The sequence below is a fragment of the Phasianus colchicus genome, chromosome 13 (genome assembly GCF_987193195.1).
Source record: "Phasianus colchicus chromosome 13, bPhaCol1.hap1.1, whole genome shotgun sequence".
Lineage (NCBI taxonomy): Eukaryota > Metazoa > Chordata > Aves > Galliformes > Phasianidae > Phasianus > Phasianus colchicus.
In genome coordinates this window covers 13,617,605-13,761,783 of record NC_143448.1, presented here as the reverse complement: position 1 = coordinate 13,761,783, position 144,179 = coordinate 13,617,605, and the positions used below count along the sequence as shown (strand labels likewise).

The window sequence follows — 144,179 nt, the reverse complement described above, 5'->3', positions numbered from 1 at the left end:
ATATTATTCCTTTACTCAGTCAAGCGGAGTTTCTCCTCCACTGGCTAATGCCTGCCCAATCTTGGATCCAGCAGCAGTGAAACATTCAGATCCTGCTTTCCAGATACTTCCCCGGTGAAGAAATTGGCAGAGAATGGGCATAGAATTGGCTCCACACCACTGCTTGCTAATGATCAGAATAGCTGGCCAGGCATGAAGAGGAATGTCAGCTGCAATAATTTATTTCCTTCCCTGGAGCAGGAGAGGAGCAGTGCAGGCCTACAAGGACGAGGCTCGGAGACACAAGCTCTCCCCAGGCTTCCTGCAGAGCAGGACAGCTCTCTGAGCACCCCTTGCTCGCGGCGGTGCCTACAGGCACAGTCTAGCACTGTCTGAATCACAGACACTTTGAGTTGCTACTTTATATGCAGCATTGCCATTCCTTTCATTGCACATATAGTGCTCATCAGGCATTTGAATCTGGATAATGAGAAGAGTGCATAATCCAATTGCAGCTCTTCATTTTAAACTTTAATTTCCTCTCATGATTGACACATGGCTCCAGATATTCTCAAAGACTATCTGCTTAGCACTGTTGCTCGTTGTTTCAGGGGATGAACTTAGCAGGAATGGGCAGTTGCAAGAAAGCAATTTTTTTTTTTTTTTTTTTTTTTAACTTGCCTCTAATAGAAATAAATAGTTGTCATTTCAGAATGGGAAGAAGCTAGGTCTGTCACTAAACCTGATTAAAGGTTTCATTTTAAACTAAAATGATAACAAAATTAAAAATAAATAAATTAAAATGAGGGGGGGTATAGCACTAGCTAATCTAGTTGATTAATGTACTAGATTGATTAATATACTAGAAACTTATCTTGACACCAGCATCTTGTTTGTTTGTGCTGATGAGGACATGAATATGGTAGCTTATGTATGTACTCTGTTTTCTTTAACAGACCTAGTTTAGATTTATCATGTGTGTTCAGTGGTCTTGTTGATCTCTATGTCATTTTTGTCGTATGTTGCCTCAGCAAACCCTTATCCACAGTGAACTCCTGGGCACTGAATGAAGTCTCTAATCTTTCAGCTTCTGGGAAAAGAGAGAGATCTTTAAACTTGTCAACAAACACAGAAAGAAAGATAGAGAGGAAAGGAGTTTATTGGTATCTGAAATTTAAGAACATTAAGAAACAGCAGTCCACTGATGTATCACCTGAAGGTGGTGAAGCACTTCAAAATGAAGTAGGAAGCCCTGAATGGAGGAGTGAAAAGACTTTGAACCATCTTGTTCCTTCAGTAGTTCTCTAATATTCCTATGAAGACTTCACTGTCCAGCATAGATTTTGAAAAATGTTGTTAGCTCCCAGAATACAGGAAAAGCTGCCTAATTTATCACAGTAAGACAGTTAATCACCTTTGACAATATATGTTTATAGCTGAAATGAACCATTCACTGCTTAGAAGTGTTTGACACTTCTGTATTACACCACTATTAATGCTGTTACTTGAATCCATGCATAGACAGGGAGACATTTCTTAAAGAATCAAAAATTCAGCAGAAACTTCAAACCCACTTAAAATGCAGTGAGTTAAGGATGTTTTTGACAGAACCAAATGGAATCTTTATAAGCCATGAATTAAAAATCCTGTGCAAGATGAATGAGCTCATGTAGCAAGGAATTCAGCCCTTAAGACCAAGTAGAGTGCATTGATATTGTTTTCCAAAGCTTAATAAGTCAGTATGAAGTTAGAACGAATCAATCAGCTTTGCCTGTTTCTTCTTTTTTTTTTGTGGATTTTACTGCAATTAGGTCTGAAATCTGGAACTTGTGTGAGATCTTTGTTCAGTACAAGAATCAAGTAACTACTAAGATGGATTACAGCTACTCCAGTTCTCTTCACTTGCTGAGATGAGTTCTAGCCTTAGCTAGGAACTTAATGGAAATTTCTGCATTTCTATAGAAATACCCTAAAAGCTAGGATACGTAGTCAAATATTTCTCTTCTGTATGGTTAAGCTGCTGAATTTTGAATTATTTGTGTGCACAGTTTTGATGGGATCCTGCTGCCACAAACAACCTGAGTTGGTAGCTAGGAGCCTCTAGAACAAGAGCTGTGAACAACCTGTCTCAATTAAGCCATGTTTATGATAGCGCTTTTGCAATTAAGCAAAAGTATGTAAAGGCCACACTTGTTCTCAGTTCATTGGAGAAGGAATAAAGGGAATTGAAGGAAAGATACAGGTACCTCTATTTAGCAGCAATTTCTGGCCGATTTCGGTTTGTTCTGGCTGTCATAGTTAGTATCCTGTTTCCTGTCACCCTGTATCTGTGAGCTGAAAAGTTTTATTCTCTGCTCCATTCCAGGGACTATGTTCTGGATACTGCAAGGTCTGACTTGAAGGGCCTTCAGTCTTCTGTCTGATCTTGTGATATGTGGGTAGTGAGTCAAGAGACATGATGCTACAAAATCAACCAGTGGTTTCCAGCGCGGTATTTTTCAATGCACTATACTTTTTTTAAGCATAGTCCTTAAAAATTACGAAGAATGGCTGGAGGGGGGAATTGTGAGGATGACTGCTGAGCTCCAAAGGTAGCTCTTCCTAAGACAAAGCCTCCTCCAGTGTCTTTAATTATCAGATGTTTAAAATAGATATTAAAAAAAATATGAGTGGAATAGAGTATTAACCAAAACTCTCACACAGCGTAACTTTTGTTTTTTATCCCAGCTGTGTAAGACAAATGAGATAGAAATAGTTCTACAAAGGCATAAAAGTATTGGTATTTTTAAAATCTCCTAAAAATGTTTATTAATGTACTGTGGAAATCTAACATTGCTGATTTGATTTCTGCTGTAATATAAGACTATTAGTATGTCTGTCTGCCTTAAAGAGACTAATGCTAGACTTAGGATTAAGTAATACATCAGGCATGATTTATCACAAATGTGAAGGGAAAACTGAGAACCACTAAATTTATTTTTATTAGATAAAATGTGAAGACAGGAATGAAAAGTAAAGGTAGAAATCTAAGAACATCAATCTTGAGAGAGTCAGACCCTACCATATATGAGTCTAGTCAAAGTGGGATGAAATAGTACTAGCAGCTAACTCAAAAGGAAATGAAAGGTGCTTAGGGTGAAATATCCCAAGCAGACAGGCCAAGACTGGGGCTGATCCAGCACTGCATGTTTGGGGAAACGTAGGTGATAAACAGAACCTACTTTCCCTTGAGTCCATCTTTGAGACAAACACATTATTTCTCTTCATAAGCATCCAAAGTCTGTGATGCTTATTGACCCCAATTAAACCTTTCTCTGTTCAGCAACAACTAGATAGTGGAATTTACATTCCCTTGTCAAAACACCAAGATATTGGCAAAATACAGCAGCAGAACTTTTGCTGAGCAGCTTCGGGGAAGGAATGGAAAGTGAGTGACACAGATGATTAATGAGCCTATTAAAGCTGAAAGTCTGACACTGTAAAGATAAGCTGGCAGTGAAAATGACTCCTACCATATATACATCAAGGGCATCAGAAAGAATACCCTCTGTATAATAGTAACCCACTGTCATTAGCGGCAGGACATACATATCTAGCATGTGTTGCTTCATTACTATTTAGTCTACTTGAGTATTTTGAGGTGGAGGCCTGGAGCAATAGTGTGAAGTCTCAGACAAAAGGAGGAGGCTTTGTTGAGGTCTGATTTAAAATGACACCCACACATCATTCATGAGGACCGGATCAAACAAAAATGGCAGGTAGCAAAGAAAAAAACAAACTAATATGAATTTCAAGTAAATGGCAGAGGAGCAGAAGGCTCTGTGAGGAAAAGGTCTTCTATAGGGGAGAAACAGTTTGCAGCCATGCTGACCTGAGGACTCATGTTAGAAATAATATGCTTGTGTAGTGACAGTGGTGGACTAAGACTTGGATTTCAATTCTCTGTCTCTAAAAGCCATTACCTCACTGAAATATTCAAAGCATTTTTCTTTGAGGATTTTCATAACAGAATTATACCCTTGTGATATACACATGTATGCATTCTGAGTCCAATGTTCCTGGAAAGAGTCAGCTGTACTACTGCTGTACTGCACAGAAGGCCTGTGCATGCGCACTTTGTTTGATGAATTCTGAATCCATCAGAGTTAGTGGAAACATGCGGCCATCTGTGCAGCACGTATACAAAAATATGATGCTTTCTGAAGATTCAGTCTTGCTATGTAAGTGGTGTAAAGCTGTGCTATACAGAGTCGGTGGAAACATGTCTGGTATTTCTGGAGCTCTGTCAGGTGCTCTGAAATTTTAGGAAACTGTCCACAGTCTTCAAACTTCACCCAAACAAAATTTCTGGATGCAAAAAATAAACCTTGATGAAATATATATTTTAGCTACCATCTGTAGCAGTTATCTTGTGCCAGCTTTCTTTAAAATGTTGGTTTCGTTTATCCAACTCTAAAATACACATATTACTGTCATGCCTTCTCCTATCTCTGCTATGCCTATTTAAACAGTCAATTACTTTGAGAAGTGGATCTGGAAATTTCATACTGGAGATGTGTAGAAGCAATTCAAGGCAAGCAATAAATATTACTTTTCCATCACATACAAGTAAGTGAAAGAACTCTTAGCCTGCAAATTTGGTACTGGGTGTTGTCATATGACACCATGCTCATCTGCAGTATTGTTGGAATGTGAATTTGCTAGTTAGTGCTCAAATACTTGATTTGTTCCTGCTATAATGTTAACTTCTATTGTCACAGTTTACAAATATATCCATCCCCTTCCAGCCTGTCACTGTTGTTATTTTCTTTAACCCTGGGAAGAGAAAGGCACAAAATTGTTTGTGTAGATTCCCATGGTAATCTTCAGTTGGCAGTGCTGTTGCATACTTTTGCTCCTGAGGACTAAAACACATAAAAAACAGTGTCCTCAATAATTATTTGATAAGTCTGGTAAATGTATCCCAAATGTAGAGTAATTATTTTATCATAAAAAGGTCCATTAGACTTATCCTAACTAGAATTTGGCTTCTTTTCTGCAGTAATGTAACAGCACTGTCAAGCTGGTCTTGTATTTAAATTGGATTAGATTAGGTATGAATTTTGTCAACAAGCAATGCATACTCAACACGTTCTTTTAAAGACCTTCATTAGTAAACTCACACAGCATGTTAAAAATCTTTTTTCTCCTTCTGTGTAAGTTGGAATTTTAATAAGATATGTAGCTGCTTTTACACTTACGAGATTGCTCTCAGCTTCCAGGACAGAGCAAAATTGATCTGATGGTGTGAAACTGGAAGCCTGCAAAGGATAAACTGACAACATAGAAAGAAGTACTTCTATTAGATGATATAATAAAATTCCTATCACTTTATGGAGATTTTTTGTTGTTTTGTAGTCCCTTGTTAAGGTTAAAGAGGCATCTATGTGAGGACTTCGGAAGAAGTGCTCCTTATCTATATTTTGCTTATATTCTACCACATTGTATACTTTATAGACATCAGTGTGTCTTCACCATGTCCTATTTCTGACTTTTCCCCAAGGATTGATTCTTGCTTGGTGCTATTCAGCAATACCAAAAGCACAATGCCAATAAACTAGACTTTTTTGCTTAGCAAGAATAAGATTAATAGGAACATTATTGCAGATTTTTTTTTTTTCATAACTTCAAATCAGGACATTGAAAATCTATGTTGCTGTGGTAATAGTTTTCTGAAGGCAATTTAAAAAAAAAGTATTTTAATTGTTTTAATTTAATATGTGAGTACAAAATGTTCAACCTCTTACTGCCTCCATAAAAAGACACTGAATTTATATTAATTGGATCTAATCTCAAGATTATTGACTATATAAGGACATATAAAGCAAGTCATCCAATATACAAATGTTCTAAAACACACGATTAATAAAAATATTTTGACTTTTATGCTCCCTTGATTTCTGTGCAAATGCAAGCATTTCTTTTATGTATATGTATATAATAGAAATCTTGTTATAGAAAGTGGTAGCTATTTCACAGCAGTACTACAGTATAACAATTCAGACTTAATGAAACATTTATAATATGCTATTACTGATATTGTTCATTTAAATATGCTATTACTGGTATTGTTTCATTATACACTTCCTTGTACACTGTTTTCATGCTTAAGTGACCTCTAAATTGGACTATTGCAAATCACTACTAATGGGTTTGCAAAGAAATACTTGATATGAGTTTCTATTGGGACAAAATATGGCTAGGAACATATTTCTGTCACTATTACACTTTTTAAAATGCTTTGTATATGCAAATATTGTAGTTCTTAAAAGTTGAGTGGTGATCACAGTATGCATTAGTAGCAGGCTATAGCAGTGAATGTATCCTATTGTTTGCTATAAACATCATATTGTAATACTGGGGAGAAAATTCTGTTGTTTTCCACAAAGAGAAATATCACTTAAAATATCACTTGCTGCAATTTAAACATTCAGTCACTGACAACTTAGAGATACAATATAATGTTTTATTATAATTTATTAACCTCCTATTGAAACTGTAGCAAAACTCTGACTCAAATGTGCTCTGGCAAAGCACAGAAATATCTTGGCATGAGCTCTGCGTTTCTGATAAATAGCATTAAACAAGTAGTATATACAGCCATTAAAACTGTACAGCATGATATCTCTTCAACTTTTCACTCCCAAAGAACAATTGGCCTCTTGGAGTTTTCACAAAGAAAAAGAGGCCTTTGGAGGAAGTTCACGTTGCTTCCATGCAGCTCCCTTGCCATTGAGCTGGAAGGTTAAAGCTAGCCTTGCTTTTCTAAACTTCTGACCAAAACAGTTTTTCAAGTACAATGGAAGAAAGAAAAGGCATATTTAACAATCATGCAGAGGCAATAGCTGCTTCCCGTTCCTCTCGTCTGCCTCCCCCCACCACCACAATCAAAGCAGCAGCAAAACCAGCATACTCTGCATCAGCTGGATCAATGCGATTGACAGGCATATTTAGGTCAGCAGGAACTTTGCTGCAGTAATGCAAGGAACAGTGACTCCACTTTTGATGATCACAATAGCAAATTTTAATTATCAGGATAGTGTAGTGCCCTGGTAAGCCTGAATTCACCAGCCCACAGGGGTGTGTGCTGCCCAGAATAACTAAGAAGTAATTCCTTGATCTGAGTGGAAATATACCGTGAATTATTTTTGCTGTCACTGTAAGTTTATAAAGCATTTTACAAAGACATATTCCCTTACTCAAAGATTTTATAATCTGATACGAGATAAAAACATGACAAGACAAGAAGCAACAGTTCAGGAGAGATCACTGATTATAAATAAAAGGTAGAAATAATTGTCTGAAGAAATGTTTCAGTAAGAAATTCAAAGGCAGAGAGAGGGTGCCTGCATACAAGATCAGAGGAAGAGTTCCAGGCACGCACGGCTGAAAATCAAGAGAATGCGATTATAGGATTGGAAAGAGCAGAGGGACAAGAGGCAGGAGGGAACATGATACTGCAGAGCTACTAGAGGCAAAATTACATTGAGCCCTACAATCACTGCTAATGTAGCTCTATTGGATGCTAGCAAAACATCTACAACAGCAATTCCTAAGAGCAGGAATGAGGAGTTTAATTAGAAGAGCTTCCGTGACAAAGTCAAGGATGATTCACATATAGAGAAGAAGGCATAAGATGACTGTTTTTCAATATTGCATGGAAATAGATGTGATTCCATGCATAGCTCTGGTCAGCCCACTCATGCAATCTATTTAGATGTAAAAAATCTGATGTAAACACTTTGATGGTTCCACTTGCTGACCTGGAAAAAATTCTACTCTAGTAAGTAAAATACCTTTGTATATTCTGTATTTATCAGAACAAATATGGAAAAACTCCTGTAATCAGAACTGCTAACAGTAATTATAACGGTGTGAGGGACCTCTTGTTTTCTCCCCTAAAGGGAGGTGAATAAACTAAACAGAAGCCAGTGTCTGCTGGTGTCAGACTAACTACAGAAGTGTGACTGAATAATTAACTGGTCTCTTACCACATAAACTACGTAGGTTAATATACAGTTAGTATGTGACTGAAGGTTTCTTATCAATGGAGCTGTCATTCACCTTGATAGACTGATACATAAAGAAAATCAGAATGTCTTCTCATTTGCCCAGAATGTCACAGGATTTTTGTTGTTGTTGTTTTAATGCAGACCTTTTCTATCAGATATTTCTGATGGTTTTGTGAGAATTTTTAAAAACAGATTTGTATCAGTGGTGTTGCATATGAATGTAACCTTGTGAGTATAGAGTAGCATTTGTGGTAGGGTTGTATAGATGCACACAGAAGATCTTATTAGAAAGTTATATGTTAGCAGAGGCGGTTATGGAATTTATCTTTGCCTTCTGTAACACAGAAAAGCTTCAGACTACAGTGGAGACAGACTTTCTGCTCTTTTTTGAAATGGCTGAAGAGAAATCCTTTTTTCTGCTGGCTTGCAGTCATTCTTCAGTGATTATTTCAATCTACCTCACTCCTCTACAAAAACTAAAAGGTAAACATGAACCCTGCCTGTGACTAGTAAATTTATTCTGTCAAGAGCTACTATTTACCTGAGGCAAGAATCACTTTCTTCACATTAAGTGTAAACATTAAATATTATTCTTACATACTGTCTGTCCATACATAATTTACTGCATTGGAGATCCTGTTCTCCACCTGAAGGAGAATGCAGAGTCCCCTTTCTCTGTGGATGTTCCACGTTGTTGAAGATTTGCATTCTTTAGTGTACTTACTGATTTGTTGCAGGGAGATTAACCATTTCTGAATTCTCATCAGTGCAGAAAACAAAGTTTATATCAAAATGTCAAAATATCACGTTCCTTTATTTTTGATAAAGAAATCTTTCCCTTACTTTTGATCATTGCAAATACCGAACATGGGAGTCATACAAGGAATTCTGGGAACCATTAACAGCTAAGCTTTTCTGGATTAACAGCTTTCAAAAAGTACCTCCATATCTTTTGATCAGAAATGAAGAGTTGTTGAAAGATAACAACTGTTACACTCTCTCTTATTTGGCAAAGGAGCTGTCTTGTTTTGTGGCAAATCAGCATGTTATAAAACAACCAGTCAAAACTGTTACATTGATTCAGGAACTGACAGCATTTCTGTTCATTTCTCATCGATGACCTTGTCTGAAGGAAAAACATGGTATATTTCTGATAATGTTTGCCTGAGAGGTAAGAAACATTTGCAGCAGTTGAATGTAAATTGTATGAAACCTCAGCCTACACAAGTATTAAATTCCAGACTCTGACATTAACAAAAAGCTGATCCTGAAAGGAGCGCATCTTTATTAGTGCCTACAATGTATGGAGACTAATTCTGATAATTTGTTACTGCATTGACTTTATGACTGTACAGATCTGAAATGAGAGTGGGTGTGTATGTGTATGAATGAGAAGTTTGGCACAGGAAGGCTCTTACTGAAAGCACAGTTGGCACACAGGGTTTGCAAAGGCAGCTGGAAATCATCAGCTAAAAATTACTCCTGTGAGTCACAGGGGAGTAAGAACAGGCTGACAAACCTGCTGTTGTGGCACAGGAGCCCTGAGGTGACTTCCAGTTACATGGAAAGTTTTAGCTAGGCCAAAATTAACACTCAGCTCTCAAGTTTCAAACTGATTCTTTAATTGCTAGGACATTCTTTCTCTCTTCCCAGTTGCCTTCATGAGAAAACAAATAAGATCTACATTAAGTGTGAAAAATCAAGCTTGTGCAGACAGAACAATCAGATCTGTATGCAGAAATACCCAACTTGGCCTTTATAACAATTAAATGTAAGTTCATGCTTTGATAGGACTCTTGGGAAACTGAAAAACCAAATATGCAATAGAAAACCCAGGTACAGAGGAAGGCATTCACTTGCTGAGTCTACTGCTCTCTCACTCATGTCTAGATTGAAATGGTTATTATTAACTCTCAGAAATTAAGGAAAAGTGATATAGACTGCTGAGACAAAGGAATGGAAACATTTTTCCTTTAAGGCAACTTCGAATAAATAACCCAGTTTTTATCCTGATTCCTCAGAGTGCAGAGAACACAGATAGTGTTAGATATAAAGAGGATTCAAAGATGTGTAGCTCTGTCACGCTTCACTGTCAAAATTGCCCAAACTAATTATTAGCTGGTACTTAGCTAGGCTCTCATACCAAAACTCAAAACCACATGGAATTTTTCTCCTTTTGTAATTTTATTGCAAACAGACAATTCAGTGACAGGCTGGTTAAGGGGGTGTGAGCTGCTCAGATGTGCTCTACGTGACAGAGCTTGGTTTGTGTTCTGAGCAAGGCATGGCTGTGGCCCAGGGTGAATTTCTTGTTGGAGCTACAAAGGGCGCTTCCAGCTGAGTTGTCTCCTAAGCTTTTTGTGTCTGTTCACACTTGGAACTCAGACTGATAGTCAGAGAAGTACATATCCTTTGCAGTTATAGTAACAGTCTCTCTAAAAGAAGATATTTACAAATTTCTGGTAAGAAATAAACAGAAATTTTGTTCCTGTCAGAGCTTCTCTGAAATACCAAATATTATTTTATAAAGTCAGGCAAGTAGCTCTTCATACTCATAAAATGCTGATGCTGACAAAAACAAATAAATAAAATCACTACATCAGTTTCTTACACCATGGGTTTGTAATTTCCTACTTTTCAGAAAAAATATAACAACTTTTCAAGGTATATCCACAGGTAGGAAACATGGACAATGGAGGACAGTGTATTAGGTAGTGTAATTCTGATTTACCAAGTGCTGTAAAATCTTATATCTCTATATGAGAGCAGATAAGTTTAAAACTTTAAAACTTCTTTTTTTAGGTTTAAAACTTTAACCTTCTCCAAATGTTTTCTAACTCTCTATTCATTTATTCGCTTTACTTATTTCCTGATCAAGGTATTCAATGAAACACTGTTGAAATATTTTGATATTACTTACCTGTTCTGAAAACTACTGTAGCCTGTCTTTCTATAGACTGGTTATACAGCCTCATTTCAGTGTTCCTGATCAAAGAATTAATCCTTACAATCTCCCATTATTTTGAAGAGTAGAATAGTTTAAAACTGCTAGGCAAATTTTCCAAAGTCATAAATGTCAGACTTACATTGCCTAGGCTGGAATTGTTACTAGAATCAATCACAGCAGTTTTAAGCAGGTATTGAAGAAACTTTCTTTCTGCCAGATATCATCTAGAATTACTGTTATATTTTGTATTTATTCTTTTGCAATAACAGTAGAAGTAAATCAAAATACATGTTTCCCGAAATATTGTATCTGCTTTATGATTTCTGGCTGATCAGAAATCACTCCTTTGCATTTTCACTTATACCTTCCCAGGCAGAGATAGAAAAGCATGGAAAAGAGACAAGTGGTGATTGAAGTAGACACTATGTTGAAAGGGCACTATAGACTTTCCAACTTAGTTATCTGCATCTCAATAATAACACTCCAGTTGATTTTTCCTAAGGAGGTAGAGATCATTGCCTGGAGGTTTATTGCCACTTGTAATTTTTACTAATTACATTCTTAACTGAACATTAATTTTAGAAGTACTGTGGTGCCTCTGATCTAGCCATCTCTTCCATGTTGCTAGTCTGAGTATAAAATTAGTGGCTTCTGATTGACTTTGTCTCCATGAAACATAGTATACAAGTTTTGCTACTTTCTTTCGATTCAATGGGACAAACAAAGCCTAAGAATACCTTGATGAATATAGATTGCCTTCTATAATACTTTTTTTTTTTCTTCCCAAAGAGATTTTTTCAGTTTACTGTCATTGTTGTTCCCCCTCTCCCACCCCTTTCCCTTAGATTATCTATATTTATTTTGCATGGATTGTTTCCCGTGAAATTTTTTGTCATTTCTTCCACATAAAGTGAACAGAAAGGTCTTCTGATGAAAACTCAAAATCTCAGTCAAAATGTTCCTGTACAATACATTCATAATAAATAAGCATCGATATTGTAAGCTTAAGAGAGAATTCATTAAGAATCAAATAATGAAAGAGCAACTCAGAAAATAAAATATGAAAAATTAATGGATTTATTGTACAGGAAAAGAGAGCAAAGAGAATAAAACAAGAGAGCTTACTGGAGGCAAGTATGTTTAATGTTTATTTAAGTAAAAACAAAATGTAAAGAAAGTTAGATTACTGAATAGATGAAAAAGATATCCAGTGAAGATAAGAAATAGAAAAATAATAATGCCTATTGAATTTTCACAGAATTTCAGATTTGTCTCAATTTCCTTTGTCATTTGTTTTCTAGTTTAGAAAAAAAAATAGTATTAGCAATGATCAGAGGATCCATCTTACAGGCCCCATAAGAAAAGAAGAAAATAGTTCGACTTTAATGGATTCAAATATCTCTTACATGAAAAATTAAATGACTCTGTAGGAGTAAAGATCAGAAAAAGTAATATTCTTTCAGTTACTATTTTCAGGATTTTCACAAAGTCGCAGATATGTTTTTTACTGCCAAAATATACTGTTTGCATAGCTTTACATCAAGATATTTCAGATCTTCTAAATAACTACCCCTTGAATCTCTACCTATTCATCTTTTTGGGCACAAAAATAAACACTGTTGCTTCATGTTGATGTGTGCAAATGTATAAATCAAAGCAGTGCTGTTTTCCTGGAAGTTTTCCTGGGCCAGAGGAGACAGTGCATTTGAAAATGGGCTCCTAACTTTCACAGCTATGTATGTCATTAAACAATCTGGATACTACAAGGTTAGTAGCAAATGTCATTGATTAAGAATGACATGAATACTGCACTAATGGCTTTTTGGCTTTTTCCAGCCTGAGTTTCTGTATCTGCTTGAAGAAAATTACCTGCAGATAATTTATTTGCACAATTAACTTATCTGTGCATTCAATCACACTAAATAAAGCTAATAAAGGGTGGAGTTAGATATACCTGCCTGTCTTCCAAACTATATTCTAATGGTGGAAGTACAGGATTTGTTCAGTTGAGGAAAGTTTACCCTTTTCAGGCTGTGAAGTGCTTTTCAATCCTAGCAGTACTTTTAGTTTTATTCTTAGGACACATAGGAGAAAGGTGAACTTCAAGCTGTAAAAGCGCTGAAGGCAAGGCTCACAAATTGCACAGGCATTTCTCAGATACTTAGGAGTAAAAAGAGAATCTGCAAATGATATGCCTAAGCCTCTGGCATTACAGCAGTTTTCACTAACAAAAGTGCTACCCCTTACAAGGGGACCTGGTAGAGGTCCCCTTTTGTTGATGTAAGTGGGGAGGAAACAGATCTTCAAAGAGAATCTGATCTCAGTTCTCTGATAAGGTTACATTTCACGTGCTTGGACTGTCTGTGATTCTGTGATCTCCATCAGCCATTCAGCTGGGATGACTCAACCAAACCTTTAGGTAACACATCTACATGTATATAAGAAAAAAAGTTAAGAATGTCAAACAAACATTTAAAATGCTGATTTTGGAAACGATTGCAATTGATACTGGTAAGTTTGGATTGCTAGACTTTGAGGACGATGCTAATTGTTCCTGTGAAAAGAGATAAAAGCAAAGAAAATATCAGCATTTCTGTTGCATCCAGGTTCTTTAAGAAATCCACCTCAGCTAGAGAAACAGTCAGATATTGTATCATCTAATAGCATAGACACCTAATTTCAGTATAAATCAAATAACATTTCTAAACACAACCAAACTGTTAGCATATATTTGATAAGGAAGGCTTAAGAAAAGATTCGATTTTTTTTGTAACACTGTTTTTAATCTCCTGGATAAGGATATTTATTTATTTTCATTTGTTTATAAACTAAATTGTTCGTGTTGCTGTAAATAACTTCTGAAATGTTGTTCTCTCAACTGTGCTAAGCTTCAATATAGCATAGTAATGAGTGGGATGTGCAAATTCTGCTTATCTGCTCTATTTTGGACAATGCCAGTGGCTCATGTTTATTAAGAAAGCTGGCAGTGAAACTGAATCTCTGCTTTCCCCCTGGTAGATAAACTGTGTCTGAGCTAACATTCATGAGGATCTTGGAAGACTCATTTAAATACAGTGCCTAAGGCTACACATTTTTTTTCCTGGATTCCAGAACAGCACACAAAGCTTTTACTTTTCTGATGTTCTTTTGGAATTGATGCTTATATATAATGAAGTCTGACCAGGATTTTGTAGAGAGTACCGAGAGTCTGTATCTGAACTGAGTGCTCAGGTATTTTTGCACGTTGTTATCGCCACTGCAAGGAAGACACAATTTTTTTGATGACTTAAAACAAAAGATTAGTACCATCTTGCTAGTGGTATAAGGTTCTAGGGAAATGAAGCAACTACTTACCTTCTTTTTCTGGCACCACAGATCTCACACGTACACAAGTAGCATGTGTCTTTTTCATGCTATACCACCTATGAAGTTTCTTTTCCTAACACAAACATTTAAATGTCAATTCTGCATTGTTGTCCAAATGAGGTCTTTTTCAGTTTCACAGCATAATCTGAACCTTTCCTGCAGGTAAAAGAAGTATTACATTTGTCAGCTCTTCAGAAAATAGCCTTTACTTTGTATTATCTCTATGCTCTTTTTCTGATTTGCTGAGAACATCTGCATTTATTTGGATACCTTTTGAATAGAAAAATGTTGAAAAACAAATGAATAAGCAAGGTATTTGCCTATGTATGGCATCAGTCATACATTACTGCAATAGTTAGTACTGCATATGTTGCTATGCCTCTATCTCATCTAAGCATCCCATAAATCAAAACAAAGCAGCCCATGGGAAATTAACATTTTTCATTGTCATAGAAAACTTTGAGAGGGTCAAAGGTTTCTGGAATATTCATGAGATGGAGGTTTGCTTATCAGTAAACAAACTGCAGGGTCTGGGGGCTTGTTGCCACAGAGGCTGTCTTTCAGGTTCCTGGCCTGAATCTTATTTTACGTCACATATTAATTTACTCTGTGTCTTAGTCCTCTCTGACAACTACAGATCTTTAGCAAGCACCCCTTGCTGGAAGCAGGGGTCTAGTCCTCTTGAGTAGAATTTATATTTTTTCTTCTACAGCATAGCTTAAGAAGGAGATACTGAGTTCCTTTACTGTACAACAGCCAAGTGGTATGAATGCTTGTCCTATAAAAGGCAAGCGCAGATTCAATTCCCTCTGGTCCAACTTCAAATCTAACCTTTCATCTTCCAGATGAGTGCTCAAAACACAAGGCTTGCAAGAAACAAGGCTACACAGGAGGTGGGAATGCTGTTGTTCTTTTAGAGCAGTACCTTTGTTGTCACGGAATTAACTGGATCAGTTTATGCCCGTGACAGGGGGCAGTAGGCCCCTGCCCTCCCCACCCCCCACCTGGGCCCACAAAATGGGAAGGAAGGGGGAAAAGGAAAGAAACAGCGGCAACAATCTATGGAGGTAAACTTATTTTACTAACTATGATATCGGAATACAAAATAATACAATATAATACAATCTAATTGAAATTGAGACTAATGAATGAAATAAGATATGAGAGAGAGTTCCCGAGACCGAGTCAAACCTGAAAAAAAGCTTGGAACGGCTAGGAAAGCACCCTCCAGCACCCACTGCCAGGCAGTAAGAGACCGCCCCCCCCCCCAGAAGGGTCAGATCCCGTGACTTCCGCAATGTATAGGGATAGGTACGTAGAGTTAGAATATTAACACTTCCAGTACACGATGTTTTGATGTTGAATACTGAAAGTCAAATAAGCAAAAACCAAAACCATGACATTCCACCCCTTATTCTACATCACTACATCACGCTTAATATATATATATATATATACACACATATGCAAACAAACAAAATGATTACAAATGCATCACACGCACACGTCTATATACATGGAATTACTGTCTGCACTCCCCCAGCATCAAATTTCCTTGTGGTACACATTGAACATCCCCATTTTCCTGCATTACCCACCAAGTGGATCCAGGTCCCTGGGCAAAAACAGTACCGCGGAGAGGTTTGCCCTTTCCAGAAGCTGGAAGAACCCAAACCGCTTTTCCCAACATGCTCTTTACATGTACAACAGGGACCTTATCTCCCTCTACGGTATGTAGAGAGCTGGATTGGATAGGACCATCACGATTGATAGATCCTCTGGTATTGACTAACCAGGTGGCTTCTGCCAAATGCTTCTCCCAGTGCTTAAATGTTCCGCCACCCATTGCTTTCAGCATTGTTTTTAACAACCCATTGTATCGTTCGATTTTACCAGAAGCTGGTGCATGATAGGGAATATGGTAAATCCACTCAATGCCATGATCTTTGGCCCAAGTATTTACAAGAGAATTTTTGAAATGAGTCCCATTATCTGACTCAATTCTTTCTGGGGTGCCATGTCGCCAAAGGACTTGTTTCTCAAGACCTAATATGGTGTTTCGGGCGGTAGCATGGGGTACTGCATATGTTTCAAGCCACCCAGTGGTCGCCTCTACCATGGTAAGCACATAACACTTACCACTGCGGGATCGTGGCAAGGTGATATAATCAACCTGCCATGCCTCCCCATATTTATACTTTTGCCATCGCCCTTCCTCCCAGAGTGGTTTCATCTTCTTGGCTTGTTTGATTATAGCACATGTTTCACAGTCATGAATAACCTGTGCAATAGCATCCACAGTTAAGTCCACCCCTCGGTCTCTAGCCCACTTATATGTTGCATCTCTCCCTTGATGGCCCGAGGTCTCATGAGCCCACCGAGCTAGAAATAATTCACCCTTGTTCTGCCAGTCCAGGTCTATCTGAGCCACCTCAATTTTGGCAGCTCGGTCCACCTGGTGGTTATTTTGCTGTTCTTCAGTAGCCCGTCTTTTGGGCACATGAGCATCTACATGGCGCACCTTCACGACCATATTCTTTGTTCGGGCAGCAATATCTTTCCACAGTTCAGCAGCCCAAATAGGTTTACCCCTTCTTTGCCAGTTATTTTGCTCCCACTGCTGTAACCACCCCCACAAAGCATTTGCCACCATCCACGAGTCAGTGTAAAGATAAAGCATTGGCCACCTCTCCCGTTCAGCCACATCCAAGGCCAGTTGGACAGCCTTTACCTCTGCAAATTGGCTTGATTCTCCTTTCCCTTCAGTGGCCTCTGCAACTTGTCGTGTGGGGCTCCACACAGCAGATTTCCATCTGCGATGCTTTCCCACAATACGACACGATCCATCAGTGAACAGGGCATACTTTCTTTCATTTTCTGGTAATTCGTTGTATGGTGGGGCCTCTTTAGCTCGTGATACTTCTTCTGCTGGTGTTCCAAACTTTTTACCTTCAGGCCAGTCCATGATGACCTCTAGGATTCCTGGACGACTGAGGTTCCCCATCCGCGCTCTTTGCGTAATCAACGCAATCCACTTACTCCAAGTGGCATCAGTTGCGTGATGGGTAGGGGGAACCTTTCCTTTAAACATCCAGTTCAACACTGGTAGTCGAGGTGCTAGAAGGAGCTGTGTTTCAGTACCGACCACTTCAGAAGCAGCCCGAACCCCCTCATACGCAGCTAAGATCTCCTTCTCAGTTGGAGTGTAGCCCTCTTCCGACCCCTTGTAGGCCCGACTCCAGAATCCCAGGGGTCGGCCTCGGGTCTCTCCTGAGGCTCTCTGCCACAAACTCCAAGTGGGACCTTTCTCTCCAGCAGCAGTGTAGAGGATGTTCTTTATATCCTGCCCTGTCCGTACTGGCCCTAAGGCCACGGCACGGGCTATCTCCTGTTTAATCTGTTCAAAAGCCTGCTGCTGCTCAGGGCCCCATGTAAACTCATTCTTCATTCGCGTCACATGATAAAGGGGGCTTACAATGAAGCTATAGTTTGGAACATGCATTCTCCAAAAGCCCACTACACCCAAAAAAGATTGTGTCTCTTTCTTACTAGTGGGTGGAGACATAGCGGTGATTTTGTTGATCACATCTGTTGGGATGTGACGACGTCCATCTTGCCACTTTATACCTAGGAACTGAATCTCCTGAGCAGGTCCTTTCACTTTGCTCCGCTTAACAGCAAAACCAGCACGCAGAAGAATCTGGATTATTCGCTCTCCTTTTGTGAAGACTTCTTCTGCTGTATCGCCCCACACAACGATATCATCAATGTACTGCAAGTGCTCAGGGGCACTGCCCTGTTCTAATGCAGTTTGGATCAACCCGTGGCAAATGGTTGGGCTGTGTTTCCACCCCTGGGGCAAACGGTTCCAAGTATACTGAACACCCCTCCAGGTGAAAGCGAACTGTGGCCTACATTCTTTGGCCAAAGGAATGGAGAAAAAGGCATTAGCAATGTCAATGGTGGCATACCATTTGGCTGCTTTTGATTCCAGTTCATACTGGAGTTCTAACATGTCCGGCACAGCAGCACTCAGTGGGGGTGTGACCTCATTCAGGCCACGATAGTCCACCGTCAGCCTCCATTCTCCGCTGGCTTTACGCACTGGCCATATGGGGCTGTTAAAAGGCGAGTGAGTTTTGCTGATCACTCCCTGACTCTCTAGTTGACGAATCAACTTATGAATGGGGAGCAAGGAATCCCTGTTGGTGCGGTACTGCCGTCTGTGCACCGTTTTTGTAGCAATTGGTACCTGTTGCTCTTTTACTTGTAGCAACCCCACAACAGACGGATCTTCTGACAGGCCAGGCAAAACAGACAGCTGCTTAATGTTGTTTGTGTCTACAGCAGCTATTCCAAAGGCCCATCGATACCCCTTAGGATCCTTGAAATGCCCCCTTCTGAGGTAATCAATACCAAGTATACATGGAGCCCCTGGACCAGTCACAATAGGGTGCTTTTGCCAGTTCCTACCAGTGAGGCTTATCTCGGCCTCCAACACAGTCAATTCTTGAGAGCCCCCAGTCACTCCAGAAATATGGATTGATTCTGTCCCTTCATAAGTAGAGGGCATCAGAGTGCACTGTGCACCGGTATCCACCAATGCCTTATATTTCAGTGGTTCTGATGTGCCAGGCCATCGGATCCACACAGTCCAATAAACTCTATTATCCCTTTCCCCCCCCTGACTGAGGGCAGGGCCCCTCTATTCATTACCTGTGGTAACCGGAGCAACTGCACTGGCAGTTGATCTGCTTTGTAATTCTCTCACCCGTGCTCGTAGTACATGAGTAGCTTGGTCGTGCCACTTCCTCATGTCTTCTCCATGGTCACGTAAGTAACGCCACAAGGCAAGTCGCGATGTAGGATTCCTTCCTGGAGCTGGAGAGCGTTTGCCTCTAACAGCTGAGATTTTTGATTTTGCACCTGAGAAGGAGGGTTCATCATCTTTAGTTAGTTGGATCCACATTTGTTCTACCATCTCCTTCACCTCCTTCATTAGACTCTTTTGACTATTCTGATCTTCATCAAGCGTTTCTGATACTTCTACAGGTTTGTCACGATTCATCAGTGAAGACACTTGCTCTCGCATTTCATTCAGTTGCTCCGTCATTTGTGAGATGGCGGCGATGGCGGCGCGAGTTGGGGGTAGCTGTTGTTCATAGCTTTGGAGCATAAGAATCAATTCATAAACTAAGGGGCTTCTCTGTTGGTCCTGGTATCTGTCCGATGCTGCCAATAGTGCAGAGGCGTATCTGGCTGGTGCTGTTGATGTGAGTTGCTGCCACATTTCACGCGTTGTTCTCACTCTCTCAGGGTCATGGCCTTGTGGGTCGTTAAAAACACAGTTAGGATCATACAACATTTCCACCACGGCTATTTCCCTCAAATACTGGATACCCTGTTCAACTGTATCCCATCTTTTCGTCACAGGCTTCAAGCCACTTTTGAAGGGGTACCTTTCCTTCACGGCTGTTAATACTCGTTCCCAGAGGGAGGCAGCCCCATCCAGACATCGACTAATTCCTCTGTCAATAGCTGGATCTCTGGCAATGGCTCCTAATTGGCGAGCTTCGTTACCATCTAGAGACAAGCTACTGGCCCCATCGTCCCAACAGCGAACTAACCAGGAAACGATAGCTTCATTTGGGCGCCGTATAAATTCCTTTCTTGAGCCTTGGATTTCAGTCATCTTCAGAGGCCGACGAGTAGTAATAGAAACTTCCTCTTCATCACTCTCTTCTGCATGTCTCTTAGTTTTTCCTTTTGCCTTTCTTGATGTTGGTGGTTTCGAGGAGGGCCCCTCACCTGGATCTTCCTCCACCTCCTCCTCCTCCTCTTCTTCTTTTTTCCGTTCTAGACGCGAGGACACTCGTTTCCATTTCTTGCCCTCCACAGGGGCAACTGATATTGTTACTGGTGTCTCCTGTAATTGATCAGATTTGACTTTCCCTTTGGCTTGAACCTCAGCTCGGAAACTCTCTCTCTCCAAAACAGTATTATATATGGCACGGTAAGCACAAGCCAAACCCCAAATAAGTTGTACCTCCTTAGATTTACCTGAGCCGCACTGCCCCTGTTCCAAATACTGGCTAAGTTTCTGGGGATCCCACAAGTGCTCAAGAGTGAAATCCCATGACATTGCGGGTCCCCATGCTTCTAAGATTTTTCCTAAACCTCTCCATATTCCCTGCCAGTCAGCATTCTCTGGTTCTGGAGGAGACTCCTTCTGCTTACTATTCCTGTATTGGAATACATTCAGGGAGAGTAATATTACGACCACAAGCATGAGAGTTAACTCAGCATTGGAAAAGCGTCTGATAAACCAAAAGGAAAACCTGGAAACTGGTTTGAACATCGTGTGGTTTGTAAAATTAGCTATTCCATCTGGGATGTAGTTGCTTGTGAAATTAGCCATTCCATCCGGGATGCAAGTGTCAAAATTCGTATTAAACATTGCATATAGGTACCAAGATAGGTACCATACAGGCGTCTCCGTCAGTGCCCATATGTAGTTATATATGTACACAAGTCCACAACAAGTAATGATGACATTGATGATTCGCCAGTAGGTCGCGAGAAACACCATAGCTTTTAATCCCCTACTCAGCGCTCCCACGAAAAAGAGTGGGTTCATCGCTGGTTTCTGCTCAAAAAGGGTTAATGAATTGAAACTAACAAGAGGGGGGGGGAAAGGAAAAAAAGGCACTACTCAGACTAAGCAGTGCTCAAAGTTTACAAATATCCCAGAATACTGGCAGTACGCCTGGTCTTTCAAGGTCAAGTTTCCCAGCACAAAACCTGAACTACTGATAATGCTCCCTAACGAAGCTCTCTAAGAGCAGAGAGCGAGATTCGTTCTAAGAGCCAAAAAGCAAAAACCAAAAACAAAAGGCAGCTATGCCCGCATTCTCCACCAAAATCTGTCACGGAATTAACTGGATCAGTTTATGCCCGTGACAGGGGGCAGTAGGCCCCTGCCCTCCCCACCCCCCACCTGGGCCCACAAAATGGGAAGGAAGGGGGAAAAGGAAAGAAACAGCGGCAACAATCTATGGAGGTAAACTTATTTTACTAACTATGATATCGGAATACAAAATAATACAATATAATACAATCTAATTGAAATTGAGACTAATGAATGAAATAAGATATGAGAGAGAGTTCCCGAGACCGAGTCAAACCTGAAAAAAAGCTTGGAACGGCTAGGAAAGCACCCTCCAGCACCCACTGCCAGGCAGTAAGAGACCGCCCCCCCCCCCAGAAGGGTCAGATCCCGTGACTTCCGCAATGTATAGGGATAGGTACGTAGAGTTAGAATATTAACACTTCCAGTACACGATGTTTTGATGTTGAATACTGAAAGTCAAATAAGCAAAAACCAAAACCATGACATTTGTGTAGAAAAAAAGCTGAAAATTTACTAGGTCAGAAAGAATAGATAACTCAGCAGTTCAGTGGTTAAGGCACTCACTGTATTTGGTCCCAGCTCCAAGGTCTGTTTCTCCTTTCTGTTTTTTTAATCCAGTTTCTGTAGAACCTAAAATTCAGTTATACTTTCTGCAGAGGAGGATGGTAAGTACAGCCCTATCTCCAGATGAAGACTTTAGCTCATAGGTGACAGAACTCTTCAGCCGTCCACCCAGAGCTCACACTTATCCAACCAGGGTAATAATTAAAATAATGTATGAAAAAAAGCTACTGGCTGAAATGACAGCACCTAGTTTTTGAAGGAGAGAGGAGATAGCTGTAGTTTAAAACAGTTTCATATTTTGAAGTGGTAGGCCAGTTTAAAAAAAAAAAAAACAATCTTATCTGGAGGCAGGAAGATAGAAGGAGTAGCATCTAGATTCTGGATCTCAGCTGAACTGAGCTACTGGCTTTGTCAAGAATGATATAATTTGAGGGCTCATTCAGAGGTGGCTGTAAAGCTTCAAGGTGAAGCAGTAAGATCTGTCTGAAGTTGAGCTGTCTGTAAAGTGACAGCCCAGTAGAGATTTCGGGGCAGCAATTTTAGACCCAACTACTGTTTTGTATCTTACACTTAATGCTCTTCCTAGAAAGATCACAGCTGATATACAGGCTTCTTAACCATAAGCCTGGTGAAATCCCTGCATTTGAGCTCTAGATATTTTAGGGAAATCTGAACTGAATTTCTAGTACTGCTGTTATATTGAGCTGGACTAAATATTAGTGCTGGCAGTAGAACTTTTTTTGCTGTTTTATGAAAAACTATGAAAAATCTTATGGACAGTTGATGACCAATTGCCTGGTGGGTTTAGGTGCTGAAATCTCTTCTGAACTCTGTGGAATTATGCCAGCTTTTATCCACATCCAGTGTCACTCAGAATTCAATTGTATCTCTTTTTTAAGTGCAAAATGTCATTAGTTGTACCAGAAGCTGACATGGAGTAGCATTTCCACCTAATTGTCCTATCCCTTTACTGACAGTTTGCATTTGCCCTTCCAAAATCTTGTCAGTTGGAATTTTACTGAAAAAGTGCATTTGATACCATTTTAAACCAACATTTTCCTTGAAAAGTATTGTTTGAAGAGTGAAGAAGAAAGGAGCAGTAGGCCAGCTTCGTCTGCTACCAATAATGAGAGTGAAAACCTTTGCCATAATACCATCTCCATCCATTGCACTTTTCTTCCAAAAAAATCCCTGAAATTTTGAGTGTGGCAATCTCTCATGGTGCTCATTCTGCTGCTATCAATTGCTCTCACATGGAAAGCTGGCAGCATAGAATATTTCACTCAATTTTTGTTATTGGAAATGTTATTTAATTAATCTTTACTCACAAACACTGACAAGTGTATTACTGTTAGTTTATCCAGTATTGTGTTACTAGAGTCACTATTAAAAAAAAAATCAAGAAATACTTCCAGATAAATTCAAGTAATTAGAAAAATAAACTTCTGCTGGCCAAGATCATAGTCATGCTACCAATATTTGGTCTCCAAAAAACTGACAGAGGCTATAGAATCACTTCATAATCTTAAGTAGATATCATTTGATGATGCTTTAGCAGCCTGGAAAAAAATGAAGATCAGAAATTAAAGCCCATAAAATTATCCCATATGAGTAATGAAGAATGTGGTTTTCACAACATTGGATATTGATTTTTCTTTAAGACTTACTAAAATCCTACCCACTCAAAGTCTTGTGTCCACGAGGACTAGGCTGTTATAGCAGGTCATTTCTGCAAATATCAATTTCACGTTTAAGTAAAAATGTGAAGTATTTTTCTGATCTGAAGTGCTGTGCTATATGGCTACTATAATATAGGTGCCTTTCCCATTCTAATTTCTGCCTTACAATGTCAGGGCTTTTCATATGAGCAGTCTGAGGAATTAATTTCTTGGATCAGGTAGTCAAATGCTTCAAATTTGCTGCTCACCTGGGCCCTACATCTGACTGAAGAGTGTTCTTTCTCTTTAAATTCTTTTCCAACCTTCTGAATTGCATGAAAAGAAGGCATAAACCAACGTAGAGAAAAGGCAAGACTTTTCTCATGTGCTCCAGTTTCCAAGACACTTCTCAGCTATGCCTTCCGTGCTTCCCATTCAAACTGGAGTTGTGCCATTGGCATTGCTGACTTCCAGCAAATGTTTAGGAAGACATCAGATAGGACGCTTATCCTAAGGTAAGAACTTTCATATTATAAACATGAGGAATCCAGCTTATGAAAGAGATATTGCTTTAGTGTTCAACATAAAGTAGCCACAACTGGTCTTAAAAACATTTTCTTTAAGAAGGGATGGCTAACTCTATACGGAGATACAGCAGTGCTATGCAAAAATACCACACCTAACATTTGCAGGAGACTAACTCTGTAAGTAAATAATTGCTATATTTCAAACCAACAGAACTTTCAATGGTTCCAAAAAGTAGAGCATCTTGAATGGTGGTTTTACATGTGCTCAAATCCAGACTCATTAGAAATAGAAGAAAATATGACAGGTTTGCACAGTAAAGGCTAATGGGTATAGTCTGAACTTCTGAGAAGCAAATATTGAGTACAAAGAAGTGAGATTGTAACAGCCCATGAAGGAAATGCTAACCATTAACTGCACATATTGCAGGTTGAGTACACGTATTGCAGGTGGTATAGGGTCACCACTTGAAAAAAAAATAAAATAAAATTGAAGAATTCTTTCTCAAAGTTCTGAAAAAGGGGGAAAAAAGACAAACCAGGTAGAAATATAAAAACTCAAAAGACAGCCAAGGAAAATTAAAAGGTAATTATCACTGTGTTGGAAAAGGAACAAACTAATTAGAGCATCAATAACTAGGACATGTGATGAACCAACACAGAATGTAAAAGTGATAGATAAAGAAAGCTGAAGGACATTTTAATAGATTGGGAGCATTTGTTATGGAGTAGGATACTGATAAAAGCTAGCTGACTCAGAAGAGATGCTGAAAATGCTAAAAGTATTAGAAAAAATTAGAAAGAAACAATTGTGGAAATGTTATTACTTAATGTAAAGCAGCATGTATCTGTACCTCAAATTTTAGGAGAGAGAAGAAGGTTAAAAGATTTGATAGGAAGAGGAACTCCTAGACTTTGTCCCAAGCACACAGAGACCTGCATATGACACAGAAAACAAAGGCTCAATCATTACAGATTCTGAAAGGTTGCAAAGCAGCACTGAGACTTTACTGCATTGCAGTATGGGATGCGCACTTCTGAAAAGTCAGGGATAGCTGGAGAAAAGTGATTTGATTCAGTGTCACAACTCTTAAGAGAACATGAATTCAAACTGTAAAAAGGTTGTACCCTAAAGGAATTAACGAAGAATCCTTTAAAAGAAAGAGGGAGCGAGGAAAAAGAAGGTAGCACCCTTCAATAAAAAAAACAGTATTATCTAATTTATACTGGCCTCCCATCTTGATGTCCCTTGTCCTTATGACTGATGCAAAAGCACACTTTCAGATGAATGTATTATTCACATATAACTGCCTTTACAATTTTCACAGTAGAGTTTTTCACCTACTAATGTGCTTTACCTTGTAACTTATTAACAGTACATCAGACTGCTGAAAGAGAGGATGTCTATGTTTATTTTCATACTCAGCCTTGCAAATACTTCTTTCCTCAGCCTTTGAATTTGAGAATTTGCAAACATGGGTATCTAAAATTCAGCGTGAATTTTAATGCAGTCTTTTCCTAGATGGGTGTTAACTGGAGACAGAGAGAGACAGCAAAGGTGAAACACTTAGAGCATTGGGATTCTACACTTGTATGGAAAATGGGAGTTGTGGTATCATACCATTATTATCGCGGATTTTTTTCTTATTAGAATATCATCCAGCTAATTTTAAAGCTGTGAAGAGTTTTCATCAGTACTTTTTCCCTGCATATCTTTTTTCTTAATTATATTTATGGTTTTAAAGCCTTGATGGCTTTATAATTAAGCATATTCTCTTCTGTCAGATGAAGGCTGAATTTCAGCTCCTGTAGGAATCCTTTGTTATTGTTTTTTTATAGCCTTGCTCCAGTTAGAAGAATGATTTAATATTAAACATTAAAGTATTCCCTTTTTGTCTCTCAGAAATAGGCATTTTAATTCTCTGTAAGAGGCATCATATGTCTGCATAGTGTCTTAATCTTGCATTAGCAGATGAAGTGAAGGCAAGTTAGAGTTCAAGACCAAGGGTGACACTCAGAGATGTACATATAGAAAATACTGTTTTTTTACCACGGCATTCTCTTGCAACAGAGCGCAAATCCTACAGACAATAAAGAAATAAAGAAAACATGCAGAATAAGCACAAATAGTATAAATCTGAACTATGTTTTCTAAAAGCCTGAAATAAGAGGGCGTAGTTTGAGGCAGCTCACCCTAACCATCAGTTCATAGGCAACATACCACCGCCTAGCTCCTTGATAATTCTTTTTGATACAGGAAATTGTGAAGTTACACCAAACAACAGTCGCAGTGATAGCAAAGGATGATAATGTCCATAAAGTGCTGCTTCCTCATATTGTCACACAATGAATAGGAAAGCTTGAAAACAGTTGGGTCTGAGACATAATTCACCACCCAGTGGATGATGCGTCTCAAGGGAATTGGACTGCGTGCTTCTTACAAGATGGTGTCTATACAGGGAAGAATAAGAATGGATTTCTGAAGGTGTCCTGATGCTTAAGATTCCTAACTCTGGCTAACTCCTCTTGAATGTCTGAAGGCACAGTGTGTCAGGGAACAGTTTCTCGCATCATAATACATAAATATATACATACCTTCCTGCCAAAAAATCCCAAGGCATGTAAGAGAAAAGTAAGAGTTTTGTTGACAGTTCAATTTTAGGAAGTGTCCTTCTGAATTCTGAATTCTCTAGTAAGCGTTGTCACATCTGAAAACAGTTGGATTCTACAAAAAAAAAAAAAAAAAAAAAAAAAGAAGCATTTGGCCTGACTGTGGCCTAATTTATGCAGGCTGGGCACTCACTCAGGCTATCTAGTGAATGACTTTCTGGTTATTTGATATTTACATCGAAGAAGTACTTACATGAAATCAGATACTAAAAATCTTATTAAATCATTCAGTCCATATCTTCCCCACGGGTAAATGTCTACATAATATAACTATATGACTTGTTTACAGTTCTTGTACTTCTATTATCATTTTAAGCAAGAAAGATTCTTCTGTAGCATGTGTATTTATACGGTTAAGTGATTCATTTTTATGCCTTTACGATTTGGTTGTATATTCTACCAGAATTGTCCTAAAGAGCCAGGCTTAACAGTGATTCAAACTTTTGTAGAAGTCACCTTTAAGATAAGCCATAAATATTTATTTATTTAAGCCTTTTCCCATTGATCAGCCTTTCCAAGGCCTCAGCCCTAAATGCCCTTTCAGTCTGTCAGTATGTTTTTTTTTTTTTAAACTGAGATTCTGTAATAGGTCTTTTCAAACACTGAATAATTCCAGTGATTCTGAAAAAGAAGTGTTACCTTCATGCTCTGCATTCATATAGTAAGATACTACAGCCAAAAGAAGCAAAAATAAATCTTTAGAAAAATGTGTAAGATACTGCATCTGAATATTTACTGTAGTTTTAATTTAATTTGTATGTTTCCTGGATCTTATTTATTATATCTAACTACAATGTTAGTATCTTCCTAATCACTTTAATCTTAATATCTTCCAAATATCTGAAGTACTAAAAATAAAATCTGAGCATAACAATTATTTTTATTTATGAATAGAGTTGTGTAGAAGAATGGCAGTAATTTTTCCCTCTTTCTCCAAACAATATCCATTCTTTTGTTGGCACAGTGTGTGCTTTCCTCTCTCTCTCTCTCTGCTTTAATTCTGATTTCATCAAAAATCAGAGTCCTGTGACTGATGTTCAAAATAAGCTGAGGTGATATTGAGGTTTTGAACTTTATCTGAGCATGTCACTCACTTGAAGGCATTCCAGACCTCAAGTGGCTCAGTGCCATTCTTCAGAAATGAGACAGGAACAAGTATTGATTTTTTTTTTTTTTTCCTTTTAAGCAGAGCACCTAATGAGCAAATGAAGATATGGTTGGTCCTGGATTTATTAGATGTTCTGAAGGAGGCTTCTCAGAGTTCAAATGTATGGAGAATAGTTTATTGCAATCCTACTTCGTGTGTTGTTCTTTCTGAGGGAGATTGTTTTTATAATACTACTGATTTTGAGTGTAGCTTAGATCAATCATACCACATTGCATTTCCATAGCAGACTGAAAGCTCCTGCTTGGTATAAATGTATTATTTGGACCTGACAAGAGAATGTTACAGTACTACAGAATAGTCTTCTTGGTACTTGACAAAGTAAACACAATTAAAAGCCACTGGGAAAACAGAATACATTGCTCCCTGAAGATACAAGTGTTTCTTCAATCCTAAAATTACAGATTTGTAAGAAAAGCCAAGTACTTTCTCAAAAAAAGAGTGAAGTGTCTCAAATCTGCTGAAGTTAGGTGAGATTAATGTAATGAACAGGTGAACCCAGAGGGCAGGTATGAGGTAGATGTGCCCTGTCTTAACAAAGCATATATGTGAGTGGAAAAATTCTCTGATCAGCTGGATTTGGGAATCATTTAAAAATTTCAATACTTGAATAAAATGAGAAATCCTGCATCAATATGCATATGGTTATGTAGGTGTAAAAAGTGCAAAATGTTCATAATGCTGCCACAGCCAAAGGCATGGGGCCTGGCCAAATCTGGATGCAACCTGCCATGTGAAGGAGGAGAGCTTGGAGGAATCATGTAAAGGACAGAGAAGGAAAAGGATAATTTATATTACTGATTCACCGCATTAATTCTGACCATTCTTTAAAAGAAAGATGCTTAACATACAGTGTTTTAATGTATTATTGCTGGAATGAGGGCACTATAGCTCTTGCTTTGAGAGAGAGGTGGAGAAGTCATTTTCATCTCCACAGCTTCCCTTCACTAGTGCTTCTCTCAGCTCCTGTGTTCCTCCTCAGACTTTACTTCATTGTAGTACAGCAGAAGCTCACCTCTCTTAGTAGGTGAAATTTACTCTGTAATTAAGAACTGCTGTAAGAATCACAGAACTATTGTCCTGGTTTCAGATGGAACAGAGTTGATTTTCTTCACGATGTCTGGACTGATGCTGTGTTTTGCCTTTAGGACAAAACCAGTGTTGACAATGTACTGGTGTTTCAGTTGTTGCTGAGCAGTGCTTATACAGAGCCAAGAACACTTCAGTTTCTCAGCTTCTTGGACTGTTATGCCAGCAGGGGGCACAAGGATCTGGAAGGGGAAAGAACCAGGTCTGCTGACCTAAACTGACCAAAGGTCTATTCCATAACATGTGGCATCATGCCAACCATAGCGCTGGGGGGAGCAGCTGCTGCTTGGGGAGTGTCTGGATACTGGTCAATAGGTGATGAGCAATTGCTTTGTGCATCACTTGTTTTGTATATGTACATATATATGCAATATTAAGATTACTTCTATTTCTCTCTTCCTTTTCCGGACTTAGTAAATAATTTTTATCTGAACCTATGAGTTTTACCTTTTCTTCTGATTCTCTTCCCCATCTCACTGGAAAAGGCAGAGTGAGCAAAAGGATGTCTGAAGTTATCTGCTTGCCAGGTTAAAGCACAATAACTATGTAAATGAGCAGGGCTTGAGGTTAAGCTTTTATTAAAAAGAAAATCCACAACTCTTGTATACATCACTGGAAGGTTTCCCTATGAGATGTACAAGGACTTAGTTAATGCAGTACAGCACTGAGGGAAGAGGTCTGGATATGTGTTTACTGACTGTTGCCAGTGGTTGTTACTAGTTAATATGGGAGTAGAATCTTCTTGTCTGCCATTCCTATACTCCTGGTTTCTCCAGACACTCTCCTTATTAAGCCAAACTAGTCTTGCATGTGGTGTGCATGAATGCAGCTAAACTAGGTTAGGAAACTGTATGGAAAACCAAAATAGTTTTACTATTAAAATGTATGTACTCTGAGAGCTTACAATTCACCATAGCATTGGTCATGTAAAGATATAAAACAAAAAGGAAAAAGCAAGCTATGCATGTGATTTTTTAATTTATTTCTTTATTGTAATTTCAGAGAAGGTCTTTTTAATACTTAGAATTTTGAAAGTAAAGGAGATGCTTGTGGCATCCAGGTTATTCATCCCAATTGAAGGAGCCAAAGAATCATTTCCATTCATCTTCAGAATGCAAAGTTATGTCAGGTTCTGACTCTGTGATGTAAAAAATGATATATAGTACTGCAGCAGCATGGAAAGAAAATACCTTATTTGTATAGCATACACTGTACCAGCACTGATAGATCCAGCTTTAAGAAAAACAAAATGGATATTAGCATGAATAATCCACAATCATATTGCAGTTTCAAGGCTCTGTTTATGTCTGCCTCCCTGCAGCATTAATGATTAAATGTAGTAAATCAATGTATAACAATTAGCTTGGGATTACAGAATCCATTTGAATGCCAAGCAATAAGTCTTTATGTCAAGACAGAAATTCAGCTGTGATCCATTTATTATAAAAGTCTCTCTGAGAATTTGATCTAACGTAATTTGTTGTCCAGTGTATGTATAATAATCTAAATAGTGTTGCTAAAATTAGATATGGTAGTGTTGATAAGTTAAGTGCATTTCCAGCAACATTTTTTTATGAAGCTTGTTATCATTAACATTGGCTTAGTTTCAGCTCCAAGTACTTGATAAAAATTCTTGGCATAAAAAAAAAAAAAAAAAGTGTAATCACTCATTCATCAGTAATTCTTTATTATCTCATTTTCTTTGGGAAAAAAAAAATGTTGTTATGCATCAATCAGTTAATCAAATAATAATGCGAAAATCTTAATCATGGTAAATGCATTCTGAGAATATCAGGTTAGGACAAGATCTATAAAGTTTTAGTGATGTGAGCTGGCTGTTTAAAGTCAATATTTACGTAAGTGAAGACTGTCACTCTCAGCAAGAGCTTTGATGGCCTGATCCTTCAAATGAGAATAGGCTAATTTTTTATTGCACCTGTCTAGTTATTCTAATCTTTTAAAACTAGGGATAATTAAAGTCAAATCACGATGGAAATTTGGCTTTTGTAATGGATTTCTGTTGGTATATTGTTTTCAGTTTTCTCATTGTACTTTCCAGCAGTATTAACCTGACATCTTGTCTGGTTCTGAATACAGCAATATCCGCTGTGCAAGTGAAAAAGAAAATATAAGCAAATTCAGTTGAAGCAGGGAAACACAGATCAGCAGAACATTAACAAATTGCCTGCCTACTAAGCCCCAGTTTCATACAGTGGATCCCCCATGGTCTGTCAGATCATGGCTTAGCAAAACAATGCTGATTTAATGCTCTTGTAAACCACATGCATCTCTAGCAGGATCTTTTCCTCACTGGGCTGACTGAAGGGATAGTGGCAATACCACTAAGTGGTAGAGAATGTTTGCCACAAAGCCCCTGCAAGGCCATTTTGAAAGGCAGACAATGCATATAGGCTCAGACACAGCAGGGTGTGACTGGATCCTTTTCAAACCATGAGCTACAGATATGCAGAGCTTTTCCAATCTCTATAGCTTTTATCTTTCTAGAGGGAGCATTATACTTGTGAAATCTTTGCAGTATTTTTAGGCCCTTCTTTCCCAGTAAAGTTCCCACAGTAGGATAGAAAAAGGCTATCAGTGCTCCAAATGTGTGTTTCTGGGCACACATTTCTCCTGGATCAACTGTGCCTTCTGAATCCTGCATGGATAATCCAAATGAAAAAATACACAGATATTGGCAGCCAATAGGGGGCTTTTCATCTCATGCAAGAAAACAGAAGTAATTCTGATAGCTTTTCCAAGAGAAGCCTGGTGGGGCTTATTTGCCAAAGTTTGAATCTGTAATAAACAACCTACTGCTGTTTCTATTTTGAAGTCTTCATATTTAACATTCCTTGATGGACTGCCACGTACAGAATGTGTATAAACAAAGTGATGAGAAGAGGCTTACACATGAATGCCAGACTGTTTGTAAGTAGTCTTCTTGCTTAGGAATCTTCCTTTAGTTCTCTGATTTATGAAATAACTTGGCCAATTAAATGCAGTTTATCATTGGCTGCTGTATGTGGACAAAACAGCAGTAGGGAAGAGGAAAACTGTCAAAAAAAAAAAAAAAAAAACCCAACAAAAAACACTTGCTTTGTAGAAAGCGATAGATATTACAGAGAATCCCAGTGTTTTCAGTGAAATTCAAGGCAGAATCTTCCATTCTAATTTTCCTCTATTGGAGAGAAGTTGCCATTGCTGAAATGCACTGTTCATTGCCCCACTGTGCTCACACTCACTCTTTGGTCTCCATGAATGTTCAGCAAGTGTCAGTGAATGTCAGTGGGTGCATTTTTTTCTGCATAGAGGAATCTGATTACACATCTCTGCTTCTTATGCCATGCCGTGTCAGACACCACTGTGTCAGACTGCCCCTCTGCTGCCATCTGTAGCACAGCAATAAAATGTAGCAGAATATTGGTGAGAAGGTTCAACCTCTACTGTCATGCTACCAACATTTGCCTCTCATGTCATGGGCTGACATAGAAAAGGAGGAGGCATCAGAGCATCTTTCAGATTAGAAGTTTGTTTTCAAAACAGACCTGTCCTGGAAATATTGTAGAGCAGCCATTCTTATGGAAAACACTTACTAAGGAAAAATGATACCTGCAACTTTCTCTTAATTTTTACTACACTTGCTAAATTATAATAGAAGTTAAAATATGTTAAATATCTTTTTAATATTTTTCTTCTTACATGAGCAGAATGCAGAACAGAGGATGACAGTTTGAATACTTGCCAGTATAACATATGGGGTGTTAGTGTTTGCAACTTAAAATGCTCTAGGCAGCTTCATTTCTCTAAGAATGATGCACAGAAAATCAGTTTTCTCCTTGAGGTTGAACTTTGAAAGTAATAGATAGACATTTTCCAACACAATACTTCTCTAACACCATAGCTCCCGAAATTAATATTTGAGTCAGAATAATGGAACTCAATAAAGTTAGTTCATACAGCTCATGCTTTCTTACCTCTGGGTGAAAATGATTGTTTCTCATTTGTGTCTTCTTTCTAGACCCTAATGCTAAAACACGAAGTTTTCTACTGCAAGTCTGTAACATACCAAATACACTCTTCTAGTAACTTGTTTAACAGCATAGGATCTCTTAGCTCCCTCAGCTTCCTAATGATTTTACTTTTTGTTAACTCCTATAGTCCCTAAATCTCTTTCTTTGGCCTCTTAGTCATATAAGCTTTAAGGAAAGCTTGCTTCTTAAGATCAGTATGTGCCCATGTTCTAATACAGATCCATATGACATAACCTGTTGTGTTTGTGAGGAGATACGTATTGATTCCCAAAGAGCTGTGTCACATTTCAAACAAAGCAGTTCAAGAGAAGATGCTCATCTCTTCTGCCAATTCATGGCTGATGATCTCCATGCCTCTTCTTCCACGGCAGTTAAATAACAAAATTGTCACTGTCTTCAAATACTGCAAAGATAGCATACTCCTTGAAATCAATTATAATCCTTCAAGAAATGTCCATGTTGCTGTTCATTTTCCTGTTGTGCATAAGAATTAATAAGCTCTGGCCTACCTGAAGTCACTGGCAAAATTCATTGGTATTTGTTGGTCTAGAACTTTTTTTCAGCTCTCCCTAGTATATAAAGCTTATTACCTTAACAACTACAGGAAATTGCCATATTAGTTACAGAATGCAGTAAAAATGATTTAATTGTATGCTTTCTGTAAATAGTTTTTTCTAGTTGCTTTCAAGCAGTATATATAACATATGTATATTGGCAGTCTGTATTCTGGTCTTTGTGTTTCATTGTGTAAGTTTTGACATGGTCTTGATCTTTAAAATGTAAGCTGCAATTGGTATCAGCCAGTTTTTGGAAGGAAATCAGCCATAATTAATCAGTCATAATTTACCTTTACTAATCATTTTACATACTTTTTCAACTACATCAGGTTAATGTGGTGAATGTACATGTTATTAATTATAAAACTGGAGAACATTCTTTAGCTGAAATTATTTAATTATGTTCTTTTGGGTGGGAGAAGTCTAGTGTGGCAGCTGAGATGCAGGGTCATGATTCCCTGCATCAGTTTTATAGCTGATTGTATTAGATCTGACAAGCTTTGCACTGATGCTAGAGTTCTGTTCATATAATAATGATGCTGCTCTCCTTCTATTTTTGGTGAAATGTATCAAAAATTAGAGTATTTTCAACAATTTTTCTCATTATTTGTTGTATGTCTGGACTTTCCTTTTGTATTGATAGTATTATTTCACAGTTCTTTTCACACCAATTCTGCAAGAGAATTCCCAAATGGTTTCTACTCTACTAAGAAGTATGAACAATTTGAACATTAAGTCAAGTGTGTGCTCCCAGACCAATTACTGTTTGCTTTTCATAGTGCTCAATGCATGCTGAATCTCTTTGCCAAATAGTTGTATGTATGTTGAGTTCTGACATATATTGTAAACAGTGGTTTACTTATGTGACTGTAAATAGCCAACAATATAATGTGTTACTGAAATTGATGAAGCCCTATAATTAATGCTCAGCAGAATGCTCAGTCCAAAGCTTTAGGACTGCAGGGATGCAAATGGAAAATGAACAAATGAATTAAAAAGAACAAGGGTAGGAAAAGCTGCTTTTCTCAATTATCCCTCTAAAATAAACTGATCAAAACATGAAAATATAAATGCATGGATATTTTTTGTGAAGAAATAAATTGAAGAAAATTATCAGTTTGCTCACTTTGCTTTTAACAATTAAATGCAGCATCTCAGGACTTTTCTCCATAGGTTTTGCTTCTCCCTAATCCTGCCGATTTAGAAGCCAACATAGCTAAAGGACAGTATGAAAAGACCTATAATTAGGATTTAAACATAAGAATGTAATGGTACAAAACCAAAAATAGTGCTTTTTCTAAATTTAAAGGAATGAGCTATACTTGTATAACACCTTTACACTGCAGCTATATGAGAGGTTGTTCCAGTGTAATTATCCTAACAGAAAATTGCACTCTAATCAAAAAGTTAGGGCAAAAAGCAGTGCACAGACAAGACTGGTGTTTCAATGAGTTGGTCTATTTTTCTGTCAGCCAGTATACCCAAACATCAAACAAAACCCAAGCAATTATATATACTAATCCTTCCCAATGTGAAGTTGCAGCCCAATGTGAATTTAAAAGCACCAAGTTGCAAATCCTTCAAAAAGAGCATTTATAACTTATAATGGAAACTCCAACAGAGCTCTAACTGTAATAATGTGACTACTGCAGCGATTATTCTTTATTGCCATGGCATTTACTGCTGAAATAGTGGTGGGCAGATCCTAACATTCTCAAAATTAATGTGCAGTAACATCCTCATGTGAGGCATTGCCCAAGGTATGGTGTTTTGAAATGTAATATATCAAAACGATGATACTTCTCCATTTAAGTTGTTCTGGTCACTCACTTCATACAATTGCTACTTCAAAGGGTTTTTTTTTTTATAATTTCAGAATAAATATATATGCAGTAGGAGAGTCTGAAAAGCGTTTGGATTCTGACTAGTATTAATGAGGACTTGGAAAATGCCAACCTATCTCCAGTAGAGCAGCTTTATAGCTGAGAGAACATTATGGTAGAGTGTTCTCTTGTAATGATTAATTTCCCCTTGTGAGCTATACACTTACGTCCCAAATCAGCAACTACTTCATGCGTAGAACTTCTATTATTTTCAGTCAAAATTCTGCCTGAAAAACAAAAATGTCAAGTCTGACAGCAACGATGTGATGGAAAATAAACACTGGAGTATGAAAAGGGAGTATTGTATTTAAGAGAGATCTTAAACTGCATCCTGCTAGACTGGCACCTTTTTAATATATGGCAGCTGTTAGTTTAGTCTCTTTTACATGTTTATGCATAGATGGCCAGCAGTGATCCATAGCCTGCAATTAAAATGGTTTGTTTCCATTTCAAAGTTCATTCAGATCATGATACTCAACATGCTGTAAAAATGCAGTGTTACTGAAGGGAGCACAGAAACACCACATAACTTAATTTTAATGCTAGAATAATTACATATCTAACCTATGTGTTTGTGATGTAATATTTACTGGGACATCGCTGTCAGTAATCTAATTATTTTTGTCTTTAATTTGTGAAAGTTACCCCGATACCAGCATAAAACATCAGTCAAAATGAAAAGAAATCATAAACTCTAGGATATGATAGGGGCTGTTGAAAAAGGGTTGTTAATCTGCCTTCAGACTGGTAGTCAGAAAGGAGGGACAAAGAGCAAACAAACAAGTGGTCACAGCAGAAGGAAGTTCTCTGGTAGAGAAATTAGAAAGGGAAACAGACTTCCCTGATACAGGCAGAAGCAGTGCTGTCACTATTTCACAGTAAAATTACCAAGAAAATAATGATTTAAAAGAAATTATGAAGTAAGCTTTTATGCTTACTTCGTTGCAGTGAGAACACTTTTGGTGTTGCTATTTAGATGATATTTATGTTGCAACCTTGTTCTAACAGGAATTGTACTTCCTTTATCAAAAAGGTAGCGTATAAAAGAAAATGTATGTATATAATATAAAGATTAAGGCAGGCTTTAACAGTAGGTTTTCTGGTTAGAACCCAATACTTGATGTTTGCTTACAATTGCAAAAAAAATCAGGAGTCCACATTTTTTGAAGTTAGCTGTAGGTGGGGCTGATAATTCTGACCTGATATTTTTTGTTTTAGTCTGTTAACATCCTTTACTTGCTTTCAGCCACATAGCTGGGGCTCACACCATCCTTTCTGTTGCTAATAGTCCTTGTAAGAGCTGACTGTTAGGTGATTTGGGGCACCCTTCAGAAGAACCCTTCTCCCTTCAGTGACTCTACAGAGCCCAGCCCAACCTACATGCTTAGTTTATCTGGGTTTTTGCCTTTTTATTTTCTTCAGAGGTGATTTTTAGTCTAAAGTCTAAAATAAACAAACAAGTATATTACTACCATCACTTTCAGTACTTTCAATGACCCTTCCAGAACGCATTATTAATACTCTCATACACTATAGGAATCACTAAACCGGGATCTCATCTAAATTAAATTCTAATGGCTTTATTGAGAAAAGACTTTTGCCCTGTGGGTCTCCTATATATATGTTCTATTTTGAAAATTTCCTTTCTCAACCAGATGGTTTATTTTAATTAATTCTTACCAGAGAGACATTTTTGTTATAAAGTACTTCTAGAGCAGATGAGCACAATTATATAAGTGTTTTTGTTTACATGATTACTGAGAGAATTACTATTTCACAGGGGAAGTGCTGTTGTAATTTTATCTTTAATTTCTCCAACATCCTTGACATTTAAAGACACTTTTAATATTATTATTATTGAACTGCAAAACAGAAGGGTGTTGAATTTGTATTGATTTTCCAAGTGCGCTTACACTCAGAAAGATGGCATTTCAAACTTGTTTAAATATACATTTTGTCTATTATGGTAAACAATACAAGGATACATTCTATCGATGCTGGTGTTTGACAATAGCAGGAGAAATGTTACCTTGCATCACAAAGTACTAGAGAATTTAAGAATGTGTTTTCCACCCATTTGTCTATACACACTGTAAACTGTGATGCCATGTACTGAGTTCAGAGAATTAGACTATACAAGTACCGAGTCTGTAACGAGAACAATCTCCTCCCTGAAGGTTGTTTCCTTTTGCAGTGTAAAGCATAAAAACACCTCCTTTTAAAGGTAACTCGAATTGGTGTTTGTCACACAAGGTCAGAATCATGCCAGCTTTTTATAGGCTTTGTAATCTTGAAGTTCCTTACTAAACAGGAACAATAATTCAAGGTGATCAATGAAAGAAAACCAAAACAACTTAGAATGATTATGTGCAAGAGACATCCATTTTGCAGGTCTTATTATAAAACAGTTAGTAGTACTTCAGATACAGTCCTGCCCTGACATGCAGGTAGTTGAGACTTTCTTGATTTAAAGATAAAAATTGAGATCTAAAATTTTTTAGAGTTCTTTTTAAATAAACAAATTATTCATTAGAACTAGGCTAAAGCCACCAAATGAACATCTTTATCACTGTAATCTATAATGTCATAAATTGCAATTCAGTGTTTTTTTTTTTTTAACAACTTAATGGCTTCAAGATATATTATGGGTGCATAATTTTGCAAGTAAAATAACCAAATATCTTTCAGATGGAAAACTTACAATGTGCATTACTCTATGGCATCTGTAAGCCAGCATGGATCAACTTTACAAGAACATTTCCTGGAGCATTCAAATCGACTCACTTCACCCAGGATAATTCCACAGCAGTACCGCTCACTTCCTCACTAAATGACCAGAAGGCACTCATTTTTTTCCTGCCATATCAAATGTAAAATCAGGTATACCTGACGCTACCTCACTTGGGATACAGCCGTTATTGCAAATTGCTGCTAGACTTAATTGGTTACAAAAGCACTAAGAACAGCAAAACATGCTTTGTTACACAGTGTGATTTTTCAAACAGAACATAGTTGTAAAAAATAAAAAAATACAGTGCAACTCTACTGCCCCTCACCTTGCTGCCTGAGCACACCCCAAAGTTTTTCAGATGGAGATTAGTGACAGATGGTGTCCCTCAAGGGTCAGTACTGGGACCAGGGCTCTTTAATATCTTCACTGATGACACCAACAGTGAGATTGAGTGCATCCTCAACAAGTTTTTGGATGACACCAAGCTTTGTGCTGTGCTTGACATGCTTGAGGGACAAGGTGCCATTCACAGACCTAGACAGGCTCCAGCAGTGGGCCCAGGTGAATCTCATGAGGTTCAACAAATGGAAGTGCAAGGTCTTGCACCTGGGTTGGCAAGCCATGCTATCAGTACAAGCTGGGGGACGAAGGGGTTGAGCACAGCACACCCGGCTGCTGCTGGGTGGCAAACTAGAGCCAGCAGTGTGTCCTGAAAGTCCCAAAAACCAACCATATCCTGGGCTGTATCAAAAGAAGCGTGGTCAGAAGGGTGAGGGAGGTGATCCTGCCTCTTTATGCTGTGCCGGTGCAATCTCAGCTGGAGTGCTGCGTCCAGATACGGAGTCCTCAGTACAGGAGAGATTTTGGACCTGTTGGAATGCATCCAGAGAATGGCCACAGAAATGATCCATGGAATGGAACCCCGCCCCTTTGAGGACAGAATGTGAGAGCTGGGGCTGTTCGGCGTGGAGAAAGTCTGCACAGAGAGCTGAGAGCAGCTGGGCGGGCTCTGAGCACCTGATGGCTGTCCCTGTTAATTGCACGGAGGTCTCGAGGGCAGCGGGCCGTTACCCGTAGGGCAGCGTCCGCGTGCATCCCGTGGGCGGGAGCGTCTCGAGAGATGGAGGCTCGTGCAGCTCGCGCCGGGACAGACGGCGACGGACCGGCAGCCTCAGGTAAGGAGCAGCGGGGGCTGCCGAACGTTCGGTGGAACGCACCTCTCCGCCGGGCCGGGGCCTGGAGGCACCGCTGGGCGGTACCGGGGCCGCGTGGTCTGCGCGAGCGGGGCGGTGCACGTGCAACGAAGTGCTGTGGTACCGGGCTGCTCCTGCGGCGCTCCGCTGTGATGTTCTTCAGCTGAAAGAGGTGGGGTATTTTGTTTGTTTGTTTGTTTTTGAAGGGTAAACAGTTTTGCAAGTTTAGTTCAGCAATAATTTCATCTTTGGAGAGAAACAGTGCTATTAATGACAAGTAGTCCTGTTACTAGGAGGATATATCTCATCGTTTGTCCGAACTCTTGTCCCTTTTGGTGCGATGCGTTACTGACACGGTGGTGCCCAGTGGCGGTTGTGCCCGGGCGTGGCCGCCTCCTCTGCCTGAATGCGGTCTTCTCTCATGCTTCTGTGACTGTAAGGCTCTGGAAAGCCTTGTGGAAGGAGGGAACTACGGGCACGTGTTAGGCAGAAGGGTATTCAGGGTCAGGTGTGCTTGTTTTTGAAAGAGACTTGATATTCAAAGTCAGGTGTGCCTGTTTTTAAAGGAGATTTAACGAAGTTTTCTAAGTCTGGAATCAACACCAGCTGCTGAAGGGGCTGCTGTGCTTCGTGTGTGCTGCTGTAATCAGTGGGACTGCAAGTGGGGGCTGTAAAGCTTAGTGCTCCTGAGAGCTGCTGGGTACAGTTGCATAACGTGGCAGACATTACTTGTTAAAACTTCCATCAGATACAGTCAAGAGCCGATCCATTCTCATTTCCAAAGCCCTAATGAGCAATTGTAACTGTTATACTACATAAAATATTAGTCCCTTTCAGTGAAGCTAATGTCAAAACTGAATATTTAATAATGCATTTGCTTTTTTGCATAACTTAAAGATATTGCTGAATATAAATACACAGAGATAAAAGTGCCAATAGTTAGTGTTTTTCTGACAATAAAAGCTGTGTGTTATAGACCTGTCCTATTTTCTGTTCTTACAAATTCAGCTGGCATAGCTTGCACAAAATGGAGATCAAAAGGAATTGGATCAGGCTGTGGATACTTGAAGCTTTTTGCTTGCTCTCTGAGTTTAAGTGGCAATAGGACTAAAAAAAAAATCACTTTACTACCTAGTTAAGGCCTCTTTGGAAAATTGATTACCTGAGATAAATTGTTGTTATTGTTGTTTTGATTGTTTGTTTTGTTTTCGTTTAATACCAGAGGGCTCTTAGGTTTTTTTTTTTTTTTTTTTTTTTTTTTCTGTCACCAAAGTGGGTAGGTAATGAAAGTGAAACTGGGATGAGGAATCAGGCTTTAAAAGAAAACAATTAGAAATGGTTTGTATGAAATACAGAAGGGTTTTCAAAGTGTAATAAGTATTTTGGAAGAATAAGCAACATAATTCTCAAGTGTGGCTGCGCTGCAAAAAAGCTAAAAGATTAGTTAATCTTTAATCATTCCCATGTCAATTTAGTATTGCTCACTCTACACTGAGGAGACTTCTAAATTAGGACGTCAGCCACAAACTCTCCTTGGAGAACTAGTTCATGCACTAATCAATTTCTTCCTTCAGCGCACATGTCCCTCTGAAAAACTTAGCCACAATACCAGTCAGATTCAGATAGTCGAAGTAACAGCAGTTTCTTCTGTGATTAATATTCAATGGATTATCATCTATAATAAATTGAAGAGTCCTGGAAATCAACATAAATGAATAAGTCCTATTGTTCTATCAAATAAAGCGAGAGAAATTAGAGTCAAAAGAAGCTGGCACTTCACTAATGGAAAAAAAATGTAAAAAGAAATATACAGCTTGACAGTCTCCTGTAAGGTGTGTTTTTAATTCCTTTCTTGTTCCTTGGACAAGGTGATAACAGTGTTCCAGTTTAATCCAATAACATATCTCCAAAATGATCAGTGTTCTTATTTCAAGCCTTGGTTCCTTTCTGCTTTGATTCAGCTCATATGGTTCCTACCCTTTGATTCTGTGCTCACCTCTTCTCCATGCAACTTGACCTTTTGCAGCTTTTCTCCCCCTTCCCATTTGCCACACTCCCTTTCTCCTCTCTCTTTCATCTTTCCATACATATTAACTCAGCAGGATTTTGCTCTAACCTTAATTTTCCTGCATCCCAAAGCTTCACAGCTAAAAGGTTGCTACTAATCCTCTTTCTATTTCTCTTTCTTTATAGTGTATTTTATTCATCCACTTTCATATCCAGAAATACTTTGTATACACAGACATTTACTCAGACTTGTGTGTTCTCCAGAAGAAACCATTTTTCTAAGCCATTTTTAATGCATTTTGTGGATCACTTGAGATCACAAATGTAGAACCATATCTATAGGACACAAAAATTACGTATTTTTAGTACATCATTAAAACTGTACAGTACTGAGAAAAAAGGTGCATCTTTGCAATCAGGCAGAGAAAATTACTTTTACTGCATTTACTGTAGATGAGGAAGGAGAATTCTCCTCTACCTCCAAATCTGTTGCACATTTAAGTGGACAGCATATAGATGAAAGTATCAGCTTTTCAGTATGCTGAACTACATTAGGCTAATTCTGCAGATCAGCTGCATGCATTTGGAGGTTGGTCAGAGGTCAGAGGCCCTTAAAACTATTCTAATGTGGCACAGTTCTAGGGCCAAGAAAAAACTACCCCTTCATGACAACTTTAAGGTAAAAGGCTTGCAGAAGTCTCCTTTGAACCCGCAGGCACTGTAGTTTCATTCTCTGTTACAGATGGGCTAGGCAGAATAGTCCTTGAGGAAGATCTCTAGGAAAAAGTAAAGCTGGAGCAGAAGTTAGAGCTTTTTGCACAGATGGCCACCTCCATAGTAAAGAGAACAATCCATAGGAGAGGATTAACTCTGACCTTTTTCAGCGTGAAGAGTAACACTTGGAGAAGGGTAGGATAGATGTGTCTATGTTACCAAATGGTCTGAGTGCTTGCATTTTTTTTTTTTTTCTGCTAATGGAGATAATGTTGCAGAAATGTTTTCTCTTAGATGGCTACTCGCTCTTAGGGAATTCAAGGAATACTTACAGGTACTAACACTTCTTTTTGTGTGTGTGTGTATATACTGTGGCTGAGTTTGTTAGCCATTTTGAAAATGTCAGAACTTTAAAATCTGAAAAAAATTAACCCACTTACTGCCGTTAAAAGAAACATGTACACATGCACATGTGTAAATTCTGAGATTATAAAACTCAATACAATAAAACAAATGCAGGATTGTTATTTTTTTCAGAAACGTTCGAACATGTTCATAGAGAAATGAGTTGTATGGAATCCTCTATCTAGAAGTGAAAAAGCAAAATTCTTGTGCAAAGATTTCATCCCATTCAGGGATTCGTTATCCTCTTCAAATGGGCTTTCTCATTAAATAACCTGACAGTATGGAATAAAAAAGCATGCTGTCTCTTCCTTTACTAAGAACAGCTCACTAGCTGGTGACTGATTTGGTCCTTAGCTAATTCACTCCCTGGGACACCTGGATAGGCCACGAAGATGGTCAGTGTGCACGTGGTGCACTTTGTTGGGCAGAGAGAGGGAAAGGTACCTTGAGAAGGGCATTCACCATTCCTATGGGACTCATTTGATTGTAAGTGGAGCAGACAGGGCATTGCTCTGTGAAGTCCAATGCAAAACACCTGCAGAGTACTTTTTGTCACAGAAGTCAATTTACTTGCCAGTTTTCAAAGAAAAACAAATCGAGTTAAAGCTATCGGGTTTTGTATCTCTTCTGATCTTCTCACTTCTGCATTTAAACATGTGCATGTAAAACATCAAGGTGTCACAAGATGAATTTGACTGTTATCTTAGGAAACAGTTCCCCTTCACATTATTGTCTATTCTTTTAGCAGAAACTACTATCAAATACCTTTTTGAAAGATTTTACTTCACAGGAAATTTTAAATGTCTGATCCCCCGTGTCCCCCAAAAGTAGCTGTACTAATGATAAGGAAAAATAATCATCCTAATAAGCTCCCATATGGAAAGTATTTTTTTTTTTTCTTTTTTTTTTGTCTGCCTTTTGAAAGAGAGCAAATGCAGGCAGAAATGGTTAAGATTGCCCCAAATGTCAGGTGTCCCTGCACAGGAGTCCAGGGCAATAATCATAAGGAAAAGCACCTGTTTTTAACTTTGTTTATTGTTATTATTACCCGCTTTAGGTGGGGTAAATGAAATGACTTTTGGAATGGAATCATAGAACATGTTCAGGCTCTTTCTCAACTTTTTTTTTCTAACATCTGGGGTAGGTGGTTTGCAATGGGAAATACATCATGAGCATGTGGCATCTGATTTGAGGGTGTATAGTTAACAAATGTACAGTTAGAAGAGTGGCATGGTTAGGATGGTATTTTACAGGTTTATAATTAGAAAGATTATCGTGGTGGAAAGAGACAATCAAAACTGAAATGCTCCACTGTGTCCTATGCTCACAGTAGAAAACTCCAAAAGGGGGTATCTCAGGAAGAGATCCTTCCCCTGTGGCAGTCAGCCCTTAAATGGGGTCTAGGAGAGGTGCAGCCAGGCTGCAGACCTTCTGGTCACACAGCTGAATTGACTTCACCTGAGCTCCGAGGGCTGACTCAGCCCTTGCCTCAGGTGATCAATCAGTGCTTCAGGCTGAGTGACTCAACAGTTCCCATACAGAAGGGAGATGAAGTCTTTTGCAGTTCTCCTGCATCTATTTTTTTTTTTTTTTGTAAGAAAGGAGAGAAAATTCCATACCTAAAATTTCAGTTATTTTATTGGAATTTTTTTCAACAAATGCTCTTCTAAATTATCTCTGTGGACTTTCGCATACTGAGAAACACTTAGGTAACCAAATATAAGTCAAATATTAGCTACACTTTTCCTATAGACTTCATCCAGGGTTTTAAACAGTGGGGCACTAAAAGACCGTGTCTGATTTTTTGCATGAAAATGGGTTTATAAAACCAAGCAGCAAATCTGTATGAGCTAGATGGGGAAGAATCATGGATCTGTTCTCTCTTCTGTATGCTGGCTATGAAAAGTCCTTTGTTGATATACTTAATATTAGTGTAGCAATTAGTAAAAGGTAATGTCTAGAGATATTCCAATATAAATAGAAGTGGATTTAAACTGAAATCTGTGACTAGAAAAATTCTGAGATGCAGAAGTCTAGAATTTGGACTGGTGCAATGATGCCTGGGTTTATATCTAGAAATGTGAGCCAGGGTAAAAGATTAAACAGAAGTGTTAGAGGGCTAGGAGCTTGATGACCGGGTCTGTTCCTACTTTCAGGTTATCTCTTTCTTCCCTTCAGGATATCTTGACCTGCCTAAATATAGTAACAACTTCAGTATAACAGATAGAAATAACAGCATTGTAGGTATTCCTTCTCAGTGAGTTGTTTTTTTTTTTTTTTCTTTCCTCATTTTTTCTGAGGCTCTGGAAAGCAACTGAATTTCTTTTTTTTGATACTGTTGTCATTAATTTTTAGTTTAACTTTTGGTGAAAAGCTAGTATAAACTAAGTTATCAGGGTGTGAAATGTTAGTCTCTGCTGGGTTGGTGGTCATTACATACTCTGCTATACAGCAAAACATGTTAGGTAGAAAAATGCCCATGTTATCCTGATGATGCCTTTTGAATCTGATGAAACAACAAATCAAGGATCGCACTGATCGTCTGTGGTGGTGTTGAAAACCTATGGAAATGATTTTCTTATTTGTCCAGATGTCTTATGTATATTCACATAAAATAGACTGCAAAGACTTCTCAAAGTCTGCACAAAACTACATGTTAATGTGAGTATGGATAGTTATCAATCTAACAGTGCTTTTGGAGGGCGTTTTTGTTCTTTTTGCTTTGGTATTTGAAAAGCTGATCCATTACACAGTGGGCCAGAACCTGATTGTGCAAACGGTCTGTGTTCCTCCTCATACAGATATGCTGTTGTGGGCTATTGGTGTAAGAAGATAAAAGCAGTCTAAACAGTGAGGCTGAAAAAACAGCATAAGATCATGGTGTTCAGTGGCCTAAAAATTGCTGCTTATTAGAACTCTCACGGCATCTAAGAGTGGTGAGCATCTGTGAGACTACTGAAATTGGAGCTGTCCCATATGGCTGATAGCAGCAGTGGGTGAATGAGGTATATATCAATGCCACCTCAAACACATTAATCCAATTAAACGGAAGCAAGTGAAGTTCAGACAACAGAGTAGGTTGTGTGTCTGTTGTCACTTAACATTTGAAGGGTCATTTTTACCCTCCTCCTTTTTGAGTCTATATTTTGGGGGTGAAAAATCTAAACATACATGTTAGATAACCTGGAAGACCAGTGGGAGAAATGCTCCGTATTTGAGTATTGTAGCATGGGCTCACTGCCTTTCGAGAGATTTGTTTGAGTTTCTGTACATCTGCCTGGAATAAAAAGGATTATGCTATTATATCAACACTACTGAATGCACTGTAACTCCTGAGGACATTTCTATTGGGTTGGACAGAGATAATGTAAGTGCCTGGATCTATTGGGCAGTCTTGCTATGCCACCCAAGCCTCCAGGGCATTTCACAGCAGTTTTACAAAAAGAGTATTTCCATACCTAGCATACTGACAATTATTTTAATTTGTTTAAATTGGCATAGCCCTGTGGACAGCTTATTTAAAAGCTACACACACTATTATGTGTTCGTTCCCTAAAGGTATTTTTACTGCAGGCACATTTGGTATTGAATTAATTGTCATTCTAAAATGTACTTTTGGAGTCAGCCTTGTTTAGCTGGATGAAAAAGCTCTATGTGGAAGAAATGGTGATTATGATTTGGGGTCCATAATGGTTTACAAATGTCAGCTCAATTAGTCACTTATGGAAAAGCAGGACCATTCTCCTGAAATCAACTAAATGGAATCTTTAAGCGTTATTAATTGAAACTGCTTAGAGTTGTCCCTAGCATTAGTGGAAGCCCATGAGCTTCTGAAATGCACTTAGATATTTTTATCCAATACTGGGGATTTCGGAAGGCTTTTTTTTTCTCTCTTAAATAATTTAAATTAATTATTCTTTTTAAAAATTGATCTAAATATTAACAACTTTTTTTCCTATCGAAAAGTTTCCTAAGCTCCTCTTACAATACTGGGTGTCTCATAATCTTAAACAAGGGCAATAATATCAAAAAACATCTCATCTGAGAGAGGATTTGGTGTAAGTAGTGTGCTTCACAGAGATACTTCCTAATGTTATGGTCAAGTAGAGCCACAGCACTGTTGTAGTTGACCTCAGCTCATAAGGAGACGCAGTGTGGGCTCTGTACCTCCAGGAAGTGCTGTGCATACTTTGTTTAGGATGCGCTGCTACTGAGCACTGTATGCATTCCTTTCCTACCCAGAAAACATCAGCTGTTTCTTCTGTTTTGGTTTACTGACCTGAAACAGTTGGACACGATTAGTGAAGGTGACAACAAAGCATATAGTTATGTTGGCTTTAACTGCCAAGAAATTGCGCGTTCATAGGAAATCCATACTAAATAGTTCTGTCCTACTAGACTTTTCCTGGTTTATAATTCTTTTGTAATCTGAGTAGTACTGTTAAATATTTCTTTCGTAGAAAGCTTTTAAATGTAGTGCTGTATTGGTTGAGTTCTCTACAATGTGATTTTTATGGATGATATTTGGCCTTCTGTTCTCCGGATCAGCTTCAGAATTAGTACAAGCAAAACAAGTTTAAGATTAAAACTGAATATAAATCTGCAAAAAAGCACCTGAAGGAAGCCTTCTCATTGGAAAATCCTGAATTCCCATTGTGCTGTAGTCACCTCTGTCTTTTCTCCATTGTAGGAATAGTAGAGTTGCTGAACTCACTGAGTGCCACTGTGTACCTCTTTGGAGATGTTTTGCACGGGTTTTTCTGTAATTGTGATAGTTTGAAAAAATGTTTAATGGTCCTCAGACTTGTGTTACTTGACAATGGTACCACTATCAGAGTGATGAGCTATGATGATATGCCTTTAGAAATGTGGAGTACCGAACATAAGCCTAGAATTTCTTGCTTTCATTTATGTTCCTACTGTCTTTATTTGAAAGACTAAATGCAATTGCTTTTAATTTCAAGGACAAGATGAATCGGTGGAACCTGTGAAAGGAAAGCTAAAGGGAACAAAAGGATGAAAAATACGCAAGTTTTATATGTGACAAGTTCCTAAGAAATTGACTATTTAAAAAAAAAGTAAAGTTCTCACTCCAAATTGAGGTGATGTAAAATAGTACAAAGAAAAGATCAGCTTAATGCTTGACAGCAAAGTAATGAAACCGTTAGAACAATCTCTACGTAGTCCCTAAGAACAAAGCAGAACATGTGATTGAGTAAATGCATGGGCCAGCTACATTCTGGTGAAGTGTGCAGCTATGGTTCCATCAGTGAAAGTTAACATAAGCTTGATTCAGATAAAATGAAGTAAAGTAGTTCTTCACACCACAGCTAATAAATGTAAGGAAATACTGAACACATGTTGTTGTTGATGCAAAAATTTCACACAGGCTTATGATATTAGGCAGAAATTGGAAGAGATCTGTTGTGGGTTACTGAATGGGCAAACCACAACAGGCCCAGAAGAATTCCTGAGTCAGAGAAGGGTAAAGGCTGGGAGGAAGAAGGATATTGAGGAGCATGTGATATGATTGTTCTTTCATTTTCCTAGATATCCGTTTGTGGTCTGTGTTGGAGAATGAATACTGAGCCAGGTGAATGCTTGCCCTGAATCAATACAGTCATTTTTATTTTTGCAAACTATTTATTGTTTGAGGTTGTTGAGGGAGACTAATAGTGAAGAAGATCCATAGCAGTGGCCAAGTATTTTCAGTCATGCTTGGAATACTTCAACACAACATTTATAGTTCTGGTGGTCTAAGTGGAAGAAAATAAATAAAAAGGTTTGAGCAAATAAATGAGGAATAGATTTTCTAGTTAGAATAATGGGGTGTTAGAATAATGGGGTGTTAGAATAATGGGGTGTTAGAATAATGGGGTGTTAGAATAATGGGGTGTTAGAATAATGGAAATACTTTTTTTTTCTCTTTGACACTGCATTTCAAATGGTTTTGAGCATGTTGGTATGTCTGAATTAGTAGTGATCAAATAACTGATCTGTATTAGTTATCAAATTAAATATTGTGTTATGAAGAATGATTTAATTGTATACACAGTTTGAAAACATGCATTAAGGTATAGATGAATTTCAACCCCAAAGGACATCTGAAATACAAACTTCAATGTAATGTTAAAAATTGCAAGTAAAGAGGACTTGTAGTGTTTAAAAAAAAAACAAAAAAAAAACCCTGAAAAACAAAACCCTTGCTAATTCATTTAAATTCTTTATAATTGACTCTGCTTTATTGTCTTCTGAAGCTTAAAATAAAAGAGAAAAGCAACAGAAGCCAAAACCATAAAATCACATGGAAAACATCTCATTTCTCATTTAGCCTGAGATTTTATGTTTATCATTTAAAAAAAAAAAAAAAAAGGAAAATTCTTAGCAAGCAATTGATTACATAGTACGCAACAATGAACATGGCTCCAGAATTGTTTTCTGCCTCAAAAATGTCATTACAGGCAAGGTACTGGAGACAAAGAGTGACAAAGAGGCTTTAGTAACTAAACTGGGGAAAAGATGCATTCTAGATAAAGTTATCAAAACCACTATTTCTTAAAAAAAATAAAAAATAAATGAAATCTGACTTTTTGCAGATAATATTCATTACAAATAGAGAGTATTCAGTGGTTTTTATAACAGATTGTCTTCGAACACAAAAGATGCATGCTGCCATGCAGCACCACTCTGGTTCTGTGAGTGGGATGGTTGAGAACGTTACTAACCTTGAAACACCAAACACATAAGTGCTTGGGGAATTTTCAAATGGCCTGTATTTCCATTGCAGAATACCATGCTGTCGGTCTTTATTAAATATATATACATGTGTACATTTTTTTTTTAGATGTGTCTTCATCTGTCAGTTCTATACAGTTTATATGTTCAGTGGAAATCAGCAGAACTTTAGTACACAGAAAGTAGCCTGAATGTTGGTTCAAGCAGACTGGGTTTTATATGTTCTAAGGTACGATGTTTAGGCTGCTGTGTATCACTCACTTAAGTGAGAGTAGGGACAGTCAAGGCAGATTAGTATTTATTTAATGCTTTCCTCTCCTCCCTAGTTGGAAATTCTAACCTGCAGACTGTCTTCCTGTAAAAACAAAGAAATGATCCATGCTACTGTGTTGTGCATGAATCTGTACAATGTGCAGCACACCCACCTGTGGCTGGGACGTGACCAGAATTTGCTGTAATAGTTCTGTCCCTGAGTTTGGGACAGTGTATTGTGTACTTCAATCATAAATTCTTAAGCAGATATTCTCCTCATCATTTCTTGTTCCCAGTAGTTGTCAGCTGTGCATGTAAAGATTCAATTTATTAACTTTGTGCTTCATATCTCCAGAGATGTGTACTTAATTCTCTGAGAGGTTGGGAGTTAAAATACAGAGTTGTAACTTGCTGAGGCTGTGAGTGAGGTAGGATGGGACTAAATGTAATAACCCAGAAAAGTTTCTTCTGATGCTGGTTAAGGATAGATGCAATCTTACTACTGTCAAAACTGAAAATTAGGGTTTTATGAATGTACCTGTACATAGTGCAAGGTGACTGCCAAGTTAACTGTATTTTCACAAACCTCCTTTCTATTTGCTACTGTAGTGTTTGCTTTTGCACGTGCGCCTGACACTGTCTGCAGACTATGTTACTAAGCATTTGCTTTCTTGTGTTAGCAGAAGTTGTTAATGGGGAACAGTGAGCCTGCACAGACAGAACTGTTAATCACCTCTCTCTTCTCTGTGTCTGGAGTCTTACATTCCTGTAGTGGCTACTAGGAGGGCTCTTCAAGTCTCTTGAAATCACAATGCTTTTGTGATCAAAAATTACCTTTCTTCTGTGTTAGAGACTGTATGCATCAACTCTAAGATCTGTTTTTATTAAAGGACTTGAACACCTAAATATTAACTCTTACATACCTGGTTTTAAAATCGGAAGTGTCTCTTTGCTCTACATTTCTTTTGTGTAATTTGAAAGGATTTAAGTATGTGAGCAATAAGTACCATGAACTTCAGTGTATGTGGTAGTTGGCCTATTTCTAAAATTTGCATGCCATGATCAGGACTGGAGCTCATATTACAGAATTACAGCCAGAAATGCACTTGTGAAGTCTTGGTAACTTGAATAAAGGTGTTTGCCCCAGAGAATGCATCCTCATCTGATAGGACAGGATGGAATGTCCTCAAGTTTTACCAAGGTGGTTCAGAGTGGATATTAGAATTTCTTCTCAGAATGAGTGATTAGGCATTAAAACAAGTCCCCTAGAGAAGTGGTGAATTCACTGCCTTTGGAGGTGTTTGAGGAAAGGCTAGATGTAGTACTTAAGGATATGATTCAATGGGCACTATTGGTGATAGGTGGATGGTTTGACTGGGTGATCTCGGAGTCTTTTCCAACCTTGGTGATTCTATGATTCCATTCCATGCGTTCAGGCAGTGGATCCTGAGCTTGGTGCTTTCCACTGAAGAAGAATCAAGTCTGTGGCCATCAAGACAGTGGCAGTTGTTATGCTGCTAGGCAGTCTGAGCTACAATGTTCAATACATCTGTGAAGCTGCATGAATGTGAAGGAAAATTGCAAACCAAAATTGAAATAGAAAAAGTCAGAATTGTCTTGTACCACAGAGGATGCAGACCTTGTTTCTAGTGTCTCTTCCTCTATCATGTAGTAGCAAGGGATTTAATGGGTTAAATGCAAACAGCATAAAGAACATGAACTTGAACCCCTGGTCATTTTTAAGAAACTTCAAGATCTGTTATTAACTGGTTCTGTAGCCCCTGGAGCTCTGTGTTTTCTTTAGAAATCAGCCTCTCTGTTAATGCACTAATAGTATCAAGGTTCATAAGATTAACAAGCAGAAAGGCAGATTTACACAGCAGGAGGAGGAGGACTCAGTTTTGATAATATAACCAAATATTTCAAAGCTTGAGTATTAGTTTCAGACTTGTGAGTAATTCCATCCATTTTCTTTCTGCGTCAAAACACTCAGATAATTTTCTGTGTTGTTGCAGGTCATTAGTTTTGCAGGGAGTGCTCTGTACTTCTCAATTGCCTATATCATTATTTGTAAACTTCCCTCTTTACAGCTGGATTTCCATTTTTACCTACCATTGGATGCAGGGTTTGCAGATTTTTTTTCTTCTTCTCCTTTACAGTTTTGCTTTGGTTGTATATATATTGTTGCTGAACTGCCACATTACATTCTATTTCTCTTCCTGCATCAGCCTAGGAAGAGATTGAGATGTTCCCAAGTGAAATCTGGAATAAAATGAAAGTATTTTTGGCAAAATTTCAAATATCTGTCTCACAATTGCATTACATTCATACAGAGAAGGTGTAATAATGTATGTCCAGGAAAAATGTAAAAAAATAAAAAAATCAGAACAGCAGGCTCCAGAAACCTTCTCAACTGCTGTTCTGAAGCTGAATATACTGATACTTTAGCCCAGACACTACTGCAGATCGCTTGGGTCTTTGTAGCTGGTTGGGACTTTAAAATCAGCTGAGTTTGTTTGCAAATATACAATATGTATGCAAATGCTACAGTCAGATGGCTTTGCTTATGTTTGAATAATTTCTTTAGCCATTTGGCAACTTTTTGGTATTAGAAGCAGACTGAAAATAGAACTTCTTGTATCAGACCCTTGGCACAGGGGAGAGACCCATTCGTTATGGCACAAACCCTTCATTGTATCTTAATTTGTTTCTTCAGTTAAAGTTTCAAACACAGCAAGCAAGTTCAATTTAGCCATGAGCTGAGCCACCAACATTTTTTTTTTCCTTTTGAAATAACTGCTATCAATTCTATCTGAAATGCCATTGTTTGTATCATTATGTTGAGACTTGGCTTCCGCTTTAATTTGCTCTTGTAAATTGTCTTTCAAATGAGGCTTGCGACCTATGCCTGTCACTGCCCTCCTAAAAAGGTCATCTTTGGTTCTCTAGAAGTTGGTGCTTTATTACAATAATTCAGTCATTTTCATATCAGGTTAGAAAAAAGATACAACAAAGAAATTTCTCTCTAATTTTCTCATTAGAATAACAGATAATTACAGATGCTCTGGGTGATGTTAATGTAGACAGCTACTTAGCTTTATTTTCTTCTTTTATCAAAAATTTTATGATTATTAAGTGAGGGGAAAAAAAAAACACTGAGGTAAAAGAACAAAAACAATGTAAATGAAATAATCGTTTTGAAAGTTTGGAGTTGTAATGAGCAGCTTTCTCTGGGCTGTAACTAGCCAAATTCAGCTCAACATCAAAACTTTAATGTAGCATACAGCCTTACTGTAACAGCCCTTTCAGAACACACTTCTGAAAGTCAAGAATGAAGATGAAGTCTCTTGTAAATCTCTTCCTTCTCTGTCTCCACAGCCAAATCAGCAGAGGACAGCAGGAATACATCTGAAGTTGACAGCTGTACTTGCAGCTTAAAGTATAGCAACGTTTAGCTGAAAAGAACTTAGTCATCATGGAGCTGGCAGTTCAGCACAGTAAGTAGGCTTTACAAGGAACACTTCTACCTAGATAGCATTATGGGCCAGGGTCATGCTGTCCTGGACTGATGTTCTTGCAGCATCCACACAGTTTGGAAAATCAGGCTGAGGTGAGACAAGGTTGTAGAGTACACTCTCAGCAAGCCGATTCCTGTATACCATGAGAGGTTTTGAATTTGTCCCTGTGCTACATTGTGTAGTTTCTGTTCCATGGGAGCTGAATAAGTACTTAGACCGAAACATGTGAAGAAAGGTTAGGCTCTCATAACTCACTTAAGGAAAAGACTAAAATTCCTTTAGGTAAGAGGATGTGAATACTCATGACATGACATGATCTTTGAGAAGAGTATTTCAACCACCAGAGCCAAAGGTATTAGAACTAAAGGTCTTCATAGTCCATCTTTTGGAGAAGTTCCATTGTGAGTATTTTTATTTGTATTAACACTACAGATTTCTGGTCTGTTTAACATACTTGCCTGAGTTCTTGTACCAGTGAACATGTGAGGTTAAAGTTGAACTGTATAAGGAAGAGTTGTAAAGCTCTTCCTATGCCCTGCTTCAGAGCACCATGAACTGCACAAGGCTGCTTGTCCTCTTGGTTGTCATTGACACAAGAGACAGAACTATAATGTACCTTCATGTATTTAATTTTTCTCAAAGCTGTGTCTAAGTAGACACTGAGGAAGGAACAGCTCTTCCAGATGCTGTCACAAGCTCAATTTTTAAAAGCTTTAACAGAGTAGGGGAGATTTGCAGTGAGCACTAATTGTGCTAAATAGAGTTTCTCAAAACAGGCCTCTGGGAGTTCTGCACAAGTATCTTGATGAAGAATATCCCTTGGAACAGGAAGGAAATTAATCTAGGGCTCCAGTTTTCATTCTCGAGTGCTATTTCCAGCCAGCAAAAAGATGTAGCGAAATCAAAATCCCATTAAGAGTAGAGATGACTAAAGACACATTTTGGTGTATTTATTAAATTAAAAACAACAACAAACAACTTTATAAGTAGACAGACATTGTTGTCTTTTAATCCTTGATGATTCTTGACTTACTGGCTGGAAGCTGAATTACTAAATGAAGAGTCTTGTATATCTTTATGGCAGTTGTCTTCAGTTTTCTTTGGATATCTAAATGATTACAGGACCCAAGCAATAGTGACAAATTTGTTGATATATGTAAGCAGAGGGCATGCAGAATCCTTCTCAGTTTCCCTTGTACTCTGCTCAGTGCCATCCCTGAATGCTGAAAGTCTCCCTCTTAATATAGTACTTCTGAATTTGCCGAAGGTGGACGATGGTGCCTGTCATTTTTCTAGATAAGCAAAGTGATGGAAATGTAGTGTTTGGACTGGGGATAGAAAAACAATAGTTCTGAGGCATCTTGGCAGAAGAAGATAACAAACCACTTTGCATATTTGCCAGCTGAGAATTGTAGGCTTGGCCGGGGGTAATATAATTATCAACTTCTTAATTTGCTGTGTTTTCAGCTTTTCCTTCCTTCCCCCCCTGCCTCCCCGCCAAAGAAAGAGACTTCTAGGCAAACTCTCGAGGACATGTGAGAGAATTACACTTTTAATATTATAGTGCTCATTATTTTAATTAATGGCTGCAAGAAGTTGCCGTGAGACAATTTTTTAAACTTCCTGAAATTATCGTTAATATTTGATGAGAGGAAGAACGCTATCTCCTCAAGTAATGAATTGGTGTGTTATGAAACCATGTATCCGGCATGCTTCTTGGGCAAAATATGTTAATTTCTTTTGACTCGCACCGTTTCCAATGACTAGAACCTCCATTCATGGCTGTTTCCTACCCACACTGTACATAGCTGTTGCCTGCTGGCTGGTTTTCACCTCTGCCACAGGTTTGTGAAGTTGGCTGGCTCCTCTAATGTTAAGAGGTGAATGTTGTTAGGCACAGGAAGGAGATGTGCTGAGGGATTTGTGCATTATAGAATAATTTAGGGAATAAGCCTGGGAGATTTGACCAGATGTCAAAGGCGTCAGAGAACTTTAACAGGGAGTTGCCTTTGGTTTGGGTAACTAAGTGCAGCCGACTCCGAAAGCAGTAGTTGCGTAGCTGCATATGTGTACATCTTGTGATACGTGATAATTATCGCATTCATAGGCAAGAAAGTCTAAATAGAATTATCAAAATATATCAGCTAATTAAGAAGCTCAACTGCAAGTCATAGGGGTTTGTTTGGCTTTTAGTTTTCATTTATTTATTTGTTTTACTTTTCATGTTGCTCAGGTGGTACTGTAGGGAGATGCTTTCTTTCAGTTTTCCAGTATCTGCTTCAGTGTTTCACCTTTGTCAGGTATTCCATTGTCTGCTTTATTGTCTATTCCCTTCTCTGAATTCTCTGTTACCTGGTGAACCAGCTTTCGTAGCACTCTCTCTGGTTTTCTTCTCTTTTCTGTAGTAAATAATTCATTTTCTCTTTAAAAATGAGACGAAAGAAATCCACGAAATAAGCAAGCATTTTGTTGGTGGATTAGACTGTCTTGTACAAAACCTATAAAGAGACTAGTTGATTTCAGTGATCATATACGATGTGGAAGAAATGCAGGCATAGATCCAAGTTGTATAGTCCTCCTCCTATATTGGCAGCTGAATTTTGCCTTTAAGGAATGATGAATAAAAAGCATAAAGTATGCATACTCAAAATGTTATTAATTGGCCATGAGAAATATCTTTACCCCAAATTATCTGTTGAGAGAAGCAGTCAGATCCTTTTGTGACACAGGGTGGTATCTCTGTGTACCCACCATAGAGAATCTTAGGTGCTCAGTTCAGTAGATGCATTGGTCTGGTTGTTTTAATTTGAACGTCCAAACAAACAGAACCTGTAACTGTTTATGCAAGAAATCTATGCACACTTATCTCCAGTATCCCCTGTTCATTCATCGAAATACACCTTTTTCAATTAATTTCATTAAAGTTTCACAAGGCAAAAAGAAGGTCAGTTTTAATAACAAGACATGTTTATAAAATACATGAATTTTACAATATCTGAAAATTATTGTATGAATGATCTTCTACAAGTTATTTTGAACTCGTATGTTACAGATGCTTTTTTTAATGTTAATATGTAAGTCTCAGTGGACATAATTAATGGTGAAGTTGTTCCTTTTATTTAACAAGATGATATTCCAGTGCCCCTGAAAGCAAGGGCATTTTTTCTAATTAATATCTCTCCCTGTTATTTTTTTTTTTAAAAAAAAAAAATGAATAAAATACAACTAATCTGAAGCTTTTTGGATATGATAGTGGCCACATTCTTTGCATGACTGGAAGGCAGCTGCTAAGCATACTGTGAGTTAGTACCTCAAAAACACAATCTGACTGAAATTCTAAGTGGCTGTAAACAGGCATAACTCCATTAAGTTCAGAGGAATTTTGTTTGCCTGCTGTACTCTTGAAATGGCCTTTATTATCATGCTAGATGTTGAGCATAGCAGTAAGTCACTGACTTTCTTGTTTTCAAAAAGCTTTTACAGCTTTTGAGTGTACTGTAAACAAGAGTGGGGTAGATTGTCAATTTACAGTGATCTAATGGCACCATTGCAGCAGAGGTGTGTTATTAAGCAACACAAAGAATCTTTGAGTCTACACAGCAAACTCTGGAGTCATCTATGTCTTTTGTTCTGTGACATGCTGCCACTAATATAGAGATTCATTTTGCTAATTATGTGAATAAAAGAAGTGTGGTGAGGGAGACAAAAGAATATTTCTCTTTCATTTAAGTCTATCACTAACAAACATTCCTTTAAGACTGCAATTCTCTCAGCTCATTAGAAATAACTGTTCTTATCGGTGATTTGAAAAGTAAGGTAAGAAAAATCCAATTCATTAAGGAAGAGATCTCCCTCCTGCCCATCCACCCCAATTTTTTAGGGAGCTGTGTGTTAAAAGAATAAGAATGTAGAATTATGCTGTCTGTAAGGCAGTAACTGGTGTTTACCAAGTTATTCCTTCTTGATGTAGCTTTCTTTGCTTTCTTCCTAAATGGTTGTTGGTTTTGTTTTGTTTTGGTTTTTTTTTTGTGCAGAATTGCTGTTCTGGAAAGCTCTCTGTGATTGTGTCAGCTGAGTCTAGAAATGGTGGCTTCACTAGGCCCAGAAGAGGCTGCAATTGAGAGGTTTCTAGTCTAATGTGACAGACTTAAGAGTTATGAAAAGCCTGATACATTCTGAGCAAATCTTCCCAAGAACTATCAGACTGAGTGGTTACCTGAAGCTAACTGTATTCAACCCCCTGACAGTTTTCCCAGCACTTGATATTCAAGTTTTTATAATAGTCATTCTTTCTGCTCTTCTCTTTGTACCACTGCAGTATAGCATGGTAAAGTCTGCGTAGCTGTCATTGTAAATAGATGTGGATTTTCTATAATTGTGCATATTGCTAGTTTATAATAGCCTTGTACACAACTCATTGATATGACTCTCTCCATTGACTGCAACAGGTTTTTTTATCAGACCCAATAAAATGAAGACACAGAGATGAGAGAAAATAGCAAAATCTGAAAAGTAAGCGAGTCTAAAGGCAACAGAAGGGTCTTTGCTCAGCTCTGAGCACTAAACTATAGAAAACCCTTACAGAGTATCCTGCATGGATTCACAACCGAAAAATATTTACTGAGTACATTTAACCAAATGGATGTAAGTACACATAATCCATTTACAAAACATTTATAACTATTGGGTAAATTGAGCTCATTGTTTGTATGGTTGTCTCTGCAATCAAACTGTAATCGTGTAAACTGTGAGCAACCATGTGCAGTTCATATGCAATTATTTACAAACTGGTTTTGTGAAATCCAATTGTATTACCAGTGATAATGAACTTCAGCATGTAATAGTTTGCACATCTTTCAAATGCTTCAGTGCATTCCCTCTATTTTATAGCTTTCTAAATTTAAAAATATATTGCCATTTAATATACCTTTCTGGATTACCTTTCATCTAGTGACAAACCCCATGCCAGAAAATCTGCTGCCTTGTCATAACCTCCATTTTCCGTGCATACTTTATCACTTCAACTCCAGTTCAAATGTGGATTTTGCATTGTCATACTGAGTTGCAACCCTGTGGTTTGACAATACAGCAAGAGATGCTTTAAGCTATTTTACTTTCTTTTCAAGGCCACTAAGAAGTGTTTATTGTTTGCCTTCTTACCAATCCGTAAGCTTTTGAACCTTGAGCAGTCAGTCAGCACAGCTTTATAGATGGGGAGAAATGAAAAGTAGTATTAATACCAGTTCTTTTCAAATTCCTCTTTCTAGTTTCTCTGGGAAGCAAGTCACAGAAAGACTTCATGAAGCAGTGAAGCTGTACAAAAGTTTCATTAATGTACTTTGAGAGAACCTCGTTATTCTCCATTTTACTGCTTGAACAAAACTACTTAAAACTAATGTGTCAGATCCCTGCAGTAATCTATCTCCAACCCATAAGCATACCAAATCCTATCACAGTGACCAGCGATAGGACTTATTTACCTTATTTTTTTTATGCCTCATAAAAAAGAAAACAGCAAAATTTCCAGCCTTAGCCTTATGTCAAAATATTATAGTTTTTGCTGACGTTTTGTGTACTGTAGATCAAAATCTAGTAGGCACTATTTGAAGGCATAATTTTAGGAGGGATGGTTCTGTGGGTATGAATGCTGAGATTTCCAGAGACTCTCTCCTCCCACTGAAGACGAGGCTAAATGGCTTGGCTTTTTCCTTCCCTCGTAAGCAGATTGCTGTAACAAGCAGACTAAAGAAGATGGAAGAGAATAAGCAGCTTTTTTTTTTTCACCCAAGAATCAGTCAAACAGCTACAGAGTTCTACAAGGTATGGAAAAAAAAAATAATAATAATAATCCCTTGCTTATAAACAATTATCTCTGCTAAGACAAAACTAGTCAAAGAAATCTTGGAGACCAGGAAAGGAAGAAGAAAAGAAAACGAGATCAAGCATGGTCTGAGAAAGTAGTAGAGAGGAAAACTAGTAGCTAGTAACTAGAAACTACTAAAGAGGGACCCAAACCCATCCTTATATCAAAATATGTAGAAATTAAAGCTATTTCTAGTCTAAATGTCCTAATTTGAATAGCAGTTGTTTTTTTTTTTTCCTTTTATGGATGTATAAGTTCATTCAGATTCTTTCTGAAAAACTTATGTATGATGCATCTTGAAAGAAAAATGTCGTAGAACACCAGCCTGCTGCTTAGGGAAAAATGTCAAGGTGAAGTCTGACCATATATCATCTCTAAATGCTGAGGCACAAGGATTTTAAGGGGGAAGGTATTTATCATGTGATATTGTTCTATTACAATGACTCTATATTTCTGTTCTGCCAAGTGATTGATGCATGCTGTGTGTAATCATTCTTTTAGTGCACTAGTATGTCAATTGTTCACTGTAGCATTGTTAAACAGCTGCATTCAGATTGACTGCTACAAAAGGCTTGTGTTGGCTTCAGCCAGTTTGACAACAGTATATCATGAAAATGCCAGAATATAGGTTCAGTATTTACTCATTAACAGGCAGTACTAAAATGCTAGGTTATCTGTCACACTTCTGAGCAACTTTCTTAAAAACTTGTTAATAGAGATCATTGACAACGTGGGTGGGCATCTTGGGTGAAACACAGAAAACAGAGTGCATGAAGTAAATGCAGTGCACGTATAGCTCAAGCTATGGTTGGAGATGGGTGAGCTGTTCGGTATGTTATCTGCTGAAGCCACTGCAAATAGGTATGCACAGCCCTACCTCTGGCCAGAGCATGGGACACTTTTGTTCCCAAAATCAGATTAGCAGGGCAGTATGACACACAAAGCAGTGTTTACTGATGTTTCAATCCTGTGGTTTGTCATTTCATTTGTTAGTGAGTGGAACAGGCATGCATCCTTTTGATTAGAAGTAAAGATGGAGCTCCCACTCACCAGATGTACCTCACAATTAAGGGTTTTAGGGTGAACTCAGTCAGTTAAAGTTCTCAGGGATGTTGGTAGTGAAAATCATCAAAGTAACCTAGTAAGAATACACTTTTCTTCGCTATGAAGTAGAACAATTAATAAACAGAAGAACACGAATAAAACTTGGTTTTCAATAGACTTTTTTTCAGGAGCAAACATGATGGAAGTGATCTTGATTTGTGTAAGAGAATGTTTATTCATGTCTTTGAGTATTTGTGGGAATAGATTTGTTTGCAGGCTAGAGTTTGCTTGGAACATTTGTAGTGTTTTCACTAGTACTCATACCTTTGAAAACTGGGTTTTACTTCATGTATTTGTTGTCATTCATTTAAGATTACTGATAATAATGCTAAAATTTCATACTACACAAATGCTTTCATGAGTATATCATATGCCATATAAATATGATTAAGATCCTTTCCTGTTTAGATTGGAATCATCTACTCATAGTTGTCAAAAACACTTGCACTTTTTATTCACCGAGATCTAGTTGTACCCAATACCATGGAACAGCTTTTTAACAGCTTTGGCTACATTGCTGTGGAAAAATCTTGAATTGCGTTTTTAGCTTTCCCAAGATATGAAACTTGGGATTTTAGATAAAAATGCTGTCAGCACACTACTGGAGGGTGGTGGATGAATCACTGAATACAATTTGTATATATAATGGAGGCTACAGCTGAAAATGAATCTGAAGGAAAATGAAGCAATTTTATTCCCTCTTCTGTGCATCAGCTTCACTGAGTTTTTACTCTGAGCTGTACTGTAATTGTTACACCATAGCACAGACTTCACTGCTCTGCTGAGCACATGAGACATTGCTCTGAAGGCATTGCCTGGATGAACAATCTGCCAAGCAGTGGGAGTACATCCACTGAGTCCTTCTTTAAGAAAGGAAGAATGCCATCCCCTTTGTAAATTAATGATTTTTTTTTTTTTTTGGCTGATTCTACACATTGGTAAAATAGATTAGGTACCACAAACTTTTCATTTAGCAGGGAATCATGAAAGAAGAGGATGTAGTGAGAGGTTTTACAGGCAGCTATACTCTGCTTCTGAGAACCCATTTAGTACGAAGTAAAAGGTAGAGTGAAATTTGCTTCCAGTACTGTTCAAGTAAGGAGCAGCTACATTTCTGCCTTGTTTAAAGATTGTGCACAGCCTACTAGAAAACTGTAATGGTTGTTTTTCATTCTATTTGGAAATGAAATTGTTAGAGAGGGCTTGAAACATATCAAAATATGCATTTCCATCTTCCTTAAGATATACTGAAATAATTTGATTGTAATGGAGATAATAGGAAAATGACTTGAATCTTTGCTTTCTCAGAGGTATTCTTGACTATTATTCTGCCTTTCTACATCAAGAACTCATTCAAAAGTAGTATATTGAATGGATTGTTCAAGAAAGAAGATCACTTTGTTGTATTTTAACAACATTCAAACAGCTAAACTGATATTACTTCTGCCCCATTACAAGGAAGGCAATAGTGAGTTTAGAATATTTTTTCCTATGGTTTATTTTCTGATGTGCCATGAACTTTATAGTGTTTGTAGAACTTCTGAAAACATTTAATCCACCTTCTAATCAAATACAGCATTTCAGTACTGTTAGTAAGATTGGGACTTTCAGGCTTGATTTAAATAAATAAATAAATAAATAAATAAATGCTGTGACTGAAACCCAGAATAAAAATCCTGTATAAACTCAGTTGGACTCCAGACTCCAGCAAGTACAGTGTGTTCTGTTTAACTGAGTAACCTTCTCTCCAGAGAAGAATCATGTTTGTGAGATGGTTGCGTTATGGGGGTTCGAGTGGCTTCTCTCACATTGTCCCTGTAAATCATAACCTCTCAATTGCATATAACTTTGCATTGCTTGCCTGGCTGCAGGGTATCAGCAAGAGGGTGGTTGCCTTTTCACCAGCTTCTCTTTGGACTACATTTTGGTATTCAAATCACTTCTAGTCTGTAGTATAAGGTAAAAATGCATGCAACCAATAAACTTTAGTTTTAGAACTAGTTATCAGTTGTGTAAATCATAGACCTGGAAACTAGGGACAGTCCTTTGGACAGGAGGCCACTTTTTTAGAAGATTAAGAAATAATGAAATATGCCAACTTTATTCTGATAGAATGCTTCAAAACAGTTTTGGGTGTATGTTCACATCTTTGTTTTTTAGTGTTAGTGGATGGTTTAAAGTACTAAATAAATGAGGCTCTTGTCTTTAGGTCAAGCTGAATATTTTTATCTCATTACAAAGCTTCATGTTTTCCACCTCACTTCTTCATTGTTTCACACAGTGATGCTGAGCTTCTAACTTTTCTGGAAGAAGAATGTTCTCATCCTATTGTTCGTTTTCCTATATCTTTGCACAACAGATTTTTTTAGTCCCACTGGACTGGCACCAATTGCAAGAATATGTTACTTACATTTATTTTTTGTTTTACCACATGGTCTCTCAGGGATTTTCAAGCTTGCAAGACTATGTAACTATAAAAATGAAAAAGATTGGGAGTTCTGGGCTGCATCGAACATACTTTTTATGGCTCATGCTCTCTGAAAGTCATGCACAATCAGGTTTCAGACAGTGCTCAAATATATCTGGAGTCAGTATTATACCATTGACTCCATTATTAGCTGTTACAGTCCCAGGGCTGGGAGAAGCAGGCCACATCTTTTTGCTCATGCAGACATCTAAAAATGTTGGCTACTGTGGGATTTCATTTAAATTGCACTACGGAAGAACAGGCAGCCTAGAAAAATAGATTTGTTTTGTCCATTGATGAATTATATTTTTGTCAATTTCACTGGGAACTTTTGACCCACTGCTGCTGTTACTCTTGCAAAAAAGTGGGTGAGTGCTCTCATGTAAACATTTTCTAGACCATTACACCAGAAGTCAGGAGAAATGTGAGGAGGAGTATATTCTGCTTTCCCATTAAAATAGCATTCATGATTCAGGCCAGAATTTTCATGCTGAGAGTTCTTTGTGAGGGGCAGGACAATATTGGTACTTTCAGAGTGACAGAATTTGTATTTTGCCCTCTCTTAGAGAGATATATGGCAGAGCAAGGTCCAATCCTTCTCAGCACCTGAACTGGCTACTTCGAAAAAGTTTAGATGTTTAAAATCAAGCACTGATTTTCTGAGTCCCCATTTACACCAGACTGTGTGATACTCTTGGCAGGAGAATGAAGCATGCTTTGTGTATATTAAGAGCATTTGCTCATGAGAAAGATGCTCCAGTCCTCTAATTATCTTTGTGGCCTGGGACTGGACACTCAATTCCTGTGTTTAACTCCCATCTTTAAATCCTTTCTTTTCATATACGCTCTGGACGCATTACTTTTTTTCTCAGGAATACACATGTTGTTTGGAGAAATAAATGAAAACATTCCAGTAGAAGATTATCAATAAACTCGTGGTTCCAAGGAAATCCAAGTTAACTCTAGCTTGAGTACAGGCTCTTCATAAGTGAGAACCTGTTCATATAATGGGCTAACATTCCGATTCTTTACAAAACCTTTACTACTGTTGGAAGTGAATTCTGGATGATTTAATAGGCATTTGAGGCTGTACCAGTATAGTTTGAATCACTGAAAAAATGTTTGCATTTTTCTAGGCATATAGATTGATCTTATGCTTTTTGGTCTGGATGCAGTAATATTTTTTTCTATCTCATTGGAACTCTTTGAACAGTTGTTGTAACTTTTGGGGAAAATTCTCTTCAGACTCTCCAATGGTATGTTCAACAGCCAATAATTAATTTTTTGGAGTGAAAATCATTGTAATGGAATTGACCTTCCCCCATAGCAATAAGTTCAATCACTTCCATCTGTCAAAATCTCTTTGCGAGATTTTAATTAATGGTAAAAAATGATTGTTTCCCATGATGAGATACTGAGAATACCAAATACCTGAGTGCTTCATTGTGTTCTGGCAGTGTGGAGGAAAAAAAAAAAACACCCTCCAGGATGAGTACAAATTTCCTGGAGCAAAATGTGGAAAGCAGTAGAACCTCTAACTTTTCCCAGTTGATTTTTAAGCCAGAAAATAATGAAAAATCATCAATCTTGCTCAGCAGGGTAGGAACTGATGAATCCAGCTTTCCAAAGAGAAGCTTTGCAACAACATGGCCACCTTCTTTCAGAGAGCTGTGTGAATCACATGTACATGAAAATGACTTAATCCTTGTTTTGCCAACCGCATTCTAAGACAGTCGATGTTAGCTGAAGTAGAACCACTGCTGCATAATTGTAATCAGATCTATATTCAATATTAAGCTGCTCAGATCCTCCTTGTATCTTGTTGCCTCTTAAGCAGTGTATATTTTCTCTAGCTAGGAAGGCACAAGCTAAAGAATAACTAAAGGATAACTTGCATCCTTTGAGCAGCTGACCAACTGAGCATTAGTTGGGATGCATCATGCTCACGCAGTCACTGTGAAGATCACTGCTTTCACACCACGCCTGCTGGGCTGGATGGGCACCACAAAGCTGGATGAATTTGCGGTATATGCGGGCATATGTGTTTTTACTGTCTTGAAAATTGCAAGAAGGAAAACTTATTCCTGATTTTTTTTTTTTGTAACATGGCAGGTCACTTCCACAGAAGGTGGAATGCAGATTCAACAGATCTGCCTTTGGTGTTTCGCTTCTGCATGTCAACATCAGAGAGTGAATGCAGTCTCTCCATTACTTACGTTTCTGTTCTATGGAGCAGATGATATGAATTGCAACTATTTTAATATCAGATGCTGCTACCCGGACTTCTGAGGTTTTTCAGTTGTCCTTGTATATGAGTTAAGACTGCTTAGACTTTAACAGCTGCTTATAAACATTATCAAATAAGAATAATTACATATGCCATCTACCTAAGTAGATTTCCAAGTCCTAATACTGTGATGAGTTTGAAACCCCCCAATAGTTTAGCAATACTCAGAGGCAGCTATCACCATATGTACTGAACATTCTCACCATGTGAAAGCGCAGCAGTCATAATACACTAGACTTTCAGGTGTGGTTGGTGGTTTCATTTCTTTCTCATTATCCCTGCTAATACTCTCTGTTTTCAACTTCAGGCACATTACAGCAGGCTCAGCAGTTGCTGCTAAAAGGTGGCTGTGCACTGCATTTGTATTTCAGTTCACAAAAGTCAAGCTGATAGTATAACAAGACAGTGAGGAGGGTTTAGATCAGACCCAATTTTAGTTATTGAGCAAATAGCAGCAGTGCTGCCAGCCTTCATTACATCGCAGAGACAGATGGTCTGGACTGAGAGACCAGCAATTAATGTACAATGTGTTCTTTGTTGGCACTTACCACAAAGGGATTTTTTGTGTATATAAACTGTCTTATTCTTAAAGCTTATTTTGTTTTGTGACACTAGTGTCTGTGTGGAGCTGCAAAGAAATAACTCCACATAGACATAAAGTGGGAGTTCTCTTTCTCTCAGCTTTCGTTCAACATTGTAATGATTGAACTTCTTAATTTTGGAACGTTTTTTGTTGTCATAGTCAAATATCCGTAATGTATCTTCTGCATTAAAGTTAGTTCTCTGCCTTCTAGTATTTCTCTTAGATTGAGAATTTAAAAATTCCAATCAGGCAAAAAGAATTTCTCCTTCCTGCTTGGTAGGTAGAAATTTATGATGCTGGAGTGAATGTATGTATTTGGTCCAGATGCTTGCCTGGTGAGAACTGGTAAAGTTTTATACTCTGCTGACTAGCTGAGAGCATGGCTCATTATTTTTTTACGTTACTCTCCAGTTCTATTACTGGAACCTTGATTCATTCAATAAATAGAATCCAGAATTAAATGAGCCAGATGTATGACTCAAAGCTATACCTGGTTCCTTGACTGTTCTTCCGCTATATTATATCCTGAATACCAGTTCTTTTGGTTATAGCTGTATAATTCAAGATATGTTTTGCCTACCAATTAAGACATACGTAAGCAACTTTTCAGGATTCCTGTTAAAGCCAGAATGCCTTTGGATCTGAATCTTGCATTTTTCCAGATTCAGGCCATAACTTAAAGCAGAGGTGATAGTCTGCAAAGCTCTTTTCATATTAATGCTCCCGCCTCTGCTACTTAATAGTAGCACTTCCTTCAGTGAAGTTGAAAGTTTTTTAATTCTGTCTTTGAGGTATATGGGAACTTATTTTATCAGGATGGTAAGCCTCAGATATTGAAGAGATACGTATGTGATCAGAGTCAGCATCATATGCAAGAGATAAGATAATGTTCTAGGATAATTTTTGGAGACCTTTCCCTTCAACCTTATATTTTTCTTTTAAGATTTAATTTTATTATACACAGTAGAGGAGGAAAGGCAGATAAAAGATTGGTCTGTAATTATGAGCTATGATAAAAGTATGGTTTTTCTCTTCAAGAAGGCAGATTTCCTTAGGCAAACTTCTCAACCACACAAATCAATGACTCTTCTTCTATACTGTGTTTATTTGCATGAACTTTTAAATGAAAAATGTAAGTAAGAATGACTCCTATAAATATTTGTTGTGCAGTTCTTGGATTACATTCTGTGGCTTTGTGCTGGAGGTGTTCATCCTAGCATCAAGCATATTTCAACCACAGTTACTCACTCTCAGTCAATGGCTATCTTTCTACGCTACGGTGATTGTTGTTTAATAAACAGAAATGTATTTAAGTAACCAGTATTGGCAGATGCTGCTGAAATAATGGCTTTTTTTGACTTTGCCTTTATCTTCTAAGGTTATTATTATTATTTTTTTAACTTAAAGCTCAAGAAATTCTCAGCGTTTCCTCTTGTGTATTATGCGATTCTGTGGGGAAAAATGCATCTGGGAGCCAGATATACATCACTATAGTGGTGTTCTTCAGCTTATGTCATATTGTTCATTGTTTCATGAAAGAGATGTGTTTTGTGTCCAGGAATTGTTTATTGTATTTTTTTATTTTTTATTTTTTTTTTACCGCTGGCCCTTTCTTCAGAGTTGCTTCACACAAAACTCCAACTCTTTAGCTCCTAAGAAAACATTTGAGTAACAATATTCCACTTAGGTCCTTACTTGCTGTTTTGTAGTAGCTTGAAATAGGAAATGAAAGCAATTAAAATTACCTCAGTCAAGATACTCTATTTCAACCAGCAGCATATTCCCTCATTTCCTCTTCCACGTACACATTGAACAATAGCTGCAGCTACTTGTGTAGTACTTGTGATAGTTACTATACAGTTCTCTATGAACTGAAATAAATTAACCACTGTCTGTAGCAGTCTCACATGTCAGGCAAAATATTTTTCACATATTATATATGAAGAAAAGGAAGCAAGAGAAGTGTTCATTCATAAACCTGTCCAAGCTATCATCAGAGATACTTCAATGGTCATAAGTATTTGTCTTTATTCATTTTCTACATCATGGAAGCACTGAAGTATTATGAAGTTAGATCAGTACTATATACAAAATTTCATAGATACTGATTATGTTTCCTGCATATGGATTAGAAAATCTGGACTAGCAATAAACTATCTGGAGAGACATTCATGGTTACTATTAAATAATAATATATTTTAGAGCATTTCACTTCAGTCCAGAATCAACCCATGAAAATAAATAATAATTATTAATAATTAATAATAATTAAAGTGTCATTAGAGAGTAAAAGACACTTTAAAAAAAAGCTTTTCATTTAACAAATTTTAAGAGGATTGTGCTTTTTTTCTCCCTATGCAGAATGAGCCTTTTGCTGTCCTTGTTGGGGGTAAATTCCCTTCACTTGAATGTTCAGTAAAGCAAAAGGCAGTAAGAAATGAAATAATGAGTGTCTTTTACTCTCTAATGACACTTTAAGCATTAATCTGTCTTTAACCTTTTGATCACCACATTACTTGGTGATTTTGATAATGAATTGATAACTGATTTCAGTGTTTCAAACATATAGATCTGCTTTGGATAAAGGACTTGGAAGCTGTCATTGGAGTTCCCCTCCCCTCCAACCCCCCCCCCCCCCCCCCCAAGCAAAACAAGGTGCTTAACTTTAAAGATTTTTCAACTTTACATTTTTTGGTAGAATAGGGCCATTTTTGTATCACAAGAATTTCCTAAATAAGTAGGAGTGTGCAAAGCCTGATTTTGTGTGAATATGATGAGAGTAGCAAAACCACGTAATTTAGTAAGTACCAAGCAGTCTGTCAATGTCATTATGATGCCAAACTACCAGGGAAATAGGGAATTAAGACAACAGAGACTTTTCGGTTAAATTGTCCTTTTCCCCATGTTTAGTGAGCTTTCTGTTGGCCTTTAACGAAGAATGAAATTAACTTGAATTGTGTAGATTCTGCTTGAGGTACAGGCTTTTCTCATATTTCGTATGTTGTTTGCAATTACAGTTTGTTATTATTCATAGTAATTGCTGATCACCTCTGGTTCCTTGATGTGTTCTCCCATTGCCATCCAACAGAAATCCAAAACAATCTGGTTTAATGATTTCATATTAGGATTCTCGTTCCCTTCTTATGCACATAGCAGTGAGCAAAGAACAGGATATCTCTGGATTATCGTGGTGATTGAGAATCACTTTCTCATTACAGACTAATTTACTGTGCTGGAATCTCAGTATGCTGTTTTACTACCACTGCTTTATGTAGTAATTGGCAGGAGCTCTTGCCATTTGTGGAGCATTTTCCTTATTGATAAAGGGCAGTTATTTGGTGTAAGGAACAGAACTCAGCTCTGTACCTGAGCGTGCTGCAGCCCAGGCCCAAGGAGTGGGGTGTGAGGAATCTTTGAGCACTCATACAAGTGGTGAATGAGTGCAACTTCCTCCTGCATCCTTGGTGTAATGGTACCATATCCAGTGGTATGCAATGAAATATTCACAATAAATGAAATTCCCACACTCCTAAAACAAAGCAGTTGCTTTGGTCTAATCTGCTTTATATGTTTTGAGAGTACAGACAGATACTTCACTTGCTTGGATAAAAATATAGGAAGTGCAGAAATTCTATAGCATGATCCATTTTATTTTACGATAATTCCAACCTGAATCTGTTTAGGAGAAGTAAGCTTTCAGAGGCTTTTTCCTGTATGCCTCATACAGTTTACCCTCACTAATTCCCTTTCCCTCAAGAGATCTGCGGCAGAGTGCACAAGGAAAGAAGAGACTGAAGGGATTAATTCAGGCCCTGCATGGGATGGGACAAGGTACCCATAGGGATGAGAGCAGTCCTAAGAGTCTGTGTATGCTGGCCTGGATACATTTAGCTACATGTGATACCTGCTTCACTTAATAAGTAATAAAAAATAATATCTATACGTCCATACTGAGGAAGAAATGCAGAATGTTTCCCCTGATTGTCTAATGTTTAGCAATGTGACACAAAGATTGTACTATATTTTCAGTGACAGCGTACAGATAGTGTTTTGAATTCTCTGTGTGTTATACTTGTTTAGCTGTTTTGGAAAGCTGCTAGGCTTTATGGCAGCAGCATACAATTGTGTGTAGTAATTTCTACTGATTTGGCTGCAAGCTACTTCAAATGATTACTTGAATGTGAGTTTTTTTTGTTTTTTTTTTTTTGTGGTGGTGATCTATTTTTTGTTTGTTTTAATATGTAAAAATATACAGTAACTTAGCAGCTATATAAACAAATAATTTGAGAGACAAGCACTTCACATTTTTTTGTGACAATATACTCACGAATTCTGTAAGATTAAGTAACGTCAGTAAATGTCCTCAAAACTGAAAGATTTTTACAAGGTTGGCCACTTAAATGAGTTGAGGGTTTTAACAATGCCTTAAAGTGAATGGTCATTAAAAAGATTGAGGGCATGTCAGACATGATTTAGTGCTTTCTGAATGCCAGATAACACTTATGCCATACAACAATACGAGTTATTTTAATTTCTGTGGCATTTTAAAGGAGTTAACTTTGTGATTTTATTGCAGGATGTAATGTGCAATTGTTAAAACATCATCAAACCGATTGCTTTATTTGATTTAAAATGTCATATTCAGTACGGTGATTTTCACTCATTAACATTAAACTCAGAGAACCATATGTTAAAACAATCTTGTCTATTGAATGAGTGCACTCAGTTAAATAATATGAGCAGAAAAAATGTGAGACTTTCTACTAAACATTTTTATCTCCTTTCTAAAAATCCTCTAAAATTCATTAGGACAAACCTAATCCGGCAAATGGTAAATCATTCTATTTATAGATTGCATGGCATTTTGATATTAAAATGCATAAAATCTGCCAATAGTTTAGAAATGAAGCATCAGCAAAGAGGATTATTGGTCTACCTAAATAATAATACAACCATTAAGAGGATAACATTTTCCAATTGCAATTACATGCCTTAATTTTAAAGAAGCTATCATTTACAATAATTTGGCAGATTCAGTCCATATTTCTTTCACAAATTTATTTCTTCATTATGCCTCAAAACAAATTTATGGTGCATTTATGTTTGTGAAGATAATTTGCTTAGTTTATTGTGAATGGAAATCAGTAATTACATACAATCTCATTTTCTACAGACATAAAGTTAATTCATGGTAGTAATTTTACACTGAATATTAGCCTGTGTTAGTTATGAAAATGTTACTGTGGCGAATGCTCCATTACAGTATAATTTCCTTGGACTTGGTGGAAAGAAAATAGTGACTCAGTAAATAACACTTAAGTCATTGATTTTTGCGATGACTTGGGGTGATTCTAAAGACTTATTAATGATTGTGGGAGAAGTCCTTATCTGGCCCTAAAATCAGAACTGTTTTTGGTGAGTAGGGAACAGAAGCTTATTAAAAGAAAAATAAACATTTCAAGAAGCATAGCAGTATGTATGCCCAAGCAGATGCTGGTAGTAAATCTTTGATGCTGCTGATGAAAGTACTACATCCATTTCTCCAAGGGATTTGAATGGAATCCCATACTTTAGAGATCTAAGACAGGACAAAGTTTAATAAGATGTCTGAAGGCAGTAATTCTATGTTAACCTCCATGACAATTTCTTTGTTACAACAAGTCTTTTTTTGTTACGTGATGTCAAATGCTAGACCTTTTGTGAAAGGTATTGTCTCACATTTGTGAACTGCAAGACAAAACCTAATTACTCATTTTTCCCCAGTTTACTTAGAAGTTATATTGAAGCACAAAAATTTCTTGGGGAAGGAGGAACCAAGGAAGCAATATTTTTGAGGTATTATTTAGTAGCACTGTGGATCTATACGCACTGATGGTCTGGCTCTGAAACATTTTGATATCCACTGGTGAAACTTTGTCCTATGGAGTGACACAGCTAAGCTGTCATCTGCCCACTCTGTCTTGCCTTACACTGAGGCACGAAGCTCTCTGCTGTAGGAATTATCATTTCCTGGTTTGGGGAAAGAGGGAAATAAGAATAATGTACTGTTCTGAAACTAATTTCCATGGAGATTGGGTAATGCTGAATAGTCTTAGTCTTCTAAATCTGATGCTAGAAGAAAGCTTGTGTTTTTCCAGCTGTACAGAAGGAACATGAATCTGTCATTAGCACTTATATCACAGAATGTATAAGAATGTATGCACTGTAAAATATCTGCCATCTCATCAAAAGAAAATTAGGTTTGGCATGCTCTGGATGTGTAGAATAAGACTATTATTTATGCGTTTATGCTATTAAGAAAAAATTGCTTATTCTTAGAGGAATCTCAAAAATTACTGTATGTATTGCTTTATGCAATGTGTAAGTTATTACACTGAATTTATGGAAGCAAGTAAACATTTAGAACTAACTTGCATTTAAAATGCATGCATGTGAAAATCTATTGGCTATTGGAAAGGTTGATTTTTCAGGTACATTTGTTATAAATTATTTCTGATCTCTGTAATACTGTCAAAATGACAAATTCCACAGTCAGCAGTTTCTAAAATAAGTGTTTTTTTAATCGTTTGTTCATTTTTAACTGCAGCAGTTTTTAGATACTCAGTTTAAACTTTGCACTTGATTTTAATGTGCCGTGCTTCCTTTGCAAGATTTAGATGGTAACCTAATGATAGAAGCATCAGAACAGTATCGTTGGAGGTATACAGCAGAAAGGTCTGTGTTGTATAAATTTAAAATGAGAACTACTTAACTATGCATCATCTCAGTTAATCGTTAAGAATTTTTTCACCTTTCCTTTACCAGAACTAGGGATATTTAGATGAAATATCTGTTTTTACCTTTTGAACACCAGTTGAATTCCAGAGTGTGTTCCAGATGTTCTCAGGTGAGAGTTCACTGCTGACACAAATTACTAAACAGCTGCAGCTGTACCAATCCTTGCATGGAAATTCCATACTTACATGTAAAATATACATAGATAACATCCATTTTCTGGAGCAGAATATGTACAAAATTAATTCCCGTAGTTTAATATTTGGGCAGATGTTAAAAGGATAAAGAACCACTATTAAGGCCTGGCAGAACCCATGAAGCATCAAAAAATACTGCTCTCTCTAAAGCAGCTTTAAAAATGTGCGTTGTCGTTCTTGTTGATTGTTTGCTTTTTTTTTCATTTTTATCAGTATGTATTGAATTCACTTTAGGAAGACTGGAGTTCTATTTTTAGCTTAGAAACTGACCTTTCACTTTGAATGGAGATTGTTTCTTTAGTTTTTTTTTTTTTTTCCCTTGTCTTGAATTTTTCATGCATTGTACATAAGGTTTTATGGCACAGACAATCAGCTGGTAGGTTCATGGTGTTCTTATCAGACTGACTCATTGATTTTGTTTGGAACTTCTAAGTGGTCCTGAAATACAAGTTATTAAGAACAATCATTAGATACTTCATTTTGGCATTCTCTTCCAATAAGTTCTTAAAATCTTTAAATCATGTACAAATATGCATATCACCTAGCCCATGGAGTGCTAATATTGGTTAAATTATGCTTCAGCAGCAGAAATGAATAGTGCAAGTAACCATCTGCTTTATAACCTTTCACTTGGGCACACCATTAAGCTGAATAAGAAATTATATGCTTGGATCTGTTGTTAAGTTCCATAAAATAATGAATTGTCATCATCAGCAACGAGCTTACAGCACTGTATTGTCTGTTGTCTTCTGAGTCTTCCCTTTGTGCTTAGAAGTTGAGACTGTATGAGAAGAATGAGTGTGAAGAGAGATGTTTAAATAGATCATGCCCTGAACCAATGCTGTGGAAGTATTAAACCTAACCATTAAAATAATGAACATCTAGCTTGGTGAAATCAAATTGAAGGCTTGAAAAAGAACAACAAACAACTCTGTGTCAGAAAATGTGTCTGTGTGTGCATCTGTTTAAAAAGTATCCTGAGATATTTTTCAATTTCAGATTCCTGATGAGTTTTGTATTTTGCCAATGAGAGTGAATCCCACAGTGTATAATATTCTGTTTCATTTCTAGGGGAAATATTAAGGTGGCAGATGTCAGTGTGTTTCTTAAATCTTCACAGTCAGTGGCCTTTTTGTCATCCAGACCTATATTGCTGCATATTCAGAGCTCTTAAGATATAAAGTTGTAATTTGAAAGGAATTTTATCTCTATAAATATATGTATTTAGGAAAAAGATAGCCAAAACATTATGCAAATCCAGGCATCTTAAGGGGAAGACAAAACAGCAGGAGACTGCAGCATGTCATTCCAGAATAACTTTTTATTTGAATAAATAGTTTTATTGTTAGTTCAAAATCAACTCAGGCTTTGAAGAAGGCCTACATGGACTTTGAAACAGTTCTCCAGAGAATCAAAACAATTACAGTAATCGATTATGATTATATGGAGTTTAACAGAGCTAGATATTGCTAATAACACAGATCTTTCAAATATAGTAAGATTTTTTTTTAACATTTACAGAATAGTCTTCTCCTAACTGAAAAGTAGTTCAAGAGAAACAAAATGAGACTTACTCCACTTCTTCAGTGATCAAAGATTTAATATTCTAAAGTATTCATTTCACCTTACGAAAAAAGGAAAAACTCTGTAGAAGAATATATATTAAAGTTTTAGTTTATTAGCAGATTTTAAAATGGAACTGTGGCATAAAATTCATTTATTCTTTCTTCTCATTGTTAAGTAAAGTACCGTAATTTCTTTTAAGGCAGGTTTTGTTTCTGTTTTTTTGGGAAATAGTTTAGAACAAGCAAGCTACAGTTTGGCTTGGAATCTAAATATATGTAACTTCTTATATCCCTTTATCTATTGTTGCTGTAAAAACAGCTGTCACTTTGTTTGATGCCACTCTAACCTCTCTAAACTATAAGGAGCTGGAAAGACTCCAACTAGCCATTACTGGGTTGATTTCAAAGTTTATTGAACTTGCTGGAGTTTTCTCATCTACTTCATTTCCATGTTGTCTGTTGAGGTTAGTCTCATTTGTTAACAAGCTGTGCTGCTTTGCTGTAGTACCTTCTAATCTTAGTCATGGATCAATGTGCTAAACAATCAGGAACAAATGGATAGGCAGTGTCCAGAGAGTTTCCAATCCAAGTGTTTAAAATGCATAATTTAACTGGTCTTAAATATGTCCTGCAGAATGCTTACATGGAAAAGTTGGACAGATTAATGGCAGAGAAATTCCTCTTGAATATTTCTAACTACACAGAAGCCATGTCTTTCTTCAGGAGTCCATGAACCACGCAAACGGCTGAAGGCTAAAAGAAAATCATGATTGCCCTCTTCTTATCTCTTTTAAGAGGGTTCCAGTCTAACTGGTTATTTTGTTTGACCTGATTCAGTTGTTGTGTTCTTATGTTGCTCTTTCTAAAAGATATTTTTGTAATAAAGTCATTCACAAAGGTGATTTTTTTTTTTTTTTTAATGTGGTGTATCAGAGAACTGGGGAAAAAGACGAAATCATTCCCAGTAGTTCAAAGAGTAGTTCTGTGCCAAAAGAACAGCTTTAGCTCTAGGTACACAGAAGTCTTGCTGCCTCACAGCCACTCCAGCTTTCATTAGTTTATTGATTGCTTCCAACTGTTGCAGAAACAGTTCTTTACTGGAGACAGAGGCATACTGAAATGGTTCTTTGATTGCTAACGATTTAGGGATTCTGGTGGCTACCAAAATGAGCAACTCTAACACTGAAACTGTTTGCTGTATTATTCAGGGAGGAAGGAAATCTAAGACAGCTATGTACAGGCCTTGTCCACAGTCACATTTATGAGGGAGCTATGTGCTATCAGAGCTACTCATTTACTCTGTTATTCAATTGTCCGAACAAAGTAGAAAACTGGGCACCAGGGGAGAACCTGATGACCACATATTCCGTAAGACCTAGGATATTTTAACAGGAGGTTGTGAGTCGACAGTTTCCTAATCCAGAAGGTGGACATGCATCTCGATCTTTTGTAGCTAAGAATCTAGGTACTGTTCGCTAGCAGAAGCTTGAGATTTGTTTGTACAGCTCACTCAGTGTGTTTTTGTGGAGGTACAAAAACTGGCTCTGAACGTCACTAGACCTAGTGTCTATTGTTTAGAATGTGAGCCTATCTGTGTGGTAGTTTCAGAATTAGTGTTATAAATGTGTAATTGGTTTTCCTACTCTTGAAGTGCTTGCAAATGTTCCCTGAACGTGGACAGTTTTTGTGCTGGTCACAGACAGATTTGGAAAAAAAAAAAAAAAAGAAAAGTAGAATTCAAAATATTCTTTTTCTGTTGCTTTTTTTTGTTTGTTTGTTTATTTTTCCATTTAAGATTATATTATAGGCCAAAATTTTGCTAAGGCTGTTTTTTTTACCTACTTGTAAATTTCAGGCTAGAAATTAGGCATGTGTAAACTCTGACAGCTCAAAATACAAGTGGGTAAAAGATGCTGGCCAGCTTTGTGCGAGAATTTGCAATAAGTGTGTGAAATACTTAGAAAACAGTAATCCTAGTCTGATCTGGGGGACTTTCAAAATACTGTAATAATAAAAAATACGCATGAACTGATTTGAGCTACTTGTTTCTAAAATAAGTAGAGTATCCTCCCTGCTTCCTTACTTGTTTTCCCTCTGTTGTCATGGTTTATGTGGGTTAGTTCAGTGTTGTTCATCGATCTATTCCAGTCCCAGTGCTTCTTTTTTCCTTTACACATACACATGCAGGAGCTAATATTGTACATTGGGGATGTTCCCTTCCCACATCATGCAAATTACGTGCAATATCTTTGTGCCAGTCTGAGAATTACAGGCAGCCATGTCATAAATACTTTAAACATCGCTACACCCGTTAGGTGTTTCAGTGAGACTAAAGTGAGTCTCTAATGGCTGATACAACCCTTATTATGTGATTCTGATTTCTCCACAGAATATAAACATGTTTCCTAATTAGGACTAAGACTATGAATAGGCCATTATCCTTCAGGTTTCTGCCAGTCTGTTCTTCTAGAGAATAATAAAGAGGCACTGCAAAACTAGTATCAAGAAACAAATATATAACAGCACATTAAATAGCCCACCACAAAATGCAAAGTAAATGCTTAGGTCACTCCAAAAGTAATGCTTCCTATTTATTTCCATGAAAACTACAACAGATACAAAGAATACAGTAATGCTATTTGATAGAGCAATTTCTCAGCTACAAAACACTATTTCTCAACACAGTCTCCATTATTAGCTGTGCATTTTCATTAGCAATGAACAAGAGCCTACGTGCTGTGCTCATAAAAATCTACATGGCTATCTGGAACATGGGTTTTTTCACTCTGCTGTTGCTGCTGCCGAAATGTGCCACTTCATTGCCTCACTGTGCTGACATTCTCTGTTTGATCCCCATAAACATCCAGCAAGTGTTGATAAACGTTAATGTGTTCAGGTTTTTCCTCATGGAGGAATTCAGTTCCACATCTTTGCTTCATACTCACTTCCATGTCAGATGCCATTTTTGTCAGACTGCCCCTCTGTGCCATCTGTCACAAGGCAAAAAAATGCAACAGAATATTGTTGGAGAGGTTCAACCTCTACTGCCACACCCCCATCATCTACCTCTGATGATGTGGGCCAATAATAAAAGAGGAGGCATTACTTTTGGAGCAGCCCTTGTGTGAGCAAATTAATAGCAGGTTGTGGCATTTGCTATTGATAGCAATATACCATCCAGGCAATTTTGAGAAATGCTAGTCTGTGAGCGGTGGAATGAATGAGCTGCAGGAACCTGTTATACAGCCAGCATTCTCGCAAGTTGATTTCAGGTAAAGTGGAGATTGTTTCTCAGGATATACTCAGACGCAGCATTAAGAATTTGACATAGGAATATGATGCAAAACGTGAATCTGGATAAAGAAGGCTCAGGGAAGATCTTACGCTCTACAACCACCTGAAAGAGTGGTCAGGCACTGGAATGGGCTGCCCAGGCAGGTGGTAGAGTCCTCTTCCCTGGAGGTGTTCAAGGAACGTTTGGATGTTGTGTTGAGGGATATGGTTTAGCGAGAACCATTGGTGGATGGTTGGACTGGATGATCTTATAGGCCTTTTCCAACCTTAGTGATTCTGTGAAAGGAGGTAGTGATAGGAGATAGATTGCGAGGTAACGGCCTCAACTTGTTCCAGGGAAGGTTCAGGATGGATACCAGGAGAAATTCTTACCACTCTCTGAAAGAGTGGTAAGACATTGGACCAGGCTGCCCAGGGAAGTGGTATAGTCACCATCTCTGGAGGTGCTGTGTAAGCACTTAAGGTCATGGTTGGGGATGGACTAATGGTTAGACTGGATGTTAGTGGTTTTTTTTCCAATGATTCTGTACTTATTTAATGCTATATTTACAGTCAAATCAGGATAGATAAAGATAAGTAATTCAGAAGAAGCTACCCTTTCTGCAGCAGGAAGCTAGAGGCTCAGTTTGTATTCTGACACTATGTGAACTTGTATTGTTGGTGTTAATATTAGGTGTATTTTGTTAGTATCTGTCTTGCAGTAAAAAATCTAAGCAAAATTTCATCTGAGCTAATGTTAGTAGAAGTAAAACCCAGGCAGAACGGAAAAGAAAGAAAGAATCAACAAAAAGGACATAAGAGAGGCTGACGAGAGTTAACGCCTCATGTTTTTAATCTGAGGCATTACCAAATCTGTCAGTGTCAGGTGAGTTCAAAATACAGGACTGGGAGCAAGGCTGGAGTGTTAGAGCTTCATGCAGTAGTACTTGCCAGGGTGCAAGGTCTCTTTCTCTTCTATGTTGTGCTTTTTAGATGCCCAAGAGACTGAAATATTCCCACAGGTGACCAATCAGAATTTATGTTGGTGCTTTCATTATAAACCTACCTCTTAAGTTTAGAAGGTATTTCAGTCCCTTTGCATTGCAGCCTCTGATTTTACAAAGAGTCTCTTATTTATCACAGTTTTCTAACATATAACTGAATTGAAGTTAGTCTGAATGGTTTAATTTGTGTTAACTCTCAGAACAATTTGTGTGATAGTGCAAATTAGGTAATAGGTCTGCTTTGAAGTGTAGGCCTCAACTCAGCAGCTTTGAAGGCTGAGCTGCATCCTAACTGCCTGAGTTCAGTGAGGTCATGTATGACTTACAGTACTTGAAAGAGAGACCACGATACAACTTTGGAGGTATCAAACTGAATTATGTATGAAAATTCCTGCATGAGCAAGACTCTTCCCTTAGTGGAGAATCATTGCCAGAACAGAGAATAGTAATGGACCCAGAAGTTCCTATTGAAATTACGAAGAGAGAGATAGAACTGGTATGAAACTTCTTAAAGTTCTGATTTATTTGGTCTGAGGCTTATTTGCAAAGTGAAATCTCAAATGCCTGTGCATGCAGATCATTAACACTGAGAAAGCAATGAATCCTTCTCTGTGGGAAGCATATTCCTGTTAAAAAAAAAAAAAAGGGGGAGGGGGGAGGCAGATGTTATTCAGCTTTTTTTTCTTATGTGGCAATACTTTAAATTCCCAAAACATTTTCATTTTTTTTTTTTTTTCCCCAATGAACTGCTAATAGAAGCTTCAGTTTTGGTCTGACATAACAAGAGAAAATGGGAAAGTGGGGGTGTTTGAGTTTGTTATGCAAGAATTCACAATACAAGATTTTCATTTTGGTTAGATTCCTTTGCCAGTATGAGAGATTGATGCAAATATATATATATATTTTTTTCCCATAAATTGCAAGGAGAAACCTCCTAGCTTATATGCCCACACTTTATTTACTGACAACCTTTACAGTACGTGAATCAAAAGTGATGGTCTCTTTTCCTCCAGGGGACAAATTTCAGTGCCATGTCATGCCCTAATTGAAGAGAATTTTGCTAGTCTCAGCTCACTTCCTAGTACTTCCAGTCCATATTAGATATTACTATGGGAAAAAAAAAAAAAAAAGAGGGGGACAAATTGACAGCGTCTGATAGTGAGAGTCCTTGGAATTGAATTAGCTTCTCAGACAGGACTGAGGTCACTGCTGAGACAGTGTAGCAAAATCATTTTATTTGTTGGCTTTTCATAGTATCTGAAAGCCAAAAAGCCTCTGCTTCTTACTCACCTGCGTCAGTGTCAGAACAAAGAGACATGAGACACTGGGATGAAGAACAGTTATCCGTAATGACTGTTAACTGTATTAAGGCTTGTTTTCACAATGGTAGAGGATTGGTAAAATAGGGAAGTTTTTCATGTGTTTGGTTTGTGATATTTTGATTTGGAATGAGTCATTGACAGCTCCAGAATTGTTGATTTGTTTTTTGCTTTAGTTGTGTCACTGTCATGTGTTTTCCATTGGTTTTAGAATTAAGTCAGAACGTGTTCTTTAGTTAGTATACCTTCAAAACAAGGCAGATACCTTCTCTGCTGTAAGAATTAGTAGTTGAAATGGACAGGAGTTCTAATATGTTAACAAACCAGTTCTGATTCTCTGTGAAGGTCCAAATTCATCCTATGGCAACAGAACAGTCTTATTTTCTGCAGAGTTTAACAGGTTGTTTTACCTAAATAGCTGTAGACTTTTTTTTTCCTTAATCTTTCTTGCTTTAAGCTTAAATCTCCAAGAATATGATTCATGATTCTAAAATACTACATGTGATATTTCTTCTTTTTCCTTTTTTTTTTTTAATCTAACATGCATAACCAAAACAAACAAACAACAACAAAAAAAAAACCCACACAAAAACCCACCCCTAAGCCAAAACAGAGAAACCTGCAAATATGTGGCCAACCTACTGTGTTTAGGTATTGCAGGCACATTAGGTACAGTTATCACACTATTCTTTGCACAGCTTATAATTTACTACTTCTACTTGTGTCTATTTATAGTCTCTTTGATATACCTGGAGTAAAACATTATTAGGTAATGTTATTCATGTGGAAGAAATACTGACATGTTTTGCATGCTGTCTAAAACTGAAACAGAGTAGAACTATGCCGAAAATCAAATTGGCTATTGGTCGAAAATGAGTTTTTTCCTTTGAGCCCCATAAGAGACAAACCATTACAGGTATGAAGTTTGCACTGTGAAACAATGTTTCTTTGGTTGTGGTGGACTACCAAACAAGACTTTTTGTGAAATAACTGCCTTGCGTAGAAAATGCTCCTCAGGGTAATGCTTAATTTGTAAAAATCTTACTTATGGTGAAATACAATCCATGTAATACTAATATGGGATTTCAATAGTGTTGTTGCTATAGTAAAACTTCTCCTGTGTAATTGCCTTAGTTAATTTCAGACAGGTATTTCTGATGCAACCCAAAACATTCCTATTGTTCTCAGAACATGTGAAATCCCAGTCTCCACTGATGCTTGAATTCCCTTCTGTCCACTTATACCTTATATCAAAGCAATAATGCAGCCTAGGATTTAATTCTGAGCCCTTTTAAAATCTCCTTCCCAAGTGCATTGAGAAAAAAGCACTAGCCAGTGTTTAATTATCTCCTGCACCAGTAGCGCAGCCCTTGGCGAGCAGAAGATTATTTGCCTCACGTCGACAGCAGCCCAGTGGATTCTGACCCACTTGCTGAGTGCCTGCAATGACAACACAGGCAGGAGAAGGAAAGTTCTCTGCAAAAAGTTGACGATATCAATAGCACCAGGAAAGAAGGAGGACTGCTTTCTCACATTTTTCTAGTGCTTTGGAGGCTAGTACAATTAGACTAGGGGAGAAACATGGTAGCATCCACTCAACTTCACTGAAAGCTGCGCCTGATTATTGTTAAACTGGTTTCAGTTCATGTCTTTGGGATCCTGTCAAAGTGTTCATGCTGTACTTTGTATTTTTAATATTTAAAAGTAAGTACTTTTGCACTGAGAAGCACTACTCCCTCGGTGTTACCGTGCTAGTGGTGAAATTAATTTAGTTCAAGACAAAATGTGTGCTGTTAAGTATGTGTTCAGTATTAAGCTTCTTCCACTGTAATTACTGGTAGAAGTTAGCTTTACCTCAACTAGCATCGGTTAACAAAAAACGCCACACAAGTTGTCTATTTATGGGAGTGTGAAAAACTCCAGGTAATATAAATCATCTTAAGGAAAGAGGAAAGGAAGCAGAGATTCTCATTTTGCTTTTAAAGTTGAAGCTATGAGGTAGAGGTTGAAAAGCTAAGAACAAGTTTTGGATGAGAAGAATAGTTATGAAGTTGATGAATTAATTAGGGTCAAAAATTAAAATATGAATGTGATGCTGTACCTCTCAGTCATTTGAATATACTTAAAATGGATGTGAATAAAAATGTTCAGGCTTACCCAAGCTAAAAATGCCATCATTTTTGTCTGAAGTAGCGAATATAGCTTAAAATGTGTATGTAAATTAAATGCCAGAAATGTCTGATAATTCACAGGAAAATTAAGGCACTTATAATGACAGAGCTGTTTTATCAGTGTGATGATGAGAATTGAACCCAAGCCCAGGCATCAAAGCAATTCAGCAGGCTCACAGCTTCATTTGTACTTGTTGTTCCAGTTTTCCTAATCATAGTCACTCAGGGACTCCGCTATGGGACACATCATTGTCACTTTTACAGTAAATCCAGACATTCTTTAGCAGTTTCTCTGTAGGTAAGAGTTGCACTGTGTTGTTTTGTTTTTATTTTCTTCCCTTGTCAGATACATGTGACAGGTTAGCACCGATTTTGACTAGATGCTCCATTTTCACTGCCTGCCAAGGCAATTTGCTATCAGTGCACTTTGTTATTTCCTCTGCTTTGTCTTTCTGACCTGCAAGGTGCTTTTTGGCAGTACCTGCTCTTTGAATACAAACATTCTGAAAGCTCTTCAGGCTGTCTGCTGTCGCTGTAGGTTTGTAGAGCAGTTTTAATCTGTAAGAACTGGATTTCTGTTTAAGTACCCATTTCTGGCTGCAGGCCACCTTATTTTTTAACACTCAAGTTCTCCTGAGTACATAATATCACTGTTTAGCTTCAGAATGGTGGGGGCTGGGTGAACTCAAGAGACAGTAGGCACTGCTTTGTGTGATCATCCTGCTTGCAGCCTTGTGGACTCTAAGCTGTGAACTCATCTGGAGAACACACCAGTGCTTATGTCATCTGTTGGCCTTTGAACTATTAGAAATGGACATGGGAACTGACTTGGAAATACATGCTGTTTTCTGTTGCTAGAAGTTGTATGTTTTTTTTTTTTTAGAAGTCATAATTTAGAAGTTATTAACGTACTGCTAAAATAACAGAAAAGAGAGCAACTATAATGGTTTCTCTGTTTCCTTCAGGAATTCAGTGAAAATAAAGCACTGCTAATGTTTCTAATAATACACTTGAAAATGTGAGATACCTTTTCCTGCAGTCTGTGTTCTTTTTTCTTCTGTTATTTGTTGAGCTGAGTTAATGGGTTTGTTCACCAGAGACATATGTATGATCTTTTTACACATTCTGGTTATTTTTTCCATCTTTTTGTCCATGATACACCAATCTGTTCTGAGATCTGTGCTTGCAGGTTTTTTTTTCTTGGTGATTTTTCTTTTTTTTTTTTTTTTTTTCCCTAGCTGCTCTTTCAAAATTTTGGAGTGGCCAAGATTGCCTCCTCTTAAGCCTTTTACAGAACTCAGTGATGTGGAAGTGATGATGAGATGCTAAAGAGCCTATTAGCTTTATAAATGGTGACATATAGAAACGACAAATAGTTAACCAATATTCTGTAATCAAGATGTTTAAGTCAACTGATTTGAATCCTTTATGTCATACGCACACCTTTGTGTCCAACAGGAATGGCATGTAGCTTATTTAAGTGCAATTATTAAGTAACTAGTACTTCGGAATGGTTGTATACCTGGTAAGACCTAGCTCGTCTGTGGAACTCTATAGCCGTTATAGTGTAGATCTATTTAAAATTCTCCTTTATTGAGTATTCTCATTTAATAAGCAGTAATGTTCATATATTCAGTAGCAGAACTGGAATAGAGACCTACATACCCTGATTTCTTAACCCCTTTTCTAGGCACTAGAGCTCATTTCTTTCTTCTGGTTTTAGTAGTCAATAATTATTTGTTCTAAAATATGTATGTATTTCAGTAAATGCATGTGTACTGCAAAAGGAATGTATAGGCATCTTATAGACACACACAGTGAAATACAGACTAAGCAATTCAAATTTTTAGTTTAATAAAATATAGCCATTTAACGCTATTCTGATTTGCTAAGCAATGTCTAAGCTGAACAATATTATCAGATCCTGCAGCTGCTCTTTTGTTCAGTCACAGGCTGAAATACAGACGGTAAACAAAAATGGAGCTAAAAAAACATAGCAACAAAGGATTGAAAAGCTTGATGACGGCTTTTTTTGCTTCTTAACCTACATCTACTCCACCTGTCTAGCCTTTATTGCTTCAGTGTCTATTAAGGCAATAGCCACATGCTTTTGTTGGGGCGTCAGAATATACTTTTTAACCAGAGAATGAATAATTTCCTCAGTGAATATTTTCAGGAGAAGCTTCTGCTGACTCTTTCTGTTCATCAGATACATAGGCTTTAAGAGTGGAAAGGATGAAACCAGTTGCTGGTCTGCTTCCTTTCTTTGTCCATTTGGCACAGTGCAGTGTGCAATAAGGAAATCCACATTAACTTGGAATGAATTAGCTTGCAGGAGCTGAGCTGGGTAAGTGCCCAGGGATCATCCTGCCTGTCTAGCACAGGTAGAAGAATGAAAGTAAATGCATCAGTACTGCCTCTTATACTCAAGCTAGCTTGAACAGCATTGCACTGTTTCACACAAAAGAAAGAGCCTTGAATCTTTTGACATATTTTTCTATATCAAGTACCTCTTTTCAGCAGTTTTCTTCTTCACTTTAGCTTTAATTGTGCAGTAATGATAATTAGCAATATTATTCTTACTTTGTGGTGGCTGACAGTTACCTGTCCTGTAGAAAGACAAGACATGGGGTTTTCTGATTTGTTTAAAGGTGTCATCAACCCACTGTCTAATGAAGGAAGCTGTCTTACTGTTAGGAAAAATGAGGATGAGATTGTGACTGTTCCTGTGTATTTCAACTCATACAGCTACTTTCTGTCCTCACTTATGAGAAGCATATTTCTAGAGATTATGTGAGTACTTGTAAATTCACATACAAACTACTGAACTTTTTAATTAAATCATGTTATTTAAATAAAGTTTCAATAATAATGGAGTCTTCCTGCTAAAACATTTTTAAGATCCGTTAAGTGAGCCAGTTCACTAATTTGTTGGTAGGCATTTGTTTCTAATGTAATGTGTATGGTGAGATAGATTTACTGCTGATTTAGTTATTTATTAAGAACAATAGAAAGCTGTTGGTAGCTTGCTTGCTGTTAGCCAGCTGTTTGACAAAGGTGTCCAACCCTTATATCAAGAAGAGCATGAATTCGGAACGTTAAAATTGATTCATTCATAAGTGAAACACTTTTAATTTCATAGGGGAAACTTTTGGTAGGAAAACAGTGTGTAACAGTAGTTGTCCCCTGAGCAGGAAACAAGCTTTGTTCTAAAACTTGGTCTTTTTCTTGAAGTAAAGCTGTTTCTGTTATGGCTCTGATTTGCAGCAAACATTTCAGCTACACAAACTTTAACTTAGCAGAAAGTGGTTCTACAGTATAGGAACATTGTTTATATCTGAGTTTGCTATTGGCTTACAAGAGCTATCTTTGTAGCTGTTGAAAGTCTATTCTAAAGATCTGAAAATAACTCACAAGGTCATTTTGAATAGTAAAACAGAAAACTGGAAGATGCAAAAAGCTAGTGATCTTGTTTCAATAACCTGAAAGCTAGGAAGGAAGTGCTGAGCTGTATGGTGTGTGTTACAGGAACTAGCATGTTATTGCAAGAGAAATTCTTTTACCTACTAGCGCTTCTTTACCTATTGATTCATTTCTTGTATTGACTGTAAACTTGTAATACAAGTATGTATTCCCATTCTTCCTCACACTCCTGTAGTTTCAGTGATGAGGTGAATGAAGCGTAGGTGTTTAATAGTCTTAACAGGAATGTGAGCATACAAAAAAGGCCTTGAAAAGTACTGTGTGTGTGTGTGTGTGTGCGCAGAACAGATAGCAGTGACAGTAAACCTGATTGCAGCAGACATTTTTACAGTCCATTACAGACCCACGACAGTCTCATGGCTATTTTCATTCTGATTTAAGAAGCTGAAGTTTCTTTGCTTTTCTTCATGCTCCCCCACACCCTAATTTATAAAACTTCTCAAGAGAGTGGGCGTATATCCTGATAGAAACTAATTGCGATGGATTAAAAGAACAAGCGTGCAGCCTCCACATATTATATCAGCACTCAGAGCAGACACCAAAGTTTTTTATGAAAAGGAAATTACATTTGAAGTACTCTCAATATTCATAATCTCTTAGGCTTTCTCAAAAACTTGGGTGCAGTGGTATTTTAATGGAGCACACTGATTGGTTGTGTGGAGGAGGTAAAATTGGTTTGTCATAGATCCAGAAGTGATAAAGCTGGTTTTGAAATGGAGATTAAGGCTTTGTGGGGGGAAAATGACATTTTTCTTTAATATAAGAAATATTTAACACAGTAATGCTCATTCATTTCCATTTTTATGTGCTTGTTTTATTCTAGACAGGTACACCGAGGTCAAATGCTCTGAGACGTTGTTTCTGAAAGAATTTTCTTCACATTTATCTCAGTACAGAAAGTCTCTCTATAAGTATGAACAAAATTCACAGATGCATGGATCTTTGCAGTCATCTACAAACTGCCAGTAACGTACTGACCTGAATTGCTTGTGAAGTGAGAATGATTGGCCACAGACCTAGGAAAGAAATGAGAAGCCAAACTTGTGTGCAGGTGTGAGCTTCATAGGTGGTTTCTGTAAATAATGACCTAAACCACAGAGTTGAACCTGTGTATTCAGATACATAATTCCTTTTTTTTTTTTTTTTTCCCCTTGTTTGGTCTCAAAGAACATTTCTGTGCAAAGGACGTTTAGACATTTCTGATCATTTGCAGTCTGTATGAAAATTCTCAGCACAAGTCAAAAGGAGATATACACTGATTCTTAAGTAAGAGTAATCGATCCACTAATTTCTACTCTTTTTAAGATTAATTAAAATTCATTAGATTTAGGAAATACTGGCAAATATTTTTGCAATGGACTGAGGTAAAAAAAAAATGTCGTCTGATCAGTTATTAGAATTTGTTTGTATTATTAGAACATTTTTGTATTATTATTATTTGCTGTTATATCAAGCGAAGTGATAGGGAAGAATAAAAAAATCTAGAAAAAATACAAAGACAGTCCCACAGTATGAAGAGGGAACTTTCTCTCAGGGCACACACATGCAGAGGTAGAGGAAAACGGAACTTTTTATCAGCTATATCAATATTTTACAGCAGTTTCAAATTCACACAGATGCCAAGATATTTTATGTTGCCAAATGGTGCTTTTATTTTGCAGCACATGTTGTGCATTCTTTTTTAGAAGTGAACACATCTGCTATGACTTCTTCCAATACCCATTTTTTCCTTCCCTGCAATTTGGGCTGTGAAGATTGCAGAGCCATAAATCAGATCCATAGCAAGCACAAGGGATCTGATTTACAAATGTGGTTAATCTTTGCCTTTGCAAATGCTGCAAGCAGTGCAAGGAAGCTAGGGAACCCTTGGCTTTGTAGGATGTCATTTCCTAACCTTTGCATGAGGGGCTTTCATGGAGAGAAATGGGTAAGATCTATACCTGTTTTTCATGTGTTCATGGTGATTAGATGAGGACAGAATCTAGGAGCAACTTTTGATGTGTAAATTCCTCTTATGAGAGAGAGGAGCAGGTGATCTGATAGGTGTGGGTTTTGTTGGTAACCAGCTGGTAACCACTTGTCTCCATCTTTGTTTCTCATGGAGCCTGTTCCTGATTTGTCTCTAGTAGAATGTGGATAGTGTAGCTCTAGAGAAAAGTCTCTATATTGCAAATTACCCAAGCATTGTTTGTTTCAAAATACCTTCTGTTATTTTTTTCTTCTACCATCAGAAAAAGTTTATTTCATAGTATGGAACCTTTGCTACAATAGTACTTCCAAAGGGATTCAGAAAGATCTCTTGAAAGGGAGGAAACCATGCAGGTGAAGGCTGCATGAAACAGGCTGTGGCTTTCAGAGGTTTGTAGGTCATTCTTGGAAACATTGACTGCATTTACTTTTCATGATGTTATTGTGTAAGATGATTTGGGGTATTTAGTAAGCTCAGAATGTTCTTGAAAGATCTGAGTATTTTTAACTAACTCAGAATTAAATGCTATAGTGACATGCAAAACGCTAATTTTCTTAATGTAGTTTATGTGATATCACCATCTTAATGGTAGGTTCACCTCTTTTGTGAGTTCCCGTTGTGGTTCTCATTATTATGGATCTCCCAATAAATCAGCTAGTAAAAGAAAAATCTTAGAGTCTTTCCACTTACAGAGAAGAATAACATCTGCATGGGGATAGGGCAGCTAAGCACTGCTCAGGTCTAATGACTGGTAGCCTCTGGCTATTTTATCTGCTTGTTTGCATTTGACTCTTTACTGGTGAAACGCATTAGGAACCTGTCTTTTCTTCCTCTTAATGGCTAATATTAGAATTAAAGTCTGAGAAGGAGTTAATTCATCCTGCTATTAAGCTTTCAGTTACACTGAGGCTTTATCATTCATTGCTAATAAATGGTATTTATAGTTGGCATATACCTCCTGTAGCAACAATAACAAATGTGCAGCCTGAGATAACCTACTTTATATAGCTGTTAAAAGGCACTTTTCATTCAAGTTTCACAATTTTAAAAATTCATTATAAACCTCTTGAATCCTCCAAGGGCTGAAACAATGTGTGAAGCTGCATGTTTAAAGTGCAGATCAGATTTTGAAAAGGGCTCAGAAGAGCTCACAATAGAGATCTAATACTTAAGTATGCTAAGCACACAGCAGCTCCTAATGCAATACTTAGATCTAGATTCTCAAAAGAGTTCAGAAGAACCTTGTGTGCTGAGAGCTTTTGAAACACTGGCCATGTTGCAGTAAGCACTGCTGGGGGCTTTACAGTCCTCAAAATCTGCTAACTCTGACTTTGATTTCTTTGGGTCCTTAGTGCTTTGGAATGTCTGGTCCTAAACAAAGATCTATGCTGTATTTGAGATTATTTCCTTTTATCTCACAATATTAGTATTACCTCCTTTTCTATAATTAAAGAAACAAAGAAGTGGAATAGCATAAGATGCCTAGTTAGCTTATAAGAACTGGATAGTGTTCCAGCTGCTGTCTATCCCACTTACCTGAAAAGTCAGCCAGAACTGGGTTGTCCAGTTTGCCCTGTTGAGGATCAGTGCTGTTTGAGCAGAATAAAAAATGAGATAAAGGATGAGAATTCCTGGAATTTCTGTCTTTGTAGTACTCAGTGCAACTGAGGGTAAAATTAAGTGCTTCCACTTGGAATGGAGCGGAAGAAGTTTCCATTCCAGAAGTGTCTGACATGCTTTATGTGGTTTCCCCCCCCTTCTCTGTTGCCAGGTCTTAGTCAGCTATTTGTGATAGCAATACTTCAGGAGGGAAGACCCAGACCTCACTGGCCAGTCAAAGAGGGGATCGGATAGAGTGGGCACTTCTGAAAATTAGCAAAAAAGAAAATACAGAAAACTCACCAAAAAGTTAAATCCCTGTTTTCTGTGGAACCAAAATTTTATGAATTAGTGGGGTTTTTTTTTTTGCTTATTTGCTTGATTTTACAGCTCTGGGCCAGAAGAGCAGCAAATGTAGGTAGCTGGGCCTTGCACGTTGTGTGCAATTGCTGGGTTTGTGCTGTGCATGTCAGATAACAGCAAGGATGGAAGTGTGGCAAAGAGAAAGAACTTGAGTTCTTTTCATTGTTGCCTCTAATACAGAGCATTTCATTTGGATTATTCAGTTTACCACTTTCTATGTTTTTGGTGAACCAGTATTGAAGTGTCATGCTGTAGGAGCTGCCTACTGATAGAAACTTAAATTAGCATTAAGGAGCAGCCGGAGACTTTGCAAGATAATCTGACTTTATTTGTACCTTCCCCTCCTGGCTTCTGTGTGTGTATATCTTATTACCAGGGAAAATTACTTTTCTTTGTGCTGCCCTTTAGAATTGTGAACAAATTACACCAGTCCATGGAATGAACAGTAGCACAGAGATTAAACATGGAAGGTGTCAAACTGCTAAAAGTTTCTGTGCTAAACAACCAGAAAAAGCTTTGAAAGGGATGGGAAGGAAGGATGTACTGAATTAATCTCAGTATTTTATGTGACAGTCCAAGAACTTAAATTTTGGAGGGGTATGTTCTGTCAGACCAGAGAAAGGAAAGCTTTGTACTGTTTGGAAAGAGACCTGGAGTCACTGGTGCTCAGAAGAAGACAGATCATAGCATTGTAACCATTTACAAATCCAGAGAAGCAAGTACACTGGAAGGCGTAATGAAATGAATATTTGGAAACATAGGTATCATGCTCTACAAATTCTATTTGATTAAATGCAGAATACATTTAGACATTTAGATTTAGACCTTATTCACAGCTGTAGGCTTGCAGTTTGCCTGTTATTTGTTTTAAAAATCCTTTATACACCTAGGGCCAGATTATCCTATGGTGTAAACTGAGGAACTCCATTTAAGTTGAGAGCTACCTTGAGGTAGGGGTGAGATAAGGGTCTGATCTCAGAGTCATTTTCAGCTGGAGCTAAAAGATGGTAGAATTGTTTTTATTTTTTCCTGGCATCCACCAGCACTTTTGGAAAATGAGGTATGTTGTTGCTACATGCCTCTGGCCCTTTGAGACTGAAGACTGAAGTGCTAATAGTATGCAGATCCATTTGTACAACAGTCCATTTTTTTTTTTTTTTTTTAAATGATGGTTGAGGCTTATGCTTTATGACTGCTGTGCATGTAATTAGCAAGCACCACAGACATTTTATTCTAGTGTCCTTTAAACAGATGCATTGTCATAAGTGGTATGCATTTGCAGCTGGCTCTACACAATGACCAGTATTTGGCTTCAAACTCCAAATTTCAGGCCTTGATGTATGAGACAAACCATTAGAGAAGTTTGATTGACTTGCTAGTCATTACTGAGATCAAAGGGCTGGTTGGACTGTTTGTTTGTTTGTTTGATTTTTGCATCAGACTTCTTTATTCTACCACCTGGGCTGGGTTATTTATTGAAAGAACTGCACGCAGAGATGTTAAATTCCAGGGAAAACTCAGTGATCCAACATCAGTCTCTATTAGGTAACAGTTGAATGCACTGCCACTATAAGAACTTCAGCACAAGTTTATCTATTTGTCCTGGGGAAAAGATTTAGCTTTCTGGGTCATCCGTGTATGCAGGCAAATTGTGTTTTGCTCCTTTTGCTGTGGAGCACCAGAGCCTTTGAAAGTGTGGGTGGGAAGACCCACAAGTTTAATAACATTGCTCCAGTCCTGATTTGTAGTGAATAGGCAGTACCTTAATGCTGTAACAGTTGTCGATATTTTGGATTTTGATGAAGCCTTCAGGGCCCTGATAAATATGTATGTATTTTTAATGCAAAGACTTCTCATATTTTAAGAGGCTTTGAGATGGAATAGATTTTTTTGTTTTCAAAAATGTTTTGAATTTATAAAGCAAAAGACAATCTGTTAATTCATATTTGCTGAATACATTCTGTGTCTGAAATCCGTGTGTCTCCAGAATACGTGACTGCATATAGAGCTTCTAATAATACGTTGTGGTAATGATAATAATAACCCAGATTTATGCAGTGTCTTTCAGGCAGCTTCTTTTCTGAAACTATAAGACCACTTGAGCTTTGTAGCATACTGCAGAAAGGTCTGGGATCCAGGGTGATTAGCCTGGTTCATTGTTCAGAACTCCAACACTTGCATTTGGCTGCAACATGCTTATAATTGTCCCCTAGTATTATATTTCCATGCCTTAAAAAAACCCAAAAAAACAACAAAAAAAAACCAACTCCCGAACTGTTGCTACTCCCACATGCTTGTAGGTTGTACTGTATCACAAGTAAAATTTCACAACGAAATGCCCCAAATCTTTTCACTGGTGAATGAACACTAGTGAACTCCAGTATTTGTGCCATTACTTTGTGATGTACTGGTGGTGCACTTTTTGGCAGATGGATTGAATCTCCGTTCCAAGAGATGTAACAGGCAATTCAGTTTTAGGTTTCTAAATAGTTTAAACAGGGATTTGAGAGTTTATCAGAAGCTATATTTAATCTGCCTTTATATTGTGTGCTTACATCTTTGCCTGTTTGGTTCCTGCTTGTTGTCCTAACTACATGGAGTTTGTTTGTCCTTATTTACTTCAGGCACATGCATTTGATTTTCAGATAATCATTCTGTTGAAAAATGTAAACCTGCACCATTGTAAGAGGATAAAATGAATAACTTCTATGGCTGTTTGATAGCAGGGTGTAATCTATAATCCCATGACAGGTTCCTTTCCTTCAAACTACTGCTTTTCCTTTCCCCTGATTTTATGGACCTTTAATATTATTGTGATTAATTCTTGTTACTCAATTAAAGAAAGATCCAGAAGCAAAACAAAAGAATATCTGCAATCCAGTTCTACTCCTTTTGCAATTATAAGAATGTATCCATCTTAATTAGACAAAAAAAAAAAAAAAAGGCTATTTTATTATTTGAAAACAAAATACAGGCTATTGGAGGAGATAAAGAGAAAAAAAAAAAAAAAACAAGAAAAGCTATTAAGGACAAAATTATGCCTAACACTTTGTGATCATAGGTAGACAGATGTTAGCAGCAAGGTAGCAGATGTCCTACTAGACAGCAATAAATACACTGGAGGCAAGTACATATTTTGTAACATGGGATTAAAAAAGAACTTGAAGATGCAAAGGATTTTCTTTCTCTTTTGTTTAGAGACAAAAATGACCTTTATCTCTTTTGCAGGGTTCACATATGGTGTGGAATTTCTAAAGCTCTCCAAAAAGTTAATGAGGTTGAAGTATTTTCTTCAGGTGTTAATTTTATTATTTTTGCTTTGTATTTATGATTAACTTTTAATGGTTCCTCATCCTTTGCCAATGAAGTTCTACTATAGAGTTGGCAAACAAAATAAGGTGAATAGATGTACAAGACAAGCAGTGACAAGGAAGTTTACACAGTAGAGTATAGTTCTACTAAGCAGCATTCTGGAGATGTCTTTTGTTTATGGGGGCTGCTGCTTCCCCTGTGAGAAGGCCAAAGGAACAGGGAGAGTTCCTGGTTTAAAGTTGGCATGGTAAAATTAAGAAAATTGAAATGTTGAGGAGAGGGAAAATCAGGAGAAATTACTTGGAATGATTTGACATCTATAATACAGTTGGTATCCAAGAAAAGGAAACTTTTTTTTTTTTTTGGGTAGCATAACTTGGTATTATTTGGTAGCACATTTTGAACAAAGAAATAAAAATGGTACTTAGATTTCCCATGATTAATTATTGTGGTTTTTTAGGCCTGCAGAGTAGACCTGCATAAAGAACTGATCAGTTTGCTTCCTGAACAAAATTGTAGCATCCCTGTGGTACAGATCAGCGCAAGTGAAGTCCAGTTCTGTTACAGCCTGCAGTAGGAAAACAGACTGTCCACAATCTGCCTGAGTAACATATACGTCTCACAGGCGCTGTTACATCAAGCAAACATCAGTTGTCACTTGTTAGGACCATTAACTAGACAAGTCCAAAATAAAACACAGACCAGAAAAGATACATCTTACATTCTATAAATTGTGTGGTCTGAGAATCTATTAAAGCTGACAGAGAAGAGGGCTCTGAATTGGTGAGCAGGCTGATTACACCTCATTCTTTATTCCCTATTGACTTTGGTTATGCCATACCTTTCCATTTCCTAGAGAAATAAATTAAAAGTCAGAAGTAATTTGCCTGATGGAGGGTGCAGGTGGAATTTTGTTCAGACGAGCATTTGCACATTGTGAAATCCAATTTAACCCCTTGATGGAATATAGCTTATTTTCTTTTGTTGACAGCTTTGTGGCAGCTAAAATAGGAACCTGATTAAATAGAGACAGTGAGAGATTGAGGTCTTGTTCTAACAGCAGGAGGATCAAGGCCTCTAATCTTATCTCCCAAAACACTGAAATGAGCTGAGAATGTTGGCAGTGAGATAAGCTTGGCTATTTTGAGCTATAAAAAGACCCCAGGAAAACAGAAGAGGTGTGAGGTGGGGAGAGAGATTTTTCACAAACCAAAATAATACTGCCTTGTTTAAATACATCTGGGTCAAGTGGCTGGTGTGCATAGGGTTTTTTAAAAGCAGTGATTTCATTATACATCAGTATACATCAAAGGACAAATAATATGAACTTGCTCCCTCTTTGCAGAGAAAATATGTGTTTGCAAATTTCTAAATACAATTCATAATTTATAACCTCCAGGAGCACAGTAATAACAGTAGATACGAAGTGGGGAGGAGACCACTTCTGGCAAAAGTGGAATTGCTTCTTCTTGCAGTGAAGCTTTAAAAATATTTTGAATGGAACAATAACTTGCATGACTGAGGCAAGACTTTTGTCAGGTTTAATGTGTAAATATCAAGACTGCTTGATTTGTGCCCCACTGCCATTTGCTTGGAAGTAACTAAAGACGTGATACAAGCTCTTATATAATATTCCTCTTGTTTCCCTTCGTGTTCTATATATACAGTATTGGGTGGGTTTTTTTTTACAATTTCTTCATCATCATCTCCTTCTAACACATCAAATTTTAGGGCGTTATATAAAATTGGAAAAGAATGAAGAAAGGGAAGGAGTGAACAGAACTCTCCTTATTAGTTCTCCTTTGTTTACTAGAAGAAAAAAAAAATGGAATGGAAACTGTAGGTACAAGCATACAATACAAAATAAGTGAAATACTACACTAAGGTTATTTTTATTTTATTAAAATCAAATTCTAAAGTTTTAACTTTTGCAGTTTCCTTTAAATGGTGGCAGTTTTAACCGACAGTTTGGTCTATTTAGTTCAGCCTTGGTTCTGTTTGCTTGTCCTTGGAACTCTGCAGATTCATGCTAGCCTAAGATCTTCAGAGTACATAGCATTCCGAGCTTGATCCAATACTCTCCTGGGCCATCTTCAGAAGTCCTCTGCCCCAAGTGGCTCAGTATCAGTCTCTGGTGTTAGCTGGCTAAAGGAACTCCTGTTGTCACAAAAGATAGTACTGCCAAGACGTTGTGTTCTACCTAGTAGGACTGTTCTTTGATCAAAATACCATTGATTCAGTTCCACTCCCAACCAAGATGGATTTTGAAGTTTCAATTTTTCTTTTTTTTCCTCTTTCTTTTTGTAATACACTTTTTTAGTATAATGCATAGTGAAAGCTCTTCTTTACGATGCACATTTTTATTCTTCACATGTATTGTGTAGAAGCATAGTGAATTCAAATGCAACAAATGTAATAGCTGCCAAAATAGTATTTTTAAAGGTGTTTTAACCCTCAAATAGTGCCAGGCTGTACTCTCACATCCATGTAGTGATAATTAGCATTGCTTTACTTTATTAACGTGCCGTTATTTCAGTGGTCCACTCAGTGGTATTACACTACTGCACAATTGAACTGGATCAGTTGCATTAATATCCCAAACCTTTTTTCTTACTGTAATGTTTTGGACAAAAACCAAAAACCAGCTTTCCTTAAGATAGACAAAGTGTGTCATACTCAGTGTTTTGGCCCTAGTACAAAGTGGAGTGGAACTGCCCTTTGAATGAAGGGGAACTCAGCTAGACAAAAAAATGATTTAGATCTTTACATTTTCCACAGCACCTTAGTCAAAAGAGAATAGAAAGGCTGCAAGCAGAACCGTTTAACTATTCTTTAGATAGTGGCATTTTCTCCATTCTACTGATATTGAATGCCTAACTTCACAAGAATCTGAATCAAAAGAGCAATTTTTTTTATATTTTATTTTTTTTTAATGAGTCAGCTAGGTGGATTATCATGGCTGTTTAAGAGGCTTCCTGTATGTGAGGCATGAGATCCACTGTGGATGTTGAATCCTTGCCTGAACTGATGGGGAGACCAGGGTGACCCTACATAAGCAGTGCTTCCTATAGTCTGGGGACACCATACCATAGAAAAGGTTGCACATGAGTGTTGGTTAGTGATTTAGTTATAAGAGCAGATGCAGAAAAAGAAGAGTATTGGGAACTTCCATTTCCACTAAATCAATTTTCTTGCTGCTGCAGGTTATTCTGGGTCTCACCTTAGTGATGCATTGTGCTGAAGGGAATTGAAGGGCACTGTCTGGGGTTTTATACAGATAAATAGATGGAAAACACCTTTTCCCTCCCTTTTAAGTATTTTTTTACAATCACTAACATTAATTTGTCCCTTGATTTGAAAGGCCAAATATTAGAGAAAGTAAAAAGTAATACATGATTTGGAAAGTGCCATTTAGTTTTAAGTACTGATGGCAATGCTACTTAGAAATTGTATGATAGTTAAATATTACTAGGAATTTGGTCATTATTACTGGAATTTTGCCAGAAGGTTTAATAGAAGAAGTACTAAATCTACTATTTTCATAAGAAAATGTATGTATCAGACTCTTGTTATTAATTCAATGCTAGGTTTAAAAAGAGGTTGCACCTTATGAGCAATACTTGTAGGGCATTTGAATTGGTACATCACCTGTAACAGTAGAAGTTGCAATATGGTAGTCTTTGAAAAAGATCCCATTTTAATATGCACTGAGAATGTACTTAAAGTGAAGAGTGGTCTTTTTTTTTCTTTCTGTTGAAACAAAAGTCAAAAACAAAATGCTTGATGATTTTTTATTTGCAAAGTTAACTTACTCTTTAAAAGATGCTATTGGTAATTTGTGTTAAGTTATGGACATGAATGCAGTATTCCTTTTTCGACTTTATTTTAAACTGTATAAACAACACTTATACTTGATAGGCCTCAAATAGGAGAAGTACCAAGCAAAGTATCTAGATTGGTTATAATGCCCCATGGACAATCCTCCTTGTGCCTCAACTGCAGCAAATAACTAGCATTTTCTTTACATTACCCACAACCATCACAAACTACAGTAGGGCTGTCTTTTGTTTTTTGGTTTTTTTCCTCTCTCCTTTTTTTTTTCTTTTCTTTCTTTTTTTTTTCTTTTTTTTTTTTCTTTTTTTTTTTTTGTTATCAAATTGTTCTTGATACACAAGCTGCTTTTTTTACAGAGAACAGGAGTTTCCACTATTATCACAATCAGTAGTGTATTATTGCCTAGGAGGGTCAACACTTTTCTGACAGACTTTGCTTTTCATTCACATGGAAATGGCATTATGGAAATAGCAGCTATAATTGAAGATGATAACATCTATGCAGTATCCATTCAAATCATAATTACTTATACAATGCAAACCTGCTTATAGGTGCTGTGAGAAGCTGTGCTGCTCAATTTCATGTTTTATTCTGAATGGTCTGCCTTGCTCCGTGAAGTTTATAATTTTCCTACAATGGAAGCAAGTGTTTAAAGCAGGTGTGATTATGCCACCTGATTAGCATTAATTCTCATTGTTACATCCCAAGATAAAGGAATTTTTTACACTGCCTTTTTTTCCCAAAGTTTTGATTGCTTGATATAGCCCTCCTATCAGTGTACTTTTAGCATTGTCTCTTTTTCTAGTTCTCTTTTCTTTTTTAAATATGGGCCCATACTGTAGATCTAAACATATTCCAATTAGATTTTTTGTGCTGTCATATTTATTTAGGTGTGTTTATACCTAGAGGCAAACAGTCATGCATGTATACACAAATGTGTAAGTATGGAAATTAGCAAGATGTGTGATTGCCCTAGGAAGTATTCTAAGGGGTCCCTTTAGTGACACATTTTGAAATACTTAGTAACTGTGGACAGGACCCAGTAAAGGTTAAGTTCTTTACAGAGAGAGTGGTGAGATGCTGGAACAGCTGCCCAGAGAGGTTGTGGATGCTCCGTCCCTGGAGGTGTTCAAGGCCAGATTGGATGGGGCCCTGGGCAGCCTGGTCTAGTGTTATATGGGGAGGTTGGTGGCCCTGTGTGTGTCAGGGCGGTTGGAGATTCATGCTCCTTTAGGTCCCTTCCAACCCCAGCCATTCTGTGATTCTGTGAAAGGCTGATCCGAAACATTCAAAGAAGGTAATTGAAAGAAAAAAGGAGAAACAGACTGGTTTTGGATAACATGGACACAGGAAACCTATGGAAGAGATCCATATTGGCTTTCCTGTATCTTATTAAACGTTCGTGTCTTTAATGTGACTGTGAAGGACAAAATGATGACTGCTAGAATTTCAATATTCATTCATCAATAACTAGTTAAATAATTTTCCTTTGGTCATGAAAGTGTAGATTGCTGTATTCTTAACAATGCTTGGGAAAGAGTTGAATTTTTATTCTGATTAGATTTTAATCTATTTGGTATATACAAAAGGACCTTTTCCATTTAAAAGTAAACAAATATGTTACTTTAGAGAGATCCTAAACCCTCAGTGCATGATTCAGATTTGGAAGCAGATTTATAGCATAATAACAGATTGCCATTGTTTGCATTATTACATCTTCTAGCCATAGCGTGCTACTAAATAAAGTATCCGCTTAATAAAAATTCCAACAAATTAATTGTTAGAAGCCTTTGAAAGATAAAGAATGTACAAATGATGGCAAGTGACTCCTCGCTTTAATTTGTTTTAGGCAAATTTGTAATCGGTGCAAGTTCTGTTAAGATTTGGATGGGCTGTAGGCAGGCAGGGTGAAAGAGTGATTTAACTGAATTCTATTGTGCAGGAATCCAGATAGCCTAACATGGAAGCTGTTATGAGAAAAATTGAAAGCTTGCAACAGATCACTTTATAATGTGGTTTTGGAATTAACTCACCTCTATGTTGGGTTGACTCTGAGCCCCACTCTCTTTATTCCCAATGTACTTCATGCTAAATTTATACTTGAATCTCTAGAAGTAAGATTGCAGTGCTGCAGTAAACGTTAATATAAACCGTGCAATTTTCATGTTGAAAACACTGATGGATTTTATATAATATCTAGACGATTGATTAGGAATTCTCAAGTTTATGCTGATCTAATAAGATCAAAGAACACAATCATGAATGAAGCTTTAGGAGTGCAATGATAAAGGCCAGCTTGTATGTGATATGAACCTTCCTGCTGGTGACTCACAGCACCACTCAACACATGAGCTGCTGCTTGTCCTATTGACTTCACGATATGACACAAACTTGTTTACTGACTGTAGCTTCCAAGCTTATTTGCAAACAATCTTCTTGTGAAGTCAGAGAAAAAAAATTCTCTGATTTTCTAACAGCCTGGAACCTATGACTCCTCCTAAATGTGATAATTATGATCAGAGGGAGCTTGCTGAAATACTAGACCTGTGCTAGGATTTAATTACTTGCACTTTCAAATCAAAGGACAGTTAAAAATGTTCCATGTGTTATAGCTCAACGGAAAAAATAATTATAGTGTTGGACAGGTTCATCCATTTAGGTTTTTGTGATGAGGTTTAAAACTGTAATATGTTCAGGGTTTGTGTGTAGTGTCATTGGGGTGCCTGCAGGCAGCTCCCCTGGCCTGCTAGCTGAGCTGTTGCACCAGCTGGCTTACCTTTCTGTGTGTGCACTGGTGTCTGCTCCATCCTGTTCATCCTGCATCCCTGAAATGCCTGTCTCGGTACACAGACTTCCCAGGTGAAAAACAGACTTGATTTAAGGATATACATGAACAGATACAGTTCAAATGGGAGCTATTTCTGGAAATGGGACTCTCAAGGCTACTGAGTTAATATGGAACTTTTCAAATGGATTTAAACTCTTTTGTAAGGCAATTACAGCTGGGGAATTGCTACTGAGCTGGATCTTCTTCAAGTCTTGGGAGAAAGTACATGTTCTGGCTTCTTCTTCCTCTTCTCCTTTCCTTCTTCCTCTTCTCCTTTCCTTCTTCCTCTTCTCCTTTCCTTCTTCCTCTTCTCCTTTCCTTCTTCCTCTTCTCCTTTCCTTCTTCCTCTTCTCCTTTCCTTCTTCCTCCTTTCTTTTTCTAACTCAATTTGGAAATGTATAAAGTCTTACAGTGACACGATTTAGGCACATTGAAAAGGATAAGTGAATAAGATGGACATGTTTCCAAAACAACCCAGGTTACCATGCAAACTGAGTGAAATCAGTTTGTTTTTCACTTTTGACCAGAACCATTTCAATATACATTCAGTATGAGAGATGTAGAAAAAGTGGCTCTGAATGTTTTCGAGATGGTTTCTGCAAAATCAGTGGAAAATGCTCCCACTGTGATGCTGTGCACTGCAGGGAAATGAAATGACCAGGGAATGATCAGGATAAAAGATGCTGTAAAACACCTCTAAAATACAGAATATGATGCAGCCTACCATCTTAGTGTCCATCTGTCTAGTAGCATATTTTGTTCTGTGCTTGATGCTTATTTCTTTCAGTGCTCAGGTCAGTTGCTCTGTCAGTAAGTGCTTCACACCATCCAGGCTGCCAAGTGGAGAGCTGTGTGATCCTGTCACTAGGATATCTTGAGGATGAAATAGGATTTGTTTTTTTACTTAAATCTTCCTGGTAAGACTTAAGTTTAATCTTGGTGTGTATAGTTTGTTGAAGGAGAAAATATATTTTTGAAATCACTTAGTCAGAGTGCCTATGTCTGCTGCTCAGGTTTGTATTCAGACAAATAAAGGGGAAGTGGGAGTACCACTCTCCCCTCCTTTCTCTGTGTCACCTGTTATTTTAAAAGAATGGTGGTCATCACTTCATTGTCTGTGGGATATTTTTTTTCTAACAGATGATTTATGAACCTTTCCAAAGCAAGTCCCACTGGCAGTCCACATGAAGGAATGCTTCTCTTTTGTTTCTCCAGCAGGTTTATGAATTTGGTAGGAACCAAAGTGTTTAATTCTAGAAAAGCACAAGGGTATACTCCAGTCGTCAGCAAAAGTAAATACTTATGGCATCATTAGAATAAAGGATTTGTGAATTAGGAGTAAGATGTTTAATTGGTACACAAGGTGACACTTTTTTTCCGTGTCTGAAACTTAACATGAAACTAACAATTGCAGCAATTTCCTAGTGGCTTACTGCATTCTCTGTCAGTTATTAATTTTCTGACTAAGATTCGATTTGTTTTCTTGATTTTGAAAGATCCAAATTTAAATGGATTGATTGGTGAAATCCTATGGACTGTCAATCAGATATTGCCACGTGATTTTTGGATTTTGTCATTCTTGACTTTATGAGTGGGACTCATTATATTGTTTGAAGGTCTGAGTTTTGGCATTTGGAAGTATGTAAGTGTATAAATTGAAAGAGACTATTTCAAAGCATGGGATCGAGTTGCTTAGTTGTATTTATGTAGTACTTAATACTGTTGAGATGAAACTTTGTGTGTGCTAAGAGAGCATCAGTTATCAGGATGGTGCAAATTAACTTGTAGGTCTTAATGAAAATGATCTCCTTGAAGAATTTTGTTGGTTGTTCTTGAAGTCTGGACTACATGGACTTTGGTATGAGTATGGCAGTATAACATTTAGTTCAGCTTTGCAACATTCTGCCCAACACATCTGTCATGGAACTTCAGTAGTAATTCTTCCCCATGTTAGGAAAAAGACCTTAATTTGTAAGAAATGGCCAAGTTAAAAATGTTTTTATAGAACAGCAGTACGGTAGTCTGTTCCATGCTCTTGGGAATAGCAGAGGTAATGGAAATCTTAATTTTGATTTAAACAGGGGAAATACTGTTCTGGTTAGCTACTTCACATGTATGTGAATAGACACTGGTGCATTTTGGAAGTTATTTTGAGTGTTAAATGTGAATGGACTTGCTTTCCTTTCTGGAGGAGGGATATTGAGTGTTCTGCACAGTGCTGTCTTCTAATTTAAAAACCCATTTTTTTTTTCTTGCTTTCACTTCTATTAGTAGAAAATTCACAATATTCAAACATTAAAATTCAAGCCACTGAATGCAGATCTTTTTTGAATGTTATATCCTTTACTAATTATAAATGTTGGCAAAAATATCTCGATTTCTTCTACAATTACTGCAATTTGGCTTAACAGTATGTGAAAAGTGCAGTCAGTTCTGGGTTTTTAGATATAAATCAAATTTTGTCTCTGCAATGTTTTAGAATGTCTAAGACAATTTACAAGTTACCTTCTACTTAGCTGAATTGCATTCCAGTACACAGCCCCTGCACCCCACCCCTTCCCACCTTGTCTTTTTCCAAGAAAGCAGCCACTGCAGAAAAAGCAGCACAACAACCTTTGTATTAACATTGCCACCACAGACTTCCCAGGTGACCATTCAGCTGAATGGAGGTCGATAACTAAACTGGCAACAACCTCAGCGGCTGGATAAAAAACAGCATCAGCTTTTCTGATCGTACCCTTCTCTAATGTAATTAAATTCTGAGTCACAGACCTGGAATGCGGCATGCTTCCAACTGATGCTGCATTTCCTGAAGGTCAGATGGAGAACAGTATATTTCATCAAGTGCAATCTATAGAGTTGCAGGTTTCCTGATTAAGGTTGCATTTGAAGAGCTTCCCAAGGCCTAACTTAGTTGGGAAATTGCCTACTTAAGACAATAAAACATAATAACACATGACATGCTGCTTAGTGTTATCACATATAAGAATGTGCATGTGGAATTGAAAGACAAACTGACTGATTCTCCTGTTGCTGTTTTGTTAAGTAGGTATAATCAGTTTTCCAGATTGTCCTATTGCTCTTCTAAACTAGTGAGTTTGATTGAAAATATGCTTAATTGTTCTCCCCATTGTTATAACTGTGGATTTATTAGTAGATTTCTACAATACTAAAAATTCTAGTATTTAGCTAGTGTTTAGCCTTTAGCCAATGTATTCCCACAAAAAGCATTTCTTACAGTTATGGAGTGCTTTTGAACTGCTAAGAGGATAATCTTGTCAGAAAATGGTAGACAGAAAGAAAACACTAAAAAGAGTTGGGCATAGAGATTCCAAAAGTAATATCTCCTATTTATTTCCATGGAAGCTACAACAGTTACAGAAAGCACAATAACACTAATAGAGCAAATTATCAGCTACAAAACACTTTTCAACACAGTCACCACCATTAGCTCTGCATTTTTGCCAACAATAAGGAGGGGTATGCATGCTGCACTCATTAAAAAAATATATAAAATTTGCACCATTGGAGGTGCCCTGCTGTTTCTCAGATGTTATCACAGCATTGTAGCTGGGAAAGTGTTGCCTACACAATCCTTTCTTCATTGGCTAATACAGATGGAGGTCAGAAGGCACCAAACCTGGACTGTATCTTGGCTGTAGTAGGACAGTCCAGCCAAGATTGGCAATGTGCTCCATGGTCTTCAGAGTGGTATGGAGCTTGGTGTTAACATGTTGCAAGAGAAAGGCTGTCATCTTCTCTGGCCTGACTTTTGGAAGTTTGAGCTTTTAGTTTAGTCAGTATCATGATGTAGTAGTCAGAATTGATGGATTTCTTGGAACTTGGACAAACCAAAGGATCAGCCCTTTCCTATCCCAAATGACAGTATATATCACTTTACCCAGAGAGGACTGCATCTTGAACTTTTTCTTAAATGGGGATTCCATGTCACTATTCCATGGAGTGCTGTTTTGACACCAGCTCATAGTGGTGATACCACATCTTGTCACCAGTAAGGTTGCAATCCAGGAAACTGTCACCTTCAGACTCATTGTCAATAGGTCCTGACAAACTTGCATATGATGCTCTTTCTGTTCCTGTGTGAGGATTTGTGGGAACCAGCTTGTACAAATTTTGCAGTATTCCAGTGTTGTTACCATTGTTTCCAATGCAGTGAAGCCAATATTCATCTTTGTTCACAGTTCCCTGGTTATAATCCAGTGATTCATGTGAATGAACTGACTGAGATGGTCATTGTTTTGTGGTGTGACAGCTGTGCATAGCTGACCGGAACATGGTTTGTCAGTGCATGTCAATGGGTGCCCTCTTTTCTGCACAGAGAAATTCAATTACACCTTTGCTTCACGTGCACTTCCATATCAGACACCAGTTTCTCAGACTGCCCCTCTGCTGCCATCTGTCACGTGGCAACAAAATGTAATGGAATATTGACAGGAAGCTCCACCCTACTGCCATACCACCAACATCTGCCCCTGATGTCATGGGTCAACACAATGAAATAAGAGGCAATACTTTTGGAGTAGCCCTTGTATATGCCTTGTATTTTTACAGAGAGAAAATTTCTATGAAAGAATGGACAAAATAGTCTTCAGTACCATGATCAACATTAGCATATTCTGAAAATTAGTAGATATTTCAGAAGCCTGACCTTAAATCTACTTAAAACTAAGTTGACAGATTTTTTATTTGGGAGACAGTAAATGCTCTGAAACCCTGTCAAGATTGTCAGTTGGCTACTCAGAAATACCCACGGGCTCATGGGTTTGTTCTGTCTGGGAGGTTCAAGTGAAGGTAAACCTCTGATTAAGGTAAGTGTGAATAATGGCTCCCTTTTTTGTAATTTAAATACATTATAACTTTCAAGCAGATTAATCTTTTCAAAGCAGCATGAGAAAACTAAAGTTCCTGAAGTCTTACTTATTTGCTTCTCTTACACCTCTGCTCCTTCTCTTTGAAAGCATGAGAAGGACTAGGAAATGCTTTTGGGAATTCATAGTAGGACTGTGTGAGACATCTAGAAGGACATATTTTAGATTTTTTTAATATATATATATCCCAAGAATAATCACCTAAAAAGTCCACATAGGGCTAAAAATTAAGCTAATTATTTTCCAGTGCAGGAGTAAGTTTCCTGTGGTGCAAACACTAAAATGTTTATTGTCTTAGTATATTTTAAAAGTGAGATAATTATTGTAAGAGCCAATATGAGGAATTTTAGAAGTTTCATTCAACTTCATACTCCATTACTTTTGTCAAAAGAAGAATCCCTAGACTTGGGGACGATGAAGTATTTTCCGGTAATAAGCAGTGAAACTGCCACTCATTTTATTTTGGGAAACACGATGGGTGGAAGGTATATGCTAACTGATATATGGGACTTTCTAGAATGTAAAGAATGTAAAGGATATTCTCCATCATCTTAAGGAAATGAACAGTTAGCTTAATGTTTTTTTAAATGCTTAGCTTGACACCAACATTGTATTGAAGTTGTACAGACATAGAAAAGTGATTGAAGTACAAGGCACTCAACTGTATAACTGCATCTGTTTTGGAGTTAATATGCAAAGCAGTTAGAAAAAAAACAAAATATGCCCTCTGTAAAACTTGCTAGGAAGACCTGCTGTGGCAAGAAAGCTGGGAATGTTGTGAACTCTTCTTGTTTCCACTGCCATTCAGTAACCACCATTAGAAGCTTACTTCCCATGAAAGCTTCCCATTAAAGTGCAAGTGGTAAAACAGAAAATCTAAGTCTAAAGATGTCAAAGGCACGTAGACAAGTGCAGATATTTTCAGTAGTATTACTGAACTTATTTTAGGTTTCCAGGCCTTGTTGAACTTTAATGATAGGTAGCAGTCATTTAATATTTGTGAAAGTTGTCTTTGATTTCTAAAGAAATGTGCTGGTGTTTTTGTTTTTTTTTTTTTTGTTTGTTTTTATTTATTTATTTATTTATTTTAGGTTTTTAAAAATGTGTATCATAACTCAGCTATCATATAATAATAACTTAAGTATGCAGATCTTGAGTATTCCTGTAAAGTTAGATCGGCTGAGAGAATGTTCATAAATAAGCTTAGCAAATTTATCTTATACTTGACTATCTCTGAGTAACAGATAAGACTTCTGTCACATGCAGGATTTGATTTATAGGCTAGAGAAAATAATAACAAAAATTAATGTTTGAATAAATTGGAGTTATTAAGAGCTATTTAGAAACCTAATGGTGAATGCTTTGTGTAATTTTTCAAATCTAAGTCGCATATAAATGATCTGTTTTCCTCTAACAATTGCCTGTTGTTTACTCAGATGGGTGTTTTAAAAGACAGTTAGACCTATATCCTCATACAGTTTACCTCTATTACAAATTTCACCTCAGCTTCCATGAAACTTGGGTCCATATGGATTTGCTGAGTAATGGATTTTTTTTCTCATGTATATCTCCAGTACAAACCTTTGAAAATCTCTGCTAGAATTCCAGTGTACTTAAAGTCATTCAGTAGTAGATTTATTCATGATATATATATATATTTCAATTAATGTCTCTAAGGAAGAGTTCACCACATTACTCATCCAGCATAGGCTAACCAGCATGGTAGGAGTCTGCTGAATATTTTAATTGATGTCCACTAACAGTTGTAAAGCTGTAGTACTATGATCGGACACCCTGAGATGCCCTTATACAAAGGATTTTTTTCCATTAATTCAATGGATGCTGCTTCATAGGTAATGAAAAATTAAGCAAGCTTTGACCAAACCTTGGGAACATATCTCAGCAGTTGGCAATGGAAAGCCAATTAAAATACTTTCCATGTACTTGTTTTTAAATATTCATACTATTGAACCATTCCCACTTAATGCATAAATGACAACATAATACTTAAATGTAACAGTTGGTGGAAGCCATTTTAAGTAGCAGATTAGTGGAGACAGATTTTAACTTGCAGTGCCAGTTGAACTGTATTAAAAGCTAGTATTCCACAGCTTGGTTTAGAATTATTTACAGATGTGTAGATTGAACCATTCTGTCACTATTCCTTTCCAGAAATGGTTGCATCAGATGCCCTTCCTACATATAACTTCTGGAATCAAACTCATAAGAAAATACAAATTAAAATATTTTGGTAATTCTTCAGTATTCATTGATTACAGAATTCAGTTTTGTGTTGCAACTCTTACTGTTCAGTGTTAATATAGCTGTTTACTTGTTTTTGTGGACTGTGATGAGCTTCTGTAGACTCTGAGATAAATCCTATACTGATGTCTTTGAATGATTTCCTCATGTTGGCATTGTTGCTGTCTCCTGGAGTGTTACCAGGATTCTTGAAACTTTCATTTCTGTTTGTTTATCCTTCTCAAAGTATCAGCTCCTAGAATTGTCATATTTTGTGAAAATTTCAGCTTTTTTTTCTTTCATAATGAAATTCCTTGTTGCATGAGGGACAAGTCTGCAAGTAAGGTCCAATCACAACCTTGAAAACTCCACAGTCATGTTGCATTTCCTCAGCATGACTGGAAATATATTTTTTTTTATTGGGCAGTAGGAGAATTATGCATGTTAAGATGAGGAAATTTCTGTTCCAATCTTGTGGTGAAAAACCATTTGAAAATGGTCAGTTTTCACTCTAAATAGTTCAAGTAGCATGCAGAACTGGAAAAATATTTTAGAGACAAATGGAGAATCTGCGTGCACATGTCTGAATTATAGCCTCCATAATTGATAATGACATCAGGGGAGTTTAACACACGTTACTGTCATCTGAATGTGTGTGTGTTAAACAGATGACGAGCACAACAGTAACTTGGCATGCTCGTACATTGTTTGGGAGGAATGAGGAATATGAGGAAAGATTGAATCAGCAGTATCAGTGTATGTTAAGAAAAAGATAAATATCCTCAAACCCCTCAGCTAACCTCAGTAAAATTGGGAGTAACTGTAGAGAAAATGATCCATCACTTGAATGGGTAGGAGTGATGCAGGCTGCACCAGAGATAGGGACTGGTTGGAATGGGGTCACCATTTCCTATGCAGAAACAGAAAGTCTACTCTCTTGTCACTTGTCATTTGAATTGTACAAAAAAGAAAGGCTTCAACAGAAGGGCTAAAGAGTCATGGCTGCTGTCTACTGTCAGGAAGAGAGCTTCTTTGCCTCAGTTTCCTTCTTGTCAAACCAATGGATGACAGGAAAGAGAGTGACCCTTCTGAAAAGAGACAGAGCAACTCAGTAGAATAAAAAACTATGAAAACAATCTTGATTTACCTGTCAAGAGAAAGATAGGAAAGGTGAAAAAAAATCTATGGCCTCATTTCTTTCCATCTTTCTGCAAGACTAACTAGACATCTTCTGGGAAAGTGCCGACTCATGTACACTCACTGAAAATACTAACATCCTTCATTGCTATCACTTCTCTCTTTTCCCGTTAGCAACTTCTGAGATTCCAGAGGAAATTTTCTAGAACTTCAACTGTTCACTTTGCTGCCTTCGGGGCTGGATTTCTGTCATTCTCAGTTAAAAGCTGGTGCTGACGCATTTTTGCAGAGGTCAACAGCATTACTACTATTCGGATCACTTATTTTTCCAAGTGTTATGAATGCAAGTCTCTGAAGATGACAGTATAACGTAGGGAAAACTGAAATGAGATGTAATGAAAGGTAATGAAAAAGTCAGAGGTATACAAGATGATCCTGTGATGTGAGGTCAGACAAAACAAAACACTTAATAAGAGGCTGTGGAGCTGGAATTAGCCAGTATTGCTGAATGGGCCACATGTGTCACAAAAGCAATATACTCAGTGGGAGAGGGGAAATGTAGAATGTCAATGCGGTATAGAGCTAACCCTGGAGGCTGCTTAAAAGCTAACATTGCACCTTCTGAAAAAAATGCATCCCATATTCAGTTGCTGTGTATAAAAGACAAGATGAAACTTCTTGGTGAAAGTAGCAAAGCAAACAATCAAGATCTTAATGTTATAAATGCTCAGAAAGTCACTTTTTCCTCAATGAAAGATGCAAGCAGAGGTATACGCAGTGCTCCATGAACTGCTTTGCCCCAAATGAAAACGTTGTTAGAATTCAGCAAAAAAAACTTAAAAGCAAAAAAATCCCACAGCCAAACAACAAATCATTGTGTTTATCACTTGAACTGGGAAGACACTGTGGTGTCTTTCTGTCTTGGACTGTGACCTTCTGGTGCTAGGGGTTTTACAAAAGGAATTAAGAAGAAATTTCCTGTCCTAGATGACTTTTAATCTTAAAACAGATAGCAGATGGATACAGGCAGATGGCAGAGAAAAAAATTGTAGATCTGATCTGGAATGTTTTCTCATCAAAACCATGGTGATTGATAACCTCTCCTTTAAAATATTTGAATTTGACAATTTTTGATGAAAAGTAAAGGGCAGAATTTCCAGTCAAGGTAAAGGAAAGAGAATAATAATGAGGTTGTCAGTCATGTGGGATGTAGCAGATCAAAGTTTCAGGGATTTGTCTGAATTGGATGTGACTTAAATCAGGCTTTCATACTTCCAATGTGAATACTACTCCCTAACTTCATTTGCAAGAAGATCCTGCTTGTTTTAAGTGCACGCACTCTTGCCTATTTAGATGCAGATACTCATGGACATATGCATGCATTAATAGAAAAAAAATCAAGTTTCCTTGAGGAAACTGCTTCCATTTTATGTAAGGCTGAAGATATTTCACATGGGGAATAGAGATACAAACAGAGGAAAGTGTAGAAATAAAGGAAATGAAAGGAAAATATTTAAGGTATTTTAATCTCTAACTTTGCTTCAGCACTGGTCTCAAACTGGTGTAAATGGTTGCAGTGCATTCAGGTCCAATGGAGGTGTTTCAGTTGTATCCCTGAGGCATATGGTCTTGAGGTCCATGTTAAAATTTGTCATAAACATTGTACAAAAAGTTTATAGTGAACCCTTGGGGAGGAATGAAATGTGAACTGTGTAATGGACTTTCGTATGGGTTACTATCTGTTATCAAAAGGGCAGAACACTTTCTTCTGAGTTCTCTTCCTTTAGTTCTTGATCTTGAAAGAACGTGACATTTCCTTTTCTGTGGAGGGGTCTTCAGCAGTGCCTCCTGAGGGCCCTCCTCCATTCACTGCATTACAGTGGAAATACATCAGCTTAAACTCAGATAGTGAGGATGGTTTAGAAGTGAGAGAAAAATTCTGTGCCTTAGAAGGAATTATCTTTCAGTTTAAAATTATTTAAGAAGCTGTTTCTGGAGCCTTTAGAGGGTGAAAACTGATGAAGCAGTATCAGTCAGTTAACCTAGTATGAAATAATGTCTCAAGTAAAAATAATTAGAAAACATCCTATATTTTTAGGTTGTATTCCATACACTTCTGAGCATAGGAAAAACAAACAGAGATCTTCTTGTCTCATTACCAACAACTATCTAAAATTAAAGTTATTTTAAGCTAAATTTTAAGAAGGGAATTTAATTTACATAAGAACACACTTCTTATTCAGCACTAAGTTGGCTTTATCAGAGCTAATTAAGGGTAAGTGCTAGTTGAAAGTCTGATTTGCATAGTTTAACAGTGGAATAGTAAATATATGTTGAGATACAAAATATAATAGGAATCTTACTCCAGTTCTAGTATTTCTCTCATTGGTGTATGTATATATAATAAATAAATATATTAGTTTATCTTCTGCTTTAACATACTGTAGCATTTTGTTTAATTTTAATACAGGAAGCTGCTTTGAAATAGTTTCATTCCTACTCATCAATATTGTGATATTTCTTGTATGAAATTTCTTTCATATACATCATATTCAATATTCATTTTAGTTGAAATTTACTTTGACTTGAATTTACTTTGTGACCAATGGGTTGTTTCAGGATGAAAATAGTCTTAGGCAAGCTAGTGGAAGACTACTCCTAGCTTTGAATGACATTGTGTTTTGAACAAGAATGTTGTCTTTGTTGTCTTGCATTCCAGATCTACTTTTGTAGAGTAGAATAGAAGCAAGATTTAATCTTTTCATTTATTTTGTTTTATTTTAAATAAATGAGGGTCAATTAAATACAGACATTTTCACATAGTCTACTCACACCTCTCTGTGGAAAAATCAAAACTATAAATAGCACATGCAGGAGCTGTATGCCTCTGTGACTTTACATTTTTGATTCAGTAGAGCAAATGAGAATTGTAAAGCATTGGCTGAATTGTGAAACTTCTTCACAAACTTCTTTTACACGAGGGCTGGGCTGGGCTGATTTCCATAGCTTTTTTTTTTTTTCTTTTTTCTTTTCTTTCCCCCTAATATCATCCTTGAAGTTTAATGACCTCCCACTGTCTTTGGTCAGGTTGGAAATTAGGAAAAGTTAATTCTCAGCATGGTGAGGTATTGGAACAGACTACTCAAGAAGTAGAGTCACCATCCCAGGAGATTTTCAAGAAAAGAGTGGATGTCGCACTGAGTGACAAGGTTTAGAGAGGTCACAGGCATGTGTTGATGTTTGGACTAGATGATCTTATTGGTCTTTCCAACCTTAATGATTCTATGGCATGTATATACTCAGTCATACAGACAATGGCACATTTTGTGTTATAGAAATTCATGACTTGAACATAAGAAAATTCCCTGAACTGTCACAGAAGCAATCCCTTTTCTATCACAGTTAAAAAGAAAAATAATAAAAATGCATTTTTATTAAAGCTGAAGACTTAGCTAGTATATTTGGAATAAAAACAAAATTGCAAAAGTTTTCCTTTGACTTCATGGTAGTATAAGAAGGATTAATATGCTGTGTGAGCATACTGGATGATAATAAAATAGAAGAATTAAAATCACTTCAACACAGTGTAGATAACCCTTTGAAAATAAGTAAAAATTCAGTCTTAAGTATCAGAATAATTGGAATGTCTGAGTAACTTTTGCTAAGAAAAGCTACTTTTTAAAATGCTCATTATCAGAGTATAACAAGAGCAAGCATTGCATTGCTAGAGATAACAGTGTACAGAGGGAGTAGAAATTGAAAAGGTGGAGAAAGTCTATAGAAGGTTAAGGGGTGGCAGGGTGATCACCCATCTATCATTTCTGCCACAGTAAATCTTCATATTTTGAGGGAATACTGTGATTTTAGCACCATAAGAACAAAATTGCTCTGCTGTGCTATTTCCAGTGTCTTAGTAACACTAGGGAAGTCTCACTGATGATGGAGAGATCATGTATGGTGTTTTTTATTGTCACAGGAAGCATGAGTTTTAGATCAGCAATGGCATGCTGTTAACCAACATCTCTTCTGGCAAATAGTGATGATCTAGAAAGTCTTGTATTTAATACAAAATGAAATAAAATAAAATGAAGGATGCAGGATCATCTCTTCAGGCAGTATGTTTCTATTAGTTGTTAAATCAGGAACGTCGTCTTTGTCATTTTTTCAAATAGCAACAGAAGCTCACAACCAAGAAACGCCCAGGCATTTCAGCTGAGGTAACCACGAAGATGGCAGTTCACACTGAGAAACAGTATGGGAACTTGCTGTGGAGGTGACAGACTCTGAATGCGTAATGCAGAAAATGTGTTACAGTAGTAGTACAGATGTGGGTAAATGGCATTTGTGTTTCTCTAAAGAATTACGGAAATCTTATTGAAATTCAGTGTCATCTTATTCAGATAAAGAAAATACTTATACTTGGTAACTAGTACATTAAAAGTTACAAATACCATCACTAGTGATTTTAATTAGTTTTGAAAGAAGCAAATAGATCTGAGAACTTGCATTTCCTTTTTTAAATTCTGGGTGTTGCTCTGTGCTTAATAAAGGGTCAGGATAATCTTGTCTTTATGGCTACGTCATGAAGTCCTGATTCTGCCACATGCTTCCTTTCTGCCATTAATCAGATTGCTTTTATCTGTATTTTTTATTTTAAATTGGATTTTAAATTGGACATACCAGGTCTTATACTAATTTTATAGTGAACATTTATGGATTAAAGAAATTTTATTTTCACCACATAGGGAACTATATGGAAGACAATGACTTGTGAATATTGACTAATTAAAAAAAAAAAAAAAAAAAAAAGATTGTAATGATGAAATAAAAATTGTAAGAGCTCAGCAAACAGCAGAAAGAGAAGCCTTGTCAGAAAACTGATAAGAAAGATCACAGCAGGAAAAGCAAGAAAAGCCAAGATATTGAACTTTTAAGGGGAAAAGAAAGAGACTTAATTTTATGTTATTTTAATGTCAAAGATATTTCTCAATTTCTGATTGCTCTTTAATCTCAGGGGAAAAGAAAAAAAAAAAAAAGGATAAGCAAATACAGTGATTTAAAGTAAAAAATAGAAAAGTCAGAGCAGAAATAAGGAAACATTTTATAAGGCCAGAAGAAAATAATAATTACAGATAGATTAGAATTTCTATCAATTCTAATCTTTTAATGAAGGCTAAACAATTTTCTGAAAGATATTTTATAACTCATTTTATAAGCTGAAATGACAGGACTGATGCAAAAATTATTGCTCTGCATCATGAAGAAGGTCAGTCCCAGTTGTTCATTCTGGCCTTACAATCCATAAATCTGTGAATTAATGTTTGTGACTCATGCTGATACCATAATGATGGAGGACAGAGAAGCATGTAAGTTATGCCAACTTGCTACAGGTCTTGGAAATAGAAAGGAGGAGAGACCGTTTCCAGAGAGCTGTCTATGGACAGATCATTGCAATATTGTTCACAAGTTAATTCTTTGAAATGATTATGTTCTGTAAGGACAACTTCTTGTGCATGACCGTCAATCCATCTGCTTTATTCTGTGGGTTAGTTCATGAGAGAAAATTGGATTTGTTGGCACAGGGGTTATGCCTTAAATGAGTGGTGCAAAGATAGGTCACAAAACTGATATCTAAGCTTTTTTTTCCTTCAGATTATGTAATTACAAAGAATGAACTACATTGGTTTGGCTCCTCACAGTCTGTCTTGTTCACTGAATAACTTCAAATGAAAGAGAGAATTTTCACTGCTAGATGTCCTAGATGGCGGAGTGGGAGAATGACATTTTCTTGGTGTCCAAGGCAATTACCTGGATATTCTGGTACTGCAGATACTTGAGTATTCTGGTAGTGCAAAGATTGGAGTCAGCTCTGGATGAGCATGAAAATTCTCTGGTTCTCACTTTTGATATTAATCGAAAGAACGAAAGTCTCTGTTTACATACAACTTTTGTTTTGGGGGCATTAGAATGTAGGAGAAAGAGATACTATTTTACTGTAGGAGTAGTAAGCAATAGGTTTCTCGTACTCTAAGTTGCTTTAGCCTTGGCATCATTACATGTAATTGGACAAATAGCTTCTCTGGAAGTATTAAGTGGATTGTAATCTTTTTCTTTCTTGAAGCTTTCTTTCTTAATCTATTGAACACTTGGCTTTAGGAAATTAATATTTCACATAGGGTGAAAATGATTTGTCAAATTAATGAGAAAAAGCAAATGATTTGAAATCAGTTTGATTGAAAATAATATTTAATTTCTCTTTTTTCAAATAAGTGATGAAGCAAAAAATGAAAATATATTTATAGTTCCATGTTTTTAGGGGAATGGTAACAAAAGAAATATTCAGATAGTTGCTCTTAATGTTTAATAATGTGAATAGATCTTGTGTCTTCCATACTGCCATTGTCGATACTGGGTTTATTTGCATGCTTAAGTATCTCACTAAACAGAACTGGCTGGTGTTGACTTTAATATTTTATTATGCTGAGATAAACACCAATTTCAGTGAAAATGGTGTATTGATGTAATGAATCATAGTTCATAGCACAGTTCAAGGTAGAGTTGGAAATTTATTCAGGAAAATGGCTTTTCATCTCTTCCCCATAAGAAGTAAAATCTAACATACAAATAGGGGAAACAAGAAAATCAATGCATTTTTCTTAGTTTTTCCCTATTTAGAGCCCTTGCACAATGAAGGTCACATGCACCTTCATTCATCCCTAATCTTCTGACATTTTTCAAGGCATACCTTGTGTTCAGTGTTCATGCCTGGAGCATTGTATGTCCTTAGCACATCCTTCAGGACAATATACAACTCTCTTATCTTTCTCAATTCAGAGACATGCACTGCTGTTTGAGAGGAGTCTGAAAGCTTAGTTAAAACAACGGGTCATAGAAGGTCAAATATCTTTCTTGTTGGTCTTCTCTTGACCCGGATTGAAGATTTTCTTATTTCCCATACATGTTTTGCATGCTGGAAATTATGTACTATTAGTGGAAGTTGAAAAATACAAAGCATAATACAAAGATACAAGCTAAAATGTGCTTTACAAAAATTTTAGCTGACTAATAGTCATCTGTAGGACAGTACTAGTAACTGACTATATCGTCTGCAGTCTGAAAAAAAAATCAGGTAAAACACAACAGTTTACTCCATTCTGAATACTCAACAGTAAGAAGTGAAGTATATTTTTAAACAAAACATAATTTCTTGTAAAGCATTTAATGAACAATTCTTGCATATGTGAGAAATATGTTGCAACAACGAAGGTATATTTTCTTGAACATATTTTATACATCAACTATTTTACATATGTAGAAGGTTTTAATCTGTTTCAATTTGTTTTTGGTGGGAAAATATTGGAGGTAGATAGATGGTTCTACTAGGGGGTCTTGGGGGTCTTTTCCAATTCAATCACCAATTGGTGATTCTGTGATTCTTATGTCTTCTTTTATTTACGTTTTCTAATGCACACACATCGTTAGTGTCCATCTGTGCTACACAATTTGTTACCTTAAGCAGTCTATAATAGATGTAAAATCTAGGCATGATATTGCATTACTCATTTCAGTCACTTTGAGTTAATTATTATGGTATTTTGAGGTATTCCTACTCTCCTACTCTCGCTTTTTTGTTTGTTTGTTTGTTTGTTTTTTGCTTTTTTTTTCTTCTTTAAATTCTGTCTCCTAGAATTCTAGAAAGTGAAAACAAACAAGGAAAACTCAACAGCATTTTAATGAGGCCTTTGTTTTTCTTCACCATTTCCATAACTTCTACATGGTCATCCCTTAGAGAAGCCTGCATGCAGACTGCATGCATTCTAAGTGTCAAGCCTTGGCTTGATACAAAAGTGAAGAATTTTCATTACAGAGGCAAGCATTTTTTTCCTTTAGAAATGCCATACTGAAATAAAAAGTATTCCTTAGGGAATTAGAAAATAATGAATGATTGGCATTTGATGTACAATTCCTTATTCTTGTGAGGTTTTGGCATGCCATTCACTCAGAAATTCAGAATATTGAATGACATCCACATTTACCAGATGGTCTGTCAAGGAACACTATGTGTCAACACCTTTGCAGAGTATCACTTGAAGTTTAATTTCTCTTATTTATGGGCATTTGATATGTTGGTTCTGAATAAGGTATTGTACACATTTTTCTACTAAAAACTGTTCCAGTTATGTAAGCCAAGGCTTGATATTTTACCCAAAGTCTATCTGTGTGGGAGGACAGGGATTATGGGAAATATATAGGCATACGTATATACTGAGTAAGTGGTAGAATATGCTTAATCCTATGAAGTTCTCTGTACAGTGTAGTATGGATCCTATGGCAATCAGTGACTAATAAGAGCTAGTCCAAAGTCCAGTTGGTGGCCAGTTACAAGTTTGTTTTTCAGGCATTGATGGTAATAATAGACTACTGTTGTTTAAGTATTCGTTAAGGACCTGTGCAATGGATTGAAATCCTCAGCAGGTTGATGGATGACACCGATCTGGGTAAAACAATTGATGTTACATAGTGGAAGAGGGATAACATTCACAAAAATGTGACAGGATGAAGAGTGGGCTAAAAAGCACTTCCATGTACACCCATGTATACTGGGTTTCTAGCACTTTTTTGTGAGTACCAGTGACCACTGACAGGTGGGTATTTGAAATACATAAACGACAATTCACCTTTTATTGTATCAGTAATTTCTAGCATGTTGTGCTTCTGAAAAGGACAACAGTCAAGTGCAAATATTGTTATTCCAAATATGAAATCTCTTCTCTGCTCAGTACAATGTGATAGATCTCAAATGAACCAGTTCCAGCCTCTACTGTTATGCTGCCTGTAAGTTTTATTTGCTGTCTAAGCAATACCTTATTTGTTGCTATGCAGTCCCTTCTGCTGGTTGCCCTTCTCACCACAACCTACAGAGCAGACTGAGTTCTCCATTCAGTGTTTGTGTGTTTCTTTCCCCACACCCCCTCAACTCTGTTTCTCAGCCTCTGATCATTTATTTTTCCCACTTCCGGATGCTCTCAAACTGGTTCACTTATCTCAAAGTGTGTTGCCCACAGGTGGACTTAACATTAACTGAGTGCTGAGCTGAGAGGTTTCTTTCTGTATTCTGCAGGTTGTATTTTTGCTTATAATCCCAGTATGGTGTTTTGCTTTGTGCAGTATCTAAGTGGTGATTCATGTTCAACTTGCAATCCACTGAAATTCCCAAATCTCTTTTTATGGAACTGCTATCCAACCACTTCATTGTGTGATGATTTATCTAGATTTCTGAGTAACAGAGTAGTAGAGTGGTGAACACAGCTGCCTGGAACAGGTTTCGTTCTTGGCCACTGACCATCTACACAAATGTTTATAGAAGATTGTACCAGCTGCTTGTTAGAGCAAATAGCCATAAACCAGGAAAGTTCTGAGATCAAATCCTAATTAAACTGCTGACTTGCTGCATGACCTTGAGTGGGTCACTCTTTGTGTAGCCGTGAGCCCCAAATCAAAACCTCTTGGCTGAACTTCTCTTTGAAGACAGATTAAACAAATCTGCAGAGCAGAACCTATGTACATCACTGGCGGTAACATTTTGTTTGTGCTGAACTTCTTATCTGACCTCTAACACTTAATGCAAAATACATCTGTGCCTTCTCTTATTCTTCACGTTCTTATTTGTCTGTATGGATTTGTAGCTGCATTATGATTAACATGGATACATCTGCAGAGATGAATAGCTAAAGCAGATTTTGCAGATCTGATTACATATTTTATCATGCGAAATGTGGATTTTTTTGTGATGCTTGTGTAATGTAGGATGATATAGTTTGTGAGAAAGTTCTCGGTGTACAAGCTTTAGCATTTATGTTTTCTAAGTTTACTGCTGGACACAACACTAATAAACACTTAAGTTGTGAACCTAAGTTGTGCTTGGCTTAGACTGTATGCAAAAGGGTAATGAGGTGAGGGACAGTGGGGAAGAAAATGAGGATGAACGACTAAGGTATTAAATTCCTGTGAAACCTGAGCTGTAATAAAAAAACAAGGGGGAGGATACATAGTTAGAAATGTGAGAAAAATCAAAGCACATATCTTTGCATATAGTGTGCCAGGCATCTTGTCTGGAATGTGTTTTAAATGCTAACCATTCATTCAAACAAAACTGTAGTATGCCAGTTTGCACAAGCAGCAGTTGATGCATTTGGCAGCTGAGCAGATAGCAAATCTCTGTGAAGTTTGCAGGATTCCCAGTCACAAGGGAGTACCAAATGCAGGCACATCTGCTTCCCTTTAGCCTCATCCAAGTGAAGCCCTACAGTGCTACCCAGCTGATACCAACTGTATCTGGCATGGTAGCACTGAACTCAACACGCCTGAAGGAGACATTTATTTGCTGTCATGTGGTTGGAGAGCTCACAGAGGTGCCCCAAATGGTAGCCTACCAGCGTTTTATTGAAAGTCAATTTTAGAAGTGAGACCATTTTCAAAAGCCAGATCTTTTAAAATGTGGTAATATCTAATTGGAATTGTCAGCTTGTGGATGCTTAGGAGCTACACGTTACCTCTGCAGAACATCCCCTTACTTTTTTTGTCCACTGATATCTTAAAGTCCTTTACTTGATTAATTCACAATGATGATCTAATCCTGATCTCTTGTATTGTTTCCCTACAGTTAAAAGTTCTGTGCGCAGGAGAGAGGTGCCCCAGCATGAAGATGCTCAACTACATTTCTGTACATGAGGCACTACTGAAAGATGAAGTGGCTCTTTGAACAGTAAGGCATATATTAATACTATTTTACTTTCTATAGTGGTTGTATAACATTCACAGGGCTAGAAAATTAGTAATTGCCTCTTGTTCAAAAAGTGACTGCTTTTGCTAGATTTTCCTGACTGTTTTTTGAAGTAATAACTCCTAAAGTATGAGCAGAAGACAGCAGATAGTAGTAACTATTCCTCATCCAATTCAATAATCTAAAGCTGAATTTTCCATGCAAAACCACTTGTGGTCAAAAAGTCACTGTCATTGAATTTAACACTGAATTCAATTTATGGTATTAAAATCTGAGACACTTCTGCTACTCCTGAAAAATTCTATCCTTTGAAAACATTACAGTAAATCTGAAGAATATCTAGAGGTATAACTTACAGATATCATCCTTTTCAATGTAGTTTTCACTGTGTAAGTTGCTTTAGCAAGGCAGGATTAAGGCCTTATAAAGCCTGTTTGAAAACCCTAACTTCTAAAAATAAATGTAATATGAATCAAGATAAAAACAAGTGATTATGTATCTTAAAAACAGGTATCAACCAAAATGTTTTAATGACACCTTAGAAGTACAGAGATACCATGCAAATAATGCTGTGGTTCTAGGTAGGCAAGAGTTAAGCTTGCATTTGTATGAAATTTCTGTGCCAAAACCTCAAAGACAACTATGTGCAAATAAAGATTTTGGGGGCAAAATAAGAACAAGACAGTTTTAATCAGTAAAGCTGACTCTTCCAGAAAGTTGCTGATGGACAATCTTGTAGAATCCACTCTTTTCACTTAGTTTGCTTGCTTCCATTATCCAGCCATATACATAGCTTACTAATTACATAAAATCCATCAGAATAAAAGCATAGTCTGCAGAGCCAGTTTGCATAGATGAGAACATCTAAACTGGTTGAAGAATAATGAAATGTTAAGAAAGTTGGAGTTTGTCATTTTACTCTTCCCAAATCTCATCTTCTGTATAGACCTAGCAGTAAGTTTTAGAACCTCATATTTATTCCAAACCCAGCAATAACTGTAAGCCTGGGCTTTATGTCCCACCTTCTATTTTATTTAGTTAATTTTTTAGCACAAAGTTTTTAGGTTTTCAGATATCTCACAGTCTGTTTTTTTGTCCTAGATGTACAAGACTTGTAGGTAAAACACACATTGAATTTACAGACAAATTCTTTTTTGGTATAAAGAAAGAAAAATGCTTTCCAGCTTATGTACACAGTAGGAACTACGTTATTCAAGGCAATTGTTTTCCCCTTCTTTAAAAAAAACTGGCAATGAGGTTGATGTAAACAGTGTGTAGAAAGAACTGAACGTTAAATTGAGGCAGGTTTTGTAAAATGCCTATTTAAGCCAGTGTGCATAGCAGTCACTCATCATCTCTTAGGATTTGACCCCTCATATGAACTGTAAAAGTACAAAATGTACAATGTATGCACAAAAAAAGAGAAAACAGCAGGCCTCATACAAGGTGGAAAATGAACTGCAGTCTGCTAATAGGGATGAAGAGAAGAATGTGCTTTCATTCTGGCTTATCTGTCTGAAATAGCTATACACCCAATATTTTCACTGATTCATCTGAATAATATTAAATTCTGAACTCCAGTGAATGCTCATTGTTTTCCCAAATAGCCACATATCGTTCTGTTTCATCCAGCCCAAATGATCACAGATGTATTTTACTTCAGATTTTCAAAACTGTTTATGTTAGCAGCAGCTGGTAATGCTGAGTTAAATGTGTCAAGTTCCTTTCAGGACCAACCAGTTCACTCAAAACACAAAGGCGAATGTTTGAGTCTTTTTATAGCTTGAAAATTTTCCCCCAAATGCACAGCTGTTTTAAGTGTAATTAATTATATGTAGATTTAGTGGCTCTGAGGGGAGTATTCTTCCTTCCGTACTCTCGAAAGTCTTAAAAGCTGACAGCGAAACTTTCTACTTTTTATGCAGGTATTTTATGTACATCTGATGAAAGTCTGCACCATTAAAATAAACAGGACATTGCCCTTTATAATAGAATCAGGACTGTTTGGAAATTCTGTTGAAACCGTTTAGAGTAGCAGTTACTAAACACTTCTCTGCTTTTCACTGAGTAAGAACTAGAATATCACATGGGTCTATTTAGAGAATAAGTGGAGGCTAAAGCCATATTTAAAATGCTATTGTATCTCTAGTCAGGGATACATAAATAGGGCTTATATTGCCTTAATTCAGAATTTCTTCTTAAAGATCTCTTAGAAAGTGGTTTCATCCTGCCTTGAGAGTTTAGCCCAGTGAGATTAAACTGGGAGTTGAGCTAAGAAGGAAATTTTAAACAAGGTCAACAGTGTAGACAAGACTTTTTATTTCATTCTCTTGAAGTGAATGACTCGGCTCCAAAAACTTGGCAAATAGTTGGAGATAGGCAGATGTGTAAGGGGTAGCTGTTCTTTTTTCTTTTCTTTTTTTTTTTTTAATTGGTTTTGTTTTCAATTGGCAAATAAAGCTCAATTATAGTCAGATTTGAAGAAAAATTATAGTAATTTTACTATCAGTAGAAGCATTGAAGTCCCATTGTTTCTGTGGAAGATGGTAAAGAATATACTTAGTGTTTCTTGGGTCTTTTGAACATGGACAGTTGATTTTCACATGTTCAGAATATGTGATCTAATATCCTGTCCTTGAATCCTAGCCTAATCAACAAAAGTGGCAGAACAAGAAAGGAGACACATATGTAATGTTACATTCAGCCATGATGATGTTCTAGAGCTGCATAGATTCAGCACTACTCAGGACTGGTCAACTCCAGAAATGTTCTCACCTGAAGGACAAACAATATAAAGCAAAGATGCACCTTAAAGACAGGCTTCAGATCATTACATAGTATTTCAGAGGTGTCTTGTATGCACCTATAGCAGAGATGATAAAAAGATTTAGCAATATAAACTCTTTCCCTTGGGGTTTATCAGTTAGGTGAGTTGCTGTTGTTGTTTGTTTTGGTTTTTTTGTTTGGTGTTTTTTTTGCGGGCAGAAAAGTAGACTGATAGTTTAAAAACATAATTTTTATATTTGCATGTATTGTGTATATGTAACAGTGTAAATACAAAAGATCAGATCTACTGCTCGGTAAAGCCACCATTATATGTTAGAGAATATATTTTGTCATCACTGTTTCAAGCTGTAATGGAAATAGACATCATATTACTTCTATGAGGGATTATGTATGTTTAATAGCCGCTACCCTAGCCTCCTTTCATTACAATGTAAAAAAAATGAGTATTTTCATCTACTATTACAGCTGTACACATTATGTTTGCATCTTCTTGATTCTGTTCCTAAGAAAGAGTATTTTGTTCAAAGTATCTTTTTGACTCCTTATAATCTTTTTCTGTCCTCCTGTTCTGATGGGCACTGAGCATTTCTGATGAGATGTTGAGTACTTTCAGATCAAAGTGAATGGAAGGATTCAATTATTTTGGATTCTGATGCATTTCAGACTGAGTCTACAGTGACTTGGTATTTCCTGAATGGCATTTTTGAGTGTGTTTGCCTTTTTCAGATAAATAATATCCATCTTATACATCTTAAATATGTATTTGCACAACAGACTGGAACCACTTCAGGAAGAACCATTATACTTTGGTGGTCTATAATATGGATTTTTAAGAGATTTATAAATACGTATTTAGCTATCAGACTAGAACAGTTCCATCAGAGGCAATCAACACATAATGCACATTTGTAGAACTCTTATTTGAATACATTATTTACCAGAGGGAGACAGGAAATTGCTTCTTATATAAATAAATTCCAGTCTCTCAGGCAGATAGTGTACATTCTGAGAAATGTACAAATATATCTTCTCCTTTAAAAGAAATGGTGAAGAATTGCTCATTTCTTCCTGAATTCTTCTTCAATTCTTTCTTCGTCAATTAAACCTCATCATGATGATCTCCTCTGTAGCATCAATGTTATCTGTGTGTTTCCTTTCAAAGAGAATAAGCTAATACGAAATACAGAAAAAAAAGTTATTAAAATGCCACAAATGACCAATTTTCAGCTACCTGTAAGACTATTTCTTAGATGAATTTTTCTAGCCAAATATAAAAGTAAAATCCTCTATCACATCTATATACTTCAGCGTTTTGCGATTGACACTGCAAAATGTTCTTCACATTTCTATATGACTGTTGGTGTACTTAAGCCTATCTCCTAACAAATGACTGAGTAACAAACAAACTGATTTTCCTAGATGAACATTTGTTTTTTTTTTATTTTATCCTTTCTGATGCACAGTCCCTATCAAACTGAACAGCATTTTAATACCTTTTCCCAGTGGAATTAATACACAGGCTCGTCAGTGAGACCAGTCCTTCTGTAACAAGCATGAATTTTGATGGTCCTTTTCATACAGTCAGTATAATCTATTTTAAAACCACTGAAAACTTTCAGGAGTTACAGTGTGTTAACAATTGCTATAACACTATTTACACTCATTGTCCATGAATTACTTTTTGTTAATGTGTCATTATGCAGAGAGAGTCTATTTCAAAATTTGCTGAGAAACTGTTTTACATCAGGAAATATTGGCTTGTCAAAAACAGAACTCTGCTGGGACACACAAGGTTTTGTCAGAAGCTTTTTTTGAATTGGAAAGGCATTTTCCGGATTTGAATTGCCGTGTGAAGATCAGAGCAGGAATTTGAACTCTTTCAGATTCCAGAGCAGTGCTGTGATAAGCAGAGTACAAGTGGACAGTTTTCATGAGGTTTTCTGGTTTTGTTCCTTTTTAATGGTTTCCTGCTCTTGGTTTCCTAAGATTTCTGTTTCAGCATAGCACGAGAGGATTTTGAAATCTCAGTGCTCTGTGGGACATTAAAATATATTTTCAATTTTATCTGTTTCTAGTAATATTTCTTCCTCTGAATCATCCCCTGAAATGCCTCAGATGTAAAACATTACAGCTCAGTTGAACTAAAAATGTGGCTCAGATCTTCTGGTGTTTTGAGATTGCCCACCATAGCGGGTGAGAGGTAAAAGCCCTGAATAAGGACTACAAAAAAGAAAGCTTTTTGACATAGAATTATCTCCATCTTCTAGTAAAAGCCTAGCACACTGCTTTCAGCCCATTTGTACTAATTAATGCTTAAGTAATTTTCTATGTGCAGCATCTCTTGCTTCAGTTAGAGTATCTTTAGTTTTCATTTATTTTCTGTTCTGCAGTCTCAGTAAAACTTAAGAGCCCAATGTGTGTATCACTTAATCTTGAGCAGATTTTGACATAGCTAACTGCTGAATTTTCTTTCTCCTTTGTTGGGTGGCACTATTGCAGCTGAGTTGCTGAATTGGTCAATGTGTTCATTACAAATAACCTTTTAAAAAATTAAAGTTACTGCATAAGGTACTCACTTTTCATTTTGGTATCCCGTTTTTGGTCCATTATACGAATTCAGGAATGGTTACTGCAACCCTGGCGTTGAAGGACATGTCTTCAGCAACAGGAGCTTGTATGTCCTTCAGCTACTTTCTAGTTGTGGTGTATTTTAAACACCCCACTTTGCCCTTTTTTCTAGATTATAGTTTGTTTAATGAGCCACAGCCTACCATACTCTGACTTCCTGCTTAATGGGCCTCAACCTGCTTTCGACTTTGTTTGGTCTCCCCTGTCATCTGCCTCTGCCTTCCTTTGTTCCTTACTGACCTGCTCTATTTATCTCTTATTCCTAGTCACATCTTTGTCTCTTTTATTATTTCATCTACTTCTGTTTTTCTGTTCTAGAACTGATTTATCTCCTCTGCATTTGGTCACAATACAGCAGCTTACAGGAAGATTAAATACTGTCTCACTGTAGTTGCTATCTAGGAAAGAAGAGCATCTAATTCTAAACATGGGTGCACTGTTTTGTCAGCGGTAATAATCCATTTATTAATGTATAATAGCAATTTGGTTTTACTGAAGTTAGGAATAAAAACAGCTTGTAATGGTTCAGACATGATTGCCATGTTAAAGTGTAGTAGAAACCTTTGTTCTCTCAGGTAACTTAACTGAACATATTTCAGCAGAAAGCTATAGAATATGGACAATAGTTGTGTATATAACCTATTCACTACTATGGAAAATACCTCATTGAGACAGCAGCAGTGTCACTAACACATTGGAATGCTTGAGAGCATATGAAGCAAGAGATTATCTTTTGATAATAGATGGGATTCATGCAGCTGACATACATTTCAGTGTTTTCGTTAACTTTCAAATCTGCTTTCTTTGCAATCCAAATCTGGCATTTTATAATCAGAAAGATTTATGTTCCATGAACATCTGAAGTAGTGTTACCAATATAAAAAAGAATTTCTTACATTAATAAAGGGTTGTTTTACAACTCATTTCTACCGGGCGAGCATTACATGCAGTGCAAATTCACAATCAGGAAATTTTTTAATGTGTTCCTATTAATATGGCTTTTTTCACCTAACAATCTATCAAAAGGAGAAAATCCTATCGGCATCACTAAATCCTTCTTTAAGGTTTCATCGATCTTAGCCTTAGAACAAGTGCTACACAGAGATAATGTCTGGAGGATTTCAGCTAATCTCAGCACTTCATTTTAGATTAGATCTAGTCATTTTCAGACACAAAGCTATTCTTGTAGATAGCATACACCTGGTAGCATTTACTCTTTATTAATATGCAATAATTGTTTTTTGTTTCTTTGGTCATAAAGTGAGTAATGCTAAATATATTCAGAGATATTCAAGAAAAAATGTCTTGTCATCACTGAATGTATGGCATACCAGGCTCACAGTCGATTCTTCTGCTCAGTGAAAATTTCTGCAGTGAATAACATAATTTTCATGCATCCAAATGTTTCAGACTGCACTTAGAAATTCAGCTCACTTCTTTATTCTTTAGTTTCCATTCTGTGGAAACTTGTATATATAAAGATTATTCAAATAGCTTTTTGTCAGTGAATGAATTATTTTGGGGAGGATAGCACAGAAGAAAAATGTGGAAATTAGCTTAAAGGTGGAAAAAAAAATCATTTTCACTGTATCAGTTTTCAAATGTGTCAGTCTGTAAATGGACTAAGTAGACTAAGTTAGTAATGCAAAGAGACTAGAATTTAGACTTCACTGTTAAAATAATAATATGAGTAATATTCTATACCTCAGATATGTCATTTGGTTGCCTAACTCTTCATGGATTTTCACATTCATCAGATCTGAGTTTTTTCAGAGCGCCTTTCTTTTTTAATTACACATGTATAAACATTTATCAGAACATCTAATTCTTTCTTCTAAATGAAGTGCTATGCAGTGATATTTTGGGTATCTTTTATGATAAATACATAACATTATCCAATGCATTGCTTTCCATAAGAGAAAATATTAGCCTCAGAAGATGTAACATTTGTTTACAACTGGCTCTTTTTCTCTGAGATTCACAGAATTTTTTTACTTTACATTATTAGTTAATAGCAAAAGAAAATAGAGAGCAAAATTGCTGCTGCATAAACAAACCAGTTACTGTATTGCATCCAGTATCCAATTGATGATGCTAGAGATTGCATGATTTACTTTTTTAGCAGGATCATTTTTGAATAACACGGTAGTTGAGCTTACACGGTTTACCAACCACACTAATGGCAGAATTATTTAGGGCTCTGTTCTTAAAGACATTACAGTTGATGATTAAGATCCCCTTGGTATAAGAATTTGCAGGATAAGTCCTAGACTGTCAAAGAGATTTGTAGCGTAGAGGTAAAAAGCAACTTTTTCAGCAACAAAAAAAGTGTTGTATTCCAGTAACAATTTCTGGCAGGAGACTAACAAAACATCTTCCTGAAAATGCTCTGAAGTATATTTTCCTAGTATGTCCCATCTTACAATAGGGCTCAAGACCAATACGTACATTTTTCTTACATGAATAAGATGGTGTATATATATAACAAGCATGGTATAAGTAACAGCTATTGTAGCTACTACATGGGGCTTTTTAGTTGTTGTCATTATGCCATGTAATAACTAGTTTTTCTGAAACTTTATTAGTCTCTTATTTTAAGGCAATTATCCTAACTAGTGGTGTGTGGAGGTTAGAAGACAAAGACTGGATGGGTTTTAGTCATTTCATGTTAAACAATTAATACACTTGAAGTTGCTCTGAGCCTTATAAATGTGTGCATTGTGCTGTACTTAAATCTCAAATCACTGTTTTTCTTGCCTTTGCTTTAATGCCTTATATCTTTTCTTCCCTTTTATCCAGTGAAGCATGCCAGTATGTTTACCTTTCTGGATCCGCTTCAGATCCAACACCCAAAGCTATGTACGGGCCCAAGGCCTGTACAAAATTTCTATTTTGCATAAATATGGCTGTACATCAGTCCTTTTGTTGTTTTTGTTTGTTTGTTTTGTTTTCTTTAATTTGGTACTGTGTTTGATATTGTCTGTTAACTATTTTTTTTAACAAAACATTGTTCAGACTAAGTTGAGATAGCAGCCTTTACTCCATTCCTGTAGCAGTCATAAAATTAGCAAATTCAGACATATCTGTATCTCTGTACCCATTTTTTTTTCCATTTCACACTCCTATCCACTTATCTGAGATATTTAGGTATTTGAGTAACTTAATTACATTAATTCTTTTGTGGGAACTTCATTCAATTCACCTGAGGAACATAAAGATACCAATATTAAATAATCGGCTACTTTTAATAGATCATAAATTTTATAGTCAACTTATTGCTTAATTAGCCATGAAATATCCAATGTGTATTCCCCTAATCAAGTTTATTATACTCACTTAATTGTAGGGCAAGTTTGCAATGAACTTAAGACAATGGTGATTATTGGTTTTGAAAAGTCTGAGCTCAGCGACCTTTCTGGTTTTTACACCTTGCTGTTTCATGTACATACTCTGTGAGTTTGCATAAGTACTGTAACTAGTGCTATAAAACTCAGTAACTGCAGGCAAGAACTTGCAGAAGTGTCCCTAATATTCCATATTCCGCAGCTGCCGATGGCCACATTGTTGGGAGTTTCATCTTCTCCCCATCAATTCTATTTGAGAGTCAGCGTCAAGCTTGAATGTGTCAGCACAAATCAGCATCCAGAAGTAACATGAAAAAGTCAGTACATGTTTAATTTCTATTTTTGTGTGTGTGTTGGAGTTTTCTGCAAATATTTTTTTTAAATTTATTTGGAAATGACAACATATTTACAAGGCTCTGCTGATGTTTTCCAACTCTGAAAGATGTGCTGGATGTTACACATACAGTGAAACTGAAGCTTTTGAGAAGTATGCGACTTCGTGTCTGTATTGTACAGCTGCTTGCTGCTCATGCAACCTGCTGCTTTTGGGACACAGTGCATTCATTATGCACTGTATGAGGTATAGCTCTTATGTCTGTACAGCTCTTTCTGCTTCTTAAAATTACTGACTTAATTGTTCCTATACAAGCCAGATATATCCAAGCCAGAAGCACTGGCTTATTTCACAGGCTTACATCAGCTGTATAATGTAAACACAGTTTCTTCCTGAAACTGAAGAGGATCAGAGACTGAAATTCCTTATATTCAGGAATTGATTTGCTTTGTTAATATGCAGTATCTCCACTGCAAGATGACATTTATCTTTAAGGTTTTAAAAAATTGGAAATTAATATTAAAGTTTTCGTATATATATATTTTCATATATAACAAAAATGGACATAGAAGTGGTTAGAAAATAATGTTGCTGTTGTGAAGGAAATTGAAAATCAAGGCTTTTCAGCACTTCTAAGTTACAAAAGTCACGATCAGGTGCAGAAAGCTTTCAGTTAGTTGGAAAGCACCAAATGCTGGGCTGGCTTCTAAATTTTCTTTTTCATCCAAAGATTTATGCACTTTCTCATTTGTACATGATTTATGGATATAGAAGCAGCTGAAGACACAGGCAGCACAGTATTCACACAGAGCTCCTCCTCCCTAATGGCTTTGCATTTCACTGCCCTCTGTGTAGCTGTGAGCTGGTATCGTCATGCCAGCCACTGTGCAAAGGGGATGAATATCAGGACACAAGTGCTAGCCTTGTTTCTAGCAATACAGCTCCACTACTGAAATAACCACCAGAAGTGGCTCTTCAAGAAAAGGTATCCAGGGTCTATCAGCGCTCATTGTGTTTGGAAATGTTCAGAGGCTTGAGTAGCTTAATGTGTATTGATGTCTGTTACACTCTAAACATTTTTTTTTATTTTTTTTTTTTGCACAAACTTAATTTCTTGTTGACAGTAACAGTCTCTGTTTATTTCATTGTGTAACCTTTGTCTGATTTCAAGTATGTCTGTAAATATTCACATCATTTTGGCAAACAAGTTATTAGCTCCTTCACAGGCAAAGACGTCAGAGCTCTTTGAAAGGTTAAGTCTTCTGGAGAGCAAAGTGCCTCTTGAAAATGGAGGCCACTTTTTTCCTTCCTGTGAAGACAATCAAAATATGAAGAGTAGTTGGTCATAAACAAAATGATCAGGGTGGCATAACTAAGGCTTATTGAATTTCTGCTGAGGATCAAAAAAAAATAGCAGTTCCATTTGTTTCACACAGTTTTATCCCCTAATTCCTAATTACAATGCTGTCTTATTGTGCACAATGAAAAGACTAATTTGACTAAATCCATTCATAAATGACAAAATCAATAGTTCCTTTGAAAGTCATTCAGCATATAGAATATAAGAATTTATGGTTAGTTTTCTGCCGTCATGGATGGGTCTCCTTCTCTCTGGTAGTAACTGCTAAAGCAGCTTTTGAAGTCAGACTGTGTCAATAAAGTACTTAAATCCTTCTTAATGTACCCCAGGGAAGAAAGTCTGAATTAACCTAGTACCTTAGTTTTGCAACAATAATAAGGTGAAAGGGAGTATGCAGCAGAAACTGATTATAATAAGTGATACAAAAGGAGACAGCAACAATGAGGCAGAAGTAGAATGGGAACTGGGATTAAGGGATCTCTCACCCAGCCATGTGCAAAAATGTTGAAAATTAATGTTGTATTGTTTAGCTAGCAGCTGTCAAGTCATTCAAGTCACTGTTATGTGGTGTGCTTGCTTTCCTTTTCTGTCTCATGGAGAGCATATTAGAAATCATATTCTCTTTCTTCCAAAGAATGACAAGTTAATCCTTCCTTGCACTGCTTTTAAGCCAAACTCAAGGTTGTCTCTTAAATTTGTCAGTGAGAGTATTAACATAGCCTGAAACTTTGATGTTAAAGTGGCTTTTGATGAGTGGGGCTAAAAATCACTTAGGGCCAAATTCTTTTTATCTGTTGTGGATATGCATAGTAAAAGCTGCAACAGATGCAAATACATCCTCATATTCTTGTAGTGTTCCTGTGATCAGAGAGAACCCCTTATTCCTGACATGAGCTAAATGTGACACCTGAAGGAGGGCAAGGAGGAATCTTTGTTTCATTAAAATAGTGCATTCCTCATAATAATAATAATAATACAAAATAAATGAAAAACTATGTATTTATTAAAAACAGACTAGAAAAAAGGCATTATCGGGCATTCTTCAGATCAGGATATGCCTGTGTCTCTCTGTTCTACCATTATAATTCCTCTGCAATGCCTTCCATCCAGTTCAGAGTATTGTCTTTTTCATATACAAGTCATAGCATGAATGAGTTATGCTTGGGGTTGAAAGGATTTGGTAATCTTAGTAAAATTTACTAAAAAGTAAAATTTGAAGTAAATATTAAAAAATAAAGTTTTATTTTATTTTATTTTATTTATTTTTTTGTTTGTTTGTTTTTGGTTTTTTTGTGATAGCTGAGTTTTACCAAAGATCTTTGCCCACATTAGAAGGGAATGGCAAATCGTATCCTAAATGCTGATCAGGATATTTTTATCTCTCGTAGAATCAAGCTTTGTTTTCAGAAGAGATAAGATACAGATGATACCTTTCAGCCCATGGTGTTCCAAGGGAGGTAGTGATGATAGATGTTTTGGTTGTTTGCTTAACAGCAGAAAGCAATCATTTTCATTCTTACATGTCCTTTTTGCTCTTGGTGATATCCTTCAGCTTGTCAGATGGGGCTAACTGACCCAAATATCATGGGAACTGTAGTCCTTAAAAAGACATGGAACAAAGCTTTGCATGCATTTCTTTAATGCCTATCATCTTTTAGATGGTGCTTTTTTCTTTACTTTTACAGGCATCAATTGATTCTTCTGAAAAAGGAAATTAAGAATGTTGTGTTGTTCTGGTGCTGATTGGCCAAGATAACTGTGTTTGAGTGACTTAGTATCAATCACATACTGTGGGGGAAAAAAAAAAAAAAAGCAACAAAAAACAAAATACGTACACTGTTAGACTGTGGTGGTTTTAATGTAGATGGAAAATCTATACTAATTTCATTCAAATCAGAATAATCTCCATTTTTAGTGTGCTAGTGACTGATGCTAGAAATAAGAAGCCCATGAAGCTTGCAACAAGTGAGGATGCACTCATGAACAAGGCAATTGTTAGCACATACACTTCTGAATCACTACAAATAGATGCATGGTTCAAGTAGTGCAAGAAACTTATATTCTCTGAGAACAGGATGCAGTGATGCATGCATAGCTTCCCTGAATTAGCACTTTTTTTTAAACATACTTTCTGCATCTCAGCTGACCTCACTCCAGATGAATTGTTCCTTTGAAGTCTTCACTATTCCAGAAATTCCATTATTAGGGAAAATTCACAACTATGTAGCAATCATTCTTAAAATAACCATCAGGAATTTCAGAAAGACTTTTCTTGGTCATTGGTTGTAACTGTGCACAAAAGTATGATGCAAGGTAGTATTTGCTAGGGAAAGTAAACTGAATGTTTTCCTTCTGAAGTGAATCAAATAAGATTCTTTTGAAACTTGTAACCTTGTGGTAATTCAGCCACAGCATTGGCTTCTTGGTGACCTAAGGATGTTTCCAGTGTAGTCTGACCCTCTGCTTAGCTGGGAAGATGAGAAGTACTTAAGTGCTTTGAAATCAGCATCTTCAAAACTGAAATATTTGCACCTTGTAATCTCTCAGTATTCTCACCACTACCACTCCTCTCTGTACTGTCATTTCAGATCCTCTGTTCTCTGCTTCTCTGCACAATATTCTCGAAGTGTCTTTTTATGATTCACTGTGGAAATTAGCACTACATTGTTACACATCACTTAGTTACATTCTCCCTGTACTCATTATGTCACCTCTTGTGGATAGTGTTGCAAAATATCCAAGATACTTTAAACAAGACGCTGGGGAACATAAAAATTCAATGAAGAAGGTAAAATGAAGTGAAAGAAAATGTTTTCATATCCAACTATGATTGGCTCTTTACTGATCTACTTTCATCAAGGAAAATTATTTCTAAAGCCCTTTGTTTTCTGTCATTTATTAGTCGAGTTAAAATACTACTGCACTGAGTTATAGCACATGAAGAGCTGTGGGTGCACTGCCTCTGAGCTGCAGGAGCCTTTCCATCACTTCACACTGTGCCCCTGCAGCATGGCTCCTGAAGGCCAGCTGTGAGCTGAGCCCCTGCTTTTCATGGAGCCTTGCTGCTGCACAACATACTTACAGAGGATTGCTTCACAATTAGAGTGGAAAGAACACAGAACTATTTGGTTACGCCTTCAGTTTTCATGCTTTTCTAAATCAAGAGTGTTCCTAGACCTTTGTGTTAGCAAAACAAAGCTCTTGGTGCGTGATGAGGATGATCAAGCAATGATCTTAAAGCCTACATCTTCACCTGTGTTGGTCACGGTCTTCTTATTAGCTGCCAGCTGGTCAGAGGCTAATCCTCTGCACTCTAGCTTTGATCCATTAGAATATTCTTTTTTCAGCCAAACTGTCTAGCACTAGAACTGCTTATGCTAGACTGGTTGCATTAGTTTATAAATTGAAATTAATCCAGGCTTCCAACTCCTTCCACAACTCCTCTTTTTTATGTTTTAGATCTGTTAAAAAAAAAAAAAAAATGTTTCTCTAATAATTGTAAAGGAAGAATCAGCTCAAAGCAGCTAGCAAGAGTACACAAGACGCAGACTTTGTAATCAAATGATATTCTTCTCTACTAGGTTATTTTTTCATCAATCTTTATTTCGTGGTTCTGTTTTTTTGGCTGAACTGGGGTCGCTCCTGTTGTATTGTTAGTAAACTTTCACGGTTGTCATCATCACATAGCAGTAATATGTGAAGCATCTTTGTTTTCTTCAGGGCACCTTCACCATTGTAAGACACAATTTTATTTCTGTACCAGTTTCTCCCATATACCATATACTGTCCTCACAGCTAGTAGTTGAAGAGCCAAATACTGAAGTCTGCACCTTCTGTTCATTTTTATAGGAGCAAATGTACAGAACCACAACTTTGTGGATACAAATTGTGGATCCCCTTTTTTTTTTGGTTTTTTGTGGATACAAATTGAACTCTTTTTTTTTTTTTTTTTTTGTTCCCCAAAGCTTCCTTGGCTGAACTCTTCAGCTGGCAGTTTAGGTTGACAGATTTGTTAGCAGACGGCAGAACAGGAGAAAGCTAAGCTGATGATGGGCCTGGAAGGTGAGCACAAACAGCCTACAAAGCTGGTATAGCCAGTGAATGAAAAAATGAACATGAGTGATACTGAGATAAGTGTGATTGCCAAAAAGACTTTTTTTTTTTTTTTTTTTTTTTTTTAAAGCAGCTGTTCATTCAAAAGACTGAAAGTGTTGGTATCAGCCACTAGGCATGTGAAAGCAATCATGATACACCAAAATTCTATGTTGATTGTTTTAGCGTTCAGGACAAAAGTGCAGAAAAGAGCTATTTGGATAAGGACCCAGATAGAGGGGGAAAAAAAAATATATCTGAGAAGGAAGATAAATAGCACAGAGTGCAAATGCAAGCACTAAAAGTATGCTGGATTTTCCAGTGATAACAAAAGGAAAAGAGCTTTTACCACTGTAGTCCCCAGAGCTCTGTTTTCATTGACCAATATTTTAAAACAAAAAAGTTTTTCCACACGCTTTAGGCTGTGGTCCACAGGATACAAGATGGATAGATGTTAGAGTTGCACGTACATTGATTTCTCAACTAGCTTTTTAATTTGAAACCTCATTAAATAAATGCTTTTCAAAATGTAGATGGCCTTTTTAATACATTAAGCAAATGCTGTAAATTTTTTCAGTAGTGCCTATTGGCCACTCAAAATTGAGGCTTACTGAAAAGGATTGTTTATAAATGCAGAGAAACAAAACCACTCACTATGTAAGAGCATGGACAGAGTATGAGAGTGTGAGCATGCATGTTAACTGTGCCACCTTAGGTAAGGTAACTAGAAGGAGGATTATGATCTCAGAATTGAAAATAATAAATAATTGTAAATAATCCATGTTTTCGGTGATCTAAAGTAGAGATATGAGCCAAATCTGATCTCCCTCATCTTCCAGAGTTTCGTGTAGCAGGGTCTCAGTCTGCACCCATAACAAATTGCAACAAATGTTCTATTTCTGAGGCCAAACTCATCCAACTTATGGATTTCTATTTGTGTTTAAAATTCAATTTTACACGCATATAACTTTGTGAAAAAGAATATCAGTATAAAAGCTAGCTCAACCAAAAAGTGAAGAGCACAAACTTTCCTTACTGTATGTACCATGAATCAATGTTTAAATACTGGAGTAAGTCACATTCAAATGACTGAGATTATTTTTTGAAAGGTGTGCTGTTGTAATTTATCAGTTTAAATGTGCTGACAGCAAGAACATTTTAAAACCTTACGGCACAATACATCAGGTTACCTAATATTAATTTACTTTTTATAGTTTATTTAATATAGTATTGATTGCATTAGCATTTGAATTAATGACCTTTTAAATGTTCAAAGACTAAAGCAGTTGTCTAGTGAGATGAGAAGACAGTCATGAGGCTGAAATAGTTGGCCAATCAGCTTTTAAAAATAAATTAAAGATTGTGTAAACCAAAGCAATGTTAAGAATTAGGGCTTTCTAATGAGATCACCAGTTCTAAATCAATACCAACAGGGTACAGACTTTTGTTTGATGTTCTCTCTGTACTTGAGAGAATTTCAGTAATCAATCACTGGCGTTCTTAATTGCCAATGCAAAGAAGTCCACCTCAGTGAAACTTTTAAGACTGCAAAGTAAAACCACATGTAAGTACAGGAATATGAATTGAACTGTTTCCAAAATGGAATAGCTAAACTTTCATAATCATATGTGAAACGAATACAGCGGATTGAATTTGAAGATGATCCTTTGTAAAAATAAGAGGATGCATAATTTGCCTAATCTAAGCCTACACAGGAGAATGATCTCAGCTGCCATTTTCTCTGCTGAGCTAAGGGGATAAAAATAAAAGCAGTCATGATAATGACAGAGATTTCAGGACAAAACAAACCATAAAGCTATTCATACTTTAAGAATGAAATCTGATTCAACTCATACCGTTTTTAATGGCTTTTGTTCTATCTGTGTCTTCATTGCTTTTCATGGTTACTTCTCTATTTCTTCCTTTCCCATGCCTCTCTACCATTCTCTTCTGTTTTCCATTTCACTCTCCCTGTCACTGTTCATACTTCTAAGTAATGATTTACGAAAACCTGTAAGCAATTAGGAATATTAAATAAACTATGGGATAATCAATGTCCTTTATTATTTTGCATATATTTTCCAGTATACTGAATAACTGTTTGCACATGTCCTTACTAGATGTACACTATGTTTTTATATCATACAAGGATTAAAATATATACTGAATTCCTGGAAAAATTTGTAACTTCATCAGTGAGAAGGTCCAATTGTGACTGCTGGATTATCTGATTGTAAGAGAGTAATAGGTTTCCATTTCCCCTATAAAAGCGAGGGAACAGGCTATTATGGCTCTGTGCTGCAATGTAAATCCAATCAGTGCAATCTTTGAGATTTTCCTTTCTTGAAACAAGATTCATATTCCTCTATTCTCTGTTGGATATCCTGAGCAGCCTTTCTAGTGGAGTTACTATCAACTGACAAAACCATAACTGTAATTTGTCCAAAGCACAAGAATTTGCAGAAAGTTATTTCCCCATTCTCTTAAGCACTGTGAGTGGAAGGGAAATGTGTACTCTGCCTGCACCTGACAGAACACTGCACAGAGGACAAGAGAGCTTTGAGGTCGACCTTTATGCTGTTAATTTCTGAGTGTGTGATCCCATAAAGCTTGGGCAACTATAGAGATATATATATTTTTTTTAACAAGATGTACCGAATGTAGAAAGGACATAGATAAATGTTGTCTTCAGCTGATTAACTGTTCCCTTATGAAGTTTCTGCTGTGTTGGTGAAATTACGGGAAACAGCCTTTTGCTAAAACACCATTAATTTTTAAGTATTGTTTCCAATATGAAATATTTTTATTTTGGCTATTCATTTTTAATGACTGCATAATGCAACTCAGCAGAACTATACAAAGCTAACAAAGAAAAAAAGCTAGTAACATCACATATTTGCATAAGAGCCATAAAATATCGAAAAGAAGACTTTATAGGTAACTGGCAGTTAATGCAATGAAGACAAAATTTACAGAAACTACCATTAAAACATTAATTTGTCAGAACAAACTTAAGATGCTACATTTACTCTGTCCCCTTCTGGCAGAAAATGTATTCTTACTTTCAGTTTGGACATACAATAATTGAGGTTATTACTAATTTACTGTCTTGAAGCCATGTGCATCAGTGTCCCTGTTTTGAATTCTGTGGATAATCATACCTGATATCCTATAGCATACTTCTGCCAGGACCTATGGATGACAGTGTTCAGAATGAGTTGGCTGTCCTACAAAACCCATCAGCTTAAAGCTGCTGAAAGCAAATCTATGCTTTATCTTAGCCAGAAAATTCTCTGCCTTCAGAGGCTTTTACTTTTGCCTACCCATAAAACTTACATAGGAATGACCAATTTCACTTTATAAGTGCTAGTAAACAGCAGAAAAACTTAAAATAAGGTGTTTATTTGTACTGTATGTACATCAAGGTGAATGCATCGTTTACTGCAGCATCTCTGGGAGGTGAATTATTGAGTCAAAGATACACATATAGAGTCCAAAAACTTGTGAAAGGGCAGAATGTCTGCAGCTGAAGTCTGAAAAGAAGTCTGTTATCAATATAAATGTTGTATTGTATTGTTTTAGGATACAGTTTTAAGGAGTTTTCAACGTTTGGTGGGGATTAAGCATTTTAAACTATTTTTGAAAAATATTTGAGATGTCAACATTTTTCTGTTCGGCTTCACCTAGGACAGCAGGACTCAGTAAGGAGAGGAAAACATCACACAGTGTTGGAGTCATAATTATAAACCCAGCTGATCTGGGACACCAGGAAAGTTGTGTGTGTGCATCATATACATACACACATAAGTGGCATTTGAAGTTGTTTTTAATAGAAAATTGCATTTTACTATATAAAAATGCAAACGTGCTAACAGTTTTTCTCTTCTTAGATACACTATTTGACAGTTGTTCTGGATGTACTGAAGAGTCTTAAAACCTAAGCAAAGGCAGTGTTACAAAGTAAAGTCTGTTCCTAAGCTGCAGAATGAGGGATGTGCTCCTAAATGAGCTTCATCTGTCTCAGACCTCTGAATGAACTCTTGAAGTTTCATGCTATTTAATGACACTACTCAAAATCAACTCGTTTCACATGAAATGTATCATTAGAGAATATATTCATTATGCCAGGGCCATAGTTGTTATGTTCATATTCTTCTGATCATTGTGGTTAACTAATGCAGAAAGTAAGTACAAAATAAGAATGTTTTATATATATATATGTATTCTGGTTGTTTTTTAAAAGGAGTCAGACTTGAAGGAAGAAGGTTTATGTGCACTGATTCATAAACAAAAAAAAGCATGTGTATGTGTTGTGTATGTGGATGGTGACTGGTTGTTAGCTATTTAAGGGTCTCTGCATAATGGTCAAACTTGAATACTTATTCTTGATCTCCTTTTTCCCTCATTGACATCGAGTGCAGAGCTCTCATTGCCTTCAGTGGGGCTTACGATAGGCTAATCTTAAAGGCTTGTGAAATACAGACTTCCTAATGATTCAAATGGGACTCTGTGCACTAATTAACATTTTACTTTATGGCAGCCCTTTCTTCTGTCCTATGCCTGTTTGCTCCCTTAGTGGAGTGAACAGATGTAGTCACACATCTCTTATGCTTGGCAGAAGATGGATATCACTCTTTAGAATAAATGCACTTAGTCATCACTAGCATCTGTCTCTATGGCTGCGTTCCATGGATGGGGTAGTATGATGTTGTCCAGAGAGAATTCTGAATTAGTTGCAGGACTTCACTTACTTCTGTGTTGTCCAGGCAACGACTTTTTCCTACCTTTTCTTTGATCTTCATATTCTATATTGAAATTTGAAATGTGTAAAATGGTTCAGCTTCTAGCTGCAAAAAAACCTTTTTTTTTAACAAGTATACCATAGGATCACTCTATGAGGCAGTAGGACCAGAAGCTAAAATTTGCCCTATTACAATAATTGAATTTTCCGATTTGTAAAACTCAGTTACTTGAAAAAAGACTCAATATATTTTGCCTTCAACATCTTAACCTTTGATGGCGTTATCTTCCTTAATTAGAGAAGGCCAGAGTTGCTACATTCACTTCTAAGTGACCTGAGAAGTGACCTGTATGCTTCGCATGATAACTAGAGATACATATTCAGGAAAATAATATGGGTTCTGTGACTCAAGTACCTAGCTCTATTTCTCTTCAGAAGCTTCAGATATATTTACTGAAGCTTTTGTGTTATTATTTTAGAACATTATGCATTAGCATTGGGTCTCTGTCATTACCTAGCTTTTTTTTTTTTTTTTCCCTAACATTTTCAGAGGGGAATTAGCAGTGGAGGAATCCCTTTTCACAGCCCTACGATCTGGAACACACATTTTTTTTCTGTTGTACATTTAACTTTCTACAACAGTTTTCTGCAAACTCTCCTATCTAATCTATGCTGTCTCTGTCAAAGTTCTCATTTTTAAGCATTATATCCATATCCACATGCATACCAGCACATCTCTCTTATTTCTGATTCTCATCTTAACCTCTCCAGTAAACCAAGGTGACTTTTTTACAAGAATTGAGACTAAGATCATTTGGCTTCTCCATAGAACGAGTTTACTAGATGTTACTGCAAATTAAAATTCATGGAGTAGTGTTTCCCTGATGTGCCTCAGATAGCAGTCCCTATAGGGCCAGGAGTTACATTCAGTTTCTGTGCCAGTTAAATCTGTCTTACTTGATACATCTGTCAGCATGTATGTAATAAATGACAGCTCTGCCAACATCTTTGTGATGCTGGCACCTAAACACTGGGAAATAGAGTGGGACCATCAGCATATTTAATGTAGTCCACAAAGTAACTTCCAGAATAGTAGAATTTTAACTAACAGTCATGCAAAAGAAAGACAGTAATGAGATTTCACGTGAGATCAGGGCCTGTACCTGCCTATTTAGATTGTTAAATTGCCTTTTCCACCTGCTTTTTAGAAAGAAACTAATTAATACTCTTTTCTTGCATGTCTTCAGACTGATATGAAGAAGCTGAACATTTCCACTGATGACTAAAATTAAATAATCAGTCTCTCGTAAAAAGAGTATGATTAATTAATAAACTTAAAAGAAAATAATTCATTTTTGCTTTCAGAAAGCATTTTAATGGTAGATATTATGAAGGCAAAGGACGTGATTATCTGTGTAATAAAATACTGTTAAATTCCACTTCCTCATTTATCTTTTCCCTTCTCTTTTGTTCTCTTTGTAGTAAATTCTTTAAAGTTTATTTAATTTAAAGTTGGGAAAAGCAACTATTCAGTGGGCTAGAGGGGCCTTCTTTTCCACTGTGAAATATGAGTCAAAAACTGTTTTAAGTTCCCACCACATAATTCAAGAAAAAATTCAAGATGGCTTCTATCCAGAAGTTGCACACCATGTGTTTATTCTTTTGTGTAGCAGGTGTTACGCTTTACTTTATATAAATATGTGTGTGTACACATATGTGAAGATTTTATACATCATTTATACAATACATGGGCATTTCTTATATTTAAAATAGAGCCGTGTTTTTAGACATGTATTGTTACACTTGTTAGCAAACCTAGCAAAAGAAATTGTCTTGACTTAGGAACAAAAAATATTGTTTCCTCCCGCACTAAAAACGGTCCCCTTGATTTTCAAATGCAGTAAGTAGTGCTGCAGTGTTTTGTACCAATTCTGTCACTCAGTAACATTTAGGCCTGTCAGATGAGAACTAAATACAAATGTTAAATATGATGGATTTGTTTTCAAAAGGTTTTTAAAAATAAGGAAAAGGTAGAATGTGCACTTAACGGATGCTTTCCTGTGAATTTTAACACACTATGATGTAAACACAGTATGCTCTCTGTCGTTAATAGACTGAGGTCATCAGATTTTTTGTATTAAGTAATCAAATTTGAATTTTCAAAAAAAACCTATAAAGGTAGAGAAATGTGGATTACATCTATATTTAATACATTTTAACATTCAACTTGTGCTTTGGTAATCACTAGAGGACTTATTTCCAGGACTTCCACATTCCATCAATAGGTCAATACTCAATGCTGTTTCTATCATGTATTTCTTACAGCATCTCTAACATTTGAAATAGTTAATCTTTTTTTGAATCTAGATCATTACCTCAAATCATGGAACTACTTTCACTATGGTTTTAAAGACAGAAAAGCACTGAGTAAGTTGCAAAAAGGCTCTCAACACATTTGCATTGCTGCTTATAATATGTTTGAGCAACTTCTGGATTTGCGCTGATGTTCAGTGTGTGTGCAATTACTTTTGACACTTGAGGAAGAAATTGCCCCTATGAATTTTAACCCAGTAACCTTTTGGATTCTCAGCCACAGCTTTTTCCTGTCTGCTGTTGTTAAAGCAATGCAGACTTATTTGAGAAGTAGTTTTAACTATACATGAATGTACTGCTGGAAAAGTTTACTGGAAAATTTAATTTCCATTTTGAAAACTAAAGGAAGAACAGATAAATAACTACAGTGAATAGTACGTGACAGAAGAAATATCTCACTTTCTGTGATAAGACTTACTGATACACCATTGATTGTAGTGAAACTGTTGTAATAATGATAGTGAAAAATAACAGTAAAGCAGATTCTCAACATGTTTTATGCTATAGCTGAAGTCTTTGCTAGTAAAAAAAGCCTATTGCTGTGAGTAAAGTACAGCAGATTATATGACTTCTCTTGTAGCCAAGCAATAAATACTTCATATGTTATTAATAAATATAGTAAGAAACACCTGGCCCTACCATTAATTCCATCATCTGACAGCTGCAACTTCTACAGTGTTTTAGCTCACTGTTCAGATCAGAAAGGGTTATACTGAGAAATCCTCTAATCACCTGTGAAGGGAAATAGCTTGCAGTGAGGAAAGCACTAAGATCAGTATACTGTGCATAAAATATGTGTTCAGATAGCCAGCACAATGGAAAATACTTTCATTTCTGGAAGCAGGGAAGAAAACTTTCAGAAAAGTACTTTGAAGTGTTCAGCAGTCCAGAGGACATCTTTTATTTATTGATACGCATATTTGTTGCTATATCACAATGAAGATCACAATGTAAAATAAAAGCCTTTGATATGGTTGTTAATGTAGTTTGGTGAGCTTGCTATTCCTATCCTTATCAATTCATCAGAAAACATTATCCTGGGAGTTAGCAGTGTGCTTTATTTTCTGCAAAGCCTATCACAGTGCTATTTCCTTTCTCTACAGGCAAGAGTACAGAGGTCTTGGCTGCTCTGACAACTTTTCCAGCACCTTTTCCTGTCAGAGAGGTACACATCTCATCACTGGAAATTCATATTGATGCCTTTCAGGTCTTGCTGACTGTAATTTCAGTGTTTCTCCTTGCTTAGCATTTGAAGAGAATGCAATCACATATCTTCCAGACCATGTTTAAGAGGCTTGTTAGCACATTTTGGAGGAGTGTCTGTTACATCTTCCTAGCCTACAGCTGAAATTCATCTTCTGTTTCTTCAGTCGAAACATAGATACTTTGAGACAGACATATCATTTGTGAATTTATATAAATGCTGTAAAACACCTGGCCAACACCATCTTTTCCTGAAAGAAACTCTGGGTTTCTCATGTGAATCTGGAAGCCTTTAATGTTTGGCTTATAGCTAAAGGAAAGAATATCATGTTCAGTAAAGCTGTCATGGGCAGTATCCTGAAAACGTAAGATTTATCAAGAAGGCTCTTATTCCTTTCATTTCCTACTTTTTTCCCCTTGGTAATAGTTGCCAGTCAAGTAGATTAGTATTATTCCAATTTATAATAAATAGACTGTTACAATCAGCTAATGCCTGGTGCATCATTTGACGATATGGTCTAAGAGTCTTTGCACATTTGCACCCAAGTTTGATGCTTGATGTAATAAAGTTGAAGGCTAAACATCATAAAGTTTATTAAACTAGTCCATAACAAGTTTAGCAGACATAATCCTCTTTTTTCAAGCTTTAACAAGCATATTTTTCCTGCCCAAATTCAGGAACAAGCATCTAACTCCCACTGGTTTCAAAGCCATGGGAATTAAGCAGGTGCTTAAAGTTAATGAGGTACCTAATTGCTTTGTAGAATCAAGATGGACTGTGGCATTCCAGGTACAGTGAGAAATTATCTTTTATTCTCTTTCTGAGAGAGAAACTTTTTAAGGATTGAGATTTCAGTTGCAGTCCATCTTTCTTAGCGTATATGCATAATTTGGTGGTTGAAAATTGTAGCGTTCTGTTGCAATCTGTGTGAATTCAGTTGCAGTATCATTAAAACCATTTTGAGCTACATCAGAAGATTTTATAAATGTTCTAAATAGCATGGCTGAAACCCTGTAGGACTGAGTAATATCTAAGCACTTTATATCACCGCTGCTTTAGCAAAGGACAGTCAGTGCCCAGTGATGCAAACAAAAGAGCTGTAGCATTGAGGGGCATGGGAACAGGTTTTTACCCCAACAGGAGAGGCATCCTGTCCTGCGGGAGGCAGGAGGCTAGAAACATGTCATGAGTATATTCTCATTTGAAGGAGGTATTTTTATCACAGAAGAAAACTACATCTGGAATTGCTACACCAGATTTTAGAATATTTCTTTATACTCAGCCTAGTGAGAATTGTGTTGGCCTCCCATTGCCACTCACTGAGAGAAGATCTGAGTGGTCCCAAGACCTCTCCTGTAGAGCAGGGCGGTCAGGCGCTATGCAGAGGGAGAACTGCTGCTTGTCAGAAAACAAAGTGGTTGTAGTTGTGCTTGATCATTGTATAAACACCACAGCACTGAGAAGTAGCACAAAATTCACCTTGAATCATTAATATTAAATTTATGCACTAAGTCTTACCCTAATGGAGCTCATTTACTATACACATATGCTCTTTAATTAGCATGGCCAACATCTGTTACATTTTCACCATCTTTAAAGCACCAACTAATATTTTACTCTTGCATGCTAATGTTTGTTATGGCAACAAAGACTCCACTTCAAGAGGAAAGGCACTTTCTACATTTGTGCCTCAGAGTAACTTTAAATCGTTTATGGTATTTCTATTTAGAATAATTCCAGAGGTGTGTCTATTTATCTCTTGCATTAAAATTCAAGAAAAAGGTTTAGCTTTTGGCTTGCCTTGGGGGCTAAGCTGTGCAGCAGACATGCTTCTCTGAGATAATTTGTTTTCTAATTGCCATTCGTTTGCTGAAATACAATTAAAGTTATTGCTCTAATATTAACATCAACATCTTGATTGCCTTATCAGAATATGAATATGTATTTTTCTTACTCTGCTTAGAGACATCTTTCACTAACTTTCTCTGAACATGTAGCTCTTAATTAAAGAGAATTTTTAATTCATCTGTAGCAGCATTTTCCCATCAGCTGTTACCAGTTTGCTGCAGGTTCATGCCTTACAGTTGTGTCCTGGACGAGTCACATACCATCCTTACACCTGGGCATGTGTTAGTCTTGAGTATCTGCTTGTACAAATCATTTGAGTTTTGGGTAATTGCCAAGTTTGAAAGCAGGGAAATTAGGGACAAACAGATTTTGTTAAGAACTGGAATATGGCAAGTAGTTGTATGAAAGCTCTGCCCAGCCAGATTATCTAAAGTACACCAAGTGGATAGGGGCACTAACTCCTCAAGATGAAGAAGGTATTAATTACTCGGTGTACTTAAAATAATGAGGAGGAGGTGTTACTAAGCAGTAACTAAGCAGTACAGTCTATTTTGTCCATGTTTTAGAGAACCATTGATTTACTATAGACAAAACAGGATTAGAAAAAAAAGAGCACAGTTTTATTTTTAGAAGTCTTTATAAACTTATTTACTTCATTTTTCTTTTTAAAATTGCTTTACAAAGATTTTTAATGAACAGTATTCCTTCAGTCAGTAGAAGAAGAATGTTCCAAAATAGTTACAGAATTGAACAGGGCACTTGAGATGGCAAAAAACAGAGATACAGTGAAGAAGCAGTTCCACTGAGTGATGAAATTGTTCTTTTTACTGAAAAGGTCCTTTTAAAATCTTTTTTTTTTTTCTCATTTAGTGATTTTCATTTTATGATAGTGTATTTCCCATACCTCATTAGTTTCTGAGCACATATGGATATCCCACTGAGTTACATAGAAAATTATTTTGAATATGATAGAAATGCAAAATTGAATCTTAGTTTTGAAAAATAATAATGAAATTGACGTTTATCCTCTAGTGAGTTGTTCTCTAAAATGAATTCAGTGTATAATAATCAGCAAAAATTAATCTGCAGCTTACATAATTTGGGGGTGATTGTTCCATGTTATAGGGTTTCATATCTTAAAATTGAAACAGCAGCCTTTACAGACCTCAACTTGTGGGGATAAAGTGTTTCTTTTCTCTGGAGGAAAAGCTTTTATATCTTGAAGTCGGATTCTGAAACATACTGAGACCTTTCCTTTTAGTTCTTATGCTACCACAAGTAAATCTGGGGTTGTTCCACATTGCCTCCATGACATTATGATGAAGGGACTCCTGATCTTGTAGCTATGATCATTTCAATTTCCTGTGGGCATATTTCTATGAACTATCGAGTAGCTGTTATTGGGACAGACACTGATGTCAGAGCTACAGATCATTACTGGAGAATTGGACAACACTTAGCAACCGCAAATGGTA

The 144,179-nt window shown here is 36.9% G+C and overlaps 1 long non-coding RNA gene across 1 annotated transcript; it reads left to right on the top strand.

Annotated features, from left to right (window-relative positions):
• The first annotated feature begins 37,187 nt into the window (after positions 1 to 37,187).
• On the top strand, positions 37,188 to 118,354 carry LOC149916169 (uncharacterized). Its single transcript, XR_016470600.1, has 3 exons — positions 37,188 to 39,300; positions 52,810 to 52,928; positions 117,874 to 118,354. It is a non-coding gene; the product is annotated as an uncharacterized LOC149916169 (long non-coding RNA).
• The last annotated feature ends 25,825 nt before the right edge of the window (positions 118,355 to 144,179 follow it).